General features: G+C 42.2%; 2 protein-coding genes and 2 non-coding genes across 4 annotated transcripts; 2 read left to right on the forward strand and 2 right to left on the reverse strand.

Annotated features, from left to right (window-relative positions):
• Positions 1-11,660: 11,660 nt before the first annotated feature.
• LOC142201083 (chloride channel protein D-like) lies at positions 11,661-108,635 on the reverse strand. The gene is made up of 18 exons (XM_075271915.1): positions 108,632-108,635; positions 108,310-108,361; positions 99,363-99,521; positions 95,749-95,878; positions 95,402-95,482; positions 95,119-95,294; positions 93,120-93,212; positions 88,394-88,637; positions 87,692-87,886; positions 84,653-84,744; positions 82,098-82,198; positions 80,228-80,399; positions 78,425-78,596; positions 54,161-54,327; positions 49,890-50,066; positions 22,449-22,539; positions 17,622-17,717; positions 11,661-11,888 (listed from the first exon to the last, which is right to left on the reverse strand). Exons 1-18 carry the CDS (start codon positions 108,633-108,635, stop codon positions 11,661-11,663), a joined length of 2,430 nt encoding a protein of 809 aa, XP_075128016.1.
• Positions 56,720-56,824, forward strand: LOC142201704 (U6 spliceosomal RNA). The gene has a single exon (XR_012715610.1). It is a non-coding gene; the product is annotated as a U6 spliceosomal RNA (small nuclear RNA).
• Positions 108,636-129,433: 20,798 nt separating the features above from the next.
• UBE2V2 (ubiquitin conjugating enzyme E2 V2) lies at positions 129,434-143,307 on the reverse strand. Its single transcript, XM_075270571.1, has 4 exons — positions 143,231-143,307; positions 137,460-137,605; positions 136,702-136,827; positions 129,434-132,782 (listed from the first exon to the last, which is right to left on the reverse strand). Exons 1-4 carry the CDS (start codon positions 143,244-143,246, stop codon positions 132,636-132,638), a joined length of 435 nt encoding a protein of 144 aa, XP_075126672.1. The 5' UTR covers positions 143,247-143,307; the 3' UTR covers positions 129,434-132,635.
• A 215-nt stretch (positions 143,308-143,522) lies between these two features.
• TRNAA-AGC (transfer RNA alanine (anticodon AGC)) lies at positions 143,523-143,595 on the forward strand. Its single transcript has one exon. It is a non-coding gene; the product is annotated as a tRNA-Ala (tRNA).
• The last annotated feature ends 584 nt before the right edge of the window (positions 143,596-144,179 follow it).

Below are 144,179 nucleotides of genomic sequence, written 5' to 3' on the forward strand. Positions count from 1 at the left end.
TCGGCATCCAGTGCCAGCTAATGCTTACACTGCCACTAATACAAGGAACAGAAAAGTCATCCATATTGGAGCTGACAGCAATGGGAATCTGCACGATGGAAACTCAGCTTGGTGCAGATAAAGCCTTTCTGGAACAAATACCTGACTGTAACGTGATAATCTCATTTCCAAAAAGTTGACAATCATTTAAAACTAAATCCACAAATATCATGTGTAAGGGGAGAAAGAGACAGAGAATGTACACTGAATGGCCACTTTATTAGAGACACCCATCTAATGGGACATTGGGCTTCCTTTGGCCTTCAGAATCAGAGCACTTTGTTATGACTTACACAGGTGTCATTCACAAGTAACAAGAAGACCCAAGGTATGTCAAGAAAACATTCTACCAAACTATAACTCCCATCAGCCTCGTGCAACAGAAATCTGGATTCATCTGGACAGGCAATGTTTTCTGTCGCTCAGTGATCCAATTTTTGCCCTCTATTTCCCACTGGAGTCTTGTTTCTTGTAGACTAGCAATAGCAATTGAACTGGTAATCTGTTATTATAGCCTATCTACGGTAAAGGGGTTTTCCGGACGCAAATTTAATTTTCATACTAATGATCTATCCAGAGGATTGGTCATCAGTTTGTGATATGTTGGGGTCCGACAACCGCACACCACACAGATCATTTGCTCCACCAGCCTCCAGGTACCAGAAGCTGCTAATGAACCAGTGGCTTGTGTAACAACAATCCTATTTAAGTAAGAATAGCGACACAACAGCCCCCTCTTCTGCAGTGTGGTGGTTCTGGTGAACTACATAGTAGCACCTATTACTTGAATAGGAGCAGCGCTGTATGCACCAACCATCTACTAGCAGTTTCTGGCATCCTGAGACTGCTAGAACAGATGATCTGTGTGGGATCCAGATGTCAGACCCAGGCAGATCACACACTGATGACCTATTCTTATACTCATCTTACTTCGATCCTTTGGAGTAGCTGACTCCTTCCCCTGCTGTTGCACACTGGTGCAGGTCCCAATGCAGTGATGTTATTACCTATTCCGGGACATCTTCTATGGCAGAGCAAGAACTTTACAGCTCCCTGATCTGTCATAGAATTTAACTGTATCGACATGCATAGCACAACAATACAGTTGTAAGTGGAGCTCTTCCGGGGACAGAGTCTGCTGCTTGGATCCAGGCTGGGACCCCTGCAAACCTAGGGCCCATTGCAAGTGCACCACTTGCCCTATGGTTTAAGCAGCCCTGCCTTTAGTGATTACTTCACAGGGGAAGGAAAACAACTTAACTTTTTTACTCATCATTTATCACTGATGTCCTATTTGTATCCTGCAGCAAAACATTTTTAAGATATTAGATAATGTCTGCGACAATGTCACATTCTGTACCATGCTGTCCAAATAAACCATACGGCATAGTCGCATATCTGTACATAACCTTGCAGTCTTCAATGCAGGTAAGCTAAACTGGTTTTGGGTCATTTGATTCACAAGTTTACTATATAATTTTTTCACAGATACAGAGTTATTGCTTTATTAATTTGTTCTTTGGTAGAATGTTTAATGGCAGGAAGAGCACACAGCAAGCAGAATGTAGGGTAACATATATATGCACACATAAAACAACTTAAAGGGCTATTACATTACTCTTACTTTTCGTTGACCTAATCTTTTTAAAATGCTTCTGCGTCTGGAGATTACTTTTCTATACTTGTTATGGCGCCCCCTGGTGTTCTATAGATTCCCTTTCAGAACATCCACTGATGCATTTCAGTGAGAAAAAGTACATTAGTGCACCAGTTACTACCCCACATGTGTAAGAAGATCTAGGCTATGGGGCTTAGTCATAACAATAAGGGTAAATTCACACTAGGTTTTTAAGTCAGGATTTTGAGGCGAATACGGCGGAGCACGCGACTGGATGCTGATGCAGTGCACTGGCATTCAGTCGTGGCTACCCATATTTTGGACCAGAACCTGAGGCGGCCTCCACCTCAGGTTCCAGTCCAAAAAACCCTGTGTGAACATACCGTTAGGCTGAGGCTAAAGCCCCACTTTGCAGAAATGCAGCTTTTTTGTTGGAGATTTTGTTGTGGTTTTATTAAGCCAAAGAATGTCTACAAAAGGAATGGGAAATATATAGAAAATTGTTATAGTTCTAGCTTCCGCTGAGGGGGCGTCGTACCCACTGGGCATATAACAAGTATGTAACAACAATGGCCAGTTATTTATATAAAAAAATAATAATAATTTCAGTGGTTTGTGATGATTTAGGAAAACGCATAGAATTCTGACCAGATAGTATAGATAGTATCCTGTATCTGTTGAGACAAATGGGGCTTCTATATCCATGTTGGAGGTGTGGTGCCCATGAGGGCACAATGCTCCATATATCATTATCGTGTCCAGCCTTACAGTTATATTGGTTGGAGGTAGAGTCTTGTTTGCAACCCTAAAATTATTTTAACCCCAAAATCTGTTTTATTGGCTGCCTCATAAGACTTGGTTCTGAAACTAACTTTCCTACACGTCTGATACAGGCAGATAAATTCCTTATATCATTGACTTGGCTCAGTTAAGACCCAATCCCCAAGGAATAGTGGATGGACAAAGTAATGCAAATATTACAAATGGAGAAGTTAGCTAACTCGGAGAATTGTACCCAATCGAAATTAGTCAATATAGCAATTGTGGTCTACTTACAGAAATTCCCAATTCTTCCATAAGATATATGGGATGGAACCCATATATCTAGGCCCCCCAACATGGGTAGGAACGTTCCTCTCTGTAGAACCTGCCCTTGTTAATTCTCATGGATGTAGTGTACTATATTATTCATGCACTCTGTGTGTTAGAGATGTATTGAATGACCTCTCTCTTATATTGTTGTTCTAGCAATGGTTTCTGGATTTTTTTTCTACAATTCCCCATGTATACCTATTATACATTTTTGTAACCTTGCTCATCTGATACAACTGAAATAAAAAACAATAAAAAGCAAAAACTACTAAAAATAACTCCATTCGCGTCTATTGGCAATGCAATGAGTTGGAGGTGGTGAAAGGTCCTTTTAGTTGTCAGGTTAGTCCCATGGATCGGATTTGCTTTTTGACACATCCCAGGGATCCTTGATCAGATTGAGAGCTGGAGATTTTGGAGGCCAAGTCAACACTTTGAACTCTCCGTCATGTTCCATAAAACATTACTGAACAATTGTTACAGTGTGGCAGGGCACATTATTCTACATTACATTTTTTACTTCTCTTGGTTAAATACAATCCATGCAATATACCCATACCATATTTTTATGTCAGATTCTCATTGTCACGGCCTAATTCTAGATGCGGTTGATGCATTGCTGTATTTCTCAAGACTAGTTCACGCAGAGGAGTTAAATCAATGTATTGAACCTCCCTGGAGTAGTAAGAAGAGACAAAGGAATAGAAAGAATTTAACTGTTATAGAAAACAGATAAATTAAAAATTTCAGAGCAATAGTTTATATCATTTATATGACTGTTCTGTTAGGTATTTATTATGATTCTTTCTCTACTATGAAGAATATTGGTGAGCCTGGAATAAGGAATAAGTGTCGGGTGCCGATGGGCTTTATTTCTCGTAAAAAAAATGGATTTCGGGATCAAATGTCAGAAACTTCAACAGCAAGACAATAAATGATGAGTTTTCTGTATTTATATTAAAGTCAATTGTCACTAAAGAAACAGCAGGCAGTAAAAAATCTAAAATATAATAGCACAATGTACATCTGAAAGCATCGACCGCAACAAAAAGCCATCGCTGCCAGGGGGACAAATATAAAATAGATTGAGTGGTAATGAAGCTTTAAGCAGAAAGTTACAAAATATCTTTCAGAAATGCTGCAGAGACAAATGTTATGACTTGTGAGTTGTGCGACATGTAGGTGAAGGGTCTGTCCGGGGAATGTAATAATTTAAGGTCAGCCCAATTTCTGAAATGACGATATGGAGGAAGAGCTATTAACCATTTACTTACTGCAAATAATGTTTAAAAACAAATCCTCATCAAATTATACATCAAACTTTATTGATGTATCACTAGCAAGGGACAAGGGGTGGTGACAACCACAGCCCGCTTACAAGATGGGATTCATCCCCAGGCTGTTGAGATACAGGGCACAATAATCTCTCACCCAGTGCACTTCATCTCTGCATTAAACTGCAGATGCAATATACTCCAAACCCTTTAGTCCCTTCCAGTCTTCATCTTATTGACTGCTTTAAACCAGCAACCAGCACTTGGACATCTCTGTGCAGATAGCATGATGATGTGACATCTGCACCTGGAAAGAGGGGCTTTACTTGTTGGGGAGCTAGAGATAGGTGGGTGTAGATTTTTTGTTTTATCTAAAGCACAAAAGTAGTATTTTCTGTTATGTGTAGGACAAAATTAACTGTTTGGGTTATTCAGGGACATTTTTACTTTAAGGGGGCACTCAGGGGAAATATTAAGTTAGTGAGCATTCGGGCTATTGTTACATTCAGGGGGTATTATAACTTTTCACTGAGAAGGCATGACTTAAAGCGGTACTCTCTTTCAGTGGGCAGTATTACTTTAAGTGAATATGTAATTGGACATTTGGTGGCATAATTACCTTAAAGGGGTTGTCCCACGTCGCATACTCGCTAGTCTTCGCTGCAGTAAATTCTTCTGTCTTCTGGCTTTGTTGCGTCATTGGTGGGTGGGGTTACATATGCAAAGCTAGCGGCGAGAAGTCGTCTCTTCTATGCCGCTGGCCCTGCGTGTGCGCTGCCGATGCACTAGGCATCGGACGTACAGCCTTCACAATGTAATACAGACCCGGCATCCGCACAGGTGAAGCCAGCAGCGGCAGGAGCGATGCTGCTATTCCAGAGGGGAAGGGGGGGCGGAGGAGCAGAATAGTGCATCTACACTCCCCGGCATCCGCCTCTCTATTACAGCGGATGCCGGGTCTGTATTGGTGGCCCCTTCCCTACCCCCAAAGTGTAAACTACCCCCCTCCCTCCCGTGCACTTAGCCCCTCCTCCCTCCCCCCTCAGAGCAGCAGATACATCACTTGACTTATGACCAGATAAGTCAAGGGATGTGTAAAAAAAAAAAATGAATAAAGTAATATAGTGGACAAACAAAGCAGTTTTGCTGAAGCAGTGTATTTAGGAAAAGTCTTACATCCACATTAACAAGCAGTATAGATAGGATCCTTGTGATGGGACAACCCCTTTAAGGGATTTTGCATTATGTGTAGGGGATATCTACGTGCTACTTGTTTTTCTATGTAGCAGTATGTATGATTGTAATTACAACTGTAACATATATATATATATATATATATATATATATATATATAATGGTGTGCAAAGCACCCATGTAGTAGCAATATCTAACATTACATGCTAACTATATAGTGATAACATTAGTACATTACTTTAACATATTCAATGCCCCTGTGATAACCCCATCCCTATACTGCTGGTAGATATCTTATTACTTACATTGTAACTTAAACATAAAACTGGCAGTAAGAAAAAAACACTTAGCATATGTTTTACTGATTCATGCTACAATATTGTAAAGGCACAGCTTTGGTCTCTTCTATTCCTCCCCTAGCTTTTGACTGCTGATATCATTATTAGGTATTAGAGAGATTTCTTAAAGGGGTTGTCCAGGATAAAATTAATTTTCTACACTAATCTAAACACCCTCTACACGCCTACTTTCTAATTGACATACCTCTGCAAAAAATGTATATTTACCCATATCAATAGGGTGGGAACAGCAATAGTCCCAAGCTTGTGCTGTAGCCTACACTTCATCTCTACTGCACAGGTATCAAAGGCACCTCCGGTCTGTGCACGCTCCGGCAGAGTCAAAGAAGAGGAGGAGCCGTCCCCGGAGAAGGGAAGTCTGGACATGAAGACAGGTATGATGGGCTGGGGGGGGGGGGGCTGAGTTAGTTGAGAAGGACTAGTAGTAGGTGGGAAAGCTAGGGAGACAGTGAGTGGGTGTGAAGGAGTGAGAGAGTAAACAAATGCAGAGGATGCCAGGAGCTCCCAGAGAAAGCCAGAAATCACTCAAAACACTTCTAAAGGTATTTGGGTGCACTTATTAACCCATTAATAGCACTAACAGACCTTTTTGAAGAAAATTGCCCAGAAAACCCTTAATAATAAAAGCTTTTTACAAAAATGATTTTTAGACTAAAATGCATGCAGTTTAGTAATGAAAATGCAGGATACAAATCGTATAATGGTCAGAAATATTCTAATTCATCGTGTGTCTCGAAAAGTCACTTGCTTTAGCTCCTGTGCAGACCTATGTGTACCAAGCTGGTTCCTTCTGCTGCTCCACAGACTGCTAATAAATGTTTCGTACAGTCTATTTCTGAATCTATATTTTTATTCTTCCATCTGTCCCGTATATTTGTAGGCTTAGCAACAATAGTATCTAACATCACACAATTTGCATTATGACAAAATGTACAGAAAAAGTAAAAATATAAAATTCTGCACATTATGAAAGCTTTAGTGATAGTTTATCATTACATCCAATTCAAGCCAATGATACGACAGAAAATAGAACATTTTATTGAGAAGTAAAAAAGAAAAACATAATACAGAATTAGGGTGCATTCACACTGAGTAAACGCTAGCTTATTTTGTAGAGTAAAATTACACTTGTAAATTTTGCTATCCCATTGACTTCAATGATATTTTTTTACAAGTGTAAAAATACGCCTGTAAAAAATACGCCTGTAAAAAATACGCCTGTAAAAATACGCCTGTAAAATGTCATTGAAGTCAATGGGATAGCAAAATTTACAAGTGTAATTTTACTCTACAAAATAAGCTAGCGTTTACTCAGTGTGAATGCACCCTTAGTCCATGAAGTTTCAGATTTATGGACAAATGTTATTAAAACTTTTAGAACAATCATACTTTAATTTTATTATTTCTTTTTTTTAATAAAGAAGCTCAATTGAGAATAAACATTATACAGTATATGTCAGCATTACTATATGTCAGTGCTTTCCAACCACTGTGGTGTCTTGGGCCCTGGTTGGAGGATCCCAGGAGGACAGTAATGACAAGAGATGTCTTAATAGAAATTGGGCAACTATAGGGTTCCTTTGGAGGAGGTATTTTTGGCAGAGGTACCCATATGGTCCATTAAAAAAAAAAAAAAAATTGTAATTAATTGTCAACATGGGAAATATAATTTTCTGTAACCAGTTGAGCACAGATTTATAAAGCTGTCTAAGACCGGGGCCCCACATGGCAAAAAGTTAGGCATTTTACTGACCCTGCAAAGCGAATCCGATCCACATATCGCAGAAAAATACGTACAGCGGAAATGCTGCGATTTCCAAAACCATTCCGTTTTTGGAAATCGCAGCATGTCAATTATACCTATGGAAATGCCAATGGTTTCCCTATAGGTATAATTGAAGCAGAAATTCCACAGAAGAAACCTTTGCGGACTTTCTGTGAAAAGCGCCACGGGAAAAATTACGATGCATTTCTGTTGCAGTTTTTCCCATAGCTCTTTTTCGTGTGGGCCGTTATCCTAAAACAAAAAAATAACTGTGTTAGTTGCCCATGGCCAATCACAACACAGCTTTCATTTCTGTGCTATGGTTGGTTGCTATGGGCAACTGAAAGTTTTAGTTTTAGACAGTTGTTATAAACCCGCCCGATGTGTGTTTTGCAGCCTATACTACTGTATGTTGTTACTCATGTAGATGAGCCTGTATACATTATATGAATGAAACTCATGGTCAGGCCGTTATTGAAACTCCTGAAGTAATGCAGGAGATAATGCAACCTATATAACCAAAATGTTAAAAAACGTCAAAAACTATTTTCAATCCTACTGTGACACAATAAAATGAATTGTATGAATACAATGGTAGAATCAGCAAATGAGTTTTCAAGACTTTACAAAAATAAATGTTCGGCTTTATATGGCATCACATACTTTCTAAACCTCACACCGCTCCCAAAAGAGACCCTATAGTGACAGGTGATTTAACTCTGAATTTCCATTTTGACATTTTTTCCTCTCTGCCTTTCATACCTATCTTATTTTTCCAATCACATAGGGCTTGTTGAGGGCCGCAACTACCATTTGGAGACTTGAGGCAAGAGACGGTGCTTCCTGGCAAAAACTGAAGGGCGGCATTTTTTTAATTGACCAGATTGTTCCAACAGGTAGCAACCGATATTTTACTCACTGATCCCGACTCTTGTACAGTCCAACAGGAGTGGGAATTTGTGAGTAAAACTTCAGTCGCTACCTGTTAGAATAATTCAATAGGCAGTGGCCAAACTAGTGCAGCTCCATGGGAGGTGAGTATAAACAACATACAGTTACACTCACCTCTCCTGGGTGTCCAGTTTGTCCTTAGGCATCCTGTTCTGGCTTACATTTCCTGTGGTCACATGGTGCATGCCTAGCATCATAACAATCACACCAATCACAAGACTCAGCAGTGACTCCAGGGCATGTGACATCAGGCTAAGGCCCTAAGAGGACATCGGGGACCACCAGACATCACAAAGATGCCCAGGAGAGGTGAGGCATATTTTTACTCAACTCCCCAGGCCTCACCTTATTATAATATAGGGTCTGAGGAGACTCCAGAGTATAATAGTGCTTTGTGGGTGACAAACCCTAAAAATTTGGTGTTCAAACCGAGTTCAAAACATTTGAAAAAATTCAGTTTAATCTAAGAGTAACATAGCACTGTGTGGGGGCAAAAAAAGTGAGTTCTATTCTATACTATACAGGAACAAAAAAGAAGATGGTAATATACTGGGGGGGGGGGGGTCAAAAAGGGACATTACACTGTGTAGGGGCCAAAAAGAAGAAACCAATATTATGTGAGGGGGGCTAAAATGGGACAAGATACTGTGTGGAAGTCAGGAATGGGGCAATATACTGGTGGGTCAAAAAAGGGAGTGTTATACTGTGATTGGGTCAGTAAAGGGGATAATATACTGTGAGAATATACTGTGGGGGCCAGTACAGGAGCACTATACTGTGTGTAGGCCAAATATACATTCTTTGCATTATGTTGAGTACTGATACCAGATAGGAATCTTGTATGACATAGTATGGGTATCTAGTGCTATTTATGTCCTAGTGTTTAGGGGATTGTTAAACTATAATGGGACAGAAAAGTAGTTCACGATCTACTTTCCTGTCCACAGGACTCGTGCGGAGACTGTGTGGAAACCACAACAACCCCATTATAGTGTATGGGGTCTGTGTACTTTCACAGCACACCACTTGTCAATGCATTCGGTAATCCGTTCGGGGGATCCCCATGTGGACTCCCCCAAATGGATTACCAACGCAGATATGAACCAGGCCTTAGGGAACATTTAATCATATGAATGCTTACACAATGCACTTCAATATTTCAGTATTGCAGTACATTATAACTGTGTTTTGTTCCTTTTTATTCCTGCTTAATAGGGCAGGGCTCAATAGGAACACTGCACTGTGTGGCCTGAAAGCCTTCAGAAGTCTTTCCGGCTGCCCTAATAATTGAATGACTTCAGCTTTTTTTTTTCCAGATCCAAGATCTCCTTCAGTGAAGTGACCTCTCAGATGCCGTAGACAGTATTAACCATGAGTTCTGAGAGGAAAATGTGATCACAATTTCTGCTGAATGCGCCGCTGTCCACCCTTGGGGTTTCTGCCTAAATCCCTGGAAAAACTGTATAGGGGACGGCTTCCTGGCAGTCAGTTTAAAAACCCATTAATTTGAATGGGTTTTTAAAGCAAACCTCTGGTGTCCGTATGCAGCCTCTCCACGGTGAAAATGTCCTGCATTTCCAACTTTGTGTCCATGCAAAAAAAAAAAAAAAAAAACAGTTTCCCTGCAGAAAGGCCGCATACGGACACCCGGCGGTTACCTTTATGATTGGGTTTTTAAACTGACTGCCAGCAAGCTGCCATGCAGTTTTTCCAGGGATTTAGGCAGAAACACAAAGGGCAGACAGCAGCGCAAGTGGGAACATAAAACAGCAGGTAACTGCTGACTTTGCCACCAGGTAAATTCCTGAGCAGGTGCCATATTTAAACACCCCACATCTGCCATTCATGTCTGGCACATGGTGAAAAGGGGTAAAAGGTAAGTATTAACATTTTTCTCTAGTTTTAGCCAAAAATTTATGAAAAGTATTCAATTACAATTTAATTTAATTAAAATACAATTTTCTAAAACATAAATGTGTTAAAACAGACGTGGTTTTTCTTACCTTTGCTTTTGGCTCAACATATGTAGAGATTAGAGATGAGCGAGTACTGTTCACTCGCATAGAAATGAACGGCACGCGGGGGGTTAAGCGGCCGGCGTCAAAGCGGAAGCACCAGGTGCATCCATTCATTTCTATGGTGCGTGCTGTTCGGATCGGCTGATCCGAACAGTACTCGCTCATCTCTAGTAGAAATGTCTATTTTATATGTGTCTACATATGGCCAGCCCTGATTGTATTGTGAATTGCAGCCTGTCAAGAGTTTTGCTAGCAGGGTTTAATATTGTATTAAATAGGTATCCTTTCAATTTTTAACCAAAAGAAGAAAATTGTACATCTATTCATAATACAAAAAAAAAACCAACAACAACATGTATTTACCATAACGGAATCCCCCATTAAAGAGGACCTTTCAGCACCTCCACTTACTCAGTATTGAGCATTGGTTATTCCACTCCAATGATTCCAGCACAGTTGGTTCTAAACAATCAGTGCTGTTAGTTTTGGTGCTTGATATGCTACTTACACTCAGCACTGTCAGGTCGGCATAGGCAGTGGCAGGTAAGCAGGGGGTGTCAGAGTTGGAATTAGAGGTGGACAGCGTGCGAGCTCAGAGTCACACTCCCTGCCTGCTTCTGATGACACCACCCACCGGTCAGTACAGAGCCTAAGGCTAGGTTCATACCTACTCCTGCATTGCATTTGGGAATTCTGTCCCCGAACCTCCTTGAAGAATGCTTCTGCATTTGTCAAGCAGAAACCGGACAGAAACCCCAGCGGACCGAATTAAAATCTATGGGGTCCATGGGTAACTGCTTTTTAAACAAATTGAGTTTCTGTTTTTCGGGTCCCCAAGCGGACCCAAAAAATGATAACCCAAAAGCAGGTGTGAAATTAGTGTTAATAGCACATCAAACACTAAGCACTTATTGCTCAGGAATGATGAGGGATAGAAAAATAAAATTTTAACTGTTCTGGAATCAGTGTTGTGGTAACAACTACATGATGCAAAGAACTGGACTTGGCGGAGGTGGTAAAAGGTTTTCTCTAAGATCACCTTCAGCTTAAAGTTTATTTTTGTTACAGCCCAGAATACCCCTTTAAATAAATTTGTGAAAACAGTCAAAATGTAACCATACTCTTGGAAGAATTTCTTTTATTGATGCCATAAAATTTGATATTTGCATCGTACTCATATTTTTTCACTTATGATTTGAATCACATTAAATGTTTAAGAATTTGCCCTTGCTTTTGTAACAAAACAGTAGTCCAATGAAGTTACAGGAGCTGAACTACAGGTGTAAGATGACAACATGACTATACTTTCCACTTTCTTTACAGTCACCTCAGTATACCTTATACTCATTTTCATTGTAAGAGTTCTTCGTCTGAATCCAGCTTTCCAGAGTTCAATCTAACCAACTTCTTCTCCAGCCGCAGAGACACGAGATCCTTCCTGGTGATCATTCCAACTGCCTTGTTATGAAGATCTACAACCGTGAGATGGCGAAGACCCAGGGTTCGAAACACAACGTATGCACGTTGAAGTGAGAAATGAGCTTGAACAGAGACGGCAGATTTATTAATATATGGCTCCTGCAAAAGGAGAGGTAACCGGCCATTAGTATCAATAGTATCATGTCATACATGGTATTAAGATGGTATTAAGTGTACTAATGTTGGCACTTCGGTACAATTGATCTGTTTACTTGAAATGATATAAATGTATCTTTATTGAGGTTGTGAGATTTATAGCGGCCACACACATTTGATTAACATTGGCCATAACTGTAGATATCAGTAGTACTGGCCAACCAGCTAATGTGTATGGAGGTATCCAAAGTCTTCTCCGACAGTAAATCTCAGAAGGAAAGATTTCATCACGCCCAAACCTATGGTTAAAGGAGAACTAAGTGTGTGGTTGTGAAGTAGCTGACAGCCAAGACAGTCTCTTATAGCTATCTAAGGTCACCTTTGGGTTCCACCATTGATGGCCACTATCCAATGGTTTTGATTGATATAATTTGTTGGAAATTCATTATAAGGCTCTCCACCTTTACAAATACTATTTATATACTGTCTGTGATTATCTAGTAGTCCAGAATGCTATTGTATCAGCATATAAAACACATACGTGTCAGAAATTGGGGCGAATGAAGTGTTTTGGTTCCCATCTATAATCCCCTAATGGTAAATTAAAATATTAAGAGTATTAGAAAATGTCATTGTGGGCAAATTCTATACATAACAGAAAAATTCCAAATCCAAGGAAAAGTCATTCAAAATGTTCTTTCCATTGACTTTTCAGTCCATGGTCATGTAACATTTGGTCTGAATTTTATCCACTGGGGGTAAACAGAATGAATGACAGAAAGCAGAGATCTAGAAATCTGTGAAGAATTGATAGAGGAGGTATATGGGGAAAAATTGTATGATTTTTCATTATACAAGCAATAAAAAAAAAATTTGCACCATCCCTTTTAATCCCTCCTCACAATCTCTATTCACGATGGGCTTCCAAACCATCACATTTGCACATCAATGACCTATTATACGTCTAATATTCTGGCTATATTATCCACACCTACTACTGCTATAGTATGTAGTGCAGGCATTATAGATAACATAGGACATGAAAGGAATCCTGCCTGTCTGAGCCATCAATGAGATAAAATTCTGTCCCGATACAAAAGACAATGAGTACATAGTGAATTAGTGAGCATTGTGGGGTTACATATATTTTAGGCAAAGAGAATTTTTCAGATTTGCCCAGAAGACCAAGCATACTATGGAATGATGAATCTGAATATACAGTCCTATGAAAAAGTTTGGGCACCCCTATTAATCTTAATCATTTTTAGTTCTAAATATTTTGGTGTTTGCAACAGCCATTTCAGTTTGATATATCTAATAACTGATGGACACAGTAATATTTCAGGATTGAAATGAGGTTTATTGTACTAACAGAAAATGCGCAATATGCATTAATTCAAAATTTGACCAGTGCAAAAGTATGGGCACCTCAACAGAAAAGTGACATTAATATTTAGTAGATCTTCCTTTTGCAAAGATAACAGCCTCTAGTCGCTTCCTGTAGCTTTTAATCAGTTCCTGGATCCTGGATGAAGGTATTTTGGACCATTCCTCTTTACAAAACAATTCAAGTTCAGTTAAGTTTGATGGTCGCTGAGCATGGACAGCCCGCTTCAAATCATCCCACAGATGTTCAATGATATTCAGGTCTGGGGACTGGGATGGCCATTCCAGAACATTGTAATTGTTCCTCTGCATGAATGCCTGAGTCGATTTGGAGTGGTGTTTTGGATTATTGTCTTGCTGACATATCCATCTCCGGCGTAACTTCAACTTTGTCACTGATTCTTGAACATTATTCTCAAGAATCTGCTGATACTGAGTGGAATCCATGTGACCCTCAACTTTAACAAGATTCCCGATGCCGGCATTGGCCACACAGCCCCAAAGCATGATGGAACCTCCACCAAATTTTACAGTGGGTAGCAAGTGTTTTTCTTGGAATGCTGTTTCTTTTTGGACGCCATGCATAACGCCTTTTTTTATAACCAAACAACTCAATCTTTGTTTCCAAAATGAAGCTGGCTTATCCAAATGTGCTTTTGCATACCTCAGGCGACTCTGTTTGTGGCATGCTTGCAGAAACGGCTTCTTTCTCATCACTCAACCATACAGCTTCTCCTTGTGCAAAGTGTGCTGTATTGTTGACCGATGCACAGTGACACCATCTGCAGCAAGATGATGCTGCAGCTCTTTGGAGGTGGTCTGTGGATTGTCCTTGACTGTTCTCACCATTCTCCTTCTCTGCCTTTCTGATATTTTTCTTGGCCTACCACTTCTTGGCTTAACAAGAACTGTCCCTGTGGTCTTCCATTTCCTTACTATGTTCCTCACAGTGGAAACTGACAGGTTAAATCTCTGAGACAACTTTTTGTATCCTTCCCCTGAACAACTATGTTGAACAATCTTTGTTTTCAGATCATTTGAGAGCTGTTTTAAGTAGCCCATGATGCCACTCTTCAGAGGAGATTCAAATAGGAGAACAACTTGCAATTGGCCACCTTAAATACCTTTTCTCATAATTGGATAGATCTGGCTATGAAGTTCAAAGCTCAGTGAGGTTACAAAAACAATTTTGTGCTTCAGTAAGTCAGTAAAAAGTAGTTAGGAGTATTCAAATCAATAAAATGATAAGGGTGCCCATACTTTTGCACCGGTCAAATTTTTGTTTAATGCATGTTGCACATTTTCTGTTAGTACAATAAACCTCATTTCACTCCTGAAATATTACTGTGTCCATCAGTTATTAGATATATCAAACTGAAATGGCTGCTGCAAACACCAAAATATTTAGAACTAAAAATGATTAAGATTAATAGGGGTGCCCAAACTTTTTCATAGGACTGTATATGATAAATGTGATCTTTTAGGCAAAGCATGAGATAAAAAAAAAAAAAAAACATCTCAGCTGCCAGTGAAGTTATAAAATCTATGTATTTTAATGCAAAAGAATTGTAAATAAATGATGCCGTACCCTGACAGATAATATACATATCACATAAACCTTTGTCGGTCAGTAAAGCTTTTATAAAAAGGAGCCAACCTTTTACAGTGTATCCGAATACCCTAGACAATAACAATGATCCTAATGTTATTTGTTGCTTAGTATAATTCTGAAAGCTCCTTGTCAATAGTAATATGAAGTGGTCTTACACATCGCACCATGCACGTTGCAACTTGACCAAGCCAACTTTGCCCATGAGAATAGATGAAACCTTACCTTCTGTGCTATGAATCAAACTGTGAAATGAAGTGCTGAAAGCGAGGTTTGTTAAACCATATACCGCAGGCTTACCTTAAGCTATTGTGACTGGATTGAATCCAAGTATTAAAATTGAGAATTAAATCAAGCAATGTGATTTTTCTGCTATGGCAGTAATATATTATATGTTTTTAAACCACTTTACAGTCTATTTCATTTCCTTGATACTAAAGTATACTGTGTTGAAGGATGTGGGTGGCTGTGAACATTAAGGAACCTGTTCAATGTACATCCAGACAGCAACATTCCTACTGTTAGCAGCGGCCAGGGCTGATAGTCTAGTGTAAATAGAAGAGACACCAACAGCTTTTCCCACACTAAAAATTCCATCATTTAAGCTGCAGATGAACTGAATTGCAACCTGACAACTTAAATACGACATAACTTGCACATAATTTTTTCTGTATGTTGTATTATATTTACCTTTACACTGTAAAAGTTACAAAATACCATTGTGAAATCCTTTTCTCACCATATGATTAGCCAATCGGGGGTCAGAGGGCCTTGGGGTCCATTTGTCAGCCCTTTATCCAATTAACTGAATGTGTATACAATGTGGCAGTGATGTACTAAAGAGTTACAAAGATATATGACTTGGATTACAGGGAAAAGCTAATCGTACGCTGGGGGTTATATTTTTTCTCTGGTGTGGCATTTCCTGCAGTTACTTCCATATCTCCTCTTTTTTATATCTTGACCATGGGCCCCTGGGACCACCTAACCAAGATCTGAAAAAGAGCAACAGATCTCGAGGGAGTAGACACAGTAGGCTGAAATGCTGAGATGGACGAGAGATTACAAAAACAGGGCAAAGATCTTCATACAAGGAGGAGACACAGGCATCACAGAGCCCCTGTGCTTAACAGTATATGGACTCATGGGTTTCAAAGAGCTAAAGTGCTGAGAGTGACTACTTTAAGACTCTCTAGAAAATTCCTCACTGGTTTACCTTCCCATTAGTAATTGTGAGTTATTGAATAAGAATACTAACATGGTCCACTCATGTAAACTAATGGATAGGACATACACCCTAAATGAACATTAATAGGGTTATCTGTTTAATTTGTAATTCTGACCACGACTGTGACCAGGCCCAGAAGCCAAGAGTGCCTATAGGTCACTCTCACCACACTATGAGAGACTAAACTTCTTTGAACTCTTTCTGATTTCCTTTGATTGCTAGCAGCCTTTGCATTGTGAATTTATTACTCCTGCCCTATGGACATTGAAATGAGACAGAGCACAGAGATTTATGATACACAGCCTTCCACTGCTAGAAAGGAGAAAGAGCTGTGAGCAGAAGTTGCAAAGGGGGCCCAAGATCAGCTCAAGGAAAACGGACACTTCTGTATGTAGTATACCAAGGGGAAATACTACTGTTTATACTCTAAAAGTGGACCTTTCATGTCTTCAGATTGGTTGTATTATTTACCACTAGAAAGCTGACAGTGCTAGCTAGAAAGTAGGGCAATATCACTCTATGGTAAGAAGGGCAGCCTAGTGTCATTGCTGGACTGTGAGGAACGCTGCCCTGACAGTAGAAAGCTATGGAAGAGTACTGTGATAGCCCAGCAATTACCAACAGCAGTAAGGCCGGTCCTTCTGACAGTAGAGGGATATTGGTGCTGAAATTAATTCTGATGCATTAATTATTAATTCCCATAAAGCTGACAGTATGCTGAATTCAACTTGTAGCCATATATAATGCCACAGAATATATAGTCTTGTAAGTGTTATAATAATGGTTTTTCTTAGGTACACAGATGACAATTTATTTCCAAAAAGTTGCCTAGAAGGATAAAAACACTAAAGCAGCGTGAGTATCTGGTTGCTTTTATTGTATTCACCCTTTCAATTCATGCGTCCAGAGATATATGAGTCAATATATCCACCAAAGGTAGAACATTATTCATACTGCGCTACTGAGCATAAATTAACTCTTTATTGAAACCGTTCCCTATATGTGTAGGACAGAGAACGATAGCTGAATGAAAGCATAAGGCATGTTTCAATGTTAAGGAAAATGAATTCCAAGTCCTGTAAAGGACAATGTTGCGATGTAAAAGGTCACCGCAAAGGTTCCAATTACTAAATAAAGAGCTGCACTTTGCATATTTTCTGAGTGTTACCAAAACAGACAGAAATGACATGCAAATTCTATAGGATCCACAAACCTGGTATCATAATGTCAATCTGGAATGCATTTCATAGACAAGGAACTCTCCTAACCTCCTTTGTTGTATTTTCTTGCTGGCTCATTTTATCAACATCTGTTATGTTTATACAATATGAATTAAAACCCAGGAATGCTGTTTGTACTCGGCTACTTTTGTTGAAAATGTAAAGTCTCAGGCTTGGCAATGTTTATGTAAATCAGCGCGGCTGACACAGCCATCATAAACAAATGATTTAAATATAACAAACACATTGTTCACAGAGGAAATGTTTGTTTTTGTATTTGGCTCTGTCCTTACCAGATTGATGAAGAGTTGCTGATACTGAGGGTCTGTGGAGTATTTGTAAAGCAATGTGTTCATCCCAGCCTCATCGGGCAGCTTCTCCACAGTTACCTGCACAAGTCCAGATAAGACGTGTTTGAGAAAGAGAAAAGAATGATCACGACACCATCCCAATGCATTCAAAGCAGAGCACGAAACAAAAGATGAATGACCATTCACACTGTGATCTTATGGGTATTGTATGAAATAAACGGTGGAAACCTTAGACATGCACGGAATTACATTTTTAAAGAATGACAATGAAAAAAAAAAAGAACCGACTTGCTGTTTTCATTTTCTATAATCAATCCACTATATTACTGAGCAGAATCCTAGGCGGCCGTGCTTGTAGAACACCAGCCAAATAGATGCAAGGTACATTCATATTTCCTAATAAATATAAATATGGCCATGGCACAGACAGCAAGTTTTAAAGAGCTATAAGGCAGAAATCAATTAGGTCAAGGGCTATAGGGGATGCAGAGGTAACTATCACTACCAGGGCCTGGAGCCCAGACCCCTCTGTAGCCATAGAGCAGGGGTGCCCAATACGTCGATCGCGATCTACCGGTCGATCGCAATGGACGTATGGGTCGATCGTGGGATGCAGTCAGGGATCCCCGGTATCTGCTTGTTCACAGTGCAGGCTGAGAGTCGACTCTAAGCCTGCGCTGTGAACAAGCACTCGAGACACTTGCAGGCCTCTCTTAGGGATAGAGGGAGCCGGGGTGCTGCTTGTTCACAGCGCAGGCTGAGAGTCATCTACGGACACTGGCAGGCGGGGCTGCCGCAGCCCCAGCCTGCCAGTGTCCAGAGATAACTCTCAGCCTGCGCTGTGAAGAAGCAGACAGCGGGGATCCCTGGGCGGCCACAGAACGCCGCTGTCTCCTGCTCTCATGCTCCGCCCGGCCCCGCCCACATGCCCAGCCCCAACCACAGACATGCCCCACCCACAGTCCCTCCCCGTCCCCACCCACAGGCCCGCCCACAAGAAGTGGGTAGTAGATCTTTCCACTTGGTAATGTTATAAAGTAACTCACATGCTGACAAAGTGTGAGCACCCCTGCCATAGAGGTTCAAGCTCCCTCCAGCACCAACTTGAACGCTCTTGTCAGTGTTTGGAGTTCTTATAAAGATATTTCTCCATCTCCGGTAGTTCTCCAAGGAGCAAGTAGTCACTGTTGTCTCTCTACCAATTTTCAACACTGACTAATTGGAGTGACAAGCTGTGGTTTCAAGTAGCCATCATTGAGTGTGGCCAAGCTTCACCCCTTCATACAGCAACTGTACTGTATTTAATTTTACCACTTTTATGGAATAAAAATACACTAAAATATGGCATGGCTAACCTCCACATATATGAAGCATCTGCATCACTTTTACCAACAGACCGTATTTAGTTGGGGTCGCTATCACAATTATTTAAAGGGTTTGCCTTTTAATTTTAAAGTTTTAACCCCTTCCCACTAATATGTCACACTTAGCATATTAGCTAATGCTCAGTGCCATAATAGTATGGTGCAGATCTGTGCCTGCTACATTGATTCCAAGAGCAGGGACTAGCTGCCGGAGTTGGAAAATGCTCTGAATTCAGTAGATGAGCCCCTCAGATTACATGGTCAATAGCAATCACAGTACCTAAGTGGTTAAGAGACGGAGGGGGCTACGGGATAGGAGATAACATGATGTTCAATGGGGGTCTGATCACTGTGATTATCACTCATTACGAGAACAGGGTTTTCATTATCATCATCTGTTACACAGAATAATATGTATCAATAATTCATCATAAACTGATTGCATATTGAGCTCCTAGGAATACCCAATAAACAGCTTGTAATGAGTTAATAAATTACAAAAAGACGTTGTGAAAATCCATCCTTGGCTGCATGGCTCAGTTATACCATATTGTAGCCCAATACGGTCAGAAAAACAGTTTGTAGCTACACAAACATGAAACAGAAGCTAAATCTTTATTATTGATATAGAATAGTTTTTCAACCATAGCAGTCAAGTCTCAGAAAAATATCTGCATGTAGTTTTGACTGATCATTTATTACTAGTTTCAATTCTTTTGACATTGCTCGAGTGCTTGAAACAATAACATTGTAACTATACTGAAGAGATCCCTCTACAAGTCATTCACTTGTAGCCAGGGGCAAAGAAACATAATGGAATCAGAATCTGAATAACAAACACTGAAATGTGCTCTACATTGTGTCTGATAAACTTGCTTCACATGGCTTTCCATATCAATCTTCAATATTCAGATACAAAATATGTCATAGAGGAAGCTGAATGAACAATGAACATTGCCCCATGGTGTCTTCTGTCTCTGTGTGTAGTATATAACAGTCTCACTAGACAGTACTTTATCATGAAATATTCACATACTTATAAATAATGCATTCTGTCTTATATAGTAATAGATATATAGCAGACATTACATATCTACAAATATGTAGTTAAAGGGAACCCATTATATGGAAACTGTAGAGCAATCTGCAGGCATGTTACAGAGCAGAGGGGGCTCAGCAGATTGATATGTTGGTTTTGGGGGAAAGATTCAGTCATTTATTCATTGAAATCTCTGTTGTTTCTTTGCTATAAAGTCATGGAGGCGGTCATATCAGTGATTGACAGTTATCTCTGTACGGTCATAAAATGGAGGCCGTCAATCAATGATGGTACCGACTCCATGACTAAATAGCACAGAAAAAGCAGGGGTTTGAAAACATCAGTGACCAGATATATAGAATCGTTTGACATGAAACTATATATCAGGTCACCATGGGGGCACAGTCTCCTATTAGCACGGACCCATGTCCATTTACTGTGGCTTTATCGCTATAGGCTTTGCCCTGTGACACTGTATGACAATATAAGGGGTTGTTATACCAGACTGCCGACACTCTTATATAACTTACTAATCATTGACAATACAATAAGGAATATAGGAAATAGAGATGAGCGAACACTGTTCGGATTAGCCGTTCCGAACATCACGCTCCCATAGAAATGAACCTGGCACAGCGACCGGCCGCCAGCAAAGTGTACGTGCCAGGTGCTTCCATTCATTTCTATGGGAGCGTGCTGTTCGGAACGGCTGATCCGAACAGTGTTCGCTCATCTCTAATAGGAATATTATGTATACATTGAGATTCATCCTTCTCCCTTCTGCCCTGTTAGGTAGAGCTTTAGCCACCAACATTACTGGGTTCTTAATATTTAGATTCAGAGCTATTCTTGTCTTATAAAATTAAAACTAATGCATGTTATATTTTAATGTATTATTGCAATATAGAATCTAGTAAGGGGAATATTATTGTCAGTGCGCAAATAGGAATACAAGGTCCCAAAGCAGTCTGATACTATGAGCTCTGACTGGACAATGGTAAACTCTATAGGGCATACTCAAAAAACACCTGTTTGTCAATTTATTCATAAAAGCTTAAAGAGGACTTTCACCTCCTGGGGCACATGCAGTGTAATACACCACTAGAAAGCCGACAGTGCACTGAATTCAGCGCACTATCGGCTTTCCCATTCTCTGGCCCCGGTGAAAAGCTATCGGTGCAATAGGCACTACTGTGAGGAAGGGCATTCCTAAATGACTGTTAGAAACATCCTTATGACAGTGAAGAGCTACGTTACCGGCACTGATAGCTCTTTACTGGGGGCACAGAACGGGAAAGCCGATAGTGCACTGAATTCTAGCGGTGTAGTAAACCACATGTGCCCCAAGTGGTGAAAGGTCCTCTTTAAAAGGGACAACTGAGGAATGATATAAAACATATATAGGCTGCTTTCACACCACAATAAATCCGTTAAAACCATTAAACGGATCCATTTATACGAGTTTTTTGTAAAAACTGATGCTTTTTTTTCTGGATGGAAAAGCAAAGATGTCTGTGCTGTAAAATGCTTCCTGTCTCATGTTGTGTATAGTATGGGTGGTGGAAGTCGCCCTGTAAAGCTGATTGGCGTGGGGCCACCTTTTGTGCCCTTCACCACACAGGTATTTATAGTCCATCCTTAGGATAGGTCTGATAGGGAGTCTATCATTGCAAAAAGTCCTTTTTAGCTAAACACACGTTTGAATAGCCTTTAAACAGACTATTCTACTACTACCTTTACTTCTTGTCTTGTCCCCGCCATTTCTTGTTAAAACACTTTCTCTCGTTATACACATGATTTTCACAGAGCACCCACGCTTTTTTTCATTATGCACCAAAGGCCCTCCCCAAGGCCTCCAAGCACCCCTCTTCTCCTCCTTCATGGCCTCTAACATTGCACAGTTGTATTTGAAATCTTGGGCATGCGCAGTACCGCTCCAAGTGGCTATTTTGTTGTGGTCAACTACAGTGTACTGCACCTGCAATAGAACGGAGCACACCAAAATGGCCGCTCGGACATGCGCAGTCTGCTCTGACCGGAGCAGTACTGTGCATGCCCAAGATCACTGCATGACGTGAGGGGTGCTCAGAGGCCTTAGGGAGCACCCACGAAAAAAAAGTGTTTTAACAAAAAATGGTGGGGACAAGACAAGATGTAAAGGTAGTAGTAGAATAGCCTTTTTAAAGTCTATTCAAATGTATGTTTAGCTAAAAAGGACTTTTTACAATGACAGACTCGCTTTAAAAACTAAATCCTGGAACATGCCCTTTAATGACGTAGACCAGGACTTTAATGTGAGAAGAGGTCAATGTGAACACGGATACTTGGAGGCAAGAATGGATACTGTGCCAGCAAGCTATGATTTATTTCCTAGGGTTCTCCTTTTTGTAAAATTCACTTACTAACCTCTTGGTACTTGAGTAGCGCCGTATCTGTATTATCATCCTCCGGGGTTTGGAATATCTGACTGTTGGAAAGAAGCATGTATAGCTCCAGTCTGTGTGAAATAGAAAGAAAGCCAGAAATGGATGAAACGGCATGAACCTTTCTGACAATACAACTAAATAGTTACATAATGTTGAGCAAGCTATTGTTCTTGGTTCAGGCGAGTTCTTAAAGTGTTTATTTTCAATAGGCCAACACGGTATAACAAGCAATGTTTTATCATGGACCAACATCAAAATGACATAGCGAATTGGCACATCTAATCCCTCATGAACAAATCCCTATATCACACATTCTATAGAAATTCTCTTCATTTATCATGATCATGGTAGATTATAGAGACCAATTATTGTGTAATTAGTGTATGTTCTCTATCTATGCACATCTGCTATGGAACGTAAACCATATAATTCATATTATACACTTTAATCCCCCCGATTGTTCAGAAAACAACTAACTCATGTACAGCAATAACAAACATAGATTTCTATATTCATTACACTAAATTATTACCTAAAGCCAAAACATTTGGAGGGCGAGAATTACCCACTTTGGTCTGGTCTCAGATCATGGAGTTGTGAACAATCTGCATCTTAGTGTAGTGAGAACATACCAATACCTACTTTCAATGCTTTACTCTACTTTCCTACTAAACTCCCAACTGAGTTGGCCAGGAATGAATTGATGAATAACTTGTGTTATGGTAATTCCACTGAAATTAACTCAATTGGAAACAAGTGGGAAAAATAAGTCAAGTAATTATTTCAATATCCTGCCCAACGAAAGCCAACCAAAACGCTCCAAAATGGAAAATGTAAGCAATGTTGAATTTGGTATATTGAAAACGGAATGAAAGTTGTCTCACAAAAGGGTTAAATTTTATGAACAATTACCAGATATTATTTAAGGGGTTATCTGGTTTTGAGAATCTAATTGCTTGTTCTTTAGTGCAGACTTCTTAGTTAATAAAGGAGATTCAGAACCTTCATATAATAACCAAAGCAGAGCAAGGAGCATATGTAAGTGCAGAGGGCCTACCATATTTGTGAATTACACAGATATTAATATTATCGAAAACAGAGTAATGCTTTATTTGTCCTATGGTGGTGCTGGAGGGAATGTGAACAGTGGCAGTCAGGTTCTCCAACAGATCATTGCTGATTGCTTGGAGTCCCAGCTCGGTAGTTTGGTGAGGACCCAACCAGTCAAAGACAGGGCCACAAAATATGCAGAGAACAGGTTTATTTAAAATAAAAAAAATAAAAAATAGACCTTGACTTCAGCCACCAAAATAAACAAAACAAAATACAGCCTTAACTTCAGGAAAAACAATAAGATACAAAATCCTGAGCAAATAACTAAAAGTAATAATAAACTAACTATACCTGTGGCTGGGTCTTTCCTGTTACCGGACTCAGGGTAACACGAAAGACCCAGCCGTCACCTCTCACTCCCTGGATCTGCCCTGAAGTGCAGGCTCTTCAGTCTTTTATGGACCAGTAATGATTCTATGACCCACACCTGGGGCTGAGGCCTATTCCAGACCCACCCTGGAACACACACAGCTCAGAAAGTTGGGGCTGATATATTGGGACTTCAGCACTTTGCCTGTCACCTTCTCACAGAGGATACAAAATGTACTTCCTGTATTCTTCCACAAGCGGGGGGCGGCTTTGACTTTTTGATAGACAGGATGCTATGAAGTACCTCAATAGATATAGACATGGCAATAGACAAATAGACATAAACATGTATATCAAATAACAAAAAAATGATAATAATGACAAATGCATGATCGGGGACCAAGGAAATGCTCTGCAAACAATGGGAGGAATAATTTTACATAGCAGGCGACCAAAACAGCAGCATTTTCAAAACAATGTATTTGGGAAAACTCTTGAAATGACATGAGCTGGCAGTATAGATAGGATCAGATATTTGAGATAGGAATACCCCTATAAATGGTTTTTTGGGCTCAAATTGTTTCTTCATACTCATGACCTATCCACAGATCCAAAACCTGACATGAGGATAGAGAGATTTTTAAGCCATGGTTTACCTCCCTAGGAATTCTGGGAAAAGGTATGCAAGTTAGTTTTCCAATTTAGAAATGTTGTAGTCTGGAACATCCCTGATGTACAAATATCTGCTCCACAGACACAGATCTGACCCAGGATGTGTCCTCACAGTGAGAAAGTAAAGGGTTCCCATCTGTAACTGTAATTGACCCTCAGACAGACATTAGAGAGGGAGGGCTTGGATGCTTCCAATGACTGAGAAACAGAAAAAACAGACCCGTAAGAGCTGATATTACTTCTAATATTATACTGCATATCAGGAAACTACTGAGTGCTGGGGCCTGAAGTTTTCCTTTATGGTGGTAGGTGTACAGAATGAGGTTAAGGAAGTTAAACACTATCTCCTTCTGTACAATTAAATAATATTAGGTAGAATTTCGTGAACGCAAGCAGTACATATAGTGCAGGTGTGTTCACCTTACATTAGCTATAATTTGGATAATGACTACAATTTCTCTTTAAACCAATGTAATACAATATAATAACATGCAAGCAAAACCCTTCACAGGCTGTAATTCATAACACAACCACTGGTGGTCACACATAGATACATATAAGATGTACACCTCATGACAGAATAACATGAAATCATGTTGTTTTGAAAAAGCTAGTCATCCTTTGACCCATATAGCTAGACATTTGCAGTCAAGAGAAAATATTAGAATTGCATTCCGCATGTGAACATTAAGCACGGCTAGCTGCGACGGGATGCTGGTGCAGTGTACCGGCATCCCGTCACGGCATTCCACTCCGGATTAGGCCCAAATGAATGAGCCTAATCGGGAGGGCGCCACGCTCCGTGGATGACGTGGTTGATTCAGCTACGGAATCCGCAGCGAGAAGGGTCATCTCACTTCTTTTTTCTGCTACTAGCTAGTAGAAACAAGAAGCAAACGGCTCCCATTGAAGTCAATGGGAGCTGGTTTTGGCAGCAGATTTTGAGACGGATTCCGTGTCAAAATCCGCTGCCAAAAAACTCTTTGTGAACTGACCCTGAGGAAGCACACATCTGAATGTTTTGGATTACATTAGATTGACGAGTAACGGGGACATCTGCACCTAAAAAAGTGAATTCACTTCATAATCATTTTTGGGATTTTTTTCCATGTACAATATTTAATATGATCCAAAATTTTGGCACGTCATCTTAATAATTCAGCACTATGTTGTGGATATAGTCTGCACTATGCTGTCAATTTTGAAGCCACTCATATATCCCTATGAAATAACAATGGAATGATTTGTTAAAAAATGGTGCATTGTGGCCCGGTCTGAACATTTTAAAGAGGACCTTTCATCAGATTGGGCACAGGCAGTTCTTTATACTGCTGGAAAGCTGACAGTGCGCTGAATTCAGCGCACTATCGGCTTACCCGATCTGTGCCCTGGGTAAAGCGCTATCGGTCCCAGTACCATAGCGCTTTATAGTCAGAAGGCCGTTTCTGATAGTCAGTCAGGGACGTCCTTCTGCCCAGCAGCGCCTATTGCGCTGTGCTGTGTGAGCGGGGAGGAACCCCCTCCCTCCTGATAATACTCGTCTATGGACGAGCACTGTGAGCAGAGGGAGGGGGCGTTCCTCCCCGCTCACACTGTGCAGCGCAATAGGTGCTGCTGGGCAGAAGGGCGTCCCTGGCTAACTGTCAGAAACGCCCTTCTGACTATAAAGCGCTACGGTACCGGGACCGATAGCGCTTTACCCGGGGCACAGATCCGGGGCCAATAGTGCGCGCTGAATTCAGCGCACTGTCAGCTTTCCAGCAGTATATAGAACTGCATGTGCCCGATCTGATAAAAGGTCCTCTTTAAGCATTAGCGGCTGAGAGACTAAAATCATTGCAAAACTTCAGTCTCTTAATAATTCTGGCAAACTATAAGAAATCCCCTATGCCAGAAATTAATTCTATGTCAGACAGGGACTGGTGAAGATTTTGGATATAACTCACACCAGTTTTCCTGCACGAATTTCAGTAAACCAGCCTTGACCCCTGGCAAGCTTACAAAAGTGGAGCCACAGTCAGACCATGCATTAAAAAATGCACCACAAAAAATGGAGTACTTTGTATAATAAATTGGCCCCAATATATTTGCATACAATACTCCTATATCCACGATCTTTCACTTACACATATTCTAATGAATTGCTTAAGACATATTCATTATAGTATACTGTCCTATTCAGACAATAAGCCGTCAACTTTCATTTAGCACGCAGAACACATTGCAGAATACAGAATCATTTCCCTCGCACTAAACCTCGATCTTCGTTTTTCAAGGTATCACAGTCTTAAAGCCCTTTATAGCTTGACCGACAGATATTTCCAGCCTCTGCAATATAGTGAAAATGCAAGAACATCTTGTAAACTTGGGCCTTTTATGGGATGTGACACCTTTTATTGGGAGACCGGAGCAGGAGAGCTGGGAAAGTTTGTATTCCATGCCCCACAAACTTCTCTCCTATGAAGCCTGAACACATTATAGAGATGTAACTTTTCTGATTGGAAAATAGTTGAAAACAGCAGTTACTTGCTTCAGCAGTTTTGTTGGTTGGTAATGAAGTGCAGTGCTCTAAGCGCCTTCCACTGAGAATTACCTAAAGTGTTTTAGGAAACGCAAGCACATTTTGGCTACTCATAAAAGCATATGCAAACATAAAAAGGAAACTGAATATTTATGATAGAAATATAAGAATGTCACGCTGTACCACAGTAAGAAGGATCTGTTACATTTGGGTCAATGTCAAGGAATTTCAGATCTTTTTTTATTACACTGACAATGTCACATGTAGTGTTCTCACATCATTAAGATGCTGCTCAGCCCATCATCGGCTGTAATATGGCATATAATATATGAGTGACACTTCATCGGGATAGACTTTATACTGGGTCATCGAGAAGGTCCTTCTGGTGACATTTGTCTCCTATGTTTTGGTCTAGTCAAGATGAAAGGCATTTTGCTCATGAGCTCCATTACTCTGATGGCTTGGAAACAAGTTCACTGTAGTTGCACGTTCACAAAAATGCACATAATTACATAATTACTATTCCTGAGCCCATCGATCATGTGACGCAGTAATTAACTAGCACATGTATTCTAAGACAGTAATTGAGGAAGTCGGATGTTTCTACTTTACAAAAAATATCTTTAAAATCAAGACTTCATCGGAATAGAAAACATCCTGATGAGAAACCGGTAGGATCAAAATGTACACAGGTGTGAAAATAAAGGATACAGGAAGACGCAATCTAACTACTATAGATCCAGCTATAGCTTAAAGGGACGTCTGACTATAGACACAGGATAAGAGATAAGTATCCAGTGGTGGGGGTCTGTCCACCATTAGCCTTCTCCTGCAGACCCATATACATAAACGAAGGGCAAAAGACATGTCCAACCATTGCTCTATTCATGCAGAGAGTACCTGGATCCCTGTTCTCAAGCAGTCAGATAGTGACAAACAGTTATCCCACTGTTCAGACACGTATCCTCTATGCTTTGGGTAGGAGACAATTGCCTACAGTGAGACAACTGAGCCCTGATTTACAGGCAGTGGAATAGAGCTGAACTTTCTGAGCAGATTCATATAATTTTGTAGCAAAAAATTGTATATTTTGTATTTTATTCCTTTAAATTCCTGGTCTTAGTGCAGATAGGACTGTATGCACACATGGCAGATTGCCTATAATATCTGTAAATAAAGCTGAGCATTTCATCCACCATTAGCCATGGTAGGTAGCCTATGAAATGTGGAGGTTTACTCCACATTTAATAGTAATATAATAGTATGGAACTCTACCCTGATAAAAATAAAAGTAGCCTCTCACTACAGTACCAACAGAGTTCCCCTATAACAGTACAAAAAAAAAGTTTCCTCCCCATTAACAGTGCCATCCAAGTGCTCCTTTAAATAGGGGGCTATGTATTGAAAAACAGATATCCCCTATCCATAGAATAGAATAGGAAATAAATTGCTGATTGGTGGGGGTCTGATCGCTGAGAATCCTTAGAATGGGGCTATTTTACACCGTTGTGAATGCAGTCACAGCAAAGCTAGACAAACCCCTAGTGGACTCTGATGCACCCCCGTCCCATTTAATGGGAGGGCTGTTGATAGCCAAAGTACAGCACTTAGCTATCTCAGGCATTCTCACTGAAGTGAATGAGGGTGTTCAGGGTATTGCAGTGTGCGGTTGCATTCACAACAAGGGTATAACACCCTCAGTTCACAGCCTACTGTACATCAATGTCATCTTTTTGCTTTCATGCAATAGTGTTTACTAAAGTGTTAGATGTTACTTCACTGAGATGCAATACCAGACACAGCCTTTGACAAGGGTGGCACTATTTTTTAAGGAAAAGCTATCTGCAGTGCATTCTAGCAGATCTGTCATTTCTGGTGAAGATAAGGGTGAGATGACAGCAATAGTCAGGACTGATAATAATGCCCCTCCTATGCTATAGTAAGCTGTACCAGAATCATCCATTCTCCTCTGCTGCACCTGTTTTGTGCTTGTGCTCTCCCTGCACATGAACCTCAGCGAGCAGCTCCAGAAATTACAGTAATATTAACCGACCGAGATGCTAATGTTCTGGGCCACCTAGTAAGTTTTTATAGCAAGCAAACATCAGCCTGATCCTTGTTTTTTATGAAATTGAAGCAAATTTGAAATGCATGTCTTAAAGTTCCATTCATGATTGTTAGCGTAGCAGGAAACCATACTGTGTGGGCGCATATTTTTAATCAAGGTCCTATTTCACTCACATAACCACTGCCTTGTGGTTTACTATTACAACAATCATCTATTTGCTGGTTTATGACACTTGGAGCAGTAATATTAAACGTAATGGAACAGAAGTATTTCAGCTCAATGTAATAAGTGTTATTATCTGGCATACTATCGAGTATATAGCTGCGTATTATTAACAGGCTAGCGATATCACAGCCCTAGGTAGATCCAGATTTGTCCAAATATTTTTGAGGATTCTGTTTCATGTAAGTCACTTATATCGTCTAGTACCTAAGGCTTGGGCTGAAACGTGTCTATTTTATTGTAAGAAAGTTACCTTATAATCACAGGAAAGCCACGTCAGGCTTGTAGTAGAACATGGCGGTCATGTATAAGATGGAATGAACTTTCAGAATACATGGAAGGCCTGGTTGTGTCAGAGTGGCTCATAGAGATTTTGAGAAAGGGGTCTTATGGTGTTCTGGCATTACTAAGGCTAAGATTCCACATAGCGAGCCGCAGCCAGAAAGTGCTGCGGAGAAAAACTGCCTCAGAAACGCTTGGCGTTTTTTCCCGTTGCGCTTTCACAGAAAGTCCACACAGTTTTCCTCTGTAGACTTTCTGCTTCATTTATACCTATACAGAAAACACCAGCATTTATATAAGTATAATTGACATTCTGCAATTTACAAAAACGCAACAGTTTTTGAAGTCGCAGCATGTCTACTGCGAATATTTTTCTGCAACGTGTGGATGGGAATAGCAAAATCATGGCATTTACTTTACGTGGGGCCCAAGTCTAAAATAGGGGTTTCCAGGCTTTCATATTTATGGACTATGGTTAACCTGACTCATCAATATTAGGTGAGATGGGGGTCTGTCTCTGCACTGTAGGCATTATACTGGGGGGACATTGTGGAGCATTATACTGTGGAGGCACTGTGGAGCATTATACTGTGGAGGCACTGTGGAGCATTATACTGGGGGGCACTGTGGAGCATTATACTGAGGGGCACTGTGGAGTATTATACTAGGGAGGCACAGTGGAGCATTATACTGGGGGGCACTGCGGAGCATTATATTGGGGGCACTGTGGAGTATTATACTGGGGGGCACTGTAATCCATTATACTGGGGAGGCACTGTGGAGCATTATACTGGGGAGGCACTGCGGAGCATTATATTGGGGGGCACTGTAGAGCATTATACTGGGGAGGCACTGCGAAGCATTATACTGGGGGGCACTGTAGAGCATTATACTGGGGGGCACTGTAATCCATTATACTGGGTGGCACTGTGGAGCATTATACTGGGGAGGCACTGTGGAGAATTATACTGGGGGGCACTGTGGACCATTATACTGGGAGGCACAGTGGAGTATTATACTGGGGGGCACTGTAGAGCATTATACTGGGGGGCACTGTAATCCATTATACTGGGTGGCACTGTGGAGTATTATACTGGGGAGGCACTGTGGAGAATTATACTGGGGGGCACTGTGGAGAATTATAAATGTAAATTATATATATATATATATATATATATATATATATATGTATAAATGATCTGGACGATGGAATTATTGGGGAACTCATAAAATTTGCAGATGATACGAAGATAGGAGGAATAGCCAACACTAGAGAGGAGAGAGAGTGTATTCAAAAGGACTTAGATACACTGGAACAATGGGCGGAGGCGAACAAAATGGTATTTAACAGGGACAAATGCAAAGTTCTACATCTGGGTAACAGAAATGTAAAAAACATATATAGTATGGGAGGAATAGAACTAAGTGATAGCATAGGGGAAAAGGACTTGGGCATAATAGTAGATCACAAATTCAACATGAGCCAACAGTGCGGTGCTGCTGCAAAAAAGGCTAATAAAATTCTGGGATGTATTAAGACAAGCATTGAATCTAGATCAAGAGAGGTCATTATTCCGCTGTACTCTTCCCTGGTCAGACCACACCTGGAATACTGTGTACAGTTCTGGGTGCCTCAATTCAAGAAAGACATCGATATATTGGAGCAAGTCCAGAGAAGAGCAACCAAATTGGTGGAAGGTCTGCAAACCATGTCCTATGAGGAGCGGCTAAAAGAACTGGGATTGTTTAGTTTGCAGAAGAGAAGGCTGAGGGGAGATTTAATAGCAGTCTACAAATATCTGAAAGGTAGTCACAGTGCAGAGGGATCTACCCTATTCTCATTAGCACAAGGAAGTACAAGAAGCAATGGGATGAAACTAAAGGGAAAGAGATACAGATTAGACATTAGAAAAAACTTTCTGACAGTGAGGGTAGTGAGAGAGTGGAATAGACTGCCACGGGAGGTGGTGGGCGCTCCATCAATGGAAATCTTCAAGCGGAATCTGGATAAACATATAGCTGGGATGATTTAGGAAGACCTGCACTCGCAGGGGGTTGGACCCGATGGCCCTTGAGGTCCCTTCCAACTCTACCATAAGAATAAAGAATAAGAATAAGAATACTGGGGGGCACTGTGGAGAATTATACTGGGGGGCACTTTGGAGAATTATACTGGGGGGCACTGTGGAGCATTATACTGGGGGGCACTGTAGAGCATTATACTGGGAGGCTCTATGGAGCATTATACTGGGAGGCACTGTGGACCATTATACTGGGAGGCACTGTGGAGCATTATACTGGGGAGCACAGCAAAACATTATACTAGGGGGCATTGTGGAGCATTATACTGGGGGGCCACTGTAGAGCATTATACTGGGAGGCACAGTGGAGCATTATACTGGGGGGCCACTGTGGAGCATTATACTGGGGGGCACAGTGGAGCATTATACTGGGGGGCCACTGTGGAGCATTATACTGGGGGGCACAGTGGAACATTATACTAGGGGGAACTGTGGAGCATTATACTGGGGGGCCACTGTAGAGCATTATACTGGGAGGCACAGTGGAGCATTATACTGGGGGGCCACTGTAGAGCATTATACTGGGAGGCACAGTGGAGCATTATACTGGGGGGCCACTGTGGAGCATGATACTGGGGGGCACAGTGGAACATTATACTAGGGGGAACTGTGGAGCATTATACTGGGAGGCACTGTGGAGCATTATACTGGGAGTCACAGTGGAGCATTATACTTGGGGGCACTGTGGAGCATTATACTGGGAGGCACAGTGGAGCATTATACTTGGGGGCACAGTGGAACATTATACTGGGGACACTGGAGCATTATACTGGGGGGCCACTGTAGAGCATTATACTGTGAGAGCACTGTGGAGCATTATACTGGGGGGCACAGTGGAACACTATACTAGGGGGCACTGTGGAGCATTATACTGGGGGCACAGTGGAACATTATACTAGGGGGCACTGTGGAGCATTATACTGGGGGAGTACTGTGGAGAATTATACTGGGGGGCACTGTGGACCATTATACTGGGGGCACAGTGGAGCATTATACTGGGGGGGCACTGTGGACCATTATACTGGGAGGGCACAGTGGAGCATTATACTGGGGGGCACTGTGGAGCATTTGAGATTTGTGGGGCCACAGTTGAGCATTATACTGTATGTACAGCACTGGGGAACAATATATATACTGTGTAAGGGCCACAGAACAGGAAACTGTAAGATACATTGGGGAGGAGGGGGCATACAAATTTTGCCAACATGGGGCTGACCCAAAATTCTTAATGGCAGAATAGAATAAAAGGCAGAAGATAGTGCTAAAAGGCAGAATAACATTTATTTTCCAAATGTAAGTACACTAATTGGGGACCCCCATAATATTCTTGTCTACCAGTGGGTTCTGCCTTTAGAAAGTTTGGGAACCACTGGGCTAGAGGAACCGGGAAGTAAGGACTAGTTGAAGGCCTAAGCTGTATTATGGCTCATTCACACGGTGGGCGGTGGGGCGGATTTTGGCACCAAGTGTGACGCAGGGAGCTGCATCACTCTCGGGTCAAAACCTGCCTGCCACGAGTGTCGCAGTCGCAGATTTCCCCTCCGGAGTCGGCTCAAATGAATGGGCCGACTACAGAGGTTGCTGAAGAAAGCAGCTTGCTAGCGGAAAAAAGAACGCCAGTGGTCTCCATAGACCATCATTGTATGGAGGCGGATTTTGAGGCGGAATCCACTGTCAAAATTCGCCTCCTTGCCCCCGTGTGAACTAGCCCTTAGAATGATAGCTTCAGGAGATTGGTAAGATGAATGCTGCTTCTTTTATTCTCTAACCGCTTTTAAGTCATACACAATTTTTTTTCCGATTTTTTCCCATTTCCCATAACTTCTTTAAGTTGACCAATTGCTGTCAACTGAAGACCTGATAAGATAATGTTGACATTGTATAAGGCCATATATAGAATCTTATAATTCAGAAATGTTATGATGACATGTATCAGCTGCAGAACTGTCAGTGAGCACCCAAGGACCCCGACTGACCCTAAACTGAGTTTCAGTGTCTGCTTATATGCCATAAAGTCTCTTGAGATGAACTTTGGTGCAAAAAAGCCCCCAATCGGCTTATGATCCCAGGACGACTAACTGGTACTGACATTCCAAGCTAAAATTGGTTTAGTGCTATTGATCTATAATATCGTGTTACTGTCACCTATGCAATGACAGTGAATCACAGACTATGCGAACTACCAAAGATGTCAATGTAATACTGTGTAGAAGGAAGAGATTTAACAATAAATAATACTCTCTGCTGGAGCAATAACCCAATTAGTGACAATGCGATGTCCCCGGGATCATTACAAGGGATTCCAAATAGCACAACCTTTAGAGAACTCTATTTCTAGATCTGTTTCCCAGTATTAATGAGAGAAAGTAAACCCATAGAAATAAATAGTGCCACACTCTGCAGATTCATGAGACGTAGCCACCGCTCGCAGATTTAATAACTTTGTCTCTTTACTGGGAATAGCCTAATAATTATCCCTGATAGTCTTTTAGTGAATAAAACTGCATTTAATAGATTTGCTTTTACAGTGCGTACCTTGTTAAAATCTTATGGAATTTAATATGCAGCACGGTATAACTCTAGAAACCTTCGGGCTGTGTTTTTCTAATTGTTTCATGTTATGTAGCCTGTCTGTCATACATACTTACACACCTGGCTAAATATGGCATAGTGGAAACAGACCTCCAATACTAAACCTTGGCTACCCCATGATGAGTCAGAGAACCAACCATCCAATTGAAATGGGATGATGTAAGTTATGATATACTATCACTACAATGCACTAGGTTAGAGATATACAGATATAGCAAACATGCAGAACAACTCTTTCTCTCTAGACAACGTTTACGTAATTGTTTGCTTCTAGATCATGAGAAATCTTATAAAAAATAGAAAGTTAAACATTACTCACAATTGAATCGAGCTGGAAAATTGCTAGCCAATAAACTAAAATTGAAACACCTAAAATCTCGGATACCCTTTTTAATAGACCCAGCTACTAAAGGTAAAATAGTTACTCCATCAGACATTGCGGACCAATTCAGTAGGTATTATGCTAAACTTTATCATTTGAAAGATGACTCCTCGATTCCCAAAGCGAATGAGACAGCCGTTTCCACATTTTTACACTCCCCTCTCTTTCTGCAGCTCAAATGCAATCTTTGGAGTGACGGATCACAGAGGAAGAAATCGTAGAAACTATCACTTCCCTTCCATCTGGGAAATGCCCAGGCCCTGATGGTATTACCAACGAATATTATAAGGTTTTTTCTTCTGTGATTTGTCCTTACTTATCTAGGTTTTTTAATTCTGCCATGGCTACTGGCACCTTTCCCAAAGAAAATCTAGAGGCTCTTATTGTTACTGTTCCTAAACCAGGTAAATCAACTGAATCGCCTCAAAATTTTAGACCTATTTCATTATTAAATACTGGTGTTAAGATTTATGTGAAACTCCTGGCCCGTAGACTCGCTCCATTGATTCCCTCTTTGGTCTCTTCTGACCAGGCTGGGTTTGTAATGGGTAGACAAGCTCCGGATAATACTAGGGGAGTCTTAAATCTCTTACATCATATAGAGAAGACAAAATTACCCTCACTGTTTTTAGCTCGGGACGCTGAAAAAGTGTTCGACCGTATACATTGGTTGTATGCTTTTTCAGCTTTGAAACTGATGGGTATAGGTGAAGTATTTATGATGGCCCTAGCAGCTCTATATTCAATGCTGTCTGCTAGAGTGTTTGTAAACAGAGCTCTATCTACTCATAATGGGGTCTGTGCACTTTAACTGCACTTCGCTCCTCCTAAACACTCTCCTCCTGCTACTCGTGGACTTGGTGACTCTCCTTTAGTCAAATAGTGGTTTCCCCTGAAACATTTTTTCCTAAAGACTATAATGGATTCGATATTCGTTCAAGTAGTCGAATATTGAGGCTCTACTCGAAACGAATATTGAATCTCAAATATCTCACTGTTCGCTCATCTCTAGTCCTTTGCCAAATACAATAATATTTGGAGAGTTTGGAGAGAAAGCTCATATTGTACCGCCCATTAATACACTATATGGTACTGTAGTTATTCCTCGATTATTACCATCATAGTTATTGGGGCGACTTGTGCACGACACTGGGGTTATTCAATCCATATTTCCTAACTTGCTTTAATTTAAAGTGACCTTCCTTTGTTTTTTCCCTTTCCTTTTTGTTTCTTGTCTTGTCTTATGTTTTCCCCTTAATATCTACTTATTTGAGAATTAATGTAACTTAATTAATGCTTGTTTGTTAATGTATGATTGTTGTACTATAAAAAAAAATGTAAATAATCCCTTAATAAAAATTCTAGAAATAAAGATATAGCAAACATCAACTTGACCTAGCAAATATTTCTCAAAGCTTGACATCTGGAGTATTACATACCATTCAATTTATTGGCATGCAACATGTCAAGTTAACATTAGCAATTTGCAATACAATGGAAGGGAAAACAAAAATACCGTATTTTTCGGACTATAAGACGCACTTTTTTTCCCCCAAATTTCGGAGGAAAATGAGGGTGATTCTTATAGTCTGAATGTGGGTGGAGGAGTGGGTTTGCAGCATGGCAGCGCTACTGCCACCGCTAGTTTTCTTCAGCAGCAGTAGCGCGGCAATCTGCAGGCCCCGGCAGCTAAGACAGTCCCCGGCATCTGCTGTAATAGACCGGCGGATGCCGGGGAGTGTCTTAGCTGCCGGGGCCTGCAGATTGCCGCGCTACTGCCACCGCTGGTTTTCTTCAGCGGCAGGAGTGTGACAATCTGCAGGCCCCGGCAGCTAAGACACTCCCCGGCATCCGCCGGTCTATTACAGCAGATGCCGGGGACTGTCTTAGCTGCCGGGGCCGCGCTACTGCCGCTGAAGAAAACCAGCGGTGGCAGTAGCGCGGCCATGCTGCAAATCCACTCCTCCTCCACAGGTCCCGGCAGTCAGTTAGCCCTGGGGCCGGTCCCCACCGGCCCCATACCTTTAGTGATGCAGGCCGGCTCCTGCACGGCGAGGCCGCAGGAGCCGACCTGTTCCGATGACAGCCGGGAGCCTAATGAAGGCTCCGAGGCCTGTCATAGATATATATTACTATCGCGGCTGGTCTATGACCCTCCGCGATAGTAATGTATAGAATCTCCCATAGACGGCAATACACTTGTATTGTCGTCTATGGGACTTGCAATCAAATGATTGCAGGTTCAAGCCCCCTAGGCGGGGGATATTAAAATAGTTAAAAAAAAAAAAAAAAACACTTAAAAAAAAATATAATAAAAAATAAAATAAATAAAAGTTCACCTCCTTTCCCTAGAATACATATAAAAGTATAACATTACTGTGAAACATACACATTAGGTATCCCTGTGTCTGAAAATGCCCGGTCTACTAATATTTTTATGTACAGTGAACGTCAAAATCAAAAGTGCTAAACTGCCGGGTTTTTCTCTCTGTTTTGCCTCTGAATTAAATAAAAGGTGATCTAAGCAATAAACATTTCCCAAAATGGTATATCTAAAAAGTACACCTGGCCCCACAAAAAAAACGCCCTATACATCCCCGTACAGCTGCAGGGTCACCCGTCAATGTGGCCTTGCAGCTGTTCCAAAACTACAACTCCCATATATTAAATATTTTACCATTTTTTGCCTGAAAATTTTTTTCCCTATTTTTCTCCTCTAAAACCTGGGTGCGTCTTATAGTCCGAAAAATATTATTATTTGGCCCCATATTACTATTATTATACTATCATAAAGAAGTACTCCATTACAAAATTATGTGCTATAAATTACTAGATATTAAATTATAACATTCTAAAACCTACCCACTCCCAAATCTACTATAACAATTATCTGTTAGATGCCCAAATGTAACAATTTTGCAATTGAAATTTGATTTTTAACCCCTTTCTGCTGTGAAATATTTTCAATTTTAGTTTTGGTTTTGTCCTTTCTGCTTCCAAATGCTATAATTTATTTTTCTGTTACACACGTTGCAATTTTTTAATAGCACTATATAATGTTTTTTCAAAACAAACACATTCTGGGCCCAAAACTTTTTTATATTTCCATATAAAGAGCTGCTCTTCTAGTTGATTCTTATTGGTTGTTCTGCATAACAACAGAAATTACTGGATTGCCTATAAAATAGGATTCAGGTGGTCAGACTGAGATACTGAGCGTGTCTGACTGCCAGCTCTGTAGGCATTAGGTGGACATTTTGAGTAGAAATTAAGACACCAGCAGGGGGAGCTATAACAAGTATGTAACAGGTTGTGCTCCCTTCAAACCTGGCAGGTCCTGGCTGTATTACATAGCATGCATCTATCACTAACAAACCTGCAGCTGTATTACACAGCATGCATCTGTCATTAACAACTACATCTTTTTCAATTAACCTATATTCTGAGTCCCCATGCAGCATAAAAAACACCGCAGAAAAGACCAGAGAAGAAATCCATTGCGTTTTTCAAGCTGAGGCCCCACGTTGCAGAAACGCAGCTTTTCTTGTTGAGGATTTTGTTGCATTTTATTGAGCCAAAGCCGGGAGTGGATACAAAAGAAATTGGAAATATACAGGCAGCACTTATACTTCTACCTTTTGCTCAATAAACTCCTGACTTTGGCTCAGAAAAAACGCTTCTGCAACAAAAAAAAGCTGCATTTCCACAATGTGGGGCTTTAGGCCCCATACCCATGGAGAAACGCGCCGCTCATTCTGACACGTAAACACATGTCAGAGTGAGGCCCTTCAAAACAGATCCCATTAACTTCAATGGGTGACGGCTTGTGCACGCTATACATTGAAATCAATGGGAGGCTTTTTAACCCATTGATTTCAATGTGTAGCGCGCGTAAGCCAGCAACCATTGAAGTCAATGGGATCTGTTTTGAAGCGCCTCACTCTGATATTTGTTTACGTGTCACAGTGAGCCGAGCGTTTCTCCATGGGTACAGGGCCTTAGCCTCACAGAAAGGCTGCAGAATTTTCCTCTGGAGACTTTCTGCTTCTATTATACCTATACAGAAAATGCTGGATTCTATTTCTGCAATACATGTAGATGGGATTAGCCAGAATCCCAACCAGTTTGCAGATTATATAAAATGTCCTTCGCGGCCAAAACATTGCATTTTCACAATATGGAACCCTGGCCGAAAGGAGTAAAAGTAAAGGGTAGAAAAATGGAATGCAATGAGAAGGGGTTAAAATAATTTACTAATAATCCTTTTAACAAGTGCAATATCTCAGGTAGACTTCAGATTGGACAAAGTATCAACGCCCTAGTCTAAAGTAAAATTTCTGCATTGAAGGTTAATTTTAACATAATTTCCTGAAACAAAAATAGTGTCAGATTCCAGTCTAGACAAGGTTCTCCCCTTTCCCTGTGACGTCTCAAGAATGGTATTTGTGTCAATGACCAGAGGAAACACCAGCCTAATAAACTGTCATAAAATATAGTATATACAATACTTGATATTAATTGTTGCAAGAATTCTGATTTGTTACGGCACGAACCAGCTTTAAAGTTTCAGTCTGTGTCATATTTTCTAAACTGTAAGCACTTTAGATTTACTTATTGCTTTGTGACATCCCTCTTTACTGCAGTGAAAGCATGTATTGCTTAAACAATGTGGTTTGGATCCAGGGTTCTCATGGATCATCATGGAAATGTTTGCTTCAGCAACAGTGTCATTACTTTTACTAGTAACATCTGCCGGACCATCTCGCACGCTTGTGTATGATGACAAGCACTGCATGTTTTATGCTCAGTAATACCACATATTGTGGCTTCAGCAAAAGTTTTGTTGTCAACCAAGTAAATAAAAAGTAAGCAACAGCGAAACATCCAAACATTTTACGTAACTTAAAATAAGTAGAACGTGATCGGAAACACTGGATGGTGACGATACACTTCATAGTCTTATAACTATTTATGTGACTTTTATACGTAAGTCTTGGACGACAGACTATACTACATCTTACAGCACATTGTGATCTATGACTGCATTATTATTAGTGCTGTTTCCAGGCCATAGCTATAGGGGTGCAGTAGGAGCAGTCCCTGACGGGAACTCTATGAACCCTCTGCCATATAAAAAATACCACTATTCTAAATGGCACAAGTTAGATAGGGGATCCATTGCAGATTTTACATTTGGTTCAGGAGCTTCCGGCTGGCTATATAAACCCATATCTCTTTTACTAGAGACTATGCTCTACGATGCATTGTAAGGGGGCGTTCACACTTGCACTCCTGTGCGCCCTGCATCATTTCGCCGGGTCTGTATGCAGCCTCTCTGTGGGGAAACCATTTTTTTTTGGCCGGACACAAAGTTGGACATGCAGAACTTTGTGTCCAGCCAAAAAAAAAAAAAAACAGTTTCCGCACAGAGAGGTCACATACGGACACTAGCGGTTTGCTTTTAAAACCCATTCAAATGAATGGGTTTAAAAACTGACCACTGGGAAGCCGTCCAATATCCAGTTTCTCCAAGGCTTAGGATAGAAACCCAGCGGAAGGACACAGGGTGCACAGGGGTGCAAGTGTGAACGCCCACTAAACTAGACAGTAACCTGATTTGTTTTAATAAAAAAGGAACAGCTAAATCTCCCATCTACATATAGCAAGTCCTATAAATCTATAAACCCATCTGCTGTGGGGTCTAGAGTCTTCCTCCTGCCCCTGTGCTGTTTTTCCGCTTTGCATTGTTGCGCCTAGGCTAGTGTGAATGTGCAAACTTCCCGTCTCTAAAAGGCCGAACAGCGCCAAATTCCATTGTCAGCAGTCAATACCTTGTAGACCTGAGTATTACAAGGGACACCCACTCTGGGCCTAAGCAACAAGATCTAGCTTCCAGTGCTCTGCCATGGTGTACATTGTCTGTTTCCACATTATCAACAGTAGTATCAGTGGTGCACTATCAATACAGGTCTGTCTACAAACAGGTACCTCATATATAAGGAGTTCTGGCATGGTCATCCGATTCCTCCTGCAACCCTTTCTAAGTGATATATTAAAAATTCGAAAACTACCAAGTTAAAAAAAAATTATAAAAAAAAATAAAATACTAATTACAAGCTTATTTTAAGGGACAACAACTATACTTTTCTTAGGATTCTACAGGTATGCATGTTCTACCTTAGAAGGTAAAAGCCTACATTCAGACGGTGATAATACATCCATATTATACTGTCCTTATTATACAAAAACACCTGTCGTGACCACTAGTGTAAAGACCATAGACTCCAATGATGCTGCTATATTGGGTCATCATACTCATGGATAGGGAAGAAGGGACAGCCATAACGGAATCATATAAAACAGCCGCATTATGACCGCCTGAATGCCAAAAAAAACTCCCATATGTAAGCCGTATTCCCAATAAAATAACTTGTGGGGAATACATCAAAGAGAGGACATTTTCTCCTATGATGCTCCTGGAGTGAAATAGAAGATATACTGTAAGAAAACATTTAGGAAATTATCCGCGATTTGCAGTAATTAAAAAGTTAGTTTCATTAACTACATTCTAAACATTTGTATCTGGCTCCATTACAATATGCAATCCCTCCTATAAAAGACTTTTAGGATTATCTCAATTACCTAATATGATTGTATTTGCTCATATTTCTACATTTAATAGGGGATTTGACATCTTATTTGAATCTCTTTTTATTTAAATTAGTGACGGAACCATTTTAGCTTTACTCAATTAAACTCATTATATTGATTCATTGTAGCATTTTCCTGCAGCTCTCCCTAGCACACTGTACAGATAAGAACATGTAATGATGCTATAAAATATTCTTGCAAATAAAAGAAACTTGCGCCGAAATGAAGACATGAGAAGTGTATGTATAAGTGGCTGCTAGCTATCAGCTCCTTGGAAAGTACAGCAAGGAAAGGCCCTGCGGAGCTAGACTGGGTGCAGTAACGTACTGTATATGCCACGCAAGTCTACAGCTACAGAGATCACCTACTAACAATAATATGGAATCTGTACAGTTATATATTAATATGGTCAGATATAAAAATCATCCACAAGGCAAATGTTTCTACTGTATATACTGACAGTATTAGGAGAGATCGCACATATGTGACAACATTTACTTACAATTTCATAAAGCAACAGAAATGGCTGGCACAAGACAAGTGCTGTAAGGTCAGTGTTCACATTGTACATACATTACCACTTAAATAAATAGTAACTCAATCAGATTTCTATATATCAACTGCTACGCTATTCATTCAGTGCAGGGATTGTCTCTCATGCCCAGCATTCAGCTAGAGATCCTCGGGGTCACCAGAGAAAACAATTCTCTCTGTCTATACAAAATATACACACGTCCAATTCTGACATCATTGTAGTCTTAAGCCATATTCACATGACAGTGAATAACAGCCTGTGACGTACGGATGTCACATGGCAGCATTAAGTTCAATGTCTGTGAATGGGGGATATTCACATGACCATTATTTAGACTGTTCGTTGTAACATACTGTCATATAGGTCACATCCTATTTTTGTCTGTTTTCACAGACCCCACTATACACTCAAATGTATGGGAAAATCTATGAAAACGGGTTCTCCTGAGGTGCAAGATGGCCATGAAAATGTACCCTACAGGCTAGACACATAATATCAACAGGATCTAATTGTTTTTTTGGAATCAATTCATAAGAAATAGACCTTAGTTATTGCTTGTCTCCAGAGGCAGCATTAAATGGCATTGTCTTCTATAGGACATCTACAGCACATTGTTATGTGAGAGCTTGGGCCCACCGGAGTGTCTTCTGGTACTATGAAAAGCCAGCCAAACCCTAATTAGAATGGACATAGAAAATAAGCTGCTCACATCTCATCACCATGTCCCCTCTATTACACAGTCCAGTCATATTAATGTGATTACCGCCTACTTTTGACATCAACGCTTAATAACCAATTGCAGAAGGCACGTGTCATCAGCAGCAAATTCCCCGGGTTGTTCACACCATGGATGCTCGAACGCATAACCTAGCACTGGAGTCGGCATGGCTCAACATCCCAGTGACATCATCACAACATCCCCTCTCTTCCTGCATGTCTTGCAGTGGTCCACTCTGCGAAACGTGGTTATTCTGGATTTTGACAGGTGGTCACATTAATGTGACTGGACTGTGTATAATGAGTAGCAGAGATCACATAATTGGAGTCCCAGCTCTTTCACCACCTCTAACTTGTCTGATTGATATATTAGGGATCCTCTAATGAAAGAAATCGTTTCATTGTGGGACTAAATGAAATTACATCATACATAGTATAGTTTCATCACTGGCCTAACTACATTGGTGGCAATGATTAAAGCTGTGACTGGGCCCAGAAGTCAGGGGGCCCAACTGGTCACCCTCTACACACTAGGGCAGGGTAAATTTCTGTAATCTCCTTACTGATTTCCTTTCATGGGTGGCATTTTATGTGAAATAATTTTATGACCCTTGCCCTCTGGTGGGCTGAAAAAAGATTTCTGATATTTAGTTTTCCATTCTCAGAAAGGATAAAATTAACCTTTTAATGACAAAGAATAGACATTGGTCAGCAGCATGTAGTCAAGGATGGATTATGTAGGGGAGACTGTAGCACTAAGGGGGGGCATGGTTAATATGTGGGGGGGGGGAATGATAGGAAGCTTATGTGCTCAGACTTGTTGTGAACAATTTTTTACAGCAGTCTGGGCCCAGATGGGGACTGAAAGGGAAATGTGAATACTGTTTAATTCAGGTAAAACTTTCCTGTAGGGCTAGGTTGATATGTTGGTTTATAAATTAATGAGACAGTTATTGGTGTCAACATATATTCCCTAAATTAAATAGTGCTGTCTGGTGGTAGATGTCTTCCAGTCATGGAACACCTGGCAAACAGCTCATGTTGCCAATCAAAGCAGATGGCCAGGCAGGTAGTGGTCACTATGGGAAAAATGTAGAATTATATAGCGTCATTCAAATAAATGGGAAAACATGTAATACTGTACATAGCCAGCTTGAGGCCACCAGAGGTTGAGATACTTCTAAAGATATGGAAATATAATTTCACACTCCAAAAAAAAAAATATGAACCACTATTTCAATGTTATTCATGGTAGGGAGAGCACATATATCTTGTAATTTCCCTATCACCAAAAAGCATTTTATAAAAGTTGAAGCTTGAATTTATTTCAGTATCCTTACATAATAAGATAGAAATGATTAGTATTAATACTATTATAGGTGATAATTATTGTGACATTTCTTTGAAGCAAGTACTCAAATACAGAAAAGGTGAAGAAAATGTAACAAAAAGAGTAAAACAAAACATACTAAAAAGAAGGAAAACTAGGAGATATGTAAATCTGCAGTTCTTCCAACTAACAGTATACAGAATAAGAAGTGATGTAGATGTCTCAGTACTAAATCTACAGGATATAAAATAAGCTCTCCTATCCTAGGATGTTGCCTTGTTGACATTCTGTGATATATATTTTCACAAATATATAAAGATGAAAGATTTATTTCTCCTTTACATTGCCTCAGTGACTTGTAGTCTAGCCCTGGAGCAATATAATTTGAGGTTTTCAGAAATGAGAAGAAGGTCACAAGCGAATGAAGAAAAGGAGACAATTTCAAAGCTGGTTGGAGTTCCTGAAAGCTTTACCCTGTGTTTGCTGGGCTGCTCTGCCGCACTCTATAGAATAACACTTGACTGGTCTTTCTCTAACTTCAGAGCAGCAAGGCACCAACACATCTGAAGAATGTGCTATTATAAAGTACTACATCTAAGCTGAATGAGTAATGTTTGATCTTCATCACAGGATATCCAGTTCTATTAGACTGATGCTATCATTACACGGATTTGATATACACTGTGGAAGGATTATTTATGGCGCAACAGACAGTGAGAAAAAGTTTGAGTCAACAATTTTGACAGAGAACAAAGTCAACAGCAACAGCAGTCCATTGACTGGATAAAAATCCTACATTATTAAGACAATGTTGAGTTGGACAAACATATTGAACAGACAATAGCTCTGTAGATGGAAATATTGTCCTTTTCAGACAACTTAGTCTCATTTAACAAAACATGTGATTTTGGAACAAAATGTAATGCAATTTATTTTAAAAATGTTGCTGTTTTCTGCCAAAAAACCTCTAAAGTTGCTGCCACAAGGTATCTACCGACTAGTTAATTTGCTGTTCAGTCATTGTTACTAGGAAAGTTCTGTCTGTAGAAGCATAGGCAAATCTCTCTTCATGGACTCTGTACTTTTGCAGGATTCCACACAGCTTTCCCTACTTCTACACTACATGGTGGAGTCTGAAACTTCCCACAGCTCAAAATGAGTGTATATACTTTTGACTAGCTGCTTACGTTATGGCTGATGGGATGCTAGTCATAGACAGTAAGCAGTTTTCCTGATTATGCTCAGATTTGTCATTTGTTGTGTTAGGGATCTATTTAGCTGCATCATAACCTGAATGCAGTGCCCAGTCTCCCCGAGTCTCCTATACAATGTTCACTTGGGCTTTTCTCAGCTATTTGTTGCTGTATTACAGTTACTTTTGGTAGAATTTTACATGAGAAACCAACAGTAATAATAATGTCTAAAAGGAGGGGGGACTGCTCTGCATTATGCACGGCCCCTGCATCAGGGTGAAATGGAAAATGTGTTGCAGCCATAATGGAGTTATTAGCAACAGAAAAAACTGAAAGGACACCATATATGAAGGTTTACACAGGGGGTTGTAAAAAAAAAAAAAATTGCATGCAGTCAGATTAACCACTTACTAATATACTGAGTTTCATATGTCATCATGCAGAGGGGATATATAGTTTTCTCCCTTCTCCCTATCCCCCCCCCCCCCCCTAAGTACAGGACGTCTCATATCTTATCTTCATTGTTCCCCAACTATCAATCTTTTCTTTCTATCTCTGGAGGGATTGACATGCTGAATAGAAGATAGTGCAGAGTGATTGAGCATAAGAGTAGATATGGAGGAATTTTAATAGAGGGTATGCATGTTACTGAAAAAAAGGACAATTGGGAAATTTATGTTATTTAAATTTTTATGCCAAAATGATGCAATTGCCATGTGGGGCCCCAGGCTTAATGAATTAGTGCACCAATCTTAATGAATTCCCCCATTGTTTGTGAATGGACAAAGCAATCATAGGAGCTACAGTCTCGCACATTGATTATCCCACTTACAGCACAAGCCCAGGAGGATCAGAACAAAGGTTTACTAAAAATTGTAGATGGCCAACACATGTGAATGGACTTCCCAAAACTTCCTGATAGTTAGCATCACTTGAATGAAGTCCAGTACCATTTAGTAGTAAATAAAATCTTCTGTATTTTAAAGCAGCTATTTCACTTATCCACATATGTGATAAGGGGAATGGAGAAATGTGATTTAGGGGATGCATTTCACACCACTAGTGTCCTTTAGCCATGGTCTCTTATTGAGAAGGACCCACACAATATGAAATGCATGAGATACATCATGCATCTCCATTCCTCTTGGCCCACATGTGGCTATATGAACGCCTTGCTTGATTCCTACCTGCTGGTTTTAAAGTGGATTGAAATAAAGTAGATAGTATTTTATATAACAGGTGCTGGTGTTCATTCAAGCAAGGACTCAGAATAAAGGTGAATCAGAGAGTCTGTCAAAGTAATGAATATATGAAAATAACCCCTGGAGATCTATGATGGCATTATCATTCAGATAAATCTAGAGACTGACATATACCTTAAGCAGATCCATTATACCAAAAGAATATTTTGTGGGCTCAGCATTTAACTGTATGGAAAAACACAATTGCGGCATTATAGAGACAGACAGTTAAAAATGTATACTATGCACATGTTTTTATTTTTTTACTTTTTTTTTTAAACATGGATCCACATGGCTGACAGATACCACTGTCAGGAATCCATCACAGCTATCCATGTAACATATACACAGCCATCTTTTGCGTTGCAAGCATTAAAGGGATTCTACCATTAAAAACCTTTTTTTCTGTGGATAAGACGTCGGAATAGCCTTTAGAAAGGCTATTCATCTCTTACTTTTAGATGTAATCTCCGCCGCGCCGTTCCTTAGAAATATCGTTTTTTACCGGTATGTAAATTAGTTCTCTCGCAGCGATGGGGGCGGGCCCCAACGCTGAAAATGCGATGAGGGCGTCCCCACTGCTCGAGAACACGATCCTGCGACGCCTCTATCTTCTGCTGGATCCTCCCCTTCTTTCCTCGTCTTTCTTCGGCGGCGTCACCTCCGACACCTGTGCAGTTGGCTCTGCGAGTGAGACACTAGTAGAGCCGACTACGCATGCGCGCAATTGTAGCCTCGGAACTATGGCCGCCGGCATGCGCAGTCGGCTCTACTAGTGTCTCACTGGCAAGAGCCAACTGCGCAGGTGTCGGAGGTGACGCCGCCGAAGAAAGATGAGGAAAGAAGGGGAGGATCCAGCAGAAGATAGAGGCGTCGCTGGAGCCTGTTCTCGAGCAGCAGTGGGGACGCCCTCATCGCATTTTCAGCGCTGGGGCCTGCCCCCATCGCTGTGAGAGAACTAATTTACATACCGGTAAAAACCGATATTTCTAAGGAACGGCGTGGCGGTGATCACATCTAAAGGTAAGAGACGAGTAGCCTTTCTAAAGGCTATTCTGACGTCTTATCCACAGAAAAAAGGTTTTTAATGGTAGAATCCCTTTAAACATATATAACTTGAAACGAGCCTAAACTGAATGTCCATCTTTTAACTACCGGTATATAACATTTTTTGGGTCCAGGATTCTGCTCTCATTCCTGATTTCTCAATACATTAATATAGATACAGTCATGGCCGTAAGTGGTGGCACCCCTGAAATTTTTCCAGAAATTGTTGCAATTACACATGTTTTGTTGTACACGTTTATTTATCAGCGAAAATCTGTGTACACTGACCCTATATTTGTTTCCCAAGTATTGTGATAATATTACTAGTATTTTAAAATTTCGGCTAAAATCCATTAATCTGGTTGTAACTTGCACAATGAAAACGTAAAAGCTGCACGTAGACAGGAATACAGCGATTGAATATAGTGAAATAATGAACAATGAAGTATCATGCTGAATACAGGAGAGGTTGACTAAGAAACTCCATGTGATGTCACATTAACATCCGCCAAATGTCATGAAGTCTACCACCCAGAACCATATTTGAAAATCTATGCAAAGTGTAAATCACTTAACTTTCCCATTCTGGGATGACAGATTGATTCGCGCATAGGGTTGTTACTACAATATGTACTGTAAACATCCATCATATGTGTTGTGGCAGGCAGGATTATATGCAAAGAAATTGAACTAGGGGAAAAAAAAAATAGTGGCAGCAGCTGCAAACAGACAAAATACCAAAAAAGTGAAGAGCTTCTTAATACTAATATTTAACTTCAGCTCGTGTTTACCATTTCCTGGTAAATCCACATCTTGAGCCCTGCACACAGTAAGGGGAGGTGGTGCTTTTACTTCTAAATTCAGTCAGTTATGTTCTGGGTAAATAAAGGATGAAATCATCGCAATAGTTCATGTGCGGTGTCAACATAATACTATTAATATCAGTGAATACCAATGGCCACATTATTAGAGAAACCCATCTAGTAACACATTGGACCTCCGCTGGCCTTCAGAACTATAGTAACAGAGCATAGCATACACAGTTATCATCAATAGGTATGAGAGGATCCAGGGAGTGCCAAGAAAAAGTCTCACCAAACACCATTACTCCACCTCCACAAGCCTCAACTGTTCACACCTGACAAGAAAGGACCATCCATTCCTGCTGCTTCTGCCAAACTTTAACCCTCTTATCAATATCATAAAAATATCTGGATTCATGTGACCAGGCCATGTTTTTGCACTGGCACTGGTTTGCCCCTGGTCTCTTGTCTTTCTGTTTCCCTTAGAAAGCAATGTCTCTGAAAATCGTCATCTTTGTTGAAGTCCAATTAGAAGTGATAATTTGTGCTTTCAGACAGATTAGTTGGGACATCAGTGTTGTAGTCACGTGTCATTTGTTTGAGTGCGCACGGTCTGTATGTCAAAAAGATTCTTGACATCCACCCTTGACTACTTCCACAGTACCACAGGATCCTCTTTCACTTGATATTTTTCCTCGATCCCAACATCCTTGATGCTCTGGACAACGTTACATGAGAAACTGAATTTAGTTTTATTTGGGTATGGTTGGGTTGGGTGGCGTTGAGTAGCTTGCATGATCAGGTCATGCTTCCTCTTCTTGAGATCTTATAAGCCCTTACAGTCTAGTTGTGGCAGGGAAGCACAGCATACCAGGTTGTGTAAGGGACTGCTTTAAAAACCTATGAACCTCTTCTGTTGTCTCTTGTCATAAGCTGAAGACACAGACTTGGGATGAAGTGTGAGCACAATTCTGTTCTGACTTGGTGAGCACTATTCTCAGTCTCTAACTGCTTAACATTCTCCCCCCCATTGGAAAAGACCAGATGAACTGTAGACTGGTGAAGATTGTTTCTTGGAGAGTATCTCTCTTGCAACATGCTACAGAGCATAGACTCTAAGAGATAAGGAAAGGAGGAGGATGCCACCTTCCCATGGTGAAGAAAACAGATGTAATAAAGATGACTCCACTACAGGGGAAAAAGATAAATTGCTCCCCAGTTGGAGAAATATGAAAACAAAGAACAAAAAAAATAAGATTGACATTAAGAACAGTTCCAACATTGGACAAAGAACATAGACTATCAAAAAAAAAAAGTAGTGACCAAGATGATATGGTAGAGACTGCCGAGGCTAGTGACTGGCTACAATAGTCACGTGTGTAGATGCCACATGATGAGCTCTACAGTGCCACTTCAATGGTGGGGATTAAATGGGCGATTTATTTTAATTTTAACACATTCTCTTAATTTTTTTTTTTTTTTTAATCCTGGAGATTCCATATGATTCAACAAACACCTTTGAGTCTATAAATCCCTGGCTCCTTGATGTCAACCATAAAGAAGTAGCATTAGTCATACTATTGTCCAATTGACTTCAACAGCTTGTCAACTTTTTGAATATTATCTGTAAATATCAATGTGCAGAAAACAGTTTCAACATACCTTGTAATGGTTCCTAAAAACACCTCATCCTGTCCTGCTGCGGGGCTGTAGACAACTGGGAAACCATTATGACTTGTGCTATTTAGCAGCTCAGCCAACATGGAGACACTTTCCCGTAAATGGATAACGGTACAAGGTTGCATGGCATCTCTAGCTGTGAAGAGTTCCAGGTCTACCCTAAAAGTACAAACCAAAGAGATCATTGTTATAACATTAAAGAGGAACAATGTTTGGCAATTATGTATTGTGTGGACCCAGAGCATGTATGATTTAAAGGGGTTCTCTGCTTTGGACAAATCCTTTCACAATAGTTCAAAGTGCAAAAAGTGCTCACAGCTCCTTTTGGCAATAAAATTTGATAGATAGTGATATTAAAAAGGAGAAATACGTTCACTCACATATAAGGTGCTGGTCTCTGGTTGTGATGCGTTGGATCCAAGGACAAGTGCAATCCAATCCAAGGAAAATCCAAGGAAAAGCAGCTTTTTTGTTGCAGATTTTGCTGCAGTTTTTTTTAGCCAAATTTAGGAGTAGATTGAGCAGAAGTGAGAAGTATGAGTAAATGCTTAGTTTTCTCATTCTTATTGTGACCTTTCTTTGGCTCAAAAAAATCCAGCAAAATCTGCAAGAAAAAAGCTGTTTCTGCAACATGGAACATCAGCCACAAAGTGTTTTTATTATGCAGAACACTGAATAATATAGTATTAATATAGAGAGAGAAGCCATGGTTCACATACTGTTAAGGTTTCTTACCTCTTTTACTGCTGCTAACTTTGCAGTAATGTAGCCCTGAGTTAGCCTTGGTTCTCACTTGTATTCAGGTTTCTGTCTTCCAGGTACACTTAGGGACACGGAAAATGTAAAGCTTTTCCGCTAAAAAAGCCGTTTCCTTGCGGTTAACCACAGACCCCAAAGACTTTAATGGTGTCCAATGGGTCTCTGGATGATTTGATGCTTGCAGGACTTTTCTGTCCACCTATTCTAATGGGAATGGAGGACGGAGTCTCCGAACACTAGTGTGAACCTATTGTTAGACCTAAATAATCAAAGACAGAGTGGTTGCTAGGGACATGCAGTTTGACTATCCCATGTAAAAACAGGGCTGTGGAATCAGCAGGCCAAACAACCAACTCCAATCTATGTCTTCACAGTCGACTCCAACTCCTACTCTTACTCCTTCATAAATGGCAGATTTTCGTGGTTGGACAGAAGCAGTAAAGCTCCTCTAATTCACAAAAAAGCTAATGACTGAATTTCTAAATAAATATGCTACAAACTATACATCTAATTAATTATACAATATGTTAATTCTATAACATAATATAAAATAATATATAAATTAATTAATCAGTTTATTTTGAAGCTGGCTTTGGGGTCATTAACTTTTTTCCAACTCCGTGACTCAGACCCAAATCCACAGCCCCATGTAAACCTCTGTTAGACAGTGCATAGCAATTTAGCTCTGAGCACTGTATGGCACGGTTCTTATAGATACCCAGTAACACTTCCCATATGGGCACTGTGTAGCCATGTTGATAGGAGCATTGTGTGACATCCTATATGTGTGCCATATTTCACATGGACACTGTATGGTTTAATTAATATGGATATTGTATAGCGCTTCCATATGTGGGCAAAGCATGGCAATTTTCATATAAATACCCAATAGTCCTTGTCATATGGACACTGTATGGCACAATTCATAAGCGTACTATGTAGCAAATTTACAAATAAACTATTCCTTCTTGGTTGAAGAATGTGTTATGGTCTCCCCACAAATGTCTTTCCTTTATATCATGGTTTTATGTTTTAGACAAACATACTAATAAGTATACTTTCGAACAAAGTAGCTTCCTCATAATACATTTACTGGTCTGGTGTCCACCTTAAACACTTGTTTTATTGATACAAGAATGCTGCTGTCTCCAGGTTTATGCTGAAAACTCGGTCACCCAAATGTTGGAGGGGGGTTGTTGAATACTTTACTAATACAGTGCGTTCCTGTCATTGTCATGTGATTAGCATCCTATACAAGCCATCCCCCTCATGGATTGTAGGCCCGTGAATGGTTGAATCATCAGCATTCTGCACTTGTGTGGCCGCCTGGTCTAAAAGTATGGGCGTCACTAATAGTCTCGCATTATCACGTGAATGGCACCTTATACAAGCTTCATTTAAATCCCTTTATGTAATGTAAATGTGGATATTTAGTGATATGATATATAATGACTTCCTTTTTCAGTGCATATGCAAACTACACTTGATTTGCAAGATTCTCCAGGAAAAAGTAGTAAAAATTACTTTTCATTCACCTCTTTATACCATATGTTTTTACTTTGTCCTTAATGGATTTAAGATGCCCCCATAATTCTTTTAACAAAAGTAACTATGTGTAACATGTTTGTAGCCACATATAGCATGTGACAAAATCTGACGTGAAATTTTTAGTGTATTAAAAATGTAAGTGTTACAGATATTTTTGGCCCAACAAATATAAGAAATATGTATGTAAAACCATTTGTATGAGGCGATTTAAAAGCACGTTAAATGTATTGAATGAAATAAATGTTTCTCTTGTCATAACTCACAATAGCGCATATTACAATATTATAAAAGGCCCATTCTATTCCTCTATAAACTATAGATACAAATATAGATAAATGGATACACCTTTCAGTTTCCATATAATACTGCCAACCATTTTAGTGCCCTGTTGGGAAGGTAACTCGGTAGCAGTAATACTGCTGACCCAACCAGTCAGAGACAGGGACACAAAATGTGATGCAAACGGGATTATTTAGAAAAAAGGAAAAAAAATAAAAATAAACCTTCACATCAGGTACAAAATAAGCAAACTAAAATACAGCCTCAACTTCAGGCAAAAAGGCAAAGCAAAACTCCTGCTCGTCCGAGCTCTAACTAATACAGTATAACGCTAACTGTATGTGTGGCTTATTTGCACCCACACGATCAAACAAAGCACAATAAGTCCTAGTTTGTTCTCACCACAACTCAGCTCTCCAGGACAGACCCAGGCACCTCCTCCCACTCTCAGGATCTGCCTTGAAGTGCAGGTTCTGCAGTCTATTATGGCCCAGTCATGAGCCCAGGACCCACACCTGGGGCTGAAACCTATTCCAGCCCCGCACTGGACCACACATATGTCAGGAATCTGAAGGAGATATACCGGGACTCCAGCACTCTGCCTGTCACCTTCTCACAGCCCATATATTCTACAAGTAAATTGAGTTCTGTACAAAACATATCTATATTTCTACTCCCAGTCTTAGCAGTTTGTATGTCACAGTAAAACCTTAGTAGTGTCCATATACAGTAATATATGTCAACGTACATCAAAGTGCCCATCTACTGCAATACTACAATTCACAACACTCAAGAATACCATAAATATTCTTAATATAATAGTGCTATCAGTAGTGCTCATATAATAGTGACAGGCAGAGAATAGTAACTAGAGATGTGCAACTGGCATAGTAAAAGCATCTGTCAATTAAGTTGGGGGGTCATCTTGAGGTGCCCTCCAGGTCTTTTTTTCTTGTTCCAGTCCTATCTAGTACACAGATGCCCATTGCAATACAAATAAGCTGGTAATTTTCTCCTTGTCTTCTTGATGGAACAGATCAAGAAGGTAAGATTTAAAGGTACTAGCCAATTTTTTTAAAAAAATGGGCCAAGTAAAATCAATATAAAATACTTCCTAATATATCCTTTTAAATTCAGCACCATTTATCTGCTGGGGGTTTTTTTCAGGTCATTGACCACAGCTGTGAAGTTTTGTTTACAATCTCAAAACCCCCTCCCCATGAGGAGTTCAGCCAGAAAACTAAGGGTCACGGCAGCACCTGATCTCCTTACTGCTTGAAGCCACTCATACTGACCTCGGATGTGGGAGTGAGTTATTGCCTGGTCAATAAAGTGGTGCTACATGAACGGAAAAAGAAATCTTACACAACACAGACTCCAGAGAGGGAGTCTGCACACAGGCAGTGTTTGTGTCTTGTGATTTAATTCCAGGAGATAGTGGAGAAGGAAGATGAATCATGGGAAATGTAGTTCATCCACAGATTCACTACATGTAAGTAAAAGTGATACAAGGAGTAGCAAGTAAAAGGTAAGCAATGGATGCACAATGGAAAAGCAAGTATTTAGCACTGCTGTGGATGGATTTGCAGATAATTTTAGGAAGTTGGATAATCCCTTTAATAGTATCAACATTACTTTGATAAATAAACACCTTCGCCAGCACTTACTTCTTTTTTCCTTGGACAACATAAGGCTCAGCTTCCAAATGTGGGATACACTTAAGATGCAATAAAGAGCTGAAGAGAGAATGGTTGAAGTAATCGCCTACTGTTTTTCCAGTCAACACAGTGACCATTATCAGCAGAATAGACTGCACATCATTTGTTATTTCCACCTAGAAGGAAACATAAATTAGTATAAAACAATATAAAATGTAGCCAGTACAGGCTGAAAGGCATTTTCCAACTTGTAAAAACACTCTAGTCTATCCTTAAAATAGGCCCTCAGTTTTATATTGAAGGGCATTCTGATTCTCAGCACCCCTGCTGATCAGCAGGTTAAGGAAGCCTTGGCACTTGTGCAGTTGACTGGTGGGGGTGTCAACAGTCGGACCCGCAGTGATCCAAAATTTATGGTGTATCTTAAAGGTAGCCCTGCAATTTTTGAAAGTTGAGCAACCCCTTTAAGTACATGTCACCTTTAAGTACGTCAGTCATTCTTTGTTGCATTGAAGAGTTAAAGTATGATGTCAGTCCATGTTTGTAGTAAATACCAGTCCATCGGTGTAGGTGTCCATCTTATGTCATGGCCCTCCTGCTTCTTACAGGGCATGGTATGACAATAAGAAAGAAATTCAAGACGTATCCACAATGTGTTAGATATAGCTATATCCCTAACTCCAAGCAGTGCAGGGAAGATACAGTGTAGTTCTGTGATTCAATAACTATGGGAAGAATATGCAAATCCGCCTTCCATGATGTAATTAGGAAGACAGTTGCTGCCTCATTGTTGCAAACCAATAGAGGGCGCTCACTGGAATGTGCAAGCCTGTCTTAAGACAGGATTCCAGTGAAATAACCCAATAATGGCTGCTCCCTTTAGCCTCATGCCCGACCTTCCAAGAGGCCTTTGTTTAGCAATGACGCTGGGATTATTACCAGGTTATAGTCTCTCAATCGAGGACAGCTGTTTCGATCTGGTTGGATCTCATCAGCCCGATGTAGAGAGGACTATAACCTGGTAGAGGTGAGAGGCTTAGACAGGGTTCGGGGGATATTGTCACTCCTTAGGGAGAGACCACCATATAGGTGTGTGGAGACTTGTTAAGCCTTTAGCACTCCACTTTGCAAGGAACTATGGGAAGAATATGCAAATCCGCCTTCCATGATGTAATTAGGAAGACAGTTGCTGCCTCATTGTTGCAAACCAATAGAGGGCGCTCACTGGAATGTGCAAGCCTGTCTTAAGGCCGGGTTCACACGGAGTTACGTGCCGCGAGATTTGGCACGTAGACGCCGCGTGACCCTTTGCGTGCCGTACACGCTCCCATTCATTTCAATGGGAGCGGGGAGCGTATGCGCCGCGCTAGTTTGCGGCCGTGAATAAATGCACGGCCGCAAACTAGCGCGGCGCATACGCTCCCCGCTCCCATTGAAATGAATGGGAGCGTGTACGGCACGCAAAGGGTCACGCGGCGTCTACGTGCCAAATCTCGCGGCACGTAACTCCGTGTGAACCCGGCCTAAGACAGGATTCCAGTGAAATAACCCAATAATGGCTGCTCCTGATTCAATAAAGCAGGGAGGGTAGAAATGAGATATTATATAATAAAATGCCTGCAGAAATCACATCCTGGGACCTAAACTACAAGTTAGACACATGATAAAGCCATATAAAACACTGTTTATTATATGATCGGTATTCGGTATCACACATCTTGTAGATGTCCATTTTAAATGTATTAGATCACATTGCAAGTTTAGCCCAAAATCATAGTTTGCCTTCAGGTCCATAAATTGAGAATTTATTATTTGTCAAATTAAGAAAAAAATCTATCTGCGAGTTTTGGCTATTTAATTCCGAAATTCTCTAAACCTTCAGTCATTAAATTCCTCAGTGGAAAAGTTGCGCATCCACATTCAACTATATTCACATTCAGCAACAGTATGTTTGGAGCCTGATCAAAGAACTTTGGAAACACTTGAAGGGTAGAGAAAATCTAGATAAAAATTCCTCCATTACTTATTTATGTTATAATGAGCTGTTGAAATCTAATTTTATGATAAATGACTATAGACATGACATTCTATCCTCTCTTAGGTCAGTCTATAGGCAAAGCTTTTTGGCACCTACATGTTCAATAGGATGAAGCAAACTGCTTAGATGTCACCATTATAACAACCTACCGCAGCAGAGAATTCACCATGTTAGAATGTCGATAAGACAATAAGAAATATTTGCAATGCGTCTTTCTCACCAATGGACTCAAAGCAGGAGAGCAGGTGAGTTACTATATGGACTCAAAGGGAGCAGGTGAGTTACTATAGCACCATATAGATGCTCATCTCCAACACCCACTGTTGTTGTGCACGAAGATGGATTGCAGATCAGATGGTTGACAGTGGGAAAGCAACAACTGTACTTGAGTACAGTACTTTACATATGGCCTCACTTCACTACAGTTGCCTTCAGCAGCAAGTGGGTTTAGGACTTTAAAACTCAGTCATTATTTGGGTTCTCTATGTCTTGACCTCCTTTATATAAAGGGGATGTTTTTCACGAATTTTCTTGTCAGCGGCAGTACATAATATACTTAAATTGGAAAGATTCAGAGATCAGCATGGGCCCTGCACAAGGGTGACACACACATTAAAGGGGGTGTCCAACAATCGCAAAAATCTTCAGTTCTTTCCAAATGTAAATGAAAGAAACTTACTAATATACTTTCCGCATGAGAACTTTATGTATGGTCTAATATCTCTCTGAGTGCTCTCATAACTGGAGCTTCTTCTGTCAGCCATGATAGAGAGCTTCCTCTACTTCTATGTGGAAGGTAAATAGGACCTTTCTCTTGCGAGGTATGGGCCCAATGCTGGACATATTGGCATTGTTAGTTTTGACACTGATATCACTCCACTGTCAGAAGGGTGGGCCTTACTACTTAGGGTCATCGCTGGGTGGTAAGGACTGCACCCCCGACAGTACTCTTCCAAAGCATCGCATCAGAAGTGGTGCTCCTTACCACCCAGTGATGATGCTGAGCATTAAGGCCCCCCTTCTGATGGTGAAGGGATATCGGTGCCGAAACTAACAGCACCCGGGCACTGAATTCAGCACACTGTCAGCTTTCCAGCATGAAAGGTCCTCTTTAAGTGTGAAGGAGGCGCCTGGTTCAGTTCATTACCAAAGCCATCACCTTTCCCTAGTGGACGCTACAATGTAGGTACAGTATATACAGGAAGCCTAAGAGTTTCAAAAACATTACCTGTAATTGCCACAGATATACTAAAGCAAATGGATTTCGGGTGTTATTGCATGGTCATATAAATTACAATAACAATTACAGATCAACAATATACATGTGGATAACCCTTATTATTCCTATGAATGGAGGATGGAGAATGTGCTACCAACCTAACAATCCATCATACAACCAACAAGCGTTTGCTCATTTGCTAACCAATCGCTGTCCTTAAAATGATGGGGGAACAAGGGTTTTTTCAAAATAATGTTGAATAATTTAATATTTGCAGCTTTTTTGCCCATTTTTAGCTTTTTTTTTTTCTGTGTTGTATTTAAGTGCCTAATTTACCAGAAAGGTGCAAGATGTAATGAAATAATGCTTGTGCAAATTCAGCCCAAGGAAATTGTGATTCCACTCCTGTCTTTTTGGGGTGCTTTAGTACTACCCATGTACTAAAGTGCAGTTGCCCTATTTTTGCACATTTTTAACAAAGCCTTACGGTAAATTGGCACAAACACATGACAAACCTTGCACATGTAATTTTTTTTTTTAACTGAAAAAAGGGGCCAAAATTAGAAGATAACAGGTGCAAGAGGCCTGATAAATGTCCCTCCCCCATTCACCTGCTCATTGCTATATGTAATACACCCTTTAGTAAGAGTAAAAGGGTAAGGATAAGAGGGTTGCTTTACATTTTGTCTGTACCACAATACCACCTCATCGTGATGTACAAGCCCGTTATGGAAGCTTCACTATTGCTAAAAAACCAGACCATTACAAACCCTTATTTTCTTCCCTGTCACTTTCTTGTGTTTATTCGTGCACCAGACACTATCCAGCAAGTAATTCACAAAAAGACTAAAGCTTCCATTTCTATTTACGTTTCTTATAGGTTCGGCTCATTTACTTCAATAATACTTTTGTAAACTACAATCGTGAAGAATGGACTTTTTTGGCATTTTCTCTTGGGAAAGCAATACAGGGAGTTGATCCAAACATTTACCACTGATTTTATGAAACAGAAACATCTGCCCTCTTTCACAGTAAGTGCTTTTTTGGCTTTGCTTCGCCGAGGAAAAAACCTGATGTGAATCAGCTTTGCACTGGCTAGACGCACACGTAAAGAGTTGCAGTTAACATTTAACCTAAGCGTGGCTTTGGATGAAGTGTGAAAGCATTCATCTCATTGTGGTAAATAGTATTAGCTGCAGCCACACACAGTGCACAGCTTGCTGGGTCTACAAATCTCTATACCGACAAGTTAAGATATAAAAATTGTATGGCCGCTGCTTACAGCCGAAAATATCAAATGTGTATATACACAACTTTCAAACTGCCTGCTGCTCTAGTGTCGATGATCCGATGGTCCCCTGCTGGTCTCTGTTTACACTGCTGCATCGATGACGTGCGACACTATCACACACTACGCATACTGACATTACTAATGTATCCAGTTTTTAAACAGGGCTATAAACTCTAAGGTAAAAATATAAATGAGTTTGTCCTGAAAAAAAATATATCAAGAATGGCTACAAAAGGAATGGGAAACATATAGGAAGTTCTTAGGCTCCGTTCTCACGGAGTAACGCGCCGCTCATTTAGACATGTATACACGTGTCAGAGCGCGGCGCTTCAAAACAGATCCCATTGATTTCAATGTGTAGTGCGCTTAAGCAGGCACCCACGTGTATACGTGTCTAAATGAGCAGCGTGTTACTCCGTGAGAACGGAGCCTTACACTTCTCCCTTCTGCTCAATCCACTCCTGACTTAGGCTCAAAAAACCGCAGCAAAATCTGCAACAAAAAAAGCTGCGTTTCTGCAATGTAGGGCTTCAGCCTAAAGGATTTTTCTAAGACTTTAATACTAATCGCCTATCCTCATTAGAATACAAGTGGTCCAAATCCTAACACCCTCACTAATCAGATGATTTAAAGGGGTTTTCCAGACTGAAAATATTAATGACCTACCCTAAGGATACATTATCAATATCAGATTGGTGAAGGGCTGGCAACTGGCACTACGTCGATCAGCTGTTCTCAGCAGCTGATATACAGAAAATGGAGCAGAAAGAAGATAGCTTTGTTCTCTATCTAGTGACTGAACCAAGTCACTTCAGCTTGGTTCCATTACAGAAGATAGGAGCTGATCTGCATTAAAGGGGTTGTGGAGGCAAAAAATGGACAATCCATTTAAGCTTTAAATAGGCTGGGACAATGAAAAAAAATTCATAATCATCTTTCCATGGTGCACCGGTGTTTTCCCTGCGCAATCCAGTCTTCTCTCAGTAGTGGAAGTCCCATCCACATGTGACTGCTGAGGCCAATCAGTGGCCTCAGCAGTTGTTGTAGTGGGACCAGTGATGTCACTCAAATATGTCACTGGTCTCTCTTCGGTGACTGCTGAGGCTACTGATTGGCCTTAGCGGCCACGTGGGTTACAAGACTTCCGGGGACCAAGGCTTGGTGCTCAACCAAAAGGGCTTTGGTGGCTGACACTGAAATGCTGGGGACAGGCGCGTATTTTTTTTTATGTTACACCTGCCCAGGGCAGGGTATTATGTGTACAGCATGATGGAGTTTGTTTGGCACCCAGTGGTAGCACTAATTGGTATGGTATGGTTGGTATGGTCCTGTCAAAAAAGCTTTGAGAAGCCTCGCAATAGATAATAATAATAATAATAATAATAATAATAATAATAATAATAATAGTATTAATGAGCTTAATCTAAATGTAAACTTCTTAAAGATATATGGGTGTTACAGTATTCTGATTTCCCCGTATAGGTTATATATACTCATTGCAGTGACAGTGAAAGGACTAGCTATTTAGCGAATATGTCTGCATTACACAGATTGTGAGTAGTGGTAGAAACTGACAAGCGTTGACTGCCCAACGTGACCATCAAAGTCAGAGAGACGGTTTGGTACCTTTTCTATATGCAAGTGTAGAACAGGATCTGAATTTTATAGTGAGAATTTATTATGCAGATTTTCATTAACCACATATTTGTGGCCACTATAAATGCAAAAAGCTACCGCGTAAGAGGCTAAAAAATCATATAAACTGCCATATGAATGAAAAAAAAAGATCCCAAGCATCTGTTAGATTAATTAAATTAACGGCTTGTTCTTTTGGGGAGGTTTAGGGGAATTAATCAAAGAAGTTCTCCAGCTTTACTCCTCAGCTAAAGACAGCTTGATTTAACAACATAAATATTCTTTTACGTTCAGCTGGGAAAATGCCAGTGCAAAATCAGCTCCATAAAAAAGTAATATTGTGGGTTTTCAAAATGCCAAAAAATCTTTGCTTCAGTAAATCTCCCTCAATGGTGTTTGATACCGTGTCACTTAGGACCCTGAAACTGGGTTTTTAACTTTTCTCTTGGTCCATGCAGACTGCGTCCAGTACATGGAGATATTTTAGGAATAAATAGCACAGGGAAGATAGATCATGGTTCTCTGTGCGTGGTGACTCAAATGGGAACGTACAATTGAGGCAATGTGGTAGAGAATGTCTTGTGTAAGGTTCAGATGGGAGTTTTTTGGACTGGATTTTGAGGCGCATTCTGCTGCATATTAGGCCCAAATGAATGGGCCTAGTCGGGAGGGAGTGTTTGCGCTGCGGACTCTGCGGCAGATTCCGCCACAGAATCCAAAGCAAGAAAGGGCAGGTCACTTCTTTTTTCCGCGAGCAGGAACAAACCGCTCGCGGATAAAGGAACCCATTGAATTCAATGGGAGGCAGTTCTTTAAGGCAGATTTTGACATGGATTCTGCATCAAAATCCAGCCCAGTGTGAACCCAGCCTTAGACTCAAGCCCAACGCTGTGTTTTACAGTACCTGCACAGTGAATAACTAATCCCATTCACACATCGCAGAAAAGAATTTGCAGCGGAAAAGATAATTTTTCAAAAACGTGATGCATTTCTCCCATATTTTTTTCTGCAACTTTTTATTGCTACGCTTCGCTTTGTAGGAACTTAGCCTTAGGGTGGTCATACACATTAGATAAAAGGTACCTGAATCTGCTTCTCCCCTCTACCTATTGAGAATATATGCATGCTCAACCGAGCCAAGCATGCACACATATGGGGGCTGGAAAGAATATCTGTTGGTAACTTATCTAAAGTGTAAGTGGCCAGCTTTAGATCCCACTTCATTAGATGTAATAGGCAAAAACTGGGAAATCGGAATAGCGTCAAAGAAACAAATAATAAAACAAATACCTGAATATACTTTCTAACACTAGGGTATGTTCACATGGCGGAATCTGGAATCCGATTTGGAGGCAGATTCTACACCAGAGTCAGTGACATATTCTTAAGCAGAACGCTGGAAATGTACGCATTCTGCATTATCATAAAGGCGTATTCCCACATCCGAGTTTCAGCCATGAAACTCGGTCCATTTGTTAACCGAATTTACTGGCCTGCACCTTATGCCCAGAGAGAGACTAGATATAGACAGTATAGATATCTATGCTACTAGGTGTCACTGCCTCCCAGTGACAAACTGTCCCATGCTAATCACATTACAGGACACTATGTCGCAGAGAGGAGACAGCCAACACAGAGACCGAGGTAATCCAGCCAACACAGAGACCGAGTTTTACGGCTGAAACTTGGTTGTTTGAATGCAGCCTAAGGCTGCATTCACACAGAGTAACGCCAGGCGTCATTTGTGTGTAATTTGTGTGTCTTTTACGGCCGTCATAAAACGTTTACATAGAGTTCTATAGGAAAAGACGGCCGTCATTTACGGCCGTCATTTACGGCCGTCATTGTAATGACGGCCGTAAATGACGGCCGTAAATGACGGACGTCTTTTCCTATAGAACTCTATGTAAACGTTTCATGACGGCCGTAAAAGACACACAAATTACACACAAATGACGCCTGGCGTTACTCTGTGTGAATGCAGCCTAAGGGTGCATTCACAAGGAAGAAAATGGCACTGAATTTGGTGTGGAATCCGTGTCAGATTCAGCGCTGAAAAAAAAGCCTCCCATTGACTTCAATGGGTTCCTTTATGTGCTAGCAGGAAAAGGAACCCATTGAAATCAATGGGTGGCTTTTTTTTCAGCGCTGAAATTCCACACCAAATTCCTCACCATTTTCCTCTGTGTGAATGCACCTTAATAGTCTCTCCTAGTAGTCCTGTCTGGATTTACACAGATTTATTTAATCACGCACCATATCATATAAATCTATATATCATGTTCCCCTTTTCTCCCTCTATGATATTCTGCTTCCAGATAGGATAGCAGAAATCAAACAGCTTCACTATACGTCTCCTCTCCCAACCTGCAAATCACCCATAGCTATATTCATATTGCCATTTTGGGATCTCATGCATAATATCACCCTTATACATTTTTATTTAGTATTGATGAACAAAAGCAGAGATACAATTCCATAATGATAGCAATTATGTGAATCAATATAGTCCCAAGCAGGGTTCTGCTATAGTAATACTATCCAATTTGTAACATGCTGTCTTATATAATGTGTATACAACAGCATTTAAGAAGTAACATAAAGCAGCCTAGGCCTAGGCCTGACATTTGTAGGGGACTCGGAGTTGACAACATCAAGGATTATTGATAGGCCCCATATTTCCTCCCGACAGGAAACTCAGTAAAGTATTCATGCGAGGCGCTCTGACTACACAGCTCACTTGTATTCGGTCTCCTATTATTGGGTGCATTGTGTAAATGACTTGATTTTCATAAAGTGCATGTGACACCGCTGTGCTATTCTGTGCCGCCATTCCTCACATCCCCCTTTGCTGTCAATAACACAGTGCTGGATATGCAGTAAATCAAGGCATCTATTCATGAGGCTCCCTCTGCAGTAAGTGTTAAAAAAAGAAACTCAGTAGGTCATATATTCCATTACATTTCACTAGACGTCAAGGAAAAGAAAACACATTTGTATCAGTTCAATCACTGAACCTTCAATGATTGAAGTCCCCTTTACTGTAGGATGGCTGCCGTTTGTTGTCTTTGTTCTTCTCCGTTAACACTGCCTTGTTAAGATGCCTGAGAGGCTGTGATGCTGTGTACTATAGCACAGCCAAGCGGTGAGGAAGGTGCAGGACTACTCAGTACAGAACCCATAGGAAGAGCTATTAGCACACAGATAATCCTTATCATTATTACACAGCACAGTTTCCCATTGGAAATACTCTTTAGAATATCTATTAGGCAGGTTTCATCAAAGCGTTTTGCTTACAGTTAGTATTTTTTCAGCTGTTCGTAACTGTGTACACAGTCAAAACGCAGAGATATTTCATTTTTAACGCAGTTCTAATTCCAGACCTGCAATATTTCCCTGCAAAAAGGATCTGTAGCCCTTGAGACCTCTCACGAAGCCAAACAAGCACCAAGCTCTGTACTGACAGCTGGCAAGAACCCCGTAGCCATCTACAGATAGGGCTCTGCTGCTTTTGGAGGATAACTTTGGTTTAGTTAATATCCTCCCGCTGGCTGCACCCATCTCTATCTACAGATAGGTCTCTTTTTACATACATGCACTTTGTATGGCAACTGAGGAGATGGACTGGGGATAGTCAAAGACAGTCCAAGTCCATGTTGCCCCAATACAGACTAAAGTAGCACATGCTACAATTTCTTTCTGGTCCATGACCCATGGGCTGTGTGGAAACACCATCATGCACTACTGTGGGTCCAAGGAGGACTTTTCTCTCCACTGGTTTTAGAATAAAATTGTCGGAAACCCGGCGGCCCCTATTATAGTCTATGTCAGGGGTCGGGAACCTTGGCTCTACAGCTGCTGTGAAACTATAACTCCCATCATGCTCCATTCACTTCCATCGGAGTTCCAATAACAGCAGTGCAAGTATACATGCTTGGAGTTGTAGTTTTATAACAGCTGGAGAGACAAGGTTCCCTACCCCTGGTCTATGGGATTCTGCGAGTTCCGTGTGTAACCACACTTTAAGCGGACAGGGTTTTCCCATGTGGACCCAAAGGATGGAAACCTGAACACTAGTCTGAACCTAGTGTAAGTCTTTTTGTTATGTAATATATACAGAATATACTGTACAGTCCATCCCTGTATACTGTATTCTGATTAGCAATATAGTTACAGCACATTTTTACTTTTTCCAAACAGGCTAAAAGCACCGCTGAGCATAGAATATGAAAACAAGGGAATGGACATAATCATTTGTTTCATTACTGTAAGAATCAAGGGAACCGGGCCAGTAATTGTTAAATACGTCTACTGCCATATACAGTGTTGGCCAAAAGTATTGGCACCCCTGCAATTCTGTCAGATAATACTCATGTTCTTCCAGAAAATTATTGCAAGCACAAACTCTTTGGTATTAATATCTTCATTTATTTTGCTTGCAATGAAAAAACACAAAAGAGAATGAAAAAAAAGTCAAATCATTGATCATTTTACACAAAACTCCAAAAATGGGCCGGACAAAAGTATTGGCACCCTCAGCCTAATACTTGGTAGCACAACCTTTAGACACAATAACTGCGAACAACCGCTTCCGGTAACTATCAATGAGTTTCTTACAATGCTCTGCTGGAATTTTAGACCATTCTTCTTTGGCAAACTGCTCCAGGTCCCTGAGATGTGAAGGGGGCCTTCTCCAAACTGCCATCAAGAGATCTCTCCACAGGTGTTCTATGGGATTCAGGTCTGGACTCATTGCTGCCACTTTAGAAGTCTCCAGTGCTTTCTCTCACCACCATTTTCTAGTGCATTTTGAAGTGTGTTTTGGGTCATTGTCCTGCTGGAAGACCCATGACCTCTGAGGGAGACCCAGCTTTCTCACACTGGGCCCTACATTATGCTGCAAAATTTGTTGGTAGTCTTCAGACTTCATAATGCCATGCACACGGTCAAGCAGTCCAGTGCCAGAGGCAGCAAAGCAACCCCAAAACATCAGGGAACCTCTGCCATGTTTGACTGTAGGGACCGTGTGCTTTTCTTTGAAGGCCTCTTTTTTTTCCTGTAAACTCTATGTTGATGCCTTTTCCCAAAAAGCTCTACTTTTGTCTCATCTGACCAGAGAAACTCCTTGATGACACTGCGCACGGTAGACACAAGAACATCCAGGTCTTTGGAGATGGACTTGTAGCCTTGAGATTGCTCATGCTTCCTCACAATTTTGCTTCTCAAGTCCTCAGACAGTTCTTTGGTCTTCTTTCTTTTCTCCATGCTCAATGTGGCGCACACAAGGACACAGGACAGAGGTTGAGTCAACTTTAAACCATTTCAACTGGCTGCAAGTGTGATTTAGTTATTGCCAGCACCTGTTAGGTGCCTCAGGTAAGTAACAGGTGCTGTTAATTACACAAATTAGAAAAGCATCACATGATTTTTCAAACAGTGCCATTACTTTTGTCCACCTCCGTTTGGTGTGGAATTATATCCAATTTGGCTTTTTGACAATTCTTTTTGTGGTTTTCCATTGAAGACAAATTAAATGAAGATAATAATACCAAAGAATTTGTGATTGCAGTCATTTTCTGGAAGAAAATGAGTATTATCTGACAAAATTGCAGGGGTGCCAATACTTTTAGCCAACACTGTATAGGGCTGAATTCTCTCAGCCCTTACTTTGTAATATGCTGTTAAAATACATTTCTCAAGAGATGATTTTGTATCTGTGGATGCAAGAAAAGCTTTATTTCTTTATTTATGTCGTGTTTACAGAGGAGTCTCTCAGATCCAGACATGACTTAGGTAGACAAGCAATCACTTTCCATCAGAATTCGGAGATTTTTTTTTTCCTCTAAGAGCCCAGAATTCTTTTTTTTCTATTTAGCCAGTATGTTTGTTTCTATTGCTGTCTTTACAGACTCCTTTAGTGAGTAAGATTGCTTTGGGATCTTTTTAAGTATACCATTATGGTTATATTTATTTGTCGCCGCTGTCTTATTAGAATTGTTTATATGCTTGATAAGTGCATTTAATTAACAACAGATCTATGTGTGCTGTTACATTTATGAGAAAATCCAATTCATACTTTGTTCTTTTAATTTGAGAATTAAATAGCTTTACATTTCTATTGGGCACTTGGGGAACTTGTTTATTGCCCTTTTCCAGATTACAGGGATTTTCACAGTGCCATCTGCTTTCTTGCTGCAAAAGGCATCCTCAAGTCACTTTTGCAGTGACTGAACCAATCATAAGATAGATACATACATTAACTTCATTGATTAAAAAAAGCTAAATGTGACAACATAGCAGCTTCCTAATGTGTATACAGATAAACACAAATGAAGCAAACTGTATACCCGGCCCTCAGAGATGCTTTCTTACACATAGTAACTATGGTAATTGAATTTAAAGCTCGTAGCTTCTTGTAGCAATTTACATCTTATACAATAATTGTGGCCCCATAAGATTAGGGGCCCTGTTGCACCTCTTCTCACTGCACACCCTGCAGACTATATCACTGATATCAAAATCAATTACTAAACATGCCACCCTGCATAGCAGCGGCATAACTGACAACCAACAACCTTGTTAGAATTCTACTTAACAGCAGTTGGGTGGAGGAGGTTTTGCTTAAGGATAAAGCCCCACAGTGCGGAAACCCCTTAGCCTAAGGGGGTTTTCCCATGGACATAACCATATTTCATCTTACAGACAATTACAAGTTAAATCCTTTTGCAAATATGAATAATATTAAATTTTGCAGAGTTTTGAAGATTATTTTTGTCTTTTGACAGATTGCCAATGGATACGACCATGAATGCAGGAATTTTCAATGGTCTGGCACTTGTCAGAAACCCAGCCATGATTTCCTTACTGTATGCAGTGTTTCTGCTGATAAGCAGTCATACTAAGGAAATCGTGGCTATGTTTCTTAAAATTCTGAGATTCTGCATTCATAGTTATACCCACAGGCAATTGTTAGAGGAAAACATTGTAATATTTAATTATATATATATATATATATATATATATATATATATATATATATTTTCCAAAACACATTTCAGTTGTCTACAAATTTAAAGGGGTACTCCCACGTCGCATACTCAACCGTCTTCGTTCCTCTAAAATCTTCTGTCTTCCGGCTTTGTCTCATCATTGGTGGGCGGGGTCACATATGCAAAGCTAAGCGGCGAGATGCCGCCGGCCCTGCGTGCGCGCTCATACACCAGTCTACCCTTCACAATGCAAATACAGACCCGACACCCTGCATCGCTTCTGCCGCTGCTGGCTTCATGCAGGGCAGAGCATAGCGATGTTGCTGGCTTCACCTGTGCCGGCGTCTAACCCTGTATTGGCGGCCCCTTCTCCCCAAAGGGTAAACTACCCCCCCAGGGGCGGATCCAGGGCCGGGCGAGCCGGGCAACCGCCCGGGGTCCCACGCTTAGCGGGGCCCCGCGGCGCGGCCGGGACCTAACAAAATGGTCCCGGTCGGCATGTCCCGACTCCAACTGAGCTCAGCGTTAAAGCAGGAGCTGACAGCTCCTGCTTTAAACGCCTATGTATTCGGCTCATCGGCGGTAGGACGCCGATGAGCTGAATGAATAGGCGTTTAAAGCCGGAACTGTCACAGCTCAGCTCCTGCTTTAACGCTGAGCTCCGGCATTTGTAGCCGCGATGTGATGACGTCATCACATCGCGGCTACAATATGTGTATGAGGGAGAGAGCTGCGAGGGAACGAGGAATGGTGAGTGTGTGTGTGAGTGTGTGTGAGTGAGAACGGCATGACACTGGGGCAGATGGAGGGGGGAGAACGGCATGGCACTGGGGCAGATGGAGGGGGAGAACGGCATGACACTGGGGCAGATGAAGAGGGGGAGAACGGCATGACACTAGGGCAGATGGAGGGGGGAGAATGGCATGACACTGGGGCAGATGGAGGGGGGAGAATGGCATGACACTGGGGCAGATGAAGGGGGGGGAGAACAGCATGACACTGGAGAAGATGGAGGGGGGAGAATGGCATGACACTGGGGCAGATAGAGGGGGAGAGAACAGCATGACACTGGGGCAGATGGAGGGGGAAAACGGCATGACACTGGGGCAGATGGAGGGGGAGAACGGCATGGCACTGGGGCAGATGGAGGGGGAGAACGGCATGACACTGGGGCAGATGAAGAGGGGGAGAACGGCATGACACTAGGGCAGATGGAGGGGGGAGAATGGCATGACACTGGGGCAGATGGAGGGGGGAGAATGGCATGACACTGGGGCAGATGAAGGGGGGGAGAACAGCATGACACTGGGGCAGATGGAGGGGGAGAATGGCATGACACTGGGGCAGATAGAGGGGGAAAGAACAGCATGACACTGGGGCAGATGGAGGGGGAAAACGGCATGACACTGGGGCAGATGGAGGGGGGAGAACGGCATGACACTGGGGTAGATGGAGGGGGGAGAACGGCATGACACTGGGGCAGATGGAGGGGGGGAGAACAGCATGACACTGGGGCAGATGGAGGGGGGGAGAACGGCATGACACTGGGGCAGATGGAGGGGGAGAACGGCATGACACTAGGGCAGATGGAGGGGGGAGAATGGCATGACACTGGGGTAGATGGAGGGGGGAGAACGGCATGACACTGGGGCAGATGGAGGGGGAGAACGGCATGGCACTGGGGCAGATGGAGGGGGAGAACGGCATGACACTGGGGCAGATGAAGAGGGGGAGAACGGCATGACACTAGGGCAGATGGAGGGGGGAGAATGGCATGACACTGGGGCAGATGGAGGGGGGAGAATGGCATGACACTGGGGCAGATGAAGGGGGGGAGAACGGCATGACACTGGGGCAGATGGAGGGGGGAGAATGGCATGACACTGGGGCAGATAGAGGGGGAAAGAACAGCATGACACTGGGGCAGATGGAGGGGGGAGAACGGCATGACACTGGGGTAGATGGAGGGGGGAGAACGGCATGACACTGGGGTAGATGGAGGGGGGAGAACGGCATGACACTGGGGCAGATGGAGGGGGGAGAACAGCATGACACTGGGGCAGATGAAGGGGGGAGAACGGCATGACACTGGGGCAGATGGAGGGGGAGAACGGCATGACACTGGGGCAGATGGAGGGGGGAGAACTGCATGACACTGGGGAAGATGGAGGGGGGGAGAACGGCATGACACTAGGGCAGATGGAGGGGGGAGAATGGCATGACACTAGGGCAGATGGAGGGGGGGAGAATGGCATGACACTGGGGCAGATGAAGGGGGGAAGAACAGCATGACACTGGGGCAGATGGAGGGGGGAGAATGGCATGACACTGGGGCAGATGGAGGGGGAAGAACAGCATGACACTAAGGCAGATGGAGGGGGGAGAATGGCATGGCTTTGGGGCAGATGAAGGGGGGAAGAACAGCATGACACTGGGGCAGATGGAGGGGGGAGAATGGCATGACACTGGGGCAGATGGAGGGGGGAGAATGGCATGACACTGGGGCAGATGAAGGGGGGGAGAGAACAGCATGACACTGGGGCAGATGGAGGGGGGAGAACGGCATGACACTGGGGCAGATGGAGGGGGGAGAACGGCATGACACTGGGGTAGATGGAGGGGGGAGAACGGCATGACACTGGGGCAGATGGAGGGGGGAGAACAGCATGACACTGGGAGAGAACAGCATGACACTGGGGCAGATGAAGGGGGGAGAAGAGCATGACACTGGGGCAGATGGAGGGGGGGAGAACGGCATGACACTAGGGCAGATGGAGGGGGGAGAATGGCATGACACTAGGGCAGATGGAGGGGGAAGAACAGCATGACACTGGGGCAGATGGAGGGGGGAGAATGGCATGACACTGGGGCAGATGGAGGGGGGAAGAACAGCATGACACTAGGGCAGATGGAGGGGGGAGAATGGCATGACACTGGGGCAGATGGAGGGGGAGAACGGCATGACACTGGGGCAGATGGAGGGGGGAGAACTGCATGACACTGGGGCAGATGGAGGGGGGGAGAACGGCATGACACTGGGGCAGATGGAGGGGGAGAACGGCATGACACTGGGGCAGATGAAGGGGGGGATGGCATGACATTGGGGCAGATGAAGGGGGGAGAACGGCATGACACTGGGGCAGATGAAGGGGGGAGAACGGCATGACACTGGAGCAGAGACGGGGGGGAAATGAAACTGTGGGCAGATAAAGGGGGAGAATGGCATGAAACTGGGGACAGAGATAGAGGGGGGGACATGAAACTAGGGGTAGATGAAGGGTGTATATGAAAATGGGGGGGAGATATAATTTACGGGTGACTGTAGGAGGATTATACTGTGTGGAATCACATGAAAATTGAATGAGAATGGGTGGAGTCAACATAAAAGTGGGCGGGGCCTAATTTGCTGCAGCGCGCTGCACGCGCCGCATGTTTTGTTCCCTCTTTCTAGTCTTCAACAGTTGGGAAGTACAGGTTAGAAGTGCGAGACCCCCAGTAAGTAGGGCCTCGCCAAAGTCAATTGCCCAGGGCCCCGCAAACCCTGGATCCGCCATTGCCCCCCCCCCCCCAGGCTCACTCCCGTGCACTTAGCCCCTCCTCCCTCCCCCCTCAGAGCAGGCTGACACATCACTTGACTCAGGAGCAGCTAGGTCAGGGCTGTGGCCACAAAAAAATGAATAAAGTAAGATAGTGGCCAAACAAAGCAGTTTTGCTGAAGCAATGTATTTAGGAAAAGTCTTACATTCACATTAATAAGCATTATAGATAGGATCCTTGTGACGGGACAACCCCTTTAAGTATGGATGTGTTCATGAGATTTGCATATTATTCGGCACAGAAGTATAATCTGAAGCTCCTGGGAATCACTAAAACCAGTGCAAGGACGTCCAAATTATTACATATTGTAAGCCGATGGCCAGTCAGATAATGGAGGGGGTGCACATCTCGCCCAAACTACTCAGGTGGGCGAGATGGGAAAAGTCCAGGAATGATTGTGTGCTCAGAAGACAACTTTTGTCTGCTGAGCATTTTGTTAAATTCTCAGTATTGGGCTGGATTTTTAGGAATGCAAGGTAAGTTGGCAGTGGAACCTTTGATTCCACCCGCCTCCAGTCCACACATTGTGGATGTTTCTACAGCAATGAGAAGGGACAATCGGGACCCCTACCACACCACCAATGTGATAGGAAACACGGGTTTAAACACAACAATACAGCTGCATATATATACGCCCACTACCCATGGGAGCCCAGTTATAGGCAAATTTCCTCATCCTTAACTAAAAGGATCTATATCCTTGCCTCTTCTACATTCGTTTCTGTTTATCCATTACATTTATAAAACAGAGTCTGATAAAGGCCAAGACTGGCCAAAAACGTTCATTTTCCTTACCAAGCATTGTATATTTGTCGTGAATAAATACACATTCGAGCAATCTACATTATTCCAGTGGGATCTTTATTACTTTGAGGTAAAAACTGCCATGCGGACACGCCACTACTTCTAAAAACAGCACGTTTTGGAAATCGCAGCATGTTAATTATACTTACGTACACGCCGTCAGTTTAGCCATAAGTATAATTACAACAGAAAGTCTGTGGAGGAAAACTCTGCAAACTTTCTGTTTACAGTGCTGCGGGAAGAACCGCGATGTGTTCCCACCACGGTTTTTCTTTATTGCTGCGGGACGTCCCATGAGGCTTTAGCCTTAGACTTAGCCTAATAAGATCTGTACTTGGTAGACCATGAGGTCATGTTTATTAGGGTGTCTGAAGGAACCTCAAAGAAATAATTACCGGATGTAACTTCATATCCCAAGTAGCCAATCTAGCTTAAGTATTGTACGGAAACTTTCTTTTGCTGTTGATATCAGTAGATGAATGTCTTTGCTGATGCCTTAAAAGATCCCGTTGGCTTTTACATTTAATTTACTGGCTAATAAATTCTGCATTATTCTGTCCACCCCGGCCTCTTTGCCTCCTTATTAACAAGGCAGTCAGCCAGTTATTGTTCCTCCAGTGACAATAAGAAAATACATGGTGACATAAAGATCAATCACAGCGTACTTCCTCCATCCATCTTTATATGAAAAGTGTATTTACTGACAATTGGAACAGCAGAGCAAAGACTGACCCAAGTTTTTATGTGTATAAGTTCAGCATATTTTATTAATTGACTTTGTTAAAAAGGTGTTGTCCAGAATGGTAAATTGCATTGAAGTGTCTCCAAATGGCCAGAGCTGCAACTTTGAAAGGGAAACTTCTGTCCCCAAGCGAAAACAAGGAAGCATAACTCATAGCTTGCAGAAAGGCTGCCCAGGCCAGCAGCTCTCCGACCATTACAACCATTGCTGAATTACACAATGTAGGTGCCGCTTTTTCATTTTTTTCATTTATGTATACATTTTAGACTGAAAATGCTCAAACTTACATAGAGAGGTGCTATACCTAAGATATTATGCATGGTGAGTTAGAAAACTCTGTAGCTTGCAGCATTACAGCAAAATGTGACTCTATGGGGGACACTGGGGTGGCATAATTTACCAAGATTTTCCATAGGGGGCAAAATATTTTTTAGGCAACTTACTAATTTTCTTGTGTACTACACTGATATAGGAGTAATATGTGTGTCACAGTTATGGAAGGTCTGTGACTGGGGGCATTAAAGGTAAATGTGCCTGACTCTATGGGGGTCACTGTAGGGTGGCACAACTTACTCACATTTAACATAGGTGTCAAAATATCTCATCCCTCCCCTTTTACACACTTGTTTGTTCTTCCCACCCCTTCCTCCACCAAAGGCTAGAGGAGGAGGCCATCTCATAGCATTCACATTGCTGGTCTCTATGCTTTATACACTGCATGTAGTATATTCAACTCCCTTCATAACCTGTTTATATATAGAATTGTACAGAAAATTAAATTCAATCCCCATTATACATTGCTAATATATATGGGGCTAATCTGGCGACTCTTCTATGCATATTTCTTATTCTTAATTTTTTTCTCATGTCAAAAATCAAGTCTTTATCTGATGTAAGGGAATTGCTAGTTGTGTAATTCCCCAGCAGCTGCTGCTGAAACCAGGAAGAAAGGAAGACAGAGACAGTGAGTCCTAAACTTGACCCTGCCCCTGTCCCTGCCTACTTGCCAGACCTGCTCTAGGCAACAGATGGTAGCTGGGTGACGGTCCCTTTGCTGAATAAGTGTACACAGAACAAGATAAGACAAGCAACACAGAAGAGGAGTCAGCAAGCCAAGTGTCAAAGCCAGAGAGTCAAAGCAGTACAAAATCGTAATCCAAAAGAGTAGCTACAATGGAAGCCAAAGGTCAGAGGTCAGTAATTCAATAGAAAGAGAAGAAGGAAGCTAGTGAGGACAAAGTCACATGACAGAGTCTTAATAGCCAACAAAACTGTGTGGGCTGATGAGCTTTACATAGGAAGCCCAGGACTTACCCCAGACTTAATTGGTAGACAGGTTGTCAATCACACAGGTAAGGCTAAGATTAACGATTTAATGAACGGAGAGAAACAAGGTGCAGGAGATGGATATGGTGGGAATTCAATTACAGAGGATAGATAATAGAGCATTGTTCAGACATTGCAACAAAAAAACTCTAAGCAAGTAATAAAACTTGAACATGCCTCCTGCGCTAGAGCGTACGAGCGGAGGGTGGCACAGAGACCCGAACAGACAGAGACGTTACATCTGATATGTGCCAACGAGGTGTAAAAACCTATTCACTTTTATTGGAGGAAGCTTTGATGCAGATTTTGGATACCATTCTACGCCAAAATCCTCCTGAAACCCATAACTTGTAAAAGGTGCCTTACAACAAGAAATATATTTCTGTATTAAGTTAACGTTGCACTTATTCATGTTATACTATAATCAAAGAAGATGAATAATTGTGTTTTCATATAGTTATGTATGATTTGGAAAAATGTCCTTCAACACCACATACAAAACGCATCCATCACGTATAATAAATAGCTGACTATTTCCTTTCACACAATGTCTTTCAAATTGTTTACATTGGTTCTTTCCAAATGGAAGATTAGAAATTAAAAGCCAAGAATAACTAGATTTTTGGACCCAGTTAGCAAATATGGATAATATGTATGCACCAGACGTCCTTTTAAGAGATCTCTGCCACATTTAAATCCTCCGTCCCATAACACAACCTTCTAAATTTCAGCCAAAGAGTAACACATGTTTTCTCTGGGGCTGTCATTTATTATGGTGTTAGAACCACGCAGTAAAGCCAATGGCAAAATGCAAGCAACAATCGGACTACTAGGAATTTAACTGGGTAATGCATGCTGTAATATATCCACCTGAAGCTGCCTTTCTAGCTTTCTTCTGGGCTGGGATTGATCAGCGTCCTGATTCTGTGGCAGGCAGTCAGCTACAAGTATCACAATGTTTTATATTTAATGGTGGCTCCAGGAACAACTACACTGCTCTCTGTATAGCCGCAGCATATCCAGAATACTAACTAATCCTGGGAAAGGACAAAAATAAATAAAAAGAAAAATGTGTTGACTCGGGCATCACAGCGGCACTGAACGCTCATGTATATTGCATGAATAATAATGTTTATTATAATATCATTAGGAAGAATAATGATCAAGTATTCTATCTCTATCTTTCTAAAGGTAAGGATGATACCTAGTTTTGTGGGGAAGTTACTTCCCTGGCAACTTAGCAACACCCTGGGGGAATTATTAAAACTGTCGATTCTTATGCCAGTCTTAAGTCATTCTCCACCAGGTGCACAACTTGATAGAGTTACTGAGGGTAAGTTCACACTGGGTTTTTGGGTCAAGATTTTGAGTCCGTATCCGCCTCAAAATCCTGATCAAAAAGATGGCTCCTATTGAAATCAATGGGAGCCGGTCAGTTCTTTTTTTCCGGGAGCCTTTTGTTCCGGCTCCTAGAAAAAAACATGTTCATTCTTTCAGGCGGATTCGCCTCACGACATCAGCCTGAAGACACTCCCTCCCAACTAGGTCCATTCATTTGGGCCTAATCCGGAGCGGAGTGCTTGACTGGATGCCGGTGCAGTACACCAGCATCCAGTTGCAGCTAACTGTATTTTGGTCCGGAACCTGAGGCAGCCTCCGCCTCAGGTTTCGAACCAAAAAGCCCAGTGTGAACTTACCCTTAGCGACTACGGCTTCTTAGTAACTCTGGTAGACATAGATGGATCTGGTCACAGATCCGTGCCAACAGACACTGGTATAGATTTGTGTTATAACTCACACCAATTTTCTGGCATGAGTTATAGTAAATCTGGTTGTCTGAGGCACCTATGACCCAACCCACCCAGATTCATGCCCTGCTCCACCCACTATCTAAAAATATAGTAGGCAGGGTGCAAACGCCTTAGCAAGTATGGGCTTGTGAGTTTCAAATCCTTTGCAGATTTCAGGCTATCATGATTATCATTCCGCCTTCTGCATAGGGTATTTTAGGCAAAAAGAAAATGCGTAGGGCAGATATAAACTCCTAGTTTGTTTGTTTTTTTCTTACGAAACTGAACAAATGGAAATATGTCTCAGATGAGCTAAAATGGCTGCTGCTTATACTCTGGGGTCTCTTCAAATCCCAAAGTATAATGGAGGAGGTGGAGGTGGAGGCCAAGGCCCAAGGTGAAAAAAAACAAAAACATTTATACCCACCTTCTGTTCTGTCTGAAGAGTAAATAATGTCCCTTTTCACTTTGACATAACTTCGGCTGTGTTTGCCTTAGAGGTAAATATTGGACACATAGGTTCCTAGAAGCCCTAATGCAGTGACCCAGAGCGGCCACTGATAGTGAGTTAGGGCCCTTGTGCGCCTGTGGCCAGTAGCTTACTCCTGGGCACTGCTCCCCAGCACCTCTGTGGCACCCCTGTCAGTATTTAGGCAGATGTATCTCTTTTATATAGGTTCTGATGTACTTTGCATTATAAATGTATTGTTATGTACTGTCACTTTAAGTTTCCTGTGTCTGCTAAACATGTGAGTTGTGAGCACCAATCCCTATCCAGTCCTCTCCCTGGGAGGAGCTTCCTTCCTCTCAGGCCTGCAGTCTAGACCTAGAGTCTAGGGAAGGCAGACACCTGCCACCAGCTCTTAGCTCCTGTGTAGGCCTCAAGCCTGAGGTCTAGGACTACTTGTTTTCTCTGAAGTTGCAGTGACACTGCAGGTCTCAGCCGAGACCCCTGACAAGCTGAAATCCGGGTCTGGAAGATATAGCCCGCCGGTACAGCTGGGCTGAAGTGCCTGCACCCCTGAAATCAACTCCTGCACCTTCTACCTCTCCGGACAGAGCCCCGCGAGCTGCGGAAACTCTCCAAGGTCTCCTACCTCCCTAAAGTATTGTGCATACTGTTTGCCAGGAGGGGCAACTACTTCAAGGACCCTCCTGCCTTGCTAGTGGCCTTTCATCGGTCCCCGAGCCACTGCACCCCGACATCACCAAACGTGAGTCTTTATCCGTAACGAGCCAAGTTACGAAGCCGCAGTTATCGTTGTCTCCCACAAGGGCTGGCCTGTCCTATCATCTACCTTCCTACTGTCTTGGAACACCTTCACATTGCTAATAGCAACCGTCCTCCCAACTACTGCTAAGGGACATAAGGATTGGTGATTGGTGCCTCACTTAACTCTTCAGTGCCTGTACTGGACTTTGTCACATTGCACTGTGAACCTGCTGCTGCAAAGCACTGTAAGACTGTCGGTTTCTTCAGTAAATTTAACCTGTTCACCCTAACCCTGTGTGGTCGACTGTTATCCTGCACATCGCACCTGGGTGAATGGAAGAGTGGAAAGGGTTGTGGATAATCAGGGATACAACGGGACACCACTCTGCCCAAACGTGACAACACTACATTGCCCGTTGCCCCTGGTTACCACACTAAGAACTATTTTTAAGCCAATTTAAGATATGATTCGTTCCGAAATTGTTTGACCCAAAAGAAATCAGGGACCCGAGCCGCCAAACACAAACGCAAAGCAAATCTTAAGAGGTTTGCCCATCTCCAATTACATGGTTGTAATACATACACACCCCTAGTACACACCACTAGTACACACCCCTAGCACACACCACTAGTACACACCCCTAGTACACACACAAGTGTTTTCATGCAGTTTTTGGCTTTGTATTGTGATCCTTCAATTGTATCAGTTTATTTCAGGTTATTTGTTATGGTGCTAGCATTGGAATAATGCTTAATATTTAGAGTCATGTTGTTAATAAATGGAAGTGTAAAAAATCTCTTGCGAAGCTTACAGGCAGAACACAGGCAGCCATGCTCCTCTACAAAAGACTGACAGACATGCTGGGATGTTATATTGTGTAAATTACTTTATAAGCTCTGTCCTGAATATATTTCTGTTCACTTGTTACTCACCCATATGGCGTCTTGAATAATCTTTTACTTCCCTTTGGGGGAATTTACTGTGTTATCTATGGTAGAAAGCTGATATAGGTGCGGCATATCTTTGGTGCACAGCCCATACGTGTGCCCATGAGGTGCCACTTTGTTCTGTTTGCCCCCTCTCACCACTTTTTAAGACAGTAGGAGGAGTGGAGTGAGGATCAAGGTATATACGCCTCTGACCATCAGATTTACTATAACAGGCGTAAGTTATACCTGAAATGTACGCCGCCACTGACCGGCATAGAATTTGATTCTGGCACAGGAGGCCTCCTGAGATGAGCCAGAATTATTAAGAAGCCATAGGCTTTTAATAATGAGCTGGGAATTGATCAAGACTGGTATACAATAGGTAATGTAATTCCCATCTTACTAAATCCCCCTCTTCCCATTCACTGTGCCTGTAAGAAGTAAATATAATACTGATCCTGCACATTGCTCTGCTGGGAAATATCTAAAACTTTTCAATAATAGAACTGCAATGAATTAATTTCCACCAATGTATTATGAAATTGGTTACAAATCAAGAATTCACTTTATATGCCACATTTTACATGAACATATACCACCGTTATTGGTTCAAATAAAAGACTAGTAGAACAAGTATATAAAGTAGAATAGTTTATATACAGTGTATTTAGTAGAGAGCAAAAGTCTATTTGTACTTACCATGATAACAGTAAGTGATATGGTCAGCCTGGAAACACCGCTGAAATAGGCAGCTGATCCAATTGCTGCAAATAGTCCAGGGTCAATCCATGCTCCATATTCATCAGTCCGGACTCCAAACAAGTACACCATCACTATCCCAACAATCCTGCCGAACAGTGCGCCAGTGTACCTGCAAGAGAGGATTTTTGATGTCAGTAAGGCTTAAGTACACATCCATATATCACATACCTATTCATTTCAATGTGATTATACAGATGTCCACAAAAGGTTCACTAAAAAACAGCATACATCCTTTTTTTTCAATGATGGGGATTTGTCACACCAATGAAAGTCTATAGGGCCATGAAAAACATCTGTGTGTCACCTTTGGCCCAAATGCTGTGGCTGATCAGTATAGATGTTACCAGTCACCCACTGATCTGATATTGATGACACATCCTAATAATAGTGATAGGAACAATATTATATATTAGCATTTAACGGGAGTCTGTCACAAAACACTAAAACTGATTCACTATAATGAGGTTCATTAGGTATCCATCATTTTCACTATCATTTTACTGGCTTAAAAAGTTGTGTTTCCAGGACTTTTTGTCTGCAATTTTAGATGAGCTTTGCACCAGAGGCTCTGAATGGACCCTCTGAATGAAGTCTCTAATGGAGATAACAATATACCCTTAGGCTGAAGCTCCACATTGTAGAAATGCAGATTTTTTTTCTGCAGTGTTTTGAACTAAAGCCAGGAATGGCTACAAAAGGAATGGGAAATATATGTAAAGCTCTTATACTTCTCCTTTCTGCTCAATCCACTCCTGGCTTTGGCTTAAAAAAAAAAAAAAAAAAGCAGCAAAATCTACAACAAACAAAGCTGCGTTTCTGCAACGCGGAGCCTCAGCCTTGCTCTGATTTCTGTATTTGTAACACCTTCCATAGAGCCACAAAAATAAAGACATTTCTGCATACTATGTCTTGTTTTATTGTGAAATGAATGTAACTTGTCACACTTATACAATGTCTATACATACGGTATAGTTTAATTTGAAGCACTACCAATCTGATACTACGTGACATTTTCTCCCACTGCCCCAGTCTTCATTGTTGTTCTCATTACTGTATGTAGCAGTACTGTGTAGATTTTCATACATCTCTGCACAGTACAACATACAAACTCCTTGCAGATGTTGTCCTTGGCAGGATTCTAACCCAGGACTCCACCGCTGCAAGGCTACAGTGCTAACCACTGAGCCACCATGTTGCCCTTATGTGGCCTTTTTCAACCAGGGGATCCACAGGTATTTTCTGATAGGCCACTAGTGCAATCTGCTTGTGTGCTCAGGTCTTACACTAGGTTCACAATAGTGCTGCTGCTTCATTTTTCTTGTCCACCAGAGGACCAGAACAACAGACAGGCAGAGTGCTAAAATAGTGGTTATACACAGGGCCTGGAAGGCTTCATTGACTATAATGGGGTCCATTGGCTGTCTCAAGTTTTTAATCTGTAATCGAGAGAGGAAAAAGTCCTTTGTGCAGGACTTTTTCCTCCGATGACTTTTGGCAGATACTGTGACAGTCTCCATTGTAGACTCTGGTGCAGATGTGTACGTAGCTTTACACAGAAGTTGTCATATCCCAACAGAGTTGATGATGATCACTGTCCAGCTAAGCATACAGACAGACATGCCAGAAAACACCCATGAATCACCTGATCAATGAGGACCACATAGACTGTATGGATGGAATAGAGTATCATTTAAAGGGTTAACAGACTAGATAACATCATGTGAACAATAGTATATTTACAGCATGGGTACAACCAGTCCAGTTGCAGCTGCAGTTCCAGCGGTCCAGCAGGAGATAGTAAAGTAGAATATAAGAGCAATAAACAGTGCCGGAAATCCAAATCTTTCATGAGTTCCTCGCTGGAACAGAATCATGATTCCTTGTTTCCCATTCTTAACTAGAAGAGCAGCGGCTATCATAAAACAGAAAAACAGTAGAAAATGGCAGTGGAAAGTATTCATCTGAAAAATGGTATAGACAGATCTAGAATGACTGACCAGCAAGAAATATCTATGTTGTGAACAGATAAAGGAAATATATTGCTTTATTATATAATATCACTGTAGAACTAGAGAACTAGACATGATCTAATATCGTTGAAAGTAGACCTTAGTATAACTAGATTAGGATGAGGGAAGTTTTCTTACAGAGGTTATATGGGGTATTATATATATCTTTCACAGTGTATGCTTGGTACTGTATAAACATGACTACAGTATACATAATGTTCCCCTAGTTCCCTGATGATTTGCTTTGTAGAGCACAGGAGAGGTGGGAGTCTCTGCTCTCAGCCTCCTCTGCTGTTGTTGGCTGCCTGTTAAGTCACAAGCTCCGCTCTACTCTGGCTGCAGGTCCATTGAGTAGAGAGAAGCTGGTCATGTGACCAAGAGTGGGAGCAACAGCAGGGGAGGCTGAGGAATTTTTAGGAATGAGACTTCTGCCCCCTACCCCATTGTGCTCTGCAAACAGTATCATCAAGGCTCTGGGGCTGACTATCATATATTCAATAAGCAAGTTTATGCAGTGCCCTGAGTACACTATAAACAGGGTCACATCTTCCATGAGGTGACCTGATGCGGTGGTCTCAGGTGGCGTCTCATGAAATAAATTGAGGGTGGCATTTTCTTTAACTGATAGCTAATTATTGTGTTACTGCAATAAGCACCTGCCAAGAATTTTTAGTCACCTGTCAACGCTCCTGTCCTGGCCGCCCTCTGCTGCCTCCTCTTGGCTGCGCTACACTTACATCGAGATGCTGAAAAACTCTGGGACGCTACGTACTGCGTCCCGGCGTTCTTCAGCATCAACTACAGTGAACCCTGGAGGTGGCAGCGGAGGGCAGCCAGGACAGGAGTGTGGACAAGGGACTAAAAATTATTGGCTGCTACTTTGTGTGGGGGAAAAAGAGGTTCATACTGTATATTGTGGGTGAACTTTAAAAAAGGAGTCATATACTGTATGGGGAGTATAAAAAGGGGATCATAAACTATGTGGGGGCCATAAATAGGGGATCATATACCGTGTGATGGGCCAGAAAAAGGGATCATGTATTGTGGGTGAGCTTTAAAAAAGGAGTCATATACTGTATGGGGAGTATAAAAGGGGATCATAAACTATGTCGGAGCCATAAATAGGGGGTCATATACCATGCAGAAGGCCAGAGAGGGGGTCATATACTGTGGAGGGTGCAAAAAAAGAAGTCATATACCGTGTGATGGGCCAGAAAAGAGGATCATGAATTGTTGGGGTGCGCCAGAAAAAGAGGGTCATATACCGTGTGGGAGGCCTGAAAAAGGGGGTTGTATATTGTGTGGGGGCCAAAAAAGGGGGTGTTATACTGTGTGGAAGCCAAATAAGGGGATTTCTTGATATGCCGATGAGGGATGTCCTAATTAGGGGGGCGCCATCACAAAGCCAAAGATAGCTGGGTGGGTATCTTTTTAATGGGGGAACGGGGCACCTTTCTATAGTTTGCCTCAGGCAGTAGAGATACTAAATTCACCCCTGACTATAAATCTAACCCTAATAAACACATCTAACCCTTCAACCCTTCAAACTGTCAGCTAAAGAACCATTTCTTCCCATACCATCTGCGGTACAATTGCATTACCTTGATTTATAGTATGAGTTGAGTTTAGAAATTCATCGGATCCAGTAACCAAAGACCCGGCCTCACAGTTGTATTCAGAGGCATCCCACGGTTCATGTGCACTGTATTAATATAAGAGACAGGTCATTGAACTCCTATTTGCAGTTACTGAACCTGTTCATTCTTAATACATACAGTATATTATATTATAAAATGGGGTTTTAGCTGCAGGGGGGTAATCTGAAGCTGCGTGACAGGTCCCCTACAGCAACCATATCCCATGTATAAATCTGAGGTGGCAGAGATAACAGGATATAGGTGTGGTTACCTTCATTGTGGTCTTATACATACACTATTAGGACACTCCTCTTAATCATTGAATTGAGGTGGTTTAGTCATTGCTACAGGTGTATACAATCCAGAGCGTAGTCATGCAGTCACCTTTACAAACAGTTCTGAAAGAAAGGGTCGTTGTAAAGAGCCAGCGCACCTCACATAACCGCTGAAGCACAAGCCCACAGTGACCCTCAAGGACATATGATGTGAGCTCCAGGCTGGAAACGTCCATAAGATGACGACAGCGACCACCTGATGCCCAGGAGAGGTGAGTATAAATGTTTGTTATTTATACTCACCTCCCCTGGGCAGGCTCTTATTGGAATGGGGCCTGATGACACATGACGCCAGGCGCCTTTCTGATAGCAATGTGGTCTGGGCCCACCGGAGGATCCTCTGTTTTAGCTGCTCAAGGGAGCATTGGCTCCATATTAATGCCTACGCTTTTTCGATGGGATGTCATAAAGGCTTCTGTAAGTGTACTGTGGATGTATCCTAATACTTTTTTGTAAGGCTAAAGCCCTGTGTTGCAGAAACATAGATTTTGCTGCGTTTGTCTGTTGTTGTTTTTTTTTTTTTTTTTTTTTTTTTTTTTGGGGGGGAGGGTTAAAAGCTAAAGTCAGGAGTGACTTTAAATTGAACAGACAATATAAAGCTTTCAGATGTTTCCTTTCTGTTGAATCCACTCCTGTTTTTGTCTAAGAAAAAAAAAAAAGCAGCAAAATCTGCAACAAAAAATACAATGTTTCCGCAACGTGGGGCCTTAACCTAAATGATAACCAGGATGCCGTGCCAGTTCTGACACACTGCAGACAACAAAGATGCCTGGCAGACCTCATCAGCTATAATGGGGTGCATAAGGTTTCTACTGAGGTGTCTGCTGTTTTGGCAGTAATAACAGAACTGCATGGATCTGAGCACAGGGAGCACCAGCAACCACCAGAACAGAGATCCCATAACCCAGCACCAAAACCACAGTCAGGAAGAGGTGAATGGACCTGAATATCATTGTCTAAGGCCCGGTTCACATCTGCGTTCGGGCCATTCCGTTTTCCTATCCGCATGAAATATGCAGAAACCCCAAAGACTACATTAAAGTCTATGGGGTCCATGGGGTTTCCTTAGGTAACCGTTTTTTATGCGAATAGGTTTACATTTGGGTAGGGGGTCCCCAAGTGAACTCCCTGAACGGAATCCGAACACAGATGTGAATAGGGCCTAAGGTCTGATTAATTACAGTATTAAACAGCCCTAGCAGGCAGGGCCCTCTACCCCACTGTGCAAGTCGCTCATTGTTAGTATTCTATCTGTTTGTATACATTATGTACTGTATGTAATCCCCCAAATGTAAAGCACCATGGAATTAATGGTGCTATATAAATAAACAATAAAAATAATAATATTTAATCACAAATCTTATACTAAAAAATATTATTTAACTAAGAGTAATTTTATTTAAAACCCTGGAAGTCTGATAAGTTTATATGATTATTGCTTTATTTATAAGCCTGAATCAATTTATGTTCAGCACAGAGCAAATACTAGACACTAACATTATATTATTACATGTATACCACTGCCAAAAGCTGTCCTATAATGCCCACTAGTGGCTCGTTTTGGTATTGCACACTTGTTAATCGGAGCTGCAGGAAATTAACAGGATAAAATGACAGAAACAGTCAAGAATGTTAAGCCTATTGCGAATGTTAGTGTTATAGGGTTTCCTCTAGGTACTCCGGTTTCCTCCCAAAGACATACTGATAGGGAATGTAGATTGTCCTATATGGGACAGTGGCTGACGATGTCTGTAATGTGCTGCAGAATATGATGGCGCTATACAAGTATCTAAAATAATTAATAATAAATAAATATATTCATATTTTGGTCATGAGAGGATAAAGGTTGGTTATATTATATAGCCATATCTCTCACTGTTAGGTGTAGAAAACCTGGGATTAAGAGCCACCAACAGCGTACCCAAACCAAGCTCCAATGGGCTGGTGTCATGGCTCCTCCCGGGTGACAAGTTAGAGCCGAACTAGTGTTCTATTTCTACCAAGTTCTGAGGATCAGCTGTGTTGATACCCATGTAGCTGTAGGGCTATCCCCCAAAATTACATTGACGCAAACTTTAACGGACAAAAAGCAGAACTGTCCTTTGGGGATGTAGTGGCTTTCATTTAGACCACATCAATGTCTTGTAACAGAACACCTATAGACATATAAAGGGATATACTTACCCATGAGTTGTGTTTGTAATATGGGGCATGGAGGGGTCAGAAGTACACGAGAAGAAATATGGCACGTAGACGGTTACAGTCATTGTTACTACCTGGATGAAAAGATAGAGGCATTATAAATGATATAGCATTACGGTATGTATATTACAGTGATATGGCACCATCAAGTGGCTATTAATATAGATAGCAGATACTAAGCAACGATCAGCAACATTGTGTGGTTGCTATAAATATAAATATCCCCCATCCCCATTTAAACTTTACTTCTTGTATTTTTTGTCTACTTTGACTACGTTATTACATTACAGAGCTTTCTCCTGATGTAGCAATAGTGACATTCATTACGTGTGACGTTTCCATACATTGACTTAGGGGGCGTTCACACTACTGTCTGTGTGACATGTCGGGTTTTTCTGTCCGCTTGAAAAGTCAGACATCTTTACATGCGGGCAGTGAAGGAAGGGCACGGAGTGCAAAAGAACGCACCCGATCGCCATTTAAATGAATGACAGGTGTCACGGACACAGCTAGTGTCCGCTCCTAATGTCCGTGAGAGATTTTGAACGGACACTAGGAGCGGACACTACCTGTCGGACACAGACGGTAGTGTGAACGCTCCCTTACAGGGCAGTCTTATTGCCTGTACACTACACAGGCTATGTGTGCACAAGTAGAACCAGTATGTCCCATTGCCTCCAGAGCCGAGTCTAACTTTAGTGGCCTTATATCAGAAGATATAGATCACATCCAACCAAAATGGTAAATGTAGGAAGGCACAATCCTGAGCATTCAATAATAAATACTGTATTCAATACTGACATATTAGGATATGAACAAATATATTAAAGAGGATGTCAGCTTTTTACAGTTTTATTGTTAAATAGGTCCCTTGAAACCTGGGGATCACTGGGTGCTCAGTCTTGGCATTCTCAACAATCTGCTGGGTAATCCTGGGGCAGTGGAATATTTATTATGTGGTGCCCATAAAATCATTAAGCTATTTGGGTAACGTCTCCAAAAAGAGAGACACAATGTTCTTAACTGGCACATTTTGACTAATACATGAGGTTCCTTAATAGGGGCACCCATCAGTTAATTCAATATTCACTAATAGGATAGTTGAGAACTCTAAATAAGGCAACCCCTTTACAGTTTCCTTTAATTTTGATCCATTGGATAGGGGTTGGGTGTCCAATCACTTAGACTCCCATTGATCAGAAGAACAGCACTGAGCTATCTCTGGCGCTCCCATTAAATTTAATGGAGCGGTGCATCTGCTGCCTGACCATCGCTCCATTCAGAACAAGGAACTTTCATCACCTGTTCTGATCAGTGGGAGACTGAGCGGTCAGTCCCCACGGATCTGCAAGTTATACCTTGCTTTGATGGCAAACCCCTTTAATAGAGACATTTTATTATAAACTGTATAGTGCAACAGAAGCATAGTTATAGGGGGTGCTGAGGTAGCAATCACTACTAGGCCCTGTAACTTCAGGGGGCCCAAAGGACTCACCACCACATAGGAAGACACCTGTTCCATATTTCATAGTGGGGCCCAGGAGCTTGAAGTTACACCTCTGTTCTGTAACAATAACTGTTGCAGCATGACTGACCACCACTTCATTCATAATGGAAGACAAAAGACCCTTGTTCTCTTGAATAGTGGGTGTCTGAGAGGCCGGACCCCCACTGTTGTACAAGTTATTCCCTATTCTATGGATAAGGGATAATTTGTTTTGGCAGTGATAACCCCTTTAAAGCAGGGCCGGACTGGCCCACTGGGGAACCGGTGAATCCCGGCGGTGGGCCCCGAGCCCAGCGAGACTCAACTAAAAACCCTGTGGAAAAAAAATAGCAGTGAATCACAATGTATTTTTTCCACAGTGTTTTTCATTGCGCTTTTGATGCATTTTCCCTGTACTTTCTCCCGATTGCATAGATGAAAGTAACCAGCCATGTTTTTTTGAAGCACACACATTTTAGAGTTTGCGGCTGTTCCACATCTTATTTTTTCCTGCAACGTGTGGATGAGGTAAATTTCATTCACTTTGTTGATTCTGTAAAACACATTTATTTATTTTTTTTCTGTAGTAGCCAAAGACGTTGCTTTTCTGCAATATGAGGTTTCAGGTATATATGACCTATACTGAGCATAGGCCATAAAAAATTTAACCCTGGACAACCCCTTTAATATGTCCCACACAGTTTAATATCCCCCTTCCGCACAGAATGTTACCCCATCACTGCTCCCATACAATACAATGGCCCCATCACTGTTCCCCATACATTATGGGGGACCAGTGAAGAGGCCACTGTATGATGGGGAGCAGTGAAGAGGCTATACAAGATTTGGCACAGACAACCCCTTAAAAGAGCTTGTCTATAAACAGGAGTTATCACTGTAGTGGCCACCAGAGAGGTGTAGAAAAAAAAAAAAGTATACTGACCTGTCCCCAGCACCCCGTTGTCCCCTGCCTGTATCTGTTCAGTCTCATGGTGGCAACTCATTTCTGGAAATCCTGTACCTAATTGGTCTCAGCGATCACATGAGGTGCAGGACTCCCAGCAAGGAGGCGCCAGCACGAGACTGAACGGACACTGGCGGCGGACAACGGAGACAGGTAAGTATGCTTTTTTATTTGTTTTTTATTTTACACCTCCCCCCGGCACATGAGTAGCTCCAATTCCTGGATAACCACTTTACAGGATTTATCCATGTTTATAATATTGATAGCCTGTCCTTAGGATAGACCATCAATATTACATCTGTGGTGATATAACAGCCAGGACCTCTGCAGATCAGTTTCCAGGACAGAGCAGCTACAGGTAATGGTAACATTTCTAGGAGCGGCACTGTTCACTTGCCATACAAGGTGTAGCAGTAGGTTTAGGTAGTGCAGAGGTGCCCATGGTATAGTGCGTGAGCAGCATGGCTCTGGATCTGCAGGGTCCTGGTGGTGGGCCCCCTAGAAACAATTCCACTGGTGGGCCCTAGACACCCCAGTCCGACCCTGCTTTAAAGTATCTTATTGTACTCACCAACAGGATCATGGTCTCCAGAAGCTTGGTCAGCTGTCTTGCAAGTTTGTGAGAAACTGAATTAAACACCCTCATACGTAACTTATTGATCCTCACATTTAGAAACACAAATAGGGCACCCAATAAACCACCAATAATGCCAATGATTATTGTGGGGATAAAGGCCAAAACACTCATATTCAATAGGTCCTTCACCTGCGGAGAAACAAAGACAAAGGCTGTAACTCTAATATCAGTACGCCTGTGTAATGTCACATCGCAGCCTCCCAAATATAGATATGCTTTGTAGACAATTATATTACAGTAGTATGATGTAACCAAAGTCTGCTGCCTGCATATATAAGTATTAATATTTTGTGATAGCAATATTTAGCCTTCTTCAGCTTTATTATATTAATAAACCATTACATTAATCGATGGTCAGTATACAGTTCCATCTATTGATCTTTTCCTATCTAGGTCTATAACTACAATGAGACACAATCAGAAAGAAGACTACAGAAAAGTAATATCATTTTTTTCTTTCTTTTTTTAGACTGTACGAGCAGTTACTATATTGTATAAGAGAGCTACAGGATATTGTCATGCTGACTGATCTGCTGAATAAGTTTCCAACACAGAACTCAATAACCGTAAACACCAGTGGTGTAACTAAAGTCTTGTGGACCCCAATACAATCTTAATTGTCCAGTCAGTACATACCCAGAATAAAATTCTCTGCTCAGCTTTGAAAAATCCAAAATAGCCGGTGTATACGAATCCGTTGAATGAAGAAGAAAAAACCTCAGTTGTGAAGGTCGCGATTAAACAGCAGAAGAATGTCTGCCAGGCCAGCTTAATGTCCCAGAACGATGCCACCTCCTCTAGAGCAAAAAGAAGTCCGCCAACTGGAGCCCGAAACACTGAAGCAATACCGGCTGCTGCACCAGCGGTAATAAACTGGCGCCTAAAGTCACAGAGAGTTCTTTAGTATGTATTTTAAAAAAAAAGACTCAAAGAATAAAGCCTAATATAACATATAGGTACGGTATATCCAGATATGATCTAGTCAAGTACATTACAGGTAAGACTGGAATCACATCTGTAGTATCCATTCTATATTTCTAGTCTGTCAAAGGAACAGAAAAACTAAATGAATGCTAAAAATCAAATCCATTAAATGGTGGATGCCAACTATGTATGTCAAATCTTGTTGACTATAATCAGGTCCATCGAGTATCCCTGTACAGTGTCCATATTAGGACATCCTCAGATATCAGAGTCAAACATCAGATTAATGCTAGTTTACAGCTCTGATACCTGACTTCTGATTTGTCTGACACCTGACTCTGACACCTGACTCTGACTAGTGACATCTAATACCTGACTCTGATACCTGACTCTGACACCTGACCCTGATACCTGACTCTGACACCTGACCCTGATACCTGACTCTGACACCTGACCCTGATACCTGACCCTGATACCTGACCCTGACACCTGACCCTGATACCTGACCCTGATACCTGACTCTGACAACTGACACCTGACTCTGACACCTGACTCTGACTAGTGACATCTAATACCTGACTCTGATACCTGACTCTGACACCTGACCCTGATACCTGACTCTGACACCTGACCCTGATACCTGACTCTGACACCTGACCCTGATACCTGACCCTGATACCTGACCCTGACACCTGACCCTGATACCTGACTCTGACAACTGACACCTGACTCTGACACCTGACTCTGACAACTGACACCTGACTCTGACAACTGACACCTGACTCTGATACCTGACTGTGACACCTGACTCTGACACCTGACTTTGATACCTGACTCTGACACCTGACTCTGACACCTGACAACTGACTCTGATACCTGACTCTGATACCTGACTCTGATACCTGACTCTGACACCTGACTTCTGACTCCGTCAAAGATCAGACTCAGGCATCACATACAAGCCAGCACATATACTATGCCTCCCAATGATTGGTCAGGATTACAGAGCCCCCTGCTGACACTCAGAATTAGAAGATACAGTGTATATAGCAGCTGCAGGCTGAGAATCTCAGATGAGACCTGATACCTGACTTGTGACTCCTTCACAGATCAGACTCAGACATCACATACAAGCCAGCACATACACTATACCTGCTAATGATTGGCCAGGATTACAGAGCCCCCTGCAGGAGTAGAGGATACAGTGTATATAGCAGCTGCAGGCTGAGAAACTCAGATGAGACCTGATACCTGACTTGTGACTCTTTCAGAGGTCAGACTCAGACATCACATACAAGCCAGCACATACAATGGTGGAAACTTATCAAGTGAAATGCTCCAGAATTCTAGTATCATTTTCACCAAATACACCCTGTAACATGTTGGGCACCACATTTATCAAGTGTTTTAAATACTTTTAAAACTTGTGAAAAAAGGGGCGTAGACTCACAGTAAAGGGGCGGGACCAACAACATTGTGCTACAAAAATTCACCAATAAGCTCCAAAGAACCTCAACTAATATTCCATAGGAGACGCTGCTGCAGATTTTACCAAAAAATCATCAGAGAGAAAAGTCCTGCACAAAGTAGAGGAGTAGAGCCGATTGGATGAGACTCTTGCAGTAATTGTCATTGACAGCATCTCCACCAATCAGAGCTTCTGAGGGAGGAACGTTCCAGACTTCAGCAGCTTTATGAAGTTCCCTCCCTCAGAAGCTCTGATTGGTGGAGATGCTGTCAATGACAATTACTGCAAGAGTCTCATCCAATCAGCTCTACTGTGATGTGATGTCTGAGTCTGACCTCTGAAAGAGTCACAAGTCAGGTATCAGGTCTCATCTGAGTTTCTCAGCCTGCAGCTGCTATATACACTGTATCCTCTACTCCTGCAGGGGACTCTGTAATCCTGGCCAATCATTAGCAGGTATAGTGTATGTGCTGGCTTGTATGTGATGTCTGAGTCTGATCTATGAAGGAGTCACAAGTCAGGTATCAGGTCTCATCTGAGATTCTCAGCCTGCAGCTGCTATATACACTGTATCTTCTACTCCTGAGTGTCAGCAGGGGGCTCTGTAATCCTGGCCAATCATTGGGAGGCATAGTGTATGTGCTGGCTTGTATGTGATGCCTGAGTCTGATCTCTGACGGAGTCAGAAGTCAGGTGTCAGAGTCAGGTATCAGAGTCAGTTGTCAGGTGTCAGTTGTCAGAGTCAGGTGTCAAAGTCAGGTATCAGAGTCAGGTGTCAAAGTCAGGTATCAGAGTCAGGTGTCAGGGTCAGGTATCAGGGTCAGGTATCAGGGTCAGGTGTCAGAGTCAGGTGTCAAAGTCAGGTATCAGGGTCAGGTGTCAGGGTCAGGTGTCAGAGTCAGGTGTCAGTTGTCAGAGTCAGGTGTCAAAGTCAGGTATCAGAGTCAGGTGTCAAAGTCAGGTATCAGAGTCAGGTATCAGGGTCAGGTGTCAGAGTCAGGTGTCAGACAAATCAGATGTCAGAAGTCAGGTATCAGAGCTGTAAACTAGCATTAATCTGATGTTTGACTCTGATATCTGAGGATGTCCTAATATGGACACTGTATCCCTGAGGTAACATTCACATGACCGAATTTCGGTTGTGAAACTTGGTCCGTGTGTTTCATGGTTGGAATTCAGTCATGTGAATGTGACCTTATTTTGTTCATTATTTTGACTAATAAAAAGGTCCTCCATGTATGATTTTTTTCATATGGGATTTTTCATGGAATGACTTACACAGATATGAGTCTTGGCATTTTACATGGCATTTGTATGTACCCATTTATAAAAACATAGAGTAAACGGCTCTCCATATCAAATTTTGAACATATCTAGTAGAGCTGACATCTTCAGAACTGTTATTATCATTAAATGATACAAAATAATTGTATAAAACGCATTTCTGATATCATATGATAGAGGAGATTCTACTCGTTCATATGACAAGTTCCAGTTTTACCTGTATTATTTCCAGAGATATCATCAGTGGGGTTTGGGAGCAGCTGCATATAAATGTACAAATATATTCTCTTTCATATGACACCAGAAGCACGTTTGTTTCTACTTTTTATAATGCCCAATATATACAGTTGTCTGTATATATAACAAGCTTGTATACTGTACACAGTTAAAAACAGTGAAAAGCTCCCAATATAGAAACAAGGAAAAGAATAAAGAAATGCAGGATTTCACAGAAAGGAGCCAAAATACAAGCCAAACTACAAAATTTTGCAATGACGCAAATGCTGCCAGAAAATCAGTGTTTTTGAAAATGTAATTACGCTTTAACCTGTTATACCATTGGGATATAACAAGAGATCACCTGTCCTTCTATCTCATTCTAATGGTTTTGTTAGTAGGAAGCAACAAGCCGACTCAAGGAATAGGTAGCATCAGGAGTTCTATGCCTGGATTTTGGTTTTATGCACTTCTAGACAATATAATTTTGAATTTGCAAATCCAATGTATATTTTATGTGCAGACAACATGCATCACATTTACATGGGTTTACATCTGTGTTTGGTGTCTCTACATGGAATCAGTTTCTGTGACCCATCTAAAGATCATAAAATCGGATATGAATGGGTCGTTTAAAAAACCCATTGATATCAAAGAGTTTTTAAAACCATCCACAGGTGTGAGTTTGGAGCATTTCCGCCATTTATCCGCTCTTTTGGGCAAGACAAAAGTCAGGGCGGGTTCACACCTGCGCCCGAACTCAGTTATGCTGATTTCCGTTTCCTACCCGAGAAACTGGGCAGGAGACGGCAACATGCCGGCATTTTTCAAACCCATTCATTTGAACAGTGTCCGGCCGTGAGCGCCAGTGAGCGTTTTGTGCTCTCTGCGGTGAAACTGGTTTTTTTTTAACCAGACACAAAGTCAGACATGCAGGACTCTGTGTCCAGTTAAAAAAAAAAAAAAAAAAAAAACACTGTCACCACGGAGAGCACAAAACACTCACAGACGCTCACCGGTGGGCTGTCAATGCAGGTTTCCATCTTCTGCCAGCAGAAAACGGAAACCTGCATAACAGAGTTCGGGCGCAGGTGTGAACCTGCCTTCAGACTTCCAACAATTTTGCTCAATTAAAAAAATAAGGATACATGACAGACAGCAACGAATCTGTGTTATTTAACATCAAGGAAGGCGGGCAGAAACGGATAGTAATATGCTTGTTTGCGTTTTGCAATGCATTTTTCACTCTTCATTCTTTTCTGCCCATACTCAGAATGAAGAAGAAAAATGGACACAAATGGACAGTTTTTTCCGGATACCCATTTACTAATCCGTCAAAAAAGACAGATTCTGGGATGCTCTGTGTAACCGTTTGTGAACATAGTAGTGCCTTTACTGATGTTCTCCCAAGGAGGCTTGTGATGTATGGTTACCTCTTCCATAGACAGTATATATTTGAGGTGTACTTACTTATCTGCTGAATTACGAAACCTGGTAAAGAATGGCAGATTTATCCGCAAGGTGTCTGACTTAAACTGGCTTAAACCACATCCAGCCACTGCCCTGAAATAATATGTTAGATGAGAATCATTACAACAATGAGTGGCATTTATCATATTCCCATACAATTATATCGTATATTGTACTGTATACCCTGACTTCATGTTAGGCAGAATGTGATTCTGTTATTATAAATACCGTATGTGTCATCCATACAATATAACATTTCTTAAAGTGTACTACCAGTTATAAGCAACTTTTCATAAATAAATAGTATAGGTTAATATAGAAAACTTTTTAATAGATCTTATTAAAGAAATATGTTTTCTTCTCCAGTTTTCAGGCCATTACTTTCTCCAGATTAGTCTATGAAGAGGAAGAATAGAAAAGAAACTCAAAAAATTGCTGGTGTTACTCTCTGCTATTCCTTGCTTTTTAACACTGCTAGGCTGTAAATAAGAGGTTACTAGCACACAGAATAAGCAATAAATCAATTACTACCAAGCTGGAGAATCTTACTTCACCTCTCCCTTTTCCATAGAGCTCTGTGTTAGGCTAAATATTCAGACTAATGTAAACAAGCAGTCAGACTGAAGATAAGGAGCAGGAGACTGGCTTAATAAGTAGTGAAGAAAACAGATCTCCTTAATAAGATATATGACAATTAGAGATGAGCGAGTACTGTTCGGATCAGCCGATCCGAACAGCACGCTCCATAGAAATGAATGGATGCACCTGGTGCTTCCGCTTTGACAGTGGCCGGCCGCTTAACCCCCCGCATGCTGGCTACGTCAATTCATTTCTATGTGAGCGTGCTGTTCGGATCGGCTGATCCGAACAGTACTCGCTCATCTCTAATGACAATGTTTCTTATATTCACATGCACTATTCATTGATGAAAAGTTGGTTATAACTAGAGATACACTTTAAGGGCCAAGGAGGATGACAGAATTATAGAGGTCATTCCTGTTATACGATCAATTTTAATTTCGGTATACAAAGAGTTAACAGGGTTTCCCAAGACTTAAAATTAAAGACTTATCCTTATGATAGGTCACTGACTTTAGATCAGTAGATATCTGACACCCAGACCCTGTACCAGTCAGCTCTGTACACTGTATAGTGGCCCCAGTGGCGTAACTAGGAATGGCGGGGCCCTGTGGCGAACTTTTGACATGGGGCCCCCCCTCCAACCGACACCGAAGACCTCGACCAACCCCCTCCTCCGCACTCTATTATATCCCATAGTGGCCCCTGCACACAGTATTATGTCCACTAGTGGCCCCTGCACACAGTAGTATCCCCCATAGTGGCCCCTGCATACAGTATTATGTCCCTTAGTGGCCCTGCACACAGTATTATGTCCCATAGTGGCTCCTGCATACTTTATTATACCCAATAGTGGCCCCTGCACATAGTATTATGTCCCCATAGGGGCCCCTGCACACAGTATTATGTCCAGGATCGGCAAGTAAATAGGGCCCGTAACGGCCAATTTAAAAAAAAAACAAAAAACGCAGCGGTAGCGGCTTTCACCGGGCCCCCTAATGGCCCAGGCCCTGTGGCAGCCGCCTCCGCTGCCTCTATGGTAGTTACGCCCATGAGTGGCCCTGTTGTGCTACGGCAGCTCAGGTATTATTGAACTGATGGAGTAACAATAGGCTAGTCCAGGGGTAGGGAACGTACGGCTCTCCAGCTGTTGCAAAACTACAACTCCCAGCATGCATATTTGATCTGCTGTTCTTGGAACTCCCATGGAAGTGAATGGAGCATGATGGGATTTGTATTTTCACAGCAGCTGGAGAGCCGAAGGTTCCCTACCGCTGGTCTAGTCAGAAGGAAATGACTTCAACACAACAAAAATACCAACTACAATGTCATTATTTACTCCTAAATGGTTTCTATTGCATTGAGGTTTAGTATTTGTTACAATGCATTAAGCCATAACTATATCTCTGGATACTCTTACCCTATGTGGATCATTGGTCCTTCTGGTCCACAAAACAGACCTGCTGACACAGCTAAGGCACACGATAAAAAAGTTCCAAAAAAAGTTCTTATGTTAAAGATGTGTCTCATGGCTGCACCATTTAAATAGCCAATGACTTCGGGAAGGCCGCTTGGTGATCCTGCCGGACATACAAACTGGAAAAACATGAACTATATTTTACAGACAATCTGCTTTGAATGAAAATACACAAAATATTCTAATATAAATTCTAAAATGTATAACGTATAAAAGCTTTACTTACCAACACAAGTAGAGATGCACAAAGGACCATGCCAAAGCCAATACCGAGTATAAATAGCCACGTTGTGAAGAAATCTCCATGCTGGAAAAGTGATACACAGTGATTTCACAGGGTACACATTGCCTTTGCTGTTTTGTTTCTTTTTGCACAGTTTAAATATTTTACATCTTTGTTTCTCTGGGTAAAATTGTTACATCATATTTTGCCTAGTGTAGCACCTATGGGTGCACTGCATGGTACAAGTGTTGGAGTTTCAGGAATCTTTGTGTCAGCATTGGATGAGGGTTGAATAATTTCATAGACTAATTCAGAACTGTGTTTTTATTTTTGCAATCATTAGTACTTACTGTGATATATTTTTCAACAAGTTCCCACTTCATTTCAAAGCAGGTATCTATTATTTGGTGCATTAAGTACCCCACAGTGCCCACTACAATGCCAATAAGTGCCATCATCAGCCAACGATCCCAGTCTGACCTATGGATAAAAAGAAAGTTAGTAATCTCACTGTGGTTGTCTATTTTATTTATTTATTCATAATTCATATGCATGTTACCTGCAGATGTGTAAATGTGGCCTGTAAATACTAGAAGGGTATGAAATGTAAGCCCAGCCTAAACGTGTAAACATGTGCGTCTCCAGTGTAGGTCTGTCTAAAATTGCCAGGTGAAAAAGTTCCACAAGTTCAACTTTTTTTGTCCAGTAATTTCACTTAAAAAGTACAGAAACCCAACGTACCACATTTATAGTTATTGGGGTCCTTCGGGCTCCGCTTGTGTCCATCATAGAACTGATCCGATTTTTGCTCTTATGGTCCTCTCTGACTCACCATTGAAGTCTTTAAGACAATGCCTGTACATTCTCCAGCATATCTTCTCCCCTATCCCTCTTTCCTTTTATCAGACCCTGGATTCTATCCTGATCATATGTGCATGGGGCGCTAAGAAATCTAAACTCCACCTTAAGAAACTACAGCATCTGAAAGTGATGGAAAGAATCTCCCCAATTTTAAGGTAGCTCAAAAAGTGTGGTCAGCAGCAAAGAGTATTAACCAACATGCAGATGTACCTCGGGAGACTCCCATATGGCTAAATAAAGGTCTGGAACAACTATATCACTTTCCTGATGCTGACTATTGGACTCAAAAAGTTCTGTAAGATGTCTATTCAGATGAAACTCTTCTCCAGTTTGATCAATTTAAATCCAAAAATGATATCCTGTATTGTACCTTCTGCAGATGAGACAAACATTACAATCTCAATTTCCTCACTCGGGAACCCAAATGTCCAGTTACCCACTTTGTACTCATATCTCCTTAACAATAACATTGTCAGTGAACTCTTAGGCCCTATTCACATCTGCGTTTGGGTTCCCATTTGGGGAGTCCGCTTGGGGACCCCTCCGAATGGAAACACGCATAAAAAAGCGGTTACCTAAGGAAACCCGTGGACCCCATAGACTATAATGTGGTCTGTGTGGTTTCCGCTCGATTTCCGCATGAAACATATGGAGAGAAAAGTGCTGCATGCGGAAACCACACAGACCCCATTACAGTCTATGGGGTCCACAGGTTTCCTTAGGAAGGCACTTTTTTATGCTTATAGGTTTCTGTTTGAGGGATCCATTAATGTAGAATCCATTTCTGATTTGCTGGAATCTCATTTATATGTTTCACCGGCAATCAACAATAAACTTTCCTAACTGTACACTATGGGAAGAATATGCAAATCTGCCTTCCATGATGTAATTAGGAAGACAGTTGCTGCCTCATTGTTGCAAACCAATAGAGGGCGCTCACTGGAATGTGCAAGCCTGTCTTAAGACAGGATTCCAGTGAAATAACCCAATAATGGCTGCTCCCTTTAGCCTCATGCCCGACCTTCCAAGAGGCCTTTGTTTAGCAATGACGCTGGGATTAATACCAGGTATAGTCTCTCAATCGAGGACAGCTGTTTCGATCTGGTTGGATCTCATCAGCCCGATGTAGAGAGGACTATAACCTGGTAGAGGTGAGAGGCTTAGACAGGGTTCGGGGGATATTGTCACTCCTTAGGGAGAGACCACCATATAGGTGTGTGGAGACTTGTTAAGCCTTTAGCACTCCACTTTGCAAGGAACTATGGGAAGAATATGCAAATCTGCCTTCCATGATGTAATTAGGAAGACAGTTGCTGCCTCATTGTTGCAAACCAATAGAGGGCGCTCACTGGAATGTGCAAGCCTGTCTAAGTGCTAAAGGCTTAACAAGTCTCCACATAACTGTACACTATCATCTAAACTATCTTAGCCAACCCATTATATAAAATGGGTTGTGCCTCCTCGCCTCATTGTTTTAGATGTACACACTCCCCTGTTGTGTCCAATTCTCCAAAATTTCTGGAAAGAGGTGGTGGAGATACTACAGTTTTGTACAGACCAGACCCCCGGCTCCAGAAATATGCCTGCTGGACCTGCTAAATGAGGAACAATGGCCTCACCGTTCCAAAATAATGCTCTGAGAAACCCTATTTATGGCAAGAAAATGGATGGATGGTAGAAAACAACAATCAAGATGGAAGAAACTTATCAATTCTATTATCTCTTATGAGAAACTACTTTACATACATAGACACTAAACACTAAAAAATCCAGCATGCCAAAAAATAAAAATTAACTTTTACTTCATATTAGGTAAAAAATAGTCCAATAACATGAATCCATGAATCAAATAAGAACAAAATACAGCTTACACGTTTCAGGAATGCATGGTGGATCCCTGACATACATAGAAAGTACCCAACAAAATTTGTCAAGGTGTGGGACCCATAGATTTCGACCAATATAATATCCTCCCAGTGGTGAGTGCCCTGCACCAATGCTCCTTGACCGTCCCTTCCTGTAGGATTTTGGTGTATTCAATATATGAATACTTATTACTGTAGCGATTTACAGTATATGTCTCTCTTTCCTCTTCTCACACTGCAATTGTACTCTCTATGATATATGGGCATGGACATCAGTCTCCATAATCACTTATTTTTGTGTTTTGCCACTCAAATTGGTTTATCAGATATGTCCCACTCTTTTCTTACATTATTCCGCCTCTGCTGCTTTATATGTTTTATAACATGTCACCATATAATTTACTTGGGCACATTTCAACTGATTTTAACTGTATGCTTACAGTATATACATTTGTGCTCGAAAATAGTCTTCTTAAAGGAATATTAGACAGAAATATCTTAAAATATTTGTCATAGGGTCGGTTCAAGCTCTACATATTCTTAAAGATTTTAGAGATCTTTGGAATTTTTTAAAATTTAAGTGCATTTATTTGTCATAGGGTTTTATTTAAAATGTAGGCTTTTGACTTCTGCAGCGGCAGAATTCTGTTTACTAGGAAATCCATTAGACTCTCCTCCTATCCTTTCCCTTTCACATCTGCGCCCCGGTCTCCGTTTTGCAGGTTTCCATTTCCTGCCCGAAACTGGACAGGAGACAAAAACCTGCCGGCATTTTTTAAACCCATTCATTTGAATGGGTCTGAAAAGTGTCCGGCCGTGAGCGCCGATGAGCGTTTTATGCTCTCTGCTGCCGTTTTTTTTTTTAACCGGACACAAAGTCGGACATGTAGGACTTTGTGTCTGGTTAAAAAAAAAAACGGTTTCGCCGCGGAGAGCACAAAACGCTCACCTGAGAACGTAGATTGGGGCGCAGGTGTGAACCCAGCGTAAAAGTGTTAATAATTTTTTTGTGTCAATTAACAAACCTAAAACCATTAACACTTCTATTTTAGAAAGCGTTTTTACTTTCCAGCATTTTTTCCACACCGACAAAAACTTTTGCACAATATTGCAGCTCAGTGGTTAATATTATATTTATAACTAAAAGCATAATCAGATTTATGGCATAAAAATGCTTCCTGCAAGAAGAAATTTCCAGTTCCACAATAAACATAGTTGCTTCAGCTTATAGATGTTACCTGTGAGGCTTCAGTTTCAGCCATGTCTTATAGACTTCACTATGAGAGGGTAAGTAGTCCAAGCTTTCATGTGTTTCAGAAAGGACTTTTGTCACTTTGCAGGGCACTCTGTGGTTGGCTCCTTCTTCCACATCTTCTGTTTTCTCTTTCTGTTTTCTACTGGATTTTGAAGACATAATTATCCAATAAGTAAAAATATTCCAGAAGATTCCTACTGGCCCTAATCCTTGTAACAATATTAACAATCTACTCCTCCAAGATAGTCACCACCAAGGAAAGAAATACTCCAGTCCCAGTGCCTAGATTGGCAATCAAAAGAAACAGTATGGAAAATTTTCACGCAGTTACCCAAAAACTAAGTCTTGCCCATCATAGGGATTGGCTACATTTGTTTTCATTACATGCCACCCATGTTCTGTTTTATCTTGATCAGGGCTTGATACTTTTAATGTAAAATAGTTATTAGTAAGATAATTAATGACTTCTGTAAGATGTAACCTTGATCTGGATGTATTCACTACAAACTCCTAATTCATCCCAATTCATTCTTCTTCCTCTTACTAGACTTAACAGTAATGTTTGATACCCCACTCCATAAAATAATTTGTCGTGTGGGGGCTTCAGCTACTTTTTGAGCACCATGACTTCATTCCCTGCACAGAAAGTTCAGACATGACCCAACCTAACCTAATACTTTTTCTTTTGGATTTCCTTTCTCTTCATACAGCCTGGACATCATAAAATATCATCTCGTTGTCATATATTAAAGCAGGGATTATTGCTTAGTGATCATATACCCTGTCAATTTACTAAATAACCACTGTAATTTTCTGCATGTTCAGACCTCTGTGCCGCCCTCCGCTCGTGCGCTGCGGTGCAGGAGGTGTGCAGTTATTATTCCTTGCTTTAGATTCTTCTGGCATTGTTTGAACACTGCCCTACTCTCGCACCTCTGTAATTGAGTTTCCTCCACAGTCATCTCCTTCACCTTGGTTTACCTCTGCTTCTCGAATAGTTAATCTTAGCCTTACCTGTGTGATCGACAGCCCTTCTGCCAATCAAGTCTGGGCCAGGTTCTGGACTTCCTATATTAAAGGTCATCAGCCCACATAGGTTTGCTGGCTATTGTGACTCTGTCCTGTGACTTTGTCCTTGCTAATCTGTTCTCTTGCTATTGTATTGTATTACTCACTTATGAACTTTGGCTTCCCTTGTGACTTTTCTTTTGGATTGCGATATTGTACTGCTTTGTCTCTCTGGCTTTGACCCTTGGCTTGCTGACTCCTCTTCTGTGTTGTATTGTCTTATCCTGTTCTGAGTAACACTTATTTCAGAGAATGGTCTGTCGTCAGTTGTCCCTGTCATCAGGACAGTTGTGGCAAGTAGGTAGGGACAGGGGCTAGGACAAGTTTAGGACTCACTGTCTCTGTCTTTCCCTTCCTTCCTGGTTTCAGCAGCAATAGGGAAATTACACAACTAGCAGAATACAGAATAGCCAACCCAAATAACCTTCTTTCATTGTTTCCATCCAGATCAGCATGAAACCTATTCATGGCCTTGCAGCCAAGATGGAGGGTTTGGTAGGCCTGGCACTGAGCTAGCTAAACAGGTTTATACCCTTACTGGGGCTGCTGCATCATCCCCTGCTGTTTATTCCCTTCCCAGGTTTAAGTTGTCACTCCTGGATCATTTACGGAGGACTAAGAAAAATTTGAGACTTTCCAGGAGTCTTGTCATCTGTATTTCCATAATAATCCTTATGCATACCAGGCCCAAATGGTGGAAGTAGTTATGTCTATCCTACAGGGGAGATCCACAAGCTTGGGTGCAGGAGGTGTGTTCAGTTATTATTACTTGCTTTAGGTTCATCTGATATTGTCTGGACACTGTCCTATATAATATATATATTGTCCTCTATAATTGATTTTCCATAACACCCATCTCCTACACCTTGGTGTCCCTCTGCTCCTCTAACAGTTAATCTTAGCCTTGCCACCACCAAAATCACTATTAAACTACTTACATACTTTAGCTAAGTTCACATCCACCCCTGAGATTGCCCTAAATCCTGGACAAGAGTGTGAACACTGTTAGGGTAAGTTCAGACGGGGTTATTTGGACCGGAACTTGAGGCGTAGGCCGCCTCAGGTTCCGATCCAAAAAACAGGTAGCCGCGACTGAAAGCCAGTGCACTGTACCAGCATCCAGTTGCGCACTCCGCTCCGGATTAGGCACAATGAATGGGCCTAGTCTGGAGGACGGTGTGTCTTCAGGCCGAATTGCGAGGCGAAACGGCCTGAAGAATGAGCATCTCGCTTCTTTTTCCGGGAGCTGGAACAAGCCAACTCCCAGAAAAAACTCCTGAGTGGCTCCCATTGATTTCAAAGGGAGCCATCTTTTTTGTCAGGATATTGAGGCGGATACAGTCTCAAAATCCTGACCAAAAAACCCCATGTGAACTTACCCTTACCTGTATTTGGGTCCCAGGTTAATCCCTAAGCAGTTTAGTCTATCACATCCTAGGCGTGTTGATAATTGACAACTATAGTAACACATCTGGATGGCACACTTACACTTTCCCTTTTTTCCTCCTCCCTGGATTATCTGCTTAATATATGTTCAGTTTTGTTTTATCAGTTAAACATTTGTTAGTTCTCAGAATCATAAAAAAGAAAGTGTATGATTTATGACAGCACATGACCCCCTACGTGGGGAACACTTGTATGACAACATTGTATTGCTATCATATGTCTGTTCTTCCAGGAATAAAAAATTATGAAACTTAAAAATAAATAAATAAATGAATGAATACTTTTACCAATACTTTTCTATATAGGAATGTAAGAGGCTGAGGGCAGAATTACTGTATGTTTTATTGTGTATGCTATACACCAAACTTGCATATTAAACCAACATCATCCAGCTGGATCTAGCAGCACATAAACACATTTGACTTGCTATTGACATGGTAAGTTTTCACAATGACACTAAAGTATAATATCCATGTATTATAGTAATTTATGTGATTCTCTTCATCAGATCAAGGACATGGTTGTGCATATGGTTACTGCAATCTCAATAGTAGTTCATGGTGATATCCAATTTCTAACATTGATGGCCTACCCTTATCATAGGTCATGAATATTAGATCTGTGGGTTCTGACACCCAGGGCCCCCACAGGTCACTGGTACCAAGACAGCGCAATTCACGGTATTATTTACATACCTCGAGCCATGCTCATCACTCAAACAGGTTCCTCTTAATGGCCCATGTGAACACAGCAGTGGTATGAATGCTTGGCCCCCAATCCGTTCACCTCTATGGGACTGTCAGCAGGGCTGTCTCCAAGTTTTTGTGGGCCCTTGAGTGACAAAATCCCAGTGGGATACTTTTAGAGCAACTCATGGGCAATCCAACAAAAAAAAAAAATTAGGTGGTTTTTGCTAAAGCAGATCTAGTGGAGTGGGTTATAATACACATATCTCCCAACAATCCTGGATTCAGCAAGACAGTCCTGTATTCTGGGTCCTGTACTGGTTACTGGTTTGAGGAATGTCCTGGCTTCAACTCATCTGCATCTGGAGGATGCAGATGAATTGAATACAGTGGTGAAGCAGAAGTCGTCTGCTCCCTGCTTCACCATTGTGCCCTTTTGTGCTCTGGCCCCAACAGCTGTAGGAACAATGTGATATGGGAAGAACGGGGCCCTTGGAGGGCTAAACCAGAAGAAAAAGCAGCCATGAGCAGCAATGGGGATCAGTAAGTAGGTGTAATCGAATTTTATTAATCTTTTTCAAATACAAAACAAGGCAATGATAAGCTACATCATATATGAAGAGTCAGACAAGGCCACAGAGGGTCATCACATAGGCTGACAGGCAAATCACTTAACCCCTTCCCGACATCCGCCGTAATACTACGGCAGACACCAGGTGTTTAAGTATGGCGGCCGCCCAGGAGTCGGGTGGCTGCCATAGCTGCCAGGTGTATACTGTTTTACACAGTAGACACCCAGTGCTAATGCCTCCGGTTGGTGCCCGGATCGATCGGAGGCATTAACCCCTCTGGCACCTCAGGCAAAGCTGACCGAGGCGCCATTTTCCCGGCGCCGCCATTTTGCCGGCGATTGCCGGCGCCTGAAGCCTCCAGAGCTGACGTCACGTTGGCATGACAACCGGGAGCCTTGTAAAGGTTCCCAGGCTTGTCTGCAGTGATATTCTTTTGCAGGTTGATCTATGCAGCCTGCAAAAGAAATTATGATTTTTTTTGCAATTTATTGCAATGCATTAGCATTATAATTAAAAACCCCTTAGGGGTCTAATAAATGCAAAAAATAAATAAATAAAGTAAAAAAAAAAAATATTAAAAAGTATTAAAAATTCAAATCACCCCCTTTTCCCTAGAATGCATATAAAAGTAGTTAAATACTGTGAAACACATACATGTTAGGTATCCCTGTGTCCGAAAATGCCCGCTCTAGAAATCTATAAAAATATTTTTCCCGTACGGTAAATGTACGGTTTTGCTTCTGATAAAAATTTTAATAAAAAGTGATCAAAGCAATAGCATTTCCCCAAAATGGTAGAACTGAAAACTACACCTGGCACCGGAAAAAAAAGACACTCTATGCATCCCCGTACACGGACGTATAAAAAAGTTATGGGTGTCAGAATATGGCGACTTTTAGACAAAAAAAATGTAACACAGTTTTGGATTTTTTTTAAGGGGTTAAAATGTAAATAAAACCATATAAATTTGGTATCCTCGGAATCGTACCAAAACATAGAATACAGGGGATATGTCATTTTGGCTGCACAGTGAATGCCGTAAAAGTGAAGCCCATAAGAAAGTCGCAGAAATGCATTTTTTCTTCAAATCCACCCCATTCTGAATTTTTTTCCAGCTTCCCAGTACATTGTACAGAATAATTAATGGCGGCATCATGAAGAACAATTTGTCCCGCAAAGATTAAGTCCTCATATGGCTCTTGGAGAGGAGAAATAAAAAAGTTATGGGGTTTAGAAGGAGGGGAGTCAAAACCAAAAAAAATGAAAATCAAAATATGCCATCGGTGGGAAGCGGTTAAAGAACTGGCAAAACAGAAACAAGGGAGAGAGGGGAAACCAACGAACTCAGAACGACCAGGGGCAATAGGAATGACAGGGGATAGAAACGCGGGGGAGACAAAGACGCAATGAAAACGAGACACAAGAGGGAACAATGAGAGTCTTAGAGCAGGCACCAGGTAAAAAGGTAAAAGGGGAACCTAGGGCCCAAGGGGCTGTTAGGGAGAATCCAGGAGCAGAGGAGCTAATGCAAAAAGGGAAAAGAACGCCACAGATTCCTGGAACGCAACCCACGGCCGCCAGAGGGCTTCGAACTTGGACGGGTCGGCAGAGTCCTCCACAAACATGACCTCCATGCTCCTGATAAGGAAGAACTCCTGAAGCCACTCCATCAAAGAGGGGGTCATAGCCCTACGTCAGTGTTAGGGGATAACCGTCCTGGTGGCCACGAGGAAGTACATTGATCAGTAAGTAATTAGGGCCCGTTATCTGTTGGGATTATTCCAGCAGCCGCAGTCATCGCTCATCAGCAATACTGTATGAGGAGAATTGATTAATGGCTGAACATGGGTACCAAAGGCTCTTTCACATGAAGAGGAACTTTTGGTCCCCTAGTCTCCTTATCTCCTTATCAATGGGGGTTCCAGCATGAGGACCCCCAGTGATCAGACACTTATAGTCATACTTATATATCTCATGACCATGGACTGATTTTAATCCACTTGTAGTAAGCAGAATGAATGACAGCAAGCAGAGATCTAGAAAACTGTGAGGAACTGATACAGAAAGTATATTGGAAAATTGTAATTTATTACACAATTAGTAAGATTTGTCCCTCAATATTGGTCTTAAAGTGGATAACCCCATTAAGTTTAGGTGTGCTTTAACAGTTCTCATTGTCACAGTTCTCATTGTCACATTATAACCTCTACGTTTTACATTTTCAGAATAAATTGATAAAATTGCTATTGTTTTTCTATTTTTCCAATTCAGATGCAGATGCAGTATCTATAGAGGACGGCACTGAATAGTAGTATCACCGTACATCTTGAAGCATGCGCAGATGTACATGTGAAGATTGGGGTTCCATCTTTGTTAAGGGCAAGAACCGACACAGTTAACCAATAAATATCAGGAATTTCGAACATGTGACCGTGCTGTGACATCTGATGGAGAAGTTTTCCCCTCAATGATACAATGTTTCTTGTTATTAATGAAGTGAAAGTAGAGTGATACTGTGTATGTAGACAGGAACCTTAGTCTATTTAGTCTTTCTTTCCTCTCCTAAGTATATATAAAATATTACCCACAGTAGGAACGTAGGGGATTGTAACATTATCATGGCTTGGAATAAGTTACATGAAATTACCTATAGATTGTAACCGACATTTTTTCTGGTATATATCAATACAATTTTTGATGATTTGTGCATAACAATCAAAAAATAACAAAGAATTGAGACAATAATAACATACACTCAGTGACTATTTAATCTCAAGTTGTTTATCAAGAGTTTTTTTAAGTGTTTTATATTGTGTTTTTTTGTACATATTGTGTTTTTTGTGTGTTAATTACTGAACATACCGTACCATTTGTAGTTTGCACGTAGGTAAGCCGTACCAATTAATTAGTGATTAACATCAGGTGAGGGGCTTCTCTGTGCAACTACAAATGGAGGGTTACTTTTCAGTAGCGATCAGACTTTGAGGAAGGATATAATATCCGAAACGCGTCAGTCTGACGCAAGCTTTTCCCTGTAGACTGCGTGCTAAATATTTGTTATTTTAACTGCGATTATGAAATAAAGAAGATTTGGATTTTTTATCTTCATTACATTGCTGGATGGTTTTTCCGTATCCATTTCTGTATACCACTCCACGCCAAGGCAGGTACTCATCCAGGCAAGGCTCGCAGACACACCAGTGTGTATCGGACTAAGATGGAAACATGAGAAGGCGACTGCAGGAGGGCTGAGTATAATTTTTCCTTTTTTCCCTTTTCCTAGTATCACCATACTACTGCTAACAGAAGAGGATACACAATGTTTACTGTAAACCAGCAAATGAATGTTTTACTTTTGTATGACACTAGCCCGAATGCATGTTTCTCACCCAGACTGGCCGGCTGCTGAATTACGCTTATTTTTTTTTTATAGCGCCATCATATTCCGCAGCGCTTCACAGACATTGATAGTTACTGTCCCATATAGGGCTCACAATCTATATTCCCTATCAGTATGTGTGTTAGATGCACTGTTCTGACCAGACAAGCAAATTCAAAGTACTGAGGAAAATATATATTTTTTATTTTTATATTTTAGGTATAATAATTTTAGCATTTACCTAAGAGCCCCAAAAATAAGGAAAACACACCAGGATGACTGATAATTTCAGGGGTCAATTCCTTAACTCATGATTTATCCCATTATATTGTTGATCATGTACAGAGATATGTTGTTCAGCTTCCATCATATCTAAAGGACTCAGCAAATCTCATTTCTACACTTAACCCTCTAGTTTGAAAACTCACAGATGGGTAATTCTTGATGTCAGCCCCTTATATAGTAATATACCGCACGATCAAGACCTAGCAGCAGCAGAAAAAATCCCGAGGATCCTGATGTGGTCAGAGCCCTTGGGTCAACCATCATCAGATCTCAGGATTAGATAAGTCATATCCAACTCCCTGGACAACTCCTTTAACTAGTAAAAGATACAGAAGCCTGCTGTTCTTCTTCACCAGCACATCTGCTCCATATTCTGTGCACTGGGAGTATATAAACAACTGAATGAAAATGGCAGTCCGGAGGAGATCCCACCCAATACACCATAACCACTTTTCTCACCACTTTTGAAGAGTTGTTGCTTCCATAGAATAAGATGCCATAAGGCTGAGTCCCCACATTGTGGAAACATAGCTTTTTTTTGTTAAACATTTTGCAGTGGTTTTTTTCGTCCATATCCAAGAATAGCTACACAAGGAATGGGATATATCTAGGATATATATAGAAAGTTCTTATACTTCTACCTTTTGCTCAATCCACTCCTGGCTTTGACTGAAAAACCCACAGCAAACAATAAAAAACTGCATTCTTTTGCAACCGGGGCCCTTGTTTTCTCTAAAATGTCACAGAATTTTTCAGAGTCCTTTGTAATGAGCTCGATTTGCTATTTGGTGGGTGGATTGCTAAAACATAATTGTTTTACTTTAAAAAATGTAGAATTGTATTTCTCCTCACAGTGCAGGAGGTTGTCAAAGCACTTTATATGCTCTTTATAGGAATATGGCCTTAAAAAGGACAGCTCTTATTTTGCATCCCTGGTAGGTATTACATGGTCCTCTATTCATTTTAATGTCCTGTATATAATTATCCTGCAACAAAGGAAATTTATGGCCAGCAGCTTACAGACGATCACAGGATGCTTCAAAATGTACCAGACTGGCTTTCATATAAAACAGGATGTGTAGATGAGGCAATTTCTCTAAAGGGGTTTCCAGGAGTAAAAAAAAACAACTGGGATAGGTCACCAATATCAGATCAGCAGGAATTTGACACATATCACTGCCACCGATCAGCTCTACACAACAAGCACCAGTGGCAGAACTACACATTATATGGAGCAGGAAGCAGGCAGCTCCATCCACTGTGTAGTGGCCATGGCAGGTTTGTGCAGCTCATCACCCATTCCAGTGTTGGCAGGTGCTATGAACAGCTGATCTGTGGTGGTGCCAGGTGAGGGTGATGGAATCAATTGAAAAAATTAGGACAGATCTCACTGACTGTAAAGAAGAAGAGAGACAACATCCTGAGAATATCTGGAGAGAAAAGACTCTATACGATTACCATCAATAAAAGGCTAAGTAACCACACTGAACTTACGAGATTGATGAGTAGGAGTCCTTGATGCGAGTATATCCAGACCTCCAACAAACTGCAGGAAAGAAAAAAAAAGAATGATCAGCATGCCATTTCTTACTTTTCAGCAAGGGAAATTCAATAGGTAACTGAGCAAATGGTTGTCTGAAAACTTCTACTGTTGAAGAGATGGCAGCCCCTTTCTTTATGCTCTATTAAGACCTATGGGCATCATACGGAAATGTCATGGACAGCCATTCAACTGTATATCTAGACATAGTTAAAAGAAGCCAGAATGTCTTCTTTTTAAGCCAGGACTTCACGTGGCATAAACGCCACAGCTTACCCATGGCAGAAGCGTCTTACCTAGATAGAGTCTTAAACACTGTGAGCAAGTTGTGATTTCCAAAAATGGTTGCAGAAATCACAGCATGTCAATTATACCTGCAGAAAAGCCAGCCCCATGGGCCGGAAACGCTGCAATTTACCCGCGGTGGAGACGCTATGGGAAAAATCGCGGCGTTTTACAGTACTTGCAAAGTGGATGGGATTCATGCGAATCCCATCCCCACTTTGTAGAAAAAAAATCGCAGCGCGGACACGCTGCGATTTCCCAAACTCGCGGTTTTGAAAATCGCAGCATGTCAATTATATCTACGGAAATGCCGGCGGCTTTCCCGTACATATATTGGTAAGAGAAAGTCCACGGAGGAAAACTCTGAACTTTCTGTTCAAAGTGCTGCAGGAAGAGCCGCAATGCGTTCACGCTGCGGTTCTTCCCGCAGCGCTTTAGCGCTGCGTTTACGGCCCCTGGGGCTTTAGCCTAAAGGTATAATTGAAGCAGAAAGTGCTGTGGGAAAAACTGCAGTGCATTGCCGCCATGGTTTTCCTCGCAACGCTTTTTTGCTGTGTCCCACTATGTGAGTCTCGGTGTGGTGAGGGTGACCTGGCCCCAAACAAAAAGATTTCTCTTAATTTTTTGAACAAACGTTTCCAGCAAGCATAGCTGCTTTAAAAATAGCTTGGATTTCAAAGGCTCATCTGCTACTATTATTAGAACAATAAATGAACATATAGTTATAAAACAGTTTACACATACACACCAGTTGTGTCTTTCTGCTGTTGTATATTACTTGTTTGGGGTAATGTTTCTTTGTATCTCTGTCTCTTTCAGTGCAGTATCCTTTAATACAACTATGTGTTCAGATAAAACAGATAATCAGCATAATCAATGTCTATGGGGTGACACACCTCTGATTACATATAACACAGCAGCTAGCCACCAATACTCATTACATACAACCTTCCACAGTAACCCATACTCATTGGTATATCTTAGGATTGGTTATCAATTGGTTTTCAAAGCAAAGCTCTTTTAAGGGACATGAGTTTTTTTTTTACTAAACACTAATACTAGAGGTGGGCAAACCAATATGTCACAAACCGATTTTGGCCCAAATATTACAAATTGTTAATTTTTTTAAGGAAACTAGACAAATGTTGATTTGTCTGAGACTAATTAAAATGGTGCTACCATATGTATTATGCTGAAAAAATACAGAAGAGACACGTGTCTGGTGAGTCACTATGTAGATCTGGCATTATTAGGGCGCGTTCACACTACTGTCATTGTCCGATAGGTAGTGTCCGCTGCTAGTGTCTGTTCAAAATCTTGAACGGACACTAGCAGCGGACAATGACGGTAGTGTGAACGCCCCCTTAGTCACTATGTAGTTCTGACATCAGCTGACAGCATCTCAGCCAATAGTCAGCAGTAGGTGCACACTGCCCACGTCATACACTATATAAGGTGCTGTAACTATAATCATGAGGCATTGCAGTGATGGTGGATATACACATGGCTCTGTGAATCATCTCCATGTATCATACATAGCACTCAGTTCTGAAAAACTTACAAATTGCAAGGAATAGCGTTAGAGAATTTTAGGACAGTTTAGTTAGATTTAATTAATTACTGGCAGATTAGTGATAGAAATCATAGGTAGGAGAGAGGGACAATATTTATGTTGTGTGAGTCTGACAGCACAGCAGCCTTCACTAATACAGATAGACTAAGTACAGTAATCTTACTTTGTCTAAGTCTGTTGGGCAATAGAGCGGTTTAATCAATATACAAAGTGTTTGAAAGAGGACTTTTCATGGGTTTGGGCACAGGCAGTTCTATATACTGCTGGAAATCCGACAGTGCGCTCAATTCAGTGCACTGTTGGCTTTCATGATCTGTGCCCCGGGTGAAGAGCTAGCGGTATCGGTACTGTAGTTCTACACAGTCAGGAGGGTGTTCCTGACAGTCTGTCAGGAACGTCCTTCTCCACAGCAGCGCCTATCGCCTATGTGCTGTGTGAGCGGGGAGGAACGCCCCCTCCCCTCCTGATAATACTCGTCTATGGACGAGGACTGTGAGCAGAGGGAGGGGGCGTTCCTCCTCGGTCTCACTGTACAGCACTATAGGCGCTGCTATGGAGAAGGACGTACCTGACAGACTGTCAGGAACGCCCTTCTGACGATGAAGAGCTACGGTACCGGTACCACTAGCTCTTCACCCGGGGCACAGATCATGAAAGCCGACAGTGTGTTGAATTCAGCTCACTGGCGGCTTTCCAGCCAGGGGTGAACCTGCCCCTTTCGCCGCCCGAGGCAAACTACAGAAAGCCGCTCCCGGAGTGGAGGGGGTGTGGCGGAGTGAAGGGGCTTGGTGAAGCGAAGGGGCGTGGCTTAGCACCGTTCACAGGCAGAGAGCAGGCACGGAGAGGACCTGTTCTCTGCCTGAGCGTGAGGGGAGGCTGCACCACTCGGTGCTAAGCCAGTCCAGGACAGCTTGTCCTGGACTGGCTTAGGTAAGCAAAAATGCCGCCCTCCCTGGGGCCCTGGCATAGCGCCACCTGAAGCGGTCGCTTCAGGTCGCCTCATTGGAGGTGCGGCGCTGTCCAGCAGTATATAGAACTGCCTGTGCCCAAACCCATGAAAGGTCCTCTTTAAATATACAGTCCTATGAAAAAGTTTGGGCACCCCTATTAATCTTAATCATTTTTAGTTCTAAATATTTTGGTGTTTATAACAGCCATTTCAGTTTGATATATCTAATAACTGATGGACACAGTAATATTTCAGGATTGAAATGAGGTTTATTGTACTAACAGAAAATGTGCAATATGCATTAAACCAAAATTTGACCGGTGCAAAAGTATGGGCACCTCAACAGAAAAGTGACATTAATATTTAGTAGATCCTCCTTTTGCAAAGATAACAGCCTCTAGTCGCTTCCTGTAGCTTTTAATCAGTTCCTGGATCCTGGATAAAGGTATTTTGGACAAACAATTCAAGTTCAGTTAAGTTAGATGGTCGCCGAGCATGGACAGCCCGCTTCAAATCATCCCACAGATGTTCAATGATATTCAGGTCTGGGGACTGGGATGGCCATTCCAGAACATTGTAATTGTTCCTCTGCATGAATGCCTGAGGATTTGGAGCGGTGTTTTGGATCATTGTCTTGCTGAAATATCCATCCCCGGCGTAACTTTAACTTCGTCACTGATTCTTGAACATTATTCTCAAGAATCTGCTGATACTGAGTGGAATCCATGCGACTCTCAACTTTAACAAGATTCCCGATGCCGGCATTGGCCACACAGCCCCAAAGCATGATGGAACCTCCACCAAATTTTACAGTGGGTAGCATGTGTTTTTCTTGGAATGCTGTTTCTTTTTGGACGCCATGCATAACACCTTTTTTTTATAACCAAACAACTCAATTTTTGTTTCCAAAATGAAGCTGCCTTGTCCAAATGTGCTTTTTCATACCTCAGGCAACTCTATTTGTGGCGTACGTGCAGAAACGGCTTCTTTCTCATCACTCTCCCATACAGCTTCTATTTGTGCAAAGTGCGCTGTATAGTTGATCGATGCACAGTGACACCATCTGCAGCAAGATGATGCTGCAGCTCTTTGGAGGTGGTCTGTGGATTGTCCTTGACTGTTCTCACCATTCTTCTTCTCTGCCTTTCTGATATTTTTCTTGGCCTGCCACTTCTGGGCTTAACAAGAACTGTCCCTGTGGTCTTCCATTTCCTTACTATGTTCCTCACAGTGGAAACTGACAGGTTAAATCTCTGAGACAACTTTTTGTATCCTTCCCCTGAACAACTATGTTGAACAATCTTTGTTTTCAGATCATTTGAGAGTTGTTTTGAGTAGCCCATGATGCCACTCTTCAGAGGAGATTCAAATAGGAGATCAACTTGCAATTGGCCACCTTAAATACCTTTTCTTATGATTGGATACATCTGGCTATGAAGTTCAAAGCTCACTGAGGTTACAAAACCAATTTTGTGCTTCAGTAAGTCAGTAAAAAGTAGTTAGGGGAATTCAAATCAATAAAATGATAAGGGTGCCCATACTTTTGCACCGGTCAAATTTTGGTTTAATGCATATTGCACATTTTCTGTTAGTACAATAAACCTCATTTCAATCCTGAAATATTACTGTGTCCATCAGTTATTAGATATATCAAACTGAAATGGCTGTTGCAAACACCAAAATATTTAGAACAAAAAATGATTAAGATTAATAGGGGTGCCCAAACTTTTTCATAGGACTGTAGCTTTTACTGACAGTCCTGCTAGTCAAAAGTCTTTTCTTAAGGGTTTTTTTGGGGATAGAATTTTTTTATTAAATACATAGAAACTTCTATTCTAACAGCAAAATGCTGCTTCCGCCTGTGCTAATGTGAAAAAAAACCTCTGTTATTTAAGTGTTTTTTGTGCTCTGTTCAACCAATACAGTGTAACGGAGTTTGCTAATCTGAAAAATTATTTGTTTTTTAGGCAACTTTTTTTGTTACTCATTTATATAGTTTTGTAGCCTGCGCTAATCTAAAAAAAAAAATAATCTGATATTTAAAGTTTTTTCTGCTCTGCTCACCCAATACTCAGTGTGACTAAGTGTGCTTGCCTAGTCCATCATATTATTCCATACTGCACTGCCACTGATGTTACCACAACTGCAACTATTCAGCCAGACAAGTTCTGCGGCCGGGTCCATCATAATTACCTGTCTACCACCACCAGTGGTGTAACAATCGCCGTTAGAGAGGATGCGACCATGGCCGGGCCGGGAGCGGCCCCAGACCAGCATGATAGTAGTCTAGAAAAACCTGATTCCCTGATCACTATACGTATTGTTAATGGACATGCTGGGCCCCTTTCCAATAGATGCCAGCCCAGGGGAGATGATTAAAAATAAGAAATACTTATACTCACCTCTCCTGGGCTTCTGACAGTCCTCAGCAATCTCTCTGGGGCTCTTCTGGCCTGTGACTGAGGTCAGGCATAATGATATCAGCGCGCCGCACGTGACCACTGAGGCCCAATGACAAGCCTCAGCAGTGATGTCTGGGGTGCCTCACCTCAGTTTAAGACAGAAGAGGACCGAAGAAGTTGCTGAAGAGGGACGGACGGATCGTGGATGCCCAGGAGAGCTGAAGGAAGATGAGTAAAAGTGTTCCCTTGGGCCTCTACTTATTATACTCTGGGATCTGAGTATAATAATAGCACTGAAGTTGAGAGCCAAACCTCACAAATATTTGTCGAATTTTGTGGGGTTCACCAGAAGTGGCTCTAAGGGGGAATCTTGGGAGCATTTTATACAGTGTGGAGCCACTCTGGAGATTATTATGCTGTGTGGGGGCAACTGTAGAGCATATAATACTGTAGGGGGGGCACTGAGGAGCATTTTATTTTGAGTGGTGGCTAATGTAAAGCATAAAATACTATGTGGAGGCCACTATGGAGAATATTATACTGTCTGGGGGGGTCACTGTGGAGCACATTATAGATCACATTCCACCAACACACTGTTAGCTCCAGTGTTGCAAAAAAAAAAAAAAAATACTAATAATAATAAAATAATAATAATAATAATATATATATATATATATATATATATATATATATATATATATATATATATATATACTGTATATATATATCACATTTGCTCCTATACGGGGATAATTTTTGGTGGCTTTTCTTTTTTTTTTTTCTTTTTTGAAAAACCAATTCTGCATCACTTTTCCACTATGCTCACGCCACAAATTTATCTGTCAAATAACAACAAGCCTCTAGCACTTATGCTGGGTTCACACCAGCGCCCGTTTTCAGGTTTCCGTCTTCTGCTGACAGAAGATAGAAACCTAGCAGACCATGTACAGCCGTGAGCACCGGTGAGTGTTTTGTAATCTCCACGGCGTATCTGTTTTTTTTTTGTTTTTTTTTAACCGGAAACAAAGTCCTGCATGTCCGACTTTGTCTCCAGTTTTAAAAAAAAACGGTTTAGCCGCGGAGCGCACAAACCACTCATGGGCGCTCACGGCCGGACACTTTTCAAACCCATTCAAATGAATGGGTTTCAAAAATGACTGCAGGTTTCCGTTTCCTGCCCAGATGGACGCAGATGGGAACACGCCCTTACCAGTTATTATAACAAACTAATTTTTCTACAAAACCATTGCTTTTTGCAACATAACCACTATGTGTATCTAAAAAACCAAGGGCAAACACCTTTTTCCTCAAAATGTATTAATTTTGGAATATTTTAAATGTTAAAATACGTAAAACAAAGTAGCCGCATAGTGTATGGTTAAGCCATAACCAGCATGGCCATATGATATATAAATTTAATTTGGAAAAAAAATAAAACGTGTCTCACAAGTTATCTCACAGGAGCTAAGACTTTTTAAAGGTAATGTCAAAGTATATACATATATAGCTTTCCTCCGGGCACTCCAGTTTCCTCTCACATTCTATAGAATGTAGATTGTGAGCGCTATATGGGACAGAGACTGATGTCTGTAAAGTGCTGCGGAATATGATGGCGCTATATAAGTAAGCAGAATAAATAAATAATTAGCTAAGTTTATCATTGAGCACAACTGATTGTGACATTATGTCAGGAATTTTGGGTTTTACATGGGATTGCAGTTTATATCTACTCAGATATCATAATAATGTACAAAATTGCTACCTCTAAAAATAACACATTTAAAGGCTGTGGTTACACTAGCATTGTGTGACCGCTCACAGACTTCATCCCCCATTCTGCTTAAAATATACCGATTTCAGCCAAGAACCCAGCGGATCCCATTAGTCTCTAACCAGAATGCTAGTGTGAACCTAGCGTAACTCTAGTACATATTAACACTGTAACAGACGTACTAAAATTCATACATAAAATAAATACATTTAATAAATATGAAAAAAAACATAGGTAAGACCACAGATATACAGAGAAACTAACATGTATTTTACACAGATGTAAGATATATTGCCAGCACACGCTTATCTAACCTATGCCCCCACATGTAGTAACAGAAAGAACAACATCCATTGTAGTGATTGGCAGTAAACCTGGACTATATATTAGGATCATAGATTGTTACCTGAAATCATGATGTATATGATATATAGAGCGATCCCTTTCCTGTGCAATAATACTTTTTAGTGGAGTTCCTTGTAAGGTGAGGTTTGTCCAGTCTGAAAGCAATATTGTGTAGCCCACTTTGTTATTCCATCAACAGGTTTACTGGGTAAAAAAATAACTAAGTTTCTTTTTGTTTTGTTTATAGTCATAACAGACTATAACAGGAGACAGAAGCAGCTCTGCATGTCCCAATACCCCCTCCTCAGCGTACTCGTACAAACTACAGTGCACGCCAAAGGCTGGACATACACTGTAGAAAGCTATCTTGCCAAATTCCCCTATGCACATGCATGCTCAGACGGGCCGGGTGCACTGAAATAATGATAGGTGTCACTGCTGTGACTGGGCCGAGAAGCTAAGGGACCCAAAGGTCACTCTCATAACTCTAAGGTTGGATAAACTTCTTTCATCTCCAGTCTGTACATTGTAAATTTATTACCCCTGCCATCTAGTGAGCCAAATTTATGACACACAACCTTCCAGTGTCAGAAAGGAGAAAACTTACCCCTCGTTCACATCTGCATTTGGTAATCCGTTTAAGGAGTCCGCATGGGGACCCCAACCTATAATGACTATAATGGGGTCCGTGTGCTTGCTGCGTGCTGCCCGCGCGAATCATGGGGACAGGAAAGTAGATTGTGAACTACTTTATTGTCGGCACAGCGCTTGCAATTGCAGACTCCCCTGAACGGAATACAAACGCAGATGTGAACAAGGGGTGACTCTTTAATGGCAAAAAAATAGCAATTGGTGAGCAGCATGTAGTCAAAGAAGAATTCTGTGGGGGAGACACAAAAGGGGGAGCAATTACTGTGCAGGGGGACAACAGAAGATGAGAATAATGGAAAGCTTCTGTCCACATACATGTTGTCTATAAGTGTTCATGGCAGTCTAGGCCCTCATAGAGAGGTAAAGCAAATTAAAAATGCTGCAAAAATGTAGAGATGAAATACATCTGATGGTTATGTGGACAGGTTGAGCAGGGGACCCAATTTCAGCTTTTATACTAGGATCCATGAGTCTGTAGCTATATCCCTGAACGAGTTGTGAATGTGTACTTAACCGGGGAGGGCAGAAAGCTGCAGTCAGACTATTTTTATCTATCAAGAACAAACAGATAAAAAAAATCTAACTTTCTGTCCCCCTCCATCTGTCATGGCGGAAGAGCAAGGGAGGACCCAATACACATATACAAACTAAAGTGCATGGTGAGATTAAGGCCAAGGTCCCACAGGGCGAAATTGCAGGGTTTTTTTAGCCGTGGCAAAAAACGCAGATTTTATACTACCTGCAAAGTGGATGGGATTCTAGCTATTCCCTTGAACACATTGCAGAAAAAAATCTGCAGCGGGAATGCTGCGATTTCAATAACGCAATCCTATTTGCAAATCCTGCAATATCAATTACAGCTGCAGAAACGCTAGAATTTTCTGTATAGGTATAATAGGAAAAAGTCAGGAAAAAAACAGCGCAATTTTGTCCCCCCAATGTCCCTTGAACATCTCGAAGTTCATTAGAATAGTATAGTTAGGCTTTTCTTCATCTGAGTAAAGATTCTGTTTTTGCCATAATTTTTTTTTCCCATCTATAAATGCTGACCAAGGCAAAATAATTTCTTGGTGCCATCTACCATTCCCCAGCACACATACCGTGCCTGGTCTGAAAGGCTTTTACCTGTTTGATCAGTATTTTACCAAAGATAACTAGCCTATGTTCTTGTGCATGACCCAAATAGTAACCTGAGCTTTGCAATGAGTTTAATCGGTATGTGTATTGGGCAGCATAGGCCTTGATGCAAAAAGTGTAATGGGCCCTACTCACCTTGTGTCATTTAGTATAGTGATATATTTTATGGGGCACAGTCCAAGCCTCATAGTCCAGGGCCTGGTAGTGACCTCTGCACCCCCTATAGCAACTTCTATTATATCTATACAGCCTGCTGTGCTAATTCAGCCATGATTTTTCATGGAATTTACAATGGAGGTTCCAGGACAGCAGTTACATATGTAATGTTGCGGTACTGTCTAGATGCTCACAGTAGATACTAGGAAAAGGCTACAGAGGGGAATATTCCAAGAATGTCACATGACACCACTGACCCAATTTACATTTAGCCAAGTATTTTCTTATGAATAACATGCCCCATCCTTGTACCTCTCTTAATCCGGCAGAACAGGACATTCAGCCTGTGTTTACTGTAAATGTCAGGTTTCTGAAGGTATTATCATACGTTTCATGGCCGATGTTATCATAACCAGTAATGGGCTGGTCTGTAGCAAAATCCAAACACCCTAGCAAAGCTACAAGAGAAACCTGTACTGTCACGTGGGTTAATTCACCTCCTATAGAGTGATGTCACCTTCCATATGACATTACATTGCTGTCTGTAACTACAGAACAACATACCTAAGTTCTACCAGGAAATTATCCTAGAAAACTCTGGGAAACTTTCATAGTCCCCGGTCTGACAGTATAAAACCATCAGCCATAGACACTGAAATGCAATTTCAAGTTGTCCTACCACAAAGTGTGAACATTAGGCATGGTATAAATTTTGTCCATTTTCACTGAAACTAATATCTACCACTGGCAACATATATGGTAGGTACTAGACTGTCCATCTGGAAATTCTGGCATATGCCAGATGGGACAGGGTGGCAGGTTCTTCCTCCTTCCCTCTCCTCTATGACTTTTTGCTGCAGGCTACAGACTAAACACATACAGTGTTGGCCAAAAGTATTGGCACCCCTGCAATTCTGTCAGATAATACTCATTTTCTTCCAGAAAATGACTGCAATCACAAATTCTTTGGTATTAATATCTTCATTTATTTTGCTTGCAATGAAAAAACACAAAAGAGAATGAAAAAAAAAAGTCAAATCACCCTCAGCCTAATACTTGGTAGCACAACCTTTAGACAAAATAACTGCGAACAATCGCTTCCGGTAACCATCAATGAGTTTCTTACAAGGCTCTGCTGGAATTTTAGACCATTCTTCTTTGGCAAACTGCTCCAGGTCCCTGAGATGTGAAAGGGGCCTTCTCCAAACTGCCATTTTGAGATCTCTCCACAGGTGTTCTATGGGATTCAGGTCTGGATTCATTGCTGGCCACTTTAGAAGTCTCCAGTGCCTTCTCTCAAACCATTTTCTAGTGCTTTTTGAAGTGTGTTTTGGGTCATTGTCCTGCTGGAAGACCCATGACCTCTGAAGGAGACCCAGTTTTCTCACACTGGGTCCTACATTATGCTGCAAAATTTGTTGGTAGTCTTCAGACTTCATAATGCCATGCACACGGTCAAGCAGTCCAGTGCCAGAGGCAGCAAAGCAACCCCAAAACATCAGGGAACTGCCGCCATGTTTGACTGCAGGGACCGTGTTCTTTTCTTTGAAGGCCTCTTTTTTTTCCCTGTAAACTCTATGTTGATGCCTTAACCCCAAAAAGCTCTACTTTTGTCTCATCTGACCAGAGAACATTCTTCCAAAACGTTTTTAGCTTTCTCAGGTAAGTTTTGGCAAACTCCAGCCTGGCTTTTTTATGTCTCTGGGTAAGAAGTGGGGTCTTCCTGGGTCTCCTACCATACAGTCCCTTCTCATTCAGATGCTGACAGATAGTACAGGTTGACACTGTTGTACCCTCGGACTGCAGGGCAGCTTGAACTTGTTTGGATGTTAGTCGAGGTTCTTTATCCACCATCCGCACAATCTTGCGTTGAAATCTCTCGTCAATTTTTATTTTCCGTTCACATCTAGGGAGGTTAGCCACAGTGCCATGGGCTTTAAACTTCTTGATGACACTGAGCACGGTAGACACAGGAACATTCAGGTCTTTGGAGATGGACTTGTAGCCTTGAGATTGCTCATGCTTCCTCACAATTTTTCTTCTCAAGTCCTCAGACAGTTCTTTGGTCTTCTTTCTTTTCTCCATGCCCAATGTGGTACACACAAGGACACAGGACAGAGGTTGAGTCAACTTTAATCCATTTCAACTGGCTACAAGTGTAATTTAGTTATTGCCACCACCTGCTAGGTGCCTCAGGTAAGTAACAGGTGCTGTTAATTACACAAATTAGAGAAGCATCACATGATTTTTCAAACAGTGCCAATACTTTTGTCCACCCCCTTTTTATGTTTGGTGTGGAATTATATCCAATTTGGCTATTCGACAATTCTTTTTGTGGTTTTCCATTGAAGACAAATTAAATGAAGATAATAATACCAAAGAATTTGTGATTGCAATCATTTTCTGGAAGAAAATTAGTATTATCTGACAGAATTGCAGGGGTGCCAATACTTTTGTCCAACACTGTAGGAGGAAAGTGATCCTGACATCTTCCTGAAATCTGTTCCCAAAACTGCCAGCCGCTGAGGAATCCTACAAACTGCTTCCCTGTACAGCCTGCTCTTGTGACCATACATCAGCCCTAGGATAGGTGACCCCACCCTACTCCGCTCCTCACACAACAGTCTCCAAGATTTCTCCCGTGGATCCCCCATACTCTGGAACTCCTTACTAAGACACATAAGGGCTAGTTCACACGTGAACTGCCCGCGCGGGTTTTGACACAGAGAGAGACGCGGCGAGCCGCGTCTCTCTCTTGTCAAAACCCGCCCGCCGCGACCATCGCTGTCGCGGCTTAACCCTCTGCTGTCGGCTCAAATGAATGAGCCGACATAGGAGGGAGCTGCGGGGGGCGGAAGCCGCGCGACTGAGACAGCGCAGCTTCCGCCTGAAGAAAGGACATGTCCTTTCTTTTCTCCGCTAGCAGCAGCTCGCCGCTAGCGGAGAACAGAAGCCCGGCGGTCTCCATAGACCACCATTATAAGGGGAGGTTTTGGACGCGAAATCCGCTGTCAAAAACCTCCCCTTATACTCACGTGTGAACTAGCCCTAAGACTGACCCCCACAATCACAGGATCAAGAAAGCCCTGAAGACTCACCTATTCAGGAAGGCCTACAACCTCCAATAACACTACTGTCACCACATCATCATCTGAACAGTCTCTCCCCTCACCTTCTGTCTCTATCTCTCTTCCCTCATAGATTATAAGCCCTCGCGAGCAGGGCCCTCTACCCCACTGTGCCAGTCGGTCATTGTTAGTATTATATCTGTTTGTATATTTTGTGTACAGTATGTAATCCCTCAAATGTAAAGCACCATGGAATTAATATAATAATATACGGCACCATGGAATTAATATAATAATGTGCAGCATCATGGAGTTAATGTAATAATGTAAAGCATAGAGACAAATTATGGAATTTTTTTGATGCAAACTATTTGAAAAACTGTGACTTTAGAGAATTTAGATTGTGAGCTCTACCCCAGACAGGCATCAATGATGTGTTTGATAAATAAGTTAACTCTATATAAGCAGCGGAAAGAAAATATACAAATATTTCCTATGCCTGTGCAAAGACAGACCTGGCTGTGAAAGAAAGTGCACTATTCAGTTTGACCACAAGAGGTCACTCTCTACAAGTGCTTGTCTCCAGTTGTCTCCACTTTTCATTACTATTACTTTTTAATACATTACTTGCTTTTCATAGGTTCTTCTCATCAGAATTTCATGATCACATTATTGGGCTTAAAAAGAATTCAGGTATTTTTTTTTATAGAAAAGATAAAAGCACCAAATGTTCACTTTGACCGTAGTAGTACATTTTAATATTGCGCTGATATAGTTGTTGAGTGACAATATGTTAAGTGTGTGTAAAGACATCCATGTGCGATTGTCATTCCGAAACAAATATTAAAGTGGTTATCTGGATTGGTTTGGCTGTTATTGCCAGGAGCCAATGTTTATTTCACTAAGGGCTTATTCACACCTCAGTTTTGCATTAGCGATTGTAAGCTAAAACCACAAGTAGAGACTACACAAACATAAGGTACAATGGAAAGATTTCTGATGGCCAGAAAGAAAGATTATGAATGATAATGTTTTCCCTTAGCCCAAACAGCAGCACAACTGGGGTATTCCTGCCCCTATGAGCTGTTAGGACTGCTGGAATTTTTAATTACCTAACAGCTTTGACCCCTATAAGAGGCCGGAAGACCTGCTCTTCCCTTGTGTTAGTATCAAGTATAGCATATAAAGAGCAATTACAAAGTGGTATACACACATAAAGAATCTGTACAACAGTACCTCCTAGGGAGGGAGCCTTGTGCTGCTGTTTGGGCTAAGGGAAAACAGATTATCATTCATAATCTTTCTTTCCCCCTACGCCCAACAGCAGCACAACTGGGGATTTAGCAAGTATTGTTTGCCCTAGGGCGGGTCATCCTGGCAGGCTGATGCCAAGACGGAGTGCCCAAATGCTGTAGCATCGGCCGTACGCCAGTCCAGTCTGTAATGTTTGGCAAAAGTCAGCTGTGAGCTCCAAGAGGCTGCTGCACATATCTGCTCTAGAGAGAGGAACCGTGTCTCTGCCCAAGATGTTGCCACTGCTCGGGTGGCATGGGCTCATAAAAACAGGAAGATCTTGGGCCCGTAGGGAACAACTAATGGCTTCTCTGATCCATCTAGACAGGGTTGCCTTTAATGCTTAGAGCCTCTATTGTGGCCAAACACATTGACTAGAAGATTCTCTGATCTTCGGAACGGTGCCGTATGGTCTAGGTAAATACGTAGTGCTCTTACCAGATCCAGTGTGTGTAACTTCTTCTCCTGCTCCGAAGCAGGCGAGGGAAAGAAGGCCGGCAAGGCAATTACCTGATTGGTATTCTGAAGTGTAGGTACCTTTGGCAAGAATCCTGGGACGAACCTCAACTGCACCCTGTCTGGAAAGAAGGTTGTGAAGGGTTCAGAGGCCGCTAGGGCCTGTAGTTCACCAACCCTCTTGGCGGAGGTTATTGCCAGCAGGAAAGTCACTTTGAATGACAGGTACTTCCAGTCCACTTCAGATAAGGGTTCGAAGGGGGGCGCACAGAGCCCTTGTAGAACCGCGGCCAGGTCCCACCTTGGGACAGGGGGCCGTACCTGGGGGCAGAGCCTGGCAGCCCCCCTAAGGAACTGCTTGACGAGAGGATCTTGTGATAACCGTGTCTCCAGGAGAGCAGATAGAGCTGACACTTGGACTTTGAGGGTGGCAGGTGCTAGTCCTCTCTCCAGGCCGTTCTGTAAGAACTCTAGGACTGCATCTCTGTCTGGATCGCGCTGGTTGCCTGTACACCAATCACGGAATATCCGGGCGATCCTCTGGTAGCTCTGATTGGTTGCTTCTGCTCTTGAATGGGCTAAGGTACTTAGCACTCCCTGGGACAATTCTCTGTCTGCGCGTATGGCGCGGTTAACCTCCAGGCAGTGAGGTTGAATTTGTCTAGGCCCAGGCAAGGCCGACTGTTCAGTGACACCAGGTTCCTGACTGGTGGAAGCCTCCTGTAGTTCCCCCGACTCATAAGGATAAGGTCGGTGAACCATGCCCTTTTTGGCCAGAACGGCATGATCACTATTGCCGAGGTCTGGTCCTGCCTGAGCTTCGCCAATACCTTCGGAATCATCGGAATGGGAGGGAAAACTTATCCCAGTTTGAACCTCCATGGTATTGACAGGGCATCCACTGCCAAAGGGTTGTCTACTTTGGCGTTGTATTGGGTGGCCAGCAGATCCACCTCAGGGAGACCCCACCTCCTGGTCAGGTAGTGGAAGATGTCCTGATGTAAGGACCATTCGCCTGCGGTCGGGCGGCCTCTGCTGAGTTGATCCGCTAGGATGTTCAGGCGGCCCTGGATGTGTACCGCGGCCAGCTGGGAGAGGTTCCGTTCTGCCCAGGAGAAGATCCGGTTGGTGACTTGCAGGAGCGAGGGGGACCTGGTTCCCCCCTGCTTGTTGATATAATGGACTGCCGTCAGATTGTCCGACCTTACCTTGACCGCTTTTCCCTGCAGAACCGGTGCAAACGACAGAAGGGCTCGAACTGCGGTAAGCTCACGCCAGTTGGATGAGCGCGTCCTCTCCCGCTGATTCCACGTACCTTGTACTGGGGTCTACCCCAGATGAGCTCCCCAGCCTGTGAGGGAGGCATCTGTAGTCAACAGGGTCCAGGCGGGCTGGACCAAGGACTTCCCATCTCGCAGATGGGTCCACCAGGGCAGAGTTTGCCGGGTGCTGATGGTTAACTGGATAGGCTTCTGTAATCCTGTAGGACTGTGGTTCCAGACTTTCAAGATCTCGTTCTGTAGTGGGCGCATATGCCATAGGGCCCAAAGAACTGCTTCTATGGTGGCGGACATCAATCCTAGGACCTTCATGGCCGTCCTGATGGTGACCCTCCGTGTAGTAGACAAGTGATGTACCGCCCGAGCAATCTTCCTTTTGCGAGAGGAGGGTAGAGAGATTGTCATGTTGAGAGAGTCTAGGATAAGTCCCAGGAACTGAACTTGAGTTGATGGCACCACCACTGACTTCTGCCAGTTTACCAGCCACCCCAGCTTGTTTAGTAGAGCTACAACGGTCTGCACCTGCGTGGTAAGAACCTCCTTTGAATGAGCCTTGAGAAGCCAGACGCCCAGATACGGGACTATGAATATGCCTTGAAGGCGCAGGGCGGCAGCGACCGGAGCTATGACCTTTGTGAAGGTGTGGGGGGGGGGCGGAGGATATGCCGAACGGGAGGGCTGCGAACTGAAAGTGCGCCTCTTTCCCTTCTATGTATACGGCAATCCTTAGGAACTTTCGGTGTGCCGGAAAGATGGGTACGTGGAGGTAGGCGTCCTTCAGGTCCAGAGTGATGAAGTGATCTCCAGGCTGTAGAAATGGCAGCACTAACCTGATGGTTTCCATACGGAAGCACACTTTGCGGATGAAGTGATTCAGGTATCTGAGATCGATGATCATGCGCCACTCGCCTGATGACTCGGGGACCAAGAAGACTGGAGAATAGACGCCTGTGCCTTGATCTGCGCGGGGTACCGCCTCCAGCGCGGCTTTGTCCACGTACTCTTGAATCGATTTCTCCAGATGAAGTTGTTTGGAGCCCTGAAGAGGGCAGGTTCTTACCATCTTCTCTGGCGGCTGGGAAATAAAATTGATTTTATAACCCTCCTGGATCGTCTGGATGACCCAGGGGTCCCGAATACTTTGGCGCCAGGCATCCACATAGTGGGAAAGACGACCGCCCACCACAGGGGAGGGGGGGAAGAGGTGGGAGAATTAGAGGGAGGTTCTCTTACGCCCACGAGAGGAGCCCCAACCTCTTCCTCTGCCGGACCGCCTCTGGATCCTCTTCTAGAGGCTCCCCGACCCCGAAAGGAGGAGCTCTATCCTTCAAAGGGCTGCGGTAGGTTTTTGCCCTTGGAGTCGGCCAATCCCTCCATAATTCGGTCGAGCTCTTTCCCAAACAGCCGGCCGGGTTCAAAGGGGAGGCTATATAGGCTGTTCTTGGAGGTGAGGTCACCTCTCCAGGGCTTCAGCCACAGGGGCCGGCGAGCGGCAGTGGATAGTGCCATAGATTTGGCGGCCAGTCGGGTCTGGAAGTGGGTGGCCTCCCTTAGATGATCTACTAGCAAGGTGATGTCTGACATCGCCGCCACGAGGTCGTCCCGATCCACTCCGGAGTCGATGTCCTTGGCGAGAGAGGCGAGCTCTGCCCGCAGGCCAGTGACTACCTCATTGGCAACAATGCCAAGAGAGGCCTGGGCAGAAGAGGCCGAATAGACTCGCCTCAGGTATCCTTCCACCCGTCGATCCATAGGATCCCTCAGACTCAACCCGTCTTCAGTCGGGAGGACCGTGCGTCTAGATAGCTTCGCCACTGCTACATCTACCTTAGGCGGGGGACCCCACGACTTTAACTGGCCTTCAGAGACAGGGAATAAGGTTTTAAACTGTCTGGATGGGGCGAAAGGTTTTTCCGGGCGCCTCCACTCTCCTTCCATCAGGCGGAGCATCTCCGAAGAAGGCTTAAAGGTGTGGGACCTGCGGCTTGAGCCTTCTCCACCATCCCGGTCTCTGATCCTGAGTGTCTTGAACACTCTCGACATCTTCTCCATGGGGAAGATCTCCTTCTCCTCCTCAGAATCCGACGACGACTCCACATCTCTGAGGCGCAGGTTCTCCAGGGGTGGAAGGGACAATTCACACGGTTCCAGGCGCGGTCTCTTGGCCAGGTGAGAGACGGTCGTCTCCATCCTCTTCATGGAATCCTGGACAAATCCCTTCACCCAGGATACAATCTCTCACATGGGGGTCGCCTCAGAGGAGGGGGCTCTGCATCCCTGACAAAAACGGTACTGAGAGTCGTTGGGAAGCGGGATCCTGCAGGTGGCACACGCAAGGTGCTTCCTTTTCGACATTGCTTTCCTCCGTGGAGGGATGGCAGAAGAGGAAGACATTCTGAGGAAGAAGAGAGATAAACGGCACTAAACCAACTTGCCCCATGGTGGGGATACTCTTCCCCCCCCCCTCCACCAAACCTCACTCGGCGTAGAAAGGGTAATTTCCTTCCACAGGACACGAATAACTGCAAGAGCTTCTTCGTGCTGCTTGTAACCGGAGCGACAAGCACTGAATGGTGGGTAGGAGAGGAATTTATAGGCCAGGGGGGAGGGGCCTTCTGGAGGGAACCGCCTCCTCCATCTGTTTGGGGCAACCAGTTAACTGCGGCAAATGGGGCCCCCCCCCCCAAAAAAAAACTTCTCTGATACAGACCCTTCCCCCGACCTTCCACAGCCAAAAACCGCTCGTTTCTAGGGGCTTTTAGGGCCGCCGAGCGACTCGCGCTACTGCGCATGCATGGCGGACGCCCCAGCCGGCGGACCCGGGAACCTAGAGAAAGGTTCCTAGGTCCGGAAGTTCCCCCCTACCCAGGGAAGCCCCGGACTCCAGCGCGGCAGACGTGCGTGTGAGCCGGAGAGCTCCCCTCCCGGCGGGGGGAGACGAAGTGGCACAAAAAGAAGAAGCAAGAATAGAAAAAAGGTCTTCCGCTGTCAGGTAAGAGGGGGGAGAGAGGCAGACCCCTATGAGAGGTCAGAACCCCTGCTCCCCCCTGACCACCTGTCCTGTCCCACAGGACAGACAAAAACACAAGGGAGGAGCAGGTCTTCCGGCCTCTTATAGGGGTCAAAGCTGTTAGGTAATTAAAAATTCCACCTGTTCTAACAGCTCATAGGGGCAGGAATACCCCAGTTGTGCTGCTGTTGGGTGTAGGAGGAAATGATGAGTGCGTTACTAGGCATTACTAGCTTTAGCCATATATAAAGGATTGACCAGGTATAGCACTTATATAAAGGAGCTACCAAAGTGCATTTATAAAAGGTATGAGCACATATAACCCTCCGCAACAACACAAAAGTGCTGTTTTTCCTGTAGCGCTTATAACAGTCCGCAGAGGAAACCTCTGGGGACTTTCTTTCTGCTTCAGTTAAACCAACAAGGAAACTGCTGAATTTCCGTAGGTATAATTGACATCCTGCGACTTCCAAAACCACAACAATTTTGGAAATCGCAGCAAGTCTGCTGCACAAATTTTTCAACAAAGGGGTTAGGATTAACTAGAATCTCATCCACTTTGCTGTGATTGGAAAGCACTGAATTCACACTGTCGGTTTTCTAGTGGTATAGAAAAGCGCATGTGCCTAAGAACATGAAAGGTTCTCTTTAATGTACCTATATAATGGCTTATTTTTTGTCGAACAAGATATACTTTGCCAGTGGTACCATTGACAATTTTGCAGTTTTTAAACCCAACCAGGTAGAAGTATATGTGCAAACCCTCCTAACTAACCCACAAAAAAACCCTTAAATAAATAAAGTACCCTTGAACCACATATCCAGCACCTTTGACTTGATCCTCTTTCCCTAGATAAGAAAATTGCTTTTTATGGAAAAATATTTCAGCACCTATGACATCACAAGTTCGAAATCATAATTTGCATCTGTTGAGTCTGACAGATTGGAGAGGACCAGCCCAGGTCTGTACGGCAGCTATTCTTGCATAGTGAACAAGGTGGCAAACTGAATGGTGTTTAAAATGCAGGTGTTTGAGGTTCCCTGATGAATTGAGAAATTCTTCCTCCCACTATGGCGGCATTGCTTTTCCTGAGTGAGACGATTTTAGTTAAAGAATCTCTTATTCTTTCCTCCTTTTGGGTAACTCCATCTTCTGATTTACCCTTTCCCCTGTAATCCTATGGCTGATAGCGGGAGGGACAAAAAGATCTAGAAAGAACCACGAAACATGGACTTTGATACACAGGTGGCAGCGATATTAGACTTCAGGAGAACTGACAAACTCCTGTGACTTCTTCAGAAGAGTTTCCACCTTGCAATCCATTGGCTCTTTAAGCTGTAAAGAGTCCTCGAAGAGATGGATGGTTTTCGTTGGCTAATCAGGAGATAGGTCCTTGATTCTATCTCCTCCTCCTTCACTCCCAGTGAGGAGAGCCCCAAATGGCAAAGAAGAAAGGCAGTAAATGCCAAAGACTACTCAATAGGCAGGCTCTATGAGATGTCTGTGATGTCATAATAAACACCATCCCCAAGACGCAACCAGAAGTCACATTGATTATACTTCCGAAAAAGTCCAGACTGAAGCAACTTCTGTTACACACACGACAACTGGAGAAATGTGTTTCTGGAATTGTGAGAGCATACAGGAATCCCATCGCCATGATAAGTCACAAGAAAGTTAGAATGGTGAGATGAAATCTGATGAAGATTCTGATTTGGCAGATTTTGCAGATTTTCTTTTTTCCATTGGGGTAGATGACGCCATCATCCACCTTCTTCACAGAGCTCTCTCTCACCTGGAGAAACCAGGGAACACAAATAATATTCTTTGATTTCTCCAGTGCTTTTAACACCATTCAGCCAGAGCTATTGAAGGACAAGCTGGACCTTGTTGGAGTGCACCATCACCTGTCCAACTGGATGCTAGACTACCCCACAAACCGATCTCAGTATATGAGACAGGGAGCGTGTGTCTGACACTGCAATCTGTAATACGGGGGCAGTTCTTGCCCCTTTCCTCTTCACACTGCTGACTTTAGGTGCAACTCATCTAGCTATTACTTACAAAAGTACTCCGATAACGCTGCAATGGTAGGTCTCATCACAGACTGAGACGACAGGAAATACAGAGACTTAAACCAGGACTTTGTGGAATGGTATCAGCAGAACCAACCTCAGGATTAATGCTAGGGTTGCGATTTTGGAACATCGCACAGTAGTTCCTATTGGAACTCTGCATAGGAAGTCAAGAGTTTTTTGCCTGGCCTCTTGGTTGCCATAACAACCCTTCAGAACTCGCATATTGAATGGAAGAGATGGGGAGGAAAGGGGGCGCAAGAGGTGATGAGTGTTGGAGGGATATCTTGCCCTTGAACCCCCTGGATGCCGTGATCGCTATTAATCATGGCATCAAGGGGGTCAATCCACCGAGTCTGAGTATTTCCCAACTCCAACAGCTGGTCCTTGGAAGTAATGCTTAAGGCCCAGCTTCTGTGCCCGCGACATTAGAGCTGAACTACTACTATATGCTTAGCGCATGTTTCTAACCTTAAAGGAGTTAGCCAGAATTTGAAAAACAAGGGTCTATTGGCAGACCCCATCTAAAATGTCCAAATGCCCTAACACGCCATATAAAATGAGGTTGTGATAAAAGAAACTCTTTAGGAACATCCCCATTAACCCTTGAATAAAGAACACAGAAGTCTTCTAACACGTCCAACATTTTATTTACATAGTAAGACTAGCTACAGCCTTAGGTCACATTATCCATATCCTTTTCATATACGTCTGCTGTATAAGTATGCAGTTTATTGGAATAAAGGCTGTAAACAAATGTTTGCTGTCTGTTATAAGTAACAAACAGGAGCTGCTTTACAGAGTTACCCATATCTTATTCTATGAACACACTTTGACACAACATTGCCTCCTAGTCCGCTGTGATGCCTCTCACAAAAGAAACGCCGGCACGTGCTCCTGCTGCAATGTACTTTAAAATAGCATTCCCTTTGCCGAATAGGGTGTATATAGAATTATATTTCACTTTCAGATCTTCTAGTAAAATGTGCAATATATACTAACCTTCATGTGACTACAGTATATCCTCATGCTTTTCTCTTGTGACATATGCATGATAGTTTGAGGGCAAATTAAATCTATCACTGCCCTAAAAACAGGAAAATGAACATGTGCAGCCCTGTCTATTTGTCCTGCGTGTGTCAAATGATCCCTTACATGTAGGAAGATTGAGAAGTAGTTCATGCCGTACTCTTCTCTACGTCCCTGTAAATGAATACAACACAACAGGGTTAAGTTATTGACAATGTGCAGAAGAGTAATAGCCAAAAGTGCAAATACCCATAGTAACTAACCAGCAAATACCCGATGTGGGTCCTAACACTTTGCACTTCGAAGCTAAAGACCCCAGCATAAATGAATGCCAACCATATCACAGTAGAATACTGTACACTCAAACATGACCAATAACAGTTAAATAATAGTCTATACTTGGCCCCATATAGAACATGTACAAGGGAAGGAGCTGAAGTTAAGAAAACAAGAAGAACAATGCCTATTGCTGCATTCTCATGTTCTAGAAACTGCTCAAGAATTCCTGTTTAATATTCTTTCTATAAATAAATGAGCTAGCCAGATTGTAAAAGATGCTAGAGGACTAAGGCTGGCCATAAACAGCAGAAGGTGTGTACCAAGTCCTGTATCGAAGCTATTGAGAGATCCCTCCCTTTTCCCAAATACAGACTTGTCAGGGATGTGCAGATGCCGCATCTGCTTACAGCAAGTATTGGCTATTAAGTTGGCTACCACCTGTTTGCAACAAACACATTGCTTCATGGCTGAAAATCATCGGAGATACACATCTTAAAATATAATCGCCCCTGAAAGAAACATTCCTGTGACAGCTGGGTGAATATTAGGCGCTAGCAAGGATTTTATTTCATAAGTACATTCAGATCATAATAGGCATAATTATTATAAACCTATGATTACTGCGACATCCTAAATGGGTATTCCAGTAATAAGATGGGGGATATCTGCTACATAAGTGCGGGTCTGACTGCTGGGATCCCCACTAACCATGAGAACTTGTAAGGCCCGGTTAACATCTGTGTTTAGTTTTCCATTCGGGGAGTTTGCTCAGGGACCCCCTGAACGGAAACCTATCTGCAAAAAAAAGCAGTTACCTAAGGAAACCTGCGGGCCCCATAGACTATAATGGGGTCCGTGTGGTTTCTGCATGAAAAATGCAGAAAGAAAAGTGCTGCTTGCAGGACTTCTCTTCGCATATTGCTTGCGGATAAGGGAAAGGTATGGCCCAAACGCAGATGTGAACTGGGCCTAACCTGTTTGAATGCAGCAGTTTACAAGACATTACTCCTCCATCCAAGGTCTATGGGACCACCAAAGATGGCGAGCGCTGTATTTAGCCATTACTGTCAGTTGGGTAGACAGTAAATAGAGCAGTAATGAACGCTGCTTGACCACTGAACCCCTATTCTCGCTGGGGTTCCAATAGTCAGACTGTCACAAATTCAACATTTAGCCCCTATCAGGATAATTTGCTATTACTGGATTTCCCCATTAAAGGAAAACGTCCCTTTCGTTGAGACTTCCTGCATGACATTAAACACAACTGACCACACCTAAACACTATTTTAAACTTAACATATAAAAATACTCTATTGGTTGTATTTTAGTCAAGATCTGCATTCATAATCGTGCAGGCTTCAGAGCTGAAATCTTCTAGCTTTTTCTTTCATGCTCAAATCATGATACATTCTGGTACATGTTGTCTTTGCATTAGGCACTGTACACCTGATGCAAGAAAAAGAAAGCAAATTGTTAGCAATTTTGACTGTTTCCATCTACAAGCAGCAGATTGTAACTTAGCACAAGATAAGTAATGCAACGTGGTTATAACTTTATTCAGCTCTGTCTGTAGATTGTATCTATATATAACCTGCAAAACTGTATTAATAGATGGAAATATTATTTAAAATACTGTAAGGTGGTCCTTAGCATCTAAAGGTAGGCTCACACAGAGGGATTTGAGTCAGTCTTCCACAAAGCCAAAGCTATGGGTTTGCACACTGATCAGCCTCATATCCAATGGGATTAACCAGCATGAGCCTTGTGCTGTGGGTCGTGTGGCTGAAACAACCACAGAATCTGCATAGAGATGAAGCAGGATGCTTCTTCTTTCAGGGTCAGCGCACACAGAGTTTTTTGGCGCTGATTTTGACGCTGAATCCGCCTCAAAATCAGCCTCCAAAACTCTACAACTCTATTGGGAGACTTTTTTTGGAAGCTGATTTTGAGGCGGATTCAGCGTCAAAATCAGCGCCAAAAAACTCAGTTTGCACTGACCCACAGGGTGCTGAAAACAATGAGACGCTTCAAAATCAGCTCCAAATCCCTTGATGTGAACCTTACCCAATAAAAGCTGAAATGTCATACAGCAAATCTCACATGAAGGAACCCCATGATACAGATGTAGAAAAATAAGTACTGCTGCTCTTTAAAGCGACAGAACTATGAAGAATGTGTAAATCTCAATGATCAAGCAGCACTACATGAGAAAACAATACTTTTGGAACTCCCTATGCTCCTGTGTAACAGATTATTTTTTTTGTTTGTGCAGGTGCAAGGGGGTTTCATTACAACAAACGTTGCATAAGATGTCCATGACCAATGGGAATCATAACTAGGAGACATCCAAGCCAACAATGAGGAGTCATGTGCAAATTGTGCCCAGTTTATAGTTGTCGGGGCTGAAAGGGCTTTCCCTCTCAGAGCTGGAGAGGCAGAGGCATGCAACAATACATATTGCAGGCCTTTAGAAATTCGTGGCAAGGGCTGGGAGGAAGTAAGGAAACATTTCCACATCAATTAATTGTTGTAGGTCTGTCCTTCTGGAGGCTGTGGGAGCTTCATATTTTCTTTGGACATCATCATGCGTCTAAGTTCTTGGAGAACAACTTTAATGCTATATGAACTTTGCCATTTAGCTAGAACAGGTATGCATCGTGAATCCACCTAAAGGAAGGAAAAACGGAAATGGTAAATGGAATAGAATCACATCTCCTGGTCAGGAATACATCTGCCATAAACTCCCATGACCCACTTTATTTAAAGAGGACCTTTCACCATTTGGGGCACATGCGGTGTAATACGCTGCTAGAAGGCAGACGGTGCACTGAATTCATCGCATTATCGGCTTTCAGGTTCTGTGCCCCCAGTGAAGAGCTATTGGTGCCGCTACTGCAGCTCTTCACTGTCAGAAGGGCGTTTCTCACAGTCAGGAATGCCCTTCCTCACAGTATCGTCTAAAGTGCTGTACTGTGAGATGGGGTGTTTCTTACCGCCCAGCGATGATACTGAGCAGTGAGGACCCCCCCTCCAGTACTTGTCTATGGACGAGTACTATAAGGAGGGGACGATCCTCACCGCTCTCACAGTACAGCACTATAGACGCTACTGTGAGGAAGGGCATTACTGACTGTCAGAAACGCCCTTCTGACCGTGAAGAACTACGGTACCAGCACCAATAGCTCTTCACTGGGGGCCCAGATCGGGAAAGCCTAGTGCGCTGAATTCAGCATACTGTCGGCTTTCTAGCGATGTATTATACCACATGTGCCCCAAATGGTGAAAGGTCTTCTTTAATCGTACATGTAAGGATGTAACCATAGGGCCCCTTACCAGAACTTGAAATACAACCCCACCCAACTATGCTATTTCAGAACTGGAAGAGCTTATGATTCATCTCACTAATACACAATAATAGACTCAACAATGAAACTGCAACACCAAGAAGGACAAGTCATAAGGTAATCACGGAAGTAGCATGTGTCACCAAGATATAAAAATAATCATATTTTCTAGCACCTAGCTCATATCTTTGCCATGCGGGAGTGGAGCAAAAGCCAGACCGAAAGTTGTTTTGTTTTTTTGAAAAAAAAAAAAAAAAAAAGTAAATGAAACCTCAAAGATCAGATCAAGTGTTGGCCAAACAAGAGGCATCTCACAATCCGCCCCCATGTGCCAGGTATTGCCACTTGCACAAAAAAAAAAAAAAAAAAAAAAAAAAGAGGGAGAGAATCTTTGAACTGAGAGACCATGTTGTAACACTCCAGTAGATTGCAACATGTCTCGGTTGAGATGTCACCATTATTAATATTGTTCTTTTGTGGTAGTTGAAAGAACAATACAGAATTGGAATAACAGCAAGAGGTGATTGAAGATGAATGGATCATCTGGGGAATGACGAGGCCGAACACAGTGTCAGACGTCCAGCTGTGGTGTCTGACCTCACCCCACATTCTCTGCTGTTCTGGTGCACAGAAACACAGCGATGGAGATCTATCTTCTTCAGTGACGAGCTCTACTTGGCCGCAATGATGGAGATCATGTGGGTAACGCCATGAAGAGGCGTTCACAAGGTAATGTCACATCAGTCCTACTCCCAGGGTTATGGTGAGAAATGGCATAATATATGGTAGCCAGATCCTCTAGGCTTTACTTCAGGTACACTGACTGCTCAGCATTACATTGATTGGATTATGGAATGAGTGGTACAGCCATTTCTGCAAAGCATCCCAGGAATCATTTTTCAACAGTACAACACCAGGCCACATGTGCTTGTGCTACTACGAACAGCCTGCATGGCCTAAACATACTGCCATAGCCTGCAGCATCTCCAGACTTGTCTTTCATCAAGAATATTTTGGATGTCTATGGTTAGCAATTGCATATGGCTCTGCCAGCGGACAGTCTTCATGATTTAATGTCTGAGTGCAATCAGTGAGGCGTCCTCAACCAACCATTAATAACCTCAGTAATAGCATGCCAAAGCTTGTAAGAGGGTGCTCAGACAGTGTTTTTACACCAAATTTAAAATGAAATCCGCCTCAAATTCTGCCTGAAATCAGAGTAAATGGGAGGTAGTAGCTGATTTTTATCAGCTATCAGAAAAAAAAAAAAAAAAAGTGTCCTGCTCATTATTCAGGCGGATTCTCCCTGAGAAATCCCATTGAAATGAACGAGAGGTGGAAAATATACCTTTTCCGTTGGCAATGAATTTGATGCAGAATTTGTACGAAAGTACGCGGAAGCAGAAAAAAAAAAATCTGCTTTAAATTTCTGAAGCAGAAATTTTCTGATTGACAAATTCAACTTTCAACATTCCTAAGTGTGAACCCCTTCACTTCCCAAGTGTGTGCATTTCTAAACGTGGCGCTCACACAAATGCTAAATAGAGATATTTTCAATATTTAAAGAGGACCTTTCATCAGATTGGGCACAGGCAGTTCCATATACTGCTGGAAAGCCGACAGTGCGCTGAATTCAGCGCACTATCGGCTTTCCCGATATATGCCCCGGGTAAAGCGCTATCGGTCCCGGTACCGTAGCGCTTTAGAGTCAGAAGGGCATTTCTGCCTGTAAAGCGCTACGGTACCGGGACCCAGATCGGGAAAGCCGATAGTGCGCTGAATTCAGCGCACTGTCAGCTTTCCAGCAGTAAATAGAACTGCCTGTGCCCAATCTGATGAAAGGTCCTCTTTAAGTTTTATTTATTATGTGCACATCATTAACATGTCTATTGATCCTGTAATTTCCAGAATTCCAAGACTTTTCCTCCTTGGTTTAGCAATTTCAATGTTGAGCAGTGTAACATGCACATCATGATATAATAGTCACAAAAAAAAAATAAAATAAAATTACGATGCACAATGTGACATCACAAGAAAGAAACAATGATGTCAGCAAGCAGTTATAACCAACAAATGATTTCATAGGAAAGGGATAATGCAAAAAGTATTGCATGAGTGAAGAGAGATGGGCACTTTTAGGTCTGCTACATTTCAATTAATATCAGCCATATTTCCAGAGTGGAATACTAAACAGTAAGGCTGGGCAATTAATTGAAAAATAACCGATCAATAACCAGGATAACTGACGTGATTCTGTTTATGCCGGTTATTTCGGTTTAGTTATTACAACCTTTACAGCTTCCTTTGGACAGAACACGTCCGAATCAGAACTGCTATTATATTGTGGGGTCTCTTCAGACCCTGGAGTATAATAAGTGGAGGCTCCAGGGAGGTGATCAAACACATAAAACAGTATTACTCACCTTTCTTGGGCTCAGGTGAGATTCCCTGCTGTCTTTGGTGCTTCTGTCTGATGTCAGGGACCACAGAGTCCTGTAATTGGGCCTCAATTGTCACGTGGCATCACAATGCCATGTAATAATGAGGCCCAATCCCAGGCCTCAGCAGTCCCTGATATCAGACAGAAGCACCAAAGACAGTAGGGAGTCGCGCCCGAGTCCCTAGGATTGGAAAAGACCCCATAGTACAATAGCAGTGTTGGCTCGGCTGTCTTTGCACCAAACAAAACCACTGAGGGAACCTCAGGAGGCTAATCTCGCAGGGTTCACCCCACACTTAGTCATACTGTAAAAGGGGCATGCCCTAAATAATTGGTCATAATCAAAGTAAAATGCCCTATTCATCACGATTTTGATTTAGGTCAAACACCCATCTTTACTAAACACAGACATGGAATCCAAGCATCATCATAATCTATGAGGCCAGAAGTACTTGCCTCCTTGTGGGACTACTGTGTTCTGTACTGAAAACATGATTACAGTACAAGACAGCAGTCCCTTAGTGCCACAGGGGATCCTAACAGTACAATTTAGGAGATCCATATTTCACAAACTGACTTTACAAAGCTGGCAAAACTCACTGGAACCCAGAGTACCCAGGTAGCCACACCTATGGGCACATGTTAACAACAGACATGACATTAATATAAATCTTAGTGGTTCAAATAAAGTTTTTTTCACAGGGAAGCGCATACTGCTCTCCTATACAATAGCGTCAACGGGACACGTCTATCAACATACGGTTATTATCACCAACGATTAAACCAAGAGGGTAACACTCACCATGCCATTGGAGCTATTTATACCATTCATGTTTATTTTTGTTTCAAATCTAACTGTCGGAGGGGCTTCGGGGTATTTGGGTCCACATTCTATTTTCAAGCTGTATATTCTATTTTCATAATTTGTCTGAAAAAAATATATATATATATCATGAACAGAGATACAAGATGCTGTTATATTATCACAGAGACAGACTGATCTAAAAACATGCTAATGTATAATAACCTTTAGCGATAGTAATATCATGCGGAAAAAAAACAACAGTATGCTCACACAGAATTTATCATGCAGATTTCAGTGTGAACAGACACTGGATCTGAAATTTGCACCAATAAGCGTCATGTCACAGAAACAGATTTTGTGCAGAAACCACAGCCAGGGGATTAAACGCCTTGAATGAGGTTAATCTGCATGTAAATCTGCAGCAGAAAGTCACTGGTCAGCCATCATGTGCTAAATTGTGTAAGGCCTATGTATAAGATATAACAGGCTAATAGTCATGGCCAGTCAATTACATTGAATAAACTAGAACCCATTCCAGTAAAGTATCAATGGTAGATGGATGCAGAATACACAGCGAGCTACTCTGGTCAGCCATTCGTCTGCAGTGCTGTTTTTCTTTTTTTTTTAATTGCAATAAATCTTTGGAAACCTCTATATTAAATCTGTAATTCCAAACATCTCCAATGTTGCTCACCCCTGCCAAACCTTGTGATGTCTGTGCATAGGATTGCTACTAAAGTAAGCAAGCGACTCACCCGAGGAGGCCCAATTATCATTCCGGTCCACCTAGCAAGAGTCATATCTTCATCATTTTCAAGGCCCCAACTAACTGTACCATCTCCAACTCCTTTTTGACCTTCTTCAAGTTCTTCCAGTAAATAGAAATTACGAGGAATTGTAACTGGTAAAAAAAAAAAAAATGAAAAATTTAAGATAGGTCTCCTACAAAACATTTTCGATATTCAGTGCCCCATTTTGTTTCCCAGATTTTTTAAGCGCCGTTTTCTCACATACAAAAGATAGGGTTTAATTAATCCAAAATAAATTTTTTTTAAAAAGTAACAAGCCTTCAATATAGTAACCTGTCCTACTCCACTGCCCTCACCACGCTTGGTGCCTATTGTCTAACCACAGCGATTGGCTAGGCTACATTGTGACGGGGTGGGAGCAGTATAGGATAGGGGGAAAAATCAGAAGACTTGGAAATTTTACATTTGAGGTTATACAGTGTACACATGTACATAAATATATACACAGTGAGGCTGCTGGCATATCTTGGCTTCATCATATTCCCATTTTCTTAAAACTACATATTTAAAGCATTGAGCAAACAAAACCAACAAATAGAGGCAAAAGCAGGAGGAAATATGCAAAAAGCAAGCAAATAAGGCCCCATTTATTCCTGTGTGTAATGTCTCCAATGAGGACTTCCAGTATTTCTGTTGGCTAATATAATGTAGTCTGTGGCACTACCCCTAGTCTTCAAAAAAAAAACCTGGCACCCAGGATATGTCAATGAGATCCATCAAAATTTGTTGGGGTATTTTCCTAAACAGATCTGGTTACAGCCGTCATAACCAGAACAATAGACAGTATGCTTGAGGTTTTCTATATTTTATGAATATGGTGTATTCAGGCCACATTGTATCTATAAAACTCTTATTACATGAATACCTGCTGTGCTGAGTTTTGATGTAATACCCCCATTAAAAATATAATAGTGTAATATTTCACTGTCACTTGTGTATTATAATTATATGTGTTATGTATGTCTCTTATGTATCTATTTGTTTCCCATTTGTAAGGTAATGACGGGGAAGCTTTAGAGAAGTACCTGGGCAGACCTGACTATGTCTTTCTCAATGTATTCAAAATGGAGTCTCTACTGTCTACGTGTGATAGGTGCGGCTATATCAGTTTAGATACTGTTTAAAAAGGACCTTTCACCATCCTCACCAACCAAAGTTCTTTCTATCCCATAATAATTAGTATCACCCTACTGATTCCAGTGCCCCTCCCCCCACAGGGCTCCCAACCCCTCAGTCCAGTTAGTTTTGGTGCTGGATATGCTAAGCAGTCTCTATATTGTCAGGTGTATATTGTCAGGTGGGTGGTGTTGGAACAGAACAGGCAAAGGGGGCGTCATGCTAAACTCTCTGACACTGCCAGCATCTTAGGGCTCGTTCACATCTGCGCCCAGGTGTCCGTTCTGCAGGTTTCCGTTTCCTGCATAAAACAGAGGCAGGAGATGGAAACCTGCAGGATTCTTTCTCACCCATTCATTTGAATGGGTGAGAAAGCTGTCCGGCCGTGAGCGTTTTGCGCTCTCCACCGCAAAACCGGGTTTTTTAATCCGGACACAGAGTCGGACATGCAGTACTCTGTGTCCGGATTAAAAAATCCAGTTTCGCGGCGGAGAGCATAAAACACTCACTGCCGCTCACGTCCAGACCCGGTCTGTGCTTTCTGTCTTCTGTCATGCAGAAGATGGAAAGCACAGAACGGAGACCAGAATGCAGGTGTGAACCTAGCGTTACTGGGAATTATTCAGAGCTCACCGACACCGTACAGAGCTTAGCATGACGCCCCCTTGTCTGTTCTGGCCCAACCCCACCCACCTGACAATACAGAGACTTATTATTGTACCTGCACCAAAACTAACTGTACTGGATAGTTGGGAGCCCTGAGGGTGAGAGAAAAAAATCCAACTGTACTGGAATCATTAGAGCGGTGCCTATTAGAGAATATAAAGGACTCGAGTCTGTGGAGATTGTGAAAGGTCCTGTTTATAGAGAAAGATGAGGCCTCTGTACCCAAGATTTATCTAATAAGACATTTTATGGATTTTATGTATATATCCACAGATACTTACACCATCTCTAAAGAAGGCTGAAAAAGCCTTAAGCCCATATAATAAATCATGCTTGGGCCAGGAAACATGCTCCAAGTTTCTTGGACTGGCTGACAGCTCAGCTGATGTGCATACAGTCTCGAAAATGCAGTCACCATCCCAACTATTCTTCCCAGCCCAAGCATGCCATTGTGTACAGGGTCTAAGGCTGGTCTTACATGACCGTATTGAATGTACTGTCCGCAAGTTGCTGATCAGCAACACTAGTTACTGAACGGCAACATAGACTACGTAGACGTCCATGTCCTGCCGCACTCGCCCATAGAGTTCTATAGGCGAGTCCGTGTAATGCCGCAATTCACGGCCATTACGGACATGTCCTATAAATTGCGGACCACGGTTGCGGCCCGGCCACACCACGGATAAAATATCCCGTGGTGTAAGAGGCCACATTGAATATAATGTGTCCGCAACTGAAAACCCTCAATTGCGGACCATTTGCAGACTTACATTACAGTCGTGTAAGACCAGCCTAAGGCTTCTGTGTTTTACAAACTTGTGTTTTCTTTTTAAACAAATAAGAAGGCTTGAAGTGGACTTTATCACGTCCTTATCAATGTGCGGCATTATATACCGATAGAAAGCCAACAGGGTGATGAATTAAGCACACGGTTTCCTGGTAAGCACTCCAGTGCTAGAAATATCGGTGCCATTAATTTTGGATGGGTCATCAGTATGAAAATTTGATATCACCCCCTTCAAGGTCCCTCTTAGTCCTGCCAAGTTGTGGCACACATCAAACCAACTGAATGTGGTGTAATCAGCAAGAAATGGCTAAAGTGGCACACAATCCCCCGACCATCAGAAGGGCGGGCCTAGCGTCATCTCTTCCATAGTCTTGCACTTTCAGGGGGAGCATTCCTCAAACCCCAGCAATGATGGAGGGTCTCCATTCGGGTCCCTGGCCTTCCTGACCTTTGTTCTGCACTAGAACCATTTAGCAGCTGAGCAGTGTTCAAATGGAGCATCAGCACTAGGTCACAGATTGACAGACAGGGAACCTACATGCCTAGCTCGGTATACAAAAAAAAAAAAAAAAAAAATGAAACATCTCTTTAAGAGTATCACTAGTTGCAGAGTCCTTTTAGAATATCTGTATACAATGTGAATGGCCAAATGTCACACAATTGTGAATTAAGAGATTTTATAAAACCCCATTCAGACAGAGCAGGTATCAGTTTTGCTGCAGTTTTCTACGTTTGCTGTGATTTATGGAGCAGATCTCTGAGTACTTGTCAAAACCACAATAACATTGAGGCCGGGGCCCCAAGGGCCAGAAATGCCATGGGTAAAATCATGGTGTTTTGCAGTAAGTGAAAAATGGATGAGATTCTAGCGAATCACATGGCCACTTTGCGGGGAAAACAGCAGTGCGGACATGCCGCAATTTCAAAAATTGGCGCGGTTTTGGAAATCGCAGTATGTCAATTATATCTATGGAATTGCCAGCTGTTTCCCCATAGATACAATTGTAACAGAAAGTCTGCCGAGGAAACATCTGGGAGCTTTCGGTTTAAAGCGCTGCGGGAAGAACTGCGATGCGTCACTGCTGTGGTTTTTCCCGCAGCATTTATTGGCTGCGGGTCGCTGCCGTGGGCCTTGGGGCCATAAAACTGTAGTCCAACCTGCAGGTGGCATGTTACAGAGCAGGATAACCTATAGCAGAGTGATGTATAGTTTCGTGGGAAAAGATTCAGCAGAATGTGTAACGTATTACTTGCAGTATCTGTTCTTTCTGGGCTTCAGGCCCCTTTATACCAGTTGACCCGGCAGGAATGGCCATTGCTCCAGAACGTTTGTTTCCATCACCGTATGCATGTGTAGGCAGAACATTGCCCTTATTTATGTAGAGCGATGTGCTGCTGACAATCTGGAATTGCTTGTTTTACATGAGCACTGATAGAACCGGATTGTCGGGTCATGGACTGTACAATGACACCTGTTATCAGAGATCCCTGTAATTGGCCAGATAATTGCTCCTTGTTAGGCTTCTAGGAGTGGTCTATATCAGGTGTGTCATAGATCCAGTAAGTGGCAATGCCTCGCTTCAGAGACCATTGGCTTCATCTGCCAGATTTTTTATTATTGTTATTGTTTATGTATATAGCACCATTAATTCCATGGTGCTTTACATTTAGGGGATTACATACAGTACACAAAATATACTAACACATATAATACTAACAATGACCGACTGGCACGGTGGGATAGAGGGCCCTGCCCGTAAGGACTTACAGTCTATGAGATTTCACAGCCAGGGCATTTTCGGGTGTTGCATTGTAGAGGATAACTATGCCTCCCCTATATGCAACCCTAACCCACCTGGACTGACATGGACACAGCAGGTGGTGCCTCATACTAAGAGTCCCTGGGGGCAGCGCCACCTACTGGATCCACAGCATATCAGGCATATTACCCACTCCATTCTAGCATCCATCATTCTTTCATACATATCCGTATCCTGGTAAGTTTTTTTTTCTTTTGAAATTGTATTTCGTCTTTTTTTATCTTTCCCCCATAATGAATTTTGGAACAGTTTGTGTCTGTTAGCAGCAGGTGCCTGCCTGTACAATACAACCAGCACTTGCCATGTACATAGAAAGGTTCTGAGTCCACGTTCTTTACTCAACATTACAAAGTACATGCACATCAAATGGCAGGAATGGGGTAACACAAATCCCTTGGCAAGGCCAACACAGCTGAAGAGAGTCATTTTGGTGGTCCACGATCAATGACTACCAGTCACCTCCTTACAACGGGCACAAGATATGGCCTCACCAAACCAATGAACACTCTTATGTCTATTGGGACCATCTGACGGCAGATGTCGGCCAGAAAAAGGGACAGGTGTTTTTTTGTTTTTTTAAAACGCCCGATTCTTTGGGCAGGAGCATGTAATGTAAAGGACGGATCCTGTTCACATCATATTCCTGTTTGGCTGAGTATGCATGTATACGGGGGAGTCAGGGGAACTATCTATTGCGCTGACACCTAAACTCTATGACCGGCTTGTGCTCCTGTGAGGGATAAACTGCTGACACAGGATCCCACAGAGGTTTCTATCATCTCCCCATAAACATGGACGCTCAGGACCCTTAGACTCAGCAGAAACTGCTATTACTGCAGAAAAAAAAAAGCTGCACTAGTCTGAATAATGCTCTAACCAGGGGCAAAACAGACACTAAGATGGTGGAGCCACTACTTCCCTAGGAAAGTTTCTACAACCATCAGCACAATTGGCTCTGGTGACTTCTCAGATATCACACAGCAGTATTACAAAAATATTCCTGCAACATGGCTGATGTGTCTGTACTGGCAGAAGACTCGGCCTGTGTGCACGGTATACAGGCACTACATGGAGGCAGCATGTGATAAGGCCACACACATACACCACACACATACACCATATACAGACACTACAGCAGACATTGCAGGGCTCACAGGAGGAGGCAGAGGTGACCGCGGACATGACGGAGCACTGCAATGAATGACACCAGACCCGGAGCACACAGGACGGGGCAGCCACACGGGCCGCGCCGCAACACACCGGACCGACAACTAGGGAAAGTTCTCGTGTATTTGTCCCCATTCCCCAGCCTCTCCGCCACCACCAACCTGTGCTCACCGCCATCTTCTCGGCCGCCGAGCACCGGAGCCCACGCAGCTGATGTCAGCACGTTCAACGCCCTCTACCGGGCGGCGTCATTTCCGTCTGCATAATTATGTGGCCATCGGTTCGGTAGACTCGGCCTGCAGCAGAGGGGAGGCGGGCGGTGCAGTCAAATCACTATTATGTATGATAGGGGTAATATTTATTCAGCGGCTGGTGGTCTGGGGATAGGACGGTATGAGATATACTAGGAGTGTCATAATGGAAGGGAGTGTGGGGTCTACTAGCTGCAGAGCAGGGGAATTAGCTCAAATGGTAGAGCGCTCGCTTAGCATGCGAGAGGTAGCGGGATCGATGCCCGCATTCTCCACATGTTTTCTGAATTGCTGCTATTGGATTAATTTATTCAAATACATTTTTTTTAAATTATTTTTATTATACTAGTGATACAGATTATTATTGTGTCGGCATTGTTAGTAATAGGAAAGCCACTTTACTGGACTCTTACTGTACATGTTCCCCAAGTTTTCTCTTTTCTTCTATTTTATTAGTTTCTGGCCCACTCCTGATTTTAGTTTTTCTAGACTTGTCAGGCAACGTTATGGGTATATTTTGGGAGATTTTTCTATCCTATACGGTTGAATTCACCTCATGTTTTTTTTTTTTACATCTGTAAGCAGATCCATTTAACAAATGCAAAAAAACATTTACATAAAGATCAATATAAAAAAACAAACAACCAAAAAAGATCAGGTGTAAAAAAATAAAAACCCCAAAAACCATGATGAGACTGCACCCTGCCTCTGCTATATGGCATACGTCACCCATAGGCTCATACACTGGCATACGTCACCTATAGGTTCACATGTTAGAAAATAATCTATGCAGTGTATGTTTTATTGCTGTGGGTCCCTGCATAGAATACCGTATGGTTATGGTATAGTGATGTGTACC

The sequence above is a fragment of the Leptodactylus fuscus genome, chromosome 4 (assembly GCF_031893055.1).
Source record: "Leptodactylus fuscus isolate aLepFus1 chromosome 4, aLepFus1.hap2, whole genome shotgun sequence".
Lineage (NCBI taxonomy): Eukaryota > Metazoa > Chordata > Amphibia > Anura > Leptodactylidae > Leptodactylus > Leptodactylus fuscus.

What these genes read in the sequence shown, in the direction of transcription:
- LOC142201083 (XM_075271915.1), bottom strand. An exon ending in GACTCCTACTCATCAATCTC is followed by an intron (nt 99,522 to 108,309) that starts GTAAGTTCAGTG and finishes TTCAAAATCCAG; the next exon opens with TAGAAAACAGAAAGAGAAAA. An exon ending in AGCAACTCTTCATCAATCTG is followed by an intron (nt 11,889 to 17,621) that starts GTAAGGACAGAG and finishes CTCCTTTTGCAG; the next exon opens with GAGCCATATATTAATAAATC.
- UBE2V2 (XM_075270571.1), bottom strand. An exon ending in TGATAATTGGGCCTCCTCGG is followed by an intron (nt 136,828 to 137,459) that starts GTGAGTCGCTTG and finishes TATTTTTTTCAG; the next exon opens with ACAAATTATGAAAATAGAAT. An exon ending in TAAATAGCTCCAATGGCATG is followed by an intron (nt 132,783 to 136,701) that starts GTGAGTGTTACC and finishes TCCTTCCTTTAG; the next exon opens with GTGGATTCACGATGCATACC.